This window comes from Musa acuminata, chromosome BXJ2-11 (assembly GCF_036884655.1).
Source record: "Musa acuminata AAA Group cultivar baxijiao chromosome BXJ2-11, Cavendish_Baxijiao_AAA, whole genome shotgun sequence".
Lineage (NCBI taxonomy): Eukaryota > Viridiplantae > Streptophyta > Magnoliopsida > Zingiberales > Musaceae > Musa > Musa acuminata.
The window spans coordinates 7687615-7812500 of NC_088348.1; the positions used below are offsets into that span (position 1 = coordinate 7687615).

General features: G+C 40.5%; 15 protein-coding genes, 1 long non-coding RNA gene and 1 pseudogene across 21 annotated transcripts in view; 5 read left to right on the forward strand and 12 right to left on the reverse strand.

The window, feature by feature from the left end:
- Positions 1–7865: 7865 nt before the first annotated feature.
- On the forward strand, positions 7866–9237 carry LOC135627939 (mitogen-activated protein kinase kinase 9-like). The gene has a single exon (XM_065134405.1). The coding sequence runs from the start codon at positions 7938–7940 to the stop codon at positions 9012–9014; it is 1077 nt and encodes a 358-aa protein (XP_064990477.1). The 5' UTR covers positions 7866–7937; the 3' UTR covers positions 9015–9237.
- A 1969-nt stretch (positions 9238–11206) lies between these two features.
- On the reverse strand, positions 11207–16799 carry LOC135627938 (microtubule-associated protein 70-1-like). Its single transcript, XM_065134404.1, has 11 exons — positions 16297–16799; positions 16099–16184; positions 15365–15430; positions 15094–15264; positions 14282–14452; positions 14016–14171; positions 13749–13895; positions 13506–13577; positions 12868–13389; positions 12595–12782; positions 11207–11659 (listed from the first exon to the last, which is right to left on the reverse strand). Exons 1-11 carry the CDS (start codon positions 16532–16534, stop codon positions 11623–11625), a joined length of 1854 nt encoding a protein of 617 aa, XP_064990476.1. The 5' UTR covers positions 16535–16799; the 3' UTR covers positions 11207–11622.
- Positions 16800–18391: 1592 nt separating this feature from the next.
- LOC135627242 (glucan endo-1,3-beta-glucosidase 3-like) lies at positions 18392–22952 on the reverse strand. 2 transcript variants are annotated; one of them, XM_065133257.1, is made up of 4 exons: positions 22492–22951; positions 20308–21564; positions 19554–19581; positions 18392–18817 (listed from the first exon to the last, which is right to left on the reverse strand). In XM_065133257.1, exons 1-4 carry the CDS (start codon positions 22793–22795, stop codon positions 18664–18666), a joined length of 1743 nt encoding a protein of 580 aa, XP_064989329.1. In that variant the 5' UTR covers positions 22796–22951; the 3' UTR covers positions 18392–18663. The 2 variants fall into 2 exon arrangements, with proteins under 2 accessions (XP_064989329.1, XP_064989330.1); XM_065133258.1 differs by lacking the exon at positions 19554–19581 and having other exon boundaries at positions 22492–22952.
- Positions 22953–33284: 10332 nt separating this feature from the next.
- LOC135627283 (uncharacterized) lies at positions 33285–36952 on the reverse strand. 3 transcript variants are annotated; one of them, XR_010492577.1, is made up of 8 exons: positions 36444–36952; positions 35881–36105; positions 35056–35113; positions 34844–34915; positions 34671–34766; positions 34505–34594; positions 33669–33841; positions 33285–33515 (listed from the first exon to the last, which is right to left on the reverse strand). XR_010492577.1 is itself a non-coding variant. In XM_065133321.1 (7 exons), the coding sequence occupies exons 1-7, from the start codon at positions 36563–36565 to the stop codon at positions 33785–33787; spliced, it is 720 nt and encodes a 239-aa protein (XP_064989393.1). In that variant the 5' UTR covers positions 36566–36951; the 3' UTR covers positions 33452–33784. The 3 variants fall into 3 exon arrangements, 2 of the variants coding, with proteins under 2 accessions (XP_064989393.1, XP_064989394.1); XM_065133321.1 differs by having other exon boundaries at positions 33452–33841; positions 36444–36951; XM_065133322.1 differs by lacking the exon at positions 36444–36952 and adding an exon at positions 36214–36385 and having other exon boundaries at positions 33452–33841.
- A 326-nt stretch (positions 36953–37278) lies between these two features.
- LOC135626387 (probable receptor-like protein kinase At5g61350) lies at positions 37279–40030 on the forward strand. Its single transcript, XM_065131629.1, has one exon. The coding sequence runs from the start codon at positions 37412–37414 to the stop codon at positions 40028–40030; it is 2619 nt and encodes an 872-aa protein (XP_064987701.1). The 5' UTR covers positions 37279–37411.
- A 684-nt stretch (positions 40031–40714) lies between these two features.
- LOC135627941 (eukaryotic translation initiation factor 5A-5-like) lies at positions 40715–45613 on the reverse strand. 2 transcript variants are annotated; one of them, XM_065134408.1, is made up of 7 exons: positions 45421–45613; positions 45187–45314; positions 44183–44305; positions 44044–44100; positions 43890–43964; positions 41291–41421; positions 40715–40996 (listed from the first exon to the last, which is right to left on the reverse strand). In XM_065134408.1, the coding sequence occupies exons 1-6, from the start codon at positions 45596–45598 to the stop codon at positions 41320–41322; spliced, it is 663 nt and encodes a 220-aa protein (XP_064990480.1). In that variant the 5' UTR covers positions 45599–45613; the 3' UTR covers positions 40715–40996; positions 41291–41319. The 2 variants fall into 2 exon arrangements, with proteins under 2 accessions (XP_064990480.1, XP_064990479.1); XM_065134407.1 differs by lacking the exon at positions 40715–40996 and having other exon boundaries at positions 41082–41421.
- Positions 45614–45894: 281 nt separating this feature from the next.
- LOC135627940 (eukaryotic translation initiation factor 6-2-like) lies at positions 45895–49456 on the reverse strand. The gene is made up of 8 exons (XM_065134406.1): positions 49300–49456; positions 48891–48929; positions 48365–48461; positions 48185–48270; positions 48062–48106; positions 46728–46858; positions 46389–46499; positions 45895–46308 (listed from the first exon to the last, which is right to left on the reverse strand). The coding sequence occupies exons 2-8, from the start codon at positions 48898–48900 to the stop codon at positions 46051–46053; spliced, it is 738 nt and encodes a 245-aa protein (XP_064990478.1). The 5' UTR covers positions 48901–48929; positions 49300–49456; the 3' UTR covers positions 45895–46050.
- A 983-nt stretch (positions 49457–50439) lies between these two features.
- On the forward strand, positions 50440–52288 carry LOC135626388 (sugar transport protein MST4-like). The gene is made up of 4 exons (XM_065131630.1): positions 50440–50563; positions 50730–51049; positions 51145–51771; positions 51848–52288. The coding sequence occupies exons 1-4, from the start codon at positions 50440–50442 to the stop codon at positions 52286–52288; spliced, it is 1512 nt and encodes a 503-aa protein (XP_064987702.1).
- A 5607-nt stretch (positions 52289–57895) lies between these two features.
- LOC135627631 (UDP-glucose 6-dehydrogenase 5-like) lies at positions 57896–60556 on the reverse strand. Of its 2 annotated transcripts, none has more exons than XM_065133757.1 (2): positions 60516–60556; positions 57896–59519 (listed from the first exon to the last, which is right to left on the reverse strand). In XM_065133757.1, the coding sequence occupies exon 2, from the start codon at positions 59486–59488 to the stop codon at positions 58046–58048; it is 1443 nt and encodes a 480-aa protein (XP_064989829.1). In that variant the 5' UTR covers positions 59489–59519; positions 60516–60556; the 3' UTR covers positions 57896–58045. The 2 variants fall into 2 exon arrangements, with proteins under 2 accessions (XP_064989829.1, XP_064989828.1); XM_065133756.1 differs by lacking the exon at positions 60516–60556 and adding an exon at positions 59809–59960 and having other exon boundaries at positions 57897–59519.
- Positions 60557–75424: 14868 nt separating this feature from the next.
- Positions 75425–78582, reverse strand: LOC135626179 (magnesium transporter MRS2-5-like). The gene is made up of 8 exons (XM_065131297.1): positions 78425–78582; positions 77574–78020; positions 77379–77449; positions 77044–77172; positions 76628–76957; positions 76466–76513; positions 76154–76380; positions 75425–75857 (listed from the first exon to the last, which is right to left on the reverse strand). Exons 2-8 carry the CDS (start codon positions 78007–78009, stop codon positions 75848–75850), a joined length of 1251 nt encoding a protein of 416 aa, XP_064987369.1. The 5' UTR covers positions 78010–78020; positions 78425–78582; the 3' UTR covers positions 75425–75847.
- Positions 78583–95260: 16678 nt separating this feature from the next.
- LOC135626390 (uncharacterized) lies at positions 95261–101824 on the reverse strand (annotated as a pseudogene).
- Positions 101825–104669: 2845 nt separating this feature from the next.
- On the reverse strand, positions 104670–106150 carry LOC135582619 (protein CURLY FLAG LEAF 1-like). The gene is made up of 2 exons (XM_065133494.1): positions 105909–106150; positions 104670–105273 (listed from the first exon to the last, which is right to left on the reverse strand). The coding sequence occupies exons 1-2, from the start codon at positions 106095–106097 to the stop codon at positions 104875–104877; spliced, it is 588 nt and encodes a 195-aa protein (XP_064989566.1). The 5' UTR covers positions 106098–106150; the 3' UTR covers positions 104670–104874.
- Positions 106151–107638: 1488 nt separating this feature from the next.
- LOC135627221 (histone H2A.Z-specific chaperone CHZ1-like) lies at positions 107639–111176 on the reverse strand. The gene is made up of 2 exons (XM_065133235.1): positions 110565–111176; positions 107639–107842 (listed from the first exon to the last, which is right to left on the reverse strand). Exon 1 carries the CDS (start codon positions 111135–111137, stop codon positions 110589–110591), a length of 549 nt encoding a protein of 182 aa, XP_064989307.1. The 5' UTR covers positions 111138–111176; the 3' UTR covers positions 107639–107842; positions 110565–110588.
- Positions 111177–113700: 2524 nt separating this feature from the next.
- Positions 113701–115358, reverse strand: LOC135626668 (GDSL esterase/lipase At1g28570-like). The gene is made up of 5 exons (XM_065132159.1): positions 115074–115358; positions 114785–114997; positions 114568–114716; positions 114196–114469; positions 113701–114107 (listed from the first exon to the last, which is right to left on the reverse strand). The coding sequence occupies exons 1-5, from the start codon at positions 115333–115335 to the stop codon at positions 113872–113874; spliced, it is 1134 nt and encodes a 377-aa protein (XP_064988231.1). The 5' UTR covers positions 115336–115358; the 3' UTR covers positions 113701–113871.
- Positions 115359–116516: 1158 nt separating this feature from the next.
- On the forward strand, positions 116517–119739 carry LOC135627351 (transcription factor ICE1-like). The gene is made up of 4 exons (XM_065133422.1): positions 116517–118165; positions 118741–118971; positions 119236–119406; positions 119522–119739. The coding sequence occupies exons 1-4, from the start codon at positions 116957–116959 to the stop codon at positions 119600–119602; spliced, it is 1692 nt and encodes a 563-aa protein (XP_064989494.1). The 5' UTR covers positions 116517–116956; the 3' UTR covers positions 119603–119739.
- A 1015-nt stretch (positions 119740–120754) lies between these two features.
- On the reverse strand, positions 120755–121968 carry LOC135627352 (uncharacterized). The gene is made up of 4 exons (XR_010492592.1): positions 121802–121968; positions 121538–121633; positions 121321–121453; positions 120755–121230 (listed from the first exon to the last, which is right to left on the reverse strand). It is a non-coding gene; the product is annotated as an uncharacterized LOC135627352 (long non-coding RNA).
- A 2016-nt stretch (positions 121969–123984) lies between these two features.
- The window catches only part of LOC135626662 (ethylene-responsive transcription factor ERF113-like), a 1286-nt gene continuing 384 nt past the window's right edge, over positions 123985–124886 (forward strand). Inside the window, exons 1-2 of the mRNA XM_065132124.1 lie at positions 123985–124357; positions 124539–124886. The exon at positions 124539–124886 is cut by the window's right edge and continues 384 nt beyond it. Of these exons, the coding sequence (XP_064988196.1) occupies positions 124108–124357; positions 124539–124886 (598 nt within the window). The 5' untranslated portion in view covers positions 123985–124107. The remainder of the gene's footprint in view (positions 124358–124538) is intronic.

The following is a 124886-nucleotide window of genomic DNA, read 5'->3' on the forward strand; positions in this document are numbered from 1 at the left end:
CGGGCTGTTTTCTACAGCCCACTGCTGCACATAAAATGTCAGCCATATCAGCACCCTGGAACCACCCGGGTGGCACAGGGCTAGATGGGGCTTCGGTATAGTGTCAGGCGTTGAATACTCTTTCACAAGTTCGCACGTTACCTTGACGGGAACTTGTTGTCACGCTTGGCACCCGGTGAGCAACTGTTTATGGACTTACAACTATTCGTTCAACCTTATAAAGTCTTTGTTTTCCCCCTCTCCCTCTTTTCTCTTCTGCATGCAAGATACTTGTTAAATCGCTTGTAAAGCTTCCCCTTTTCGCGAGACATCGGGACTTCTTCATCGCTCGTTCTTTGAACTAATCAACTTTCTCTTTTACAGGTCCTTCGGGACCTGCGAGAGGTTGCAAGTGGGCTGATCTTTGCAGACATAAATCGCAAGGGCAAAGCGCGACTTAGGCAACGTAAGCTAAGTTCACGTCTTTGCCGCAAGGATGCCTTGCGACTTAGGCAACATAAGCTAAGTTCGTATCTTTGCCACAAGGGTGCCTCACGCCTTAGGCAATTCCAGCTAAGGCCGTGACATTGTGGTATCAGAGCGGGCAAACACTTCGAGTGAGCAGCGAAGGAACTTCGCAACTTCGCTATAGCAAAGCATTGTGGCAAATCAAGCAAGATGGGGCAAGCTGGACCCTTGCCCCAAGCAGTCGTAGGTGGGCTGCAAGTGCACATTCGCTTGCATGCTATTAGAGTCACTCAGGAGGAGCACGGCAATGAACATGATGAGCAAGAAGTTGGCTACTCTCCGCGAGTGGAGGAGGCGCAATCTGGAGCGCCAATCGAGAAAAAGAGTCATAAGGAGAGACTCACAATGGCGGAACCCGCTTGGATGTTCTCAAAGCGAGATTAGAGGAACTCTACCATGGCCAACAAAGACTTGTTGGGGGTAGAGAGCTCGCAAGAAGAAGCGGAGTCCAGGATCGACAAGGTTAAGGCCCTAGTCGACCGATTGTCAGATGACACTAAAGACTCCATGCAACACCTGCAGGAAGTTGTGGCGGAACTCACTTCGAGGGTGACCATACTCACAAGGGTACTAAATGCGGGAGGAAGCAACACCCACATTACGCCACCACAAAACTTGAGGGCACCCGAGCCTCATGGTTATGGAGGGGCTAGAGATGCAAAATTGCTTGAGAATTTCCTGTTCGATATGGAACAATACTTTCGAGCTACGAGGCCTGATTCTAAAGAAACCAAAGTTTCTATAGTGACCATGTATCTGAACAGAGATGCAAAACTTTGGTAGCAAACTCATTGGGAGGAGATCCAATAAGGTCGGTGTCGAGTTAACACATGGGAGGACTTGAAGCGGGAGTTGAGAACACAGTTCTTACCAAAGAACACCAAGTTTGTCGCAAGAAGAAAATTGAGACAACTTTGCAAAAATGCTTCCATCCGAGACTACATAAAGCAATTTTCTGCGCTAATACTGGACATCCAGGACATGTCCGAGAAGGATAAGCTGTTCAGCTTCCTTAATGGTTTGAAGCCATGGGCACAATAAGAGCTACATCGAAGGAATGTCGCCGATTTGATCAGGGCAATTACTGCCACAAAAAGGCTCACCAACTCCATTTCCTTTGAAGACCTGGGAAGAAGGAAACAATCTTCAAGTAATCACCCTCCAAAATATTCTCGAGGGATGGAGCTCGGGAGCGAACAAAAGAAAAGGAGTTCCCATAAAGGGCCAAGTCCGAAAGGCAAGGCCTTGAAACCTGGTGGATCCTTCTTGTGCGGAGGGCCGCACATGGTAAGGGAGTGCCCACAAAAACAAGCACTCAATGTTTTAACAGCTTCCATCCATCCCCCCAAATCGGACAAGGGCAAGGTTGTCGCTCTTAGTTCGAGTAGTTCTGATTCCAGTAGCGACGGCGAAGAGTCGCAAGGACCCCGGATGGGAGCAATGTGTGTTGTTGAATGTCATGCGGGGTCAAGTGGGGGAGAACACGAAGACAAAGCTACAAAAAGCAGGAAGTGGTGAGCTGATGTATGTAAACGTCAAGCTAAATGGCCAAACGACCCGCGCAATGGTGGACACGGGTGCTACCCACAACTTTATTGCCGATCGAGAAGCAAAGCGACTTGGGCTAATCTTGAAGAAGAGCCCAAGTCGAATGAAGGCGGTGAACTCGGAGGTTCCTTTATTATAAAACTTATAATTTTCATGATATTTTTTAAAATAAAAAGAAGCATGATATTTTTTTATATTTTATATTTTATATTTTTTACTATCTAATTTAAAAATAACTCATGAAAAATCATTAAGTAATTTCAAAGTAAACTAAGGGGATTTTGATTACTTTGTCGTCGAAAGCCACTAAGGCATAGTCTGCCATCTCGCCTTTGTTGGTTTGCTCTTCATCTTCGGATGAACTTGATTCGTCCCAAGTCGCCTTAAATATTTTCTTCTTCTTTGACAACTTCTTTTTAAGTTAGTTTTATTTTTTGATTATTGTTTTAAGAATTTTTTAAGCTTTGTAGTCAAGAGTTCAAAGTTATCATCGCTTGAGCTTTCGCTCGAGTGGTCTTTATTTGTTCTAGGTGCCAAATCCTTCATGTACTTTGGAAGATTGTTCTTAAGCTCTTCATGAGCATTGCAAGTCATCTCATAGATCATTAATGACCTGATAAGTTCTTCAAGAGGAAAATTATTCAAATCCTTGGCCTCTTGAATGACCATTACTTTAGGGTCCCAACTCTTTGGAATGGATCTCAATATTTTATTAATAAGTTCATAATTCAAAAAACATTTGCTAAGTACTTTTAGACTATTGACGGCATCCGTAAAACGAGTGTACATATCTCCAATAGTCTCGCTTGGTTCTATTCGAAATAACTCAAAATCATATATTAAAATATTAACTTTAGAATTTCTGACCCTACTTGTACCTTCGTATGTGATTTGGAGTATGCGTCAAATGTCAAAAGTCATTTGAAACTCGATTAAATTCATTTTTGTCTAAGGCGCAAAACAAGGAATTTATAGCCTTTGCATTTAAAGATAGAATCTTCTTCACCAACTCATTCCAATCGTTCATTGGAAAAGAAGCCTTTTAAAAACCAAATTCGACTATATTCCATAAATCGAGATTCAACGAAAGCAAGAAAACTCGCATTCGAGTTTTCCAATAAGTATAGTCTGTCCCATTGAACATGGGAGAACGAACGATAGAAAAACCGTCTTAAAAGTCGAAAAGAGTCATTTCTCTTGGGTGTTAAACCAAACGAGAAATAACGTGGCTCTGATACCAACTGTTATAATCGAGTTAGCACTAAGGGGGGGGGGGGGGAGGTGAATTAGTGCAGCGGATAAAAATCATCAGTTTAAAATCCTTCATACAATAAAAACCAATCTTGGAAAGATAACTTCAAATCTCGTTCGTAAGCATATTGAAAGCAAAGTAAGGAAGACAGTTTGTAGTAAAGGTAAATTGCACAAATAGAAATGCAAACTAAGTTTTATAATGGTTCGGTCGTCATGACCTATATCCACCCCATTGATTCCTCTTTCATCAAGGCTATCGACATCCACTAACGATCTTTCTTCAATGGGGAAATCAACTACCTTTATAACTCGATTCTCCTTTTGATAGGTTCAGGAGAGAACATTTACAATCTCTCTTACTCCTCTCTCAAACAAAACTAACACTTTAAGCTTAAGAGGAGTTTTCACAAGATTACAATAGCGTTTTTCTACTTTTTTGCTCTCAATTCTTGTGTTTGTTAATCAGGGATGAGAGGGGTATTTATAGGCCTCAAGTGTATTCAAACTTGGAGCCTAAAAGAGTCTCATCCCCGATTTTCGGGGTTCTGGCGGTACCATCGCTTGGAAGATTATGTTTGGACGATACCACCGTCCAAACTAGCGGTACCACCACCTGACACTACCACTGGGCGGTACCACCGCCTGACACAGTCTCGGAGATTATGTCATGACGGTGTCACATGTTGCGTTATTGTTTAGGCCTTTCACTTAGCCCAACACAGCCAAAACTTGGCTCAATTGACCCTCAATTGAGTTAGCCTAATTCTAACTGGATTATGTAATAATTATAAATTTTAAGACATTTCATAAGCTAAATAAGTCTGTAAGTCTATGTTTCTTCCGGTGATCTTCCGGCGAACTTCGAACGATCTCTCGGCAATGTTCCATGGACTCCCGGCAAGCTCCTAGACTTCACGACGATCTTCTTGGCGAGTTCCGACGAGCTTCTTTAGCAAGCTCCTGGACTTCTCGGTCAATTCTGGTAGAATTTTTGACGAATGTTCGGATTTCCAACGAACTCTCGAACTTCTAACGAAATCTCGTTCTTGACTCCGGTACTTCATTTTGCTTTATGTCTTGCTATCATAGTTAATCATGTACACTTAAAACCTACTTCGATTTAGACAATTATTATAAAGCTTGAATCAAAGTTGTCCGACGTATCATTGGTTCATCGACGCTTCATCCGATTCTTCGGTGCATCATCCTCTCTTGCGACCTATTGCCCAATCGGTCGGTTGACTTTAGTAACTCTGATTTCCTTGGCACAATTTCTGCTCTTCTTGGCCTAATGCCTGAATCTATGGCCCGAAGACTTTTGTCGATACATCGATCGATCCTTCGGCTTGACGTCCAATCTTCTGACATGTTTTTCTCCGGCTCAACATGATTCTTCTTGCTTCACTTGTCTCTTTTTGATCGAAGTTTTCTACGTCACTCAAAATGCAGATCAAATCATAAACACTATCAATTGGTTTCATCATTAAAATCCGAGATTCAACAAATTTTTCTATAAATATCTAACGTGTCATTTTTGTGAGGGGAAAGCAAAATGTAATGAACGTTTCTGGTTTCTCTCTACGGTGTATAAAGAGGTTATTCTATAGTAGCTTTAGATAGAACATGGTAAATATATAAATTCTTTGAATTTATATATGAGGATATATAATGAGATTGTGTTTCAGTAAGGAGAACTTAAAAAGTAATATCATTTATTTACTTTATCAATATAAACAAGAGTTATCGAATCACGATAATCTTATGCTAACTTTCTTGTATATTTTTAATTATTAATATATATAAAGTTTTATGTCCCTCTCAATAATTTCGACTAATATGTTTTTTTTTCTCTAAACACAAATTATAAGAAAACTAAAAGTAAAGAGTTTGAAATTATTATAATTTCACATCTTTATAATGATAGATTTCAGATTCAAATCTAATGTTTTTAGCATCAAGACTTTATCTGTGCTTGTGTCGGAAAATAGACAAATTTGGTCAGAATTCCTATAAAAATTATATTGGAAGTATCTGCCACAAAGATCCATCTCCAACACGACGAGGGGATTTAAAAGATTTAAAATGTGCAGGTAATGATATCCAAAGACAATTCTCAAGAGATCTTTTATAATGAGTTTCGAAAACAAATAAAAAAAAATACGTGTATTTAATTCGCACCACAGTTGCACGGAATTATTTATTTATACTCAAATATGAAAAGTCAATCCAATGGTCATATGTTATAGACATGTCATATTAATTCTGTATGTTATAGTGCTGACAATGACATGACATTGGCTTACCGATTACGAATTTCTCAACACACATATCTCAGATTAGAAATTATCGATTCAGTATTCTTAGATGACATCAGAGTTCCAATGGCTATGTTGGGTCGTTGGAATTCTGATCATTTAAGATTAACCTTTGACATTAGTCATCATCTAATTAAAACTTATTATTATATTTTTTTTATACTAACATATGAGTTTAATCGAGTAGATGTCTCTTTGTTTCATCATATTTAATTTATACTTATGATTTCTCTAAAGTTGATCGGACGATGAGATATAAAAAATGACTTTGTTTAGTCTGAGTGGATAAAAATCAATTACGCTCGAGGTGTTAAATTATATTTAAAATATAAAAATAGAGTTAAATAGTAACATCGAACTATTGAAATAGAATTAAGTTGGTAAACTAAATCTCTCGATCTATTGAGCTCCCATAATATGGTAAGGCTCCTTAAGTCGTGCAGAACAAGATTGACATCGGATTTCTCTGATTCAATTCCCTAATACATAAGTAAATCAAGTTTTCATTAATTTGAATTATGATAGAGGAGATATATATATATATATATATATATATATATTTGTTGATGTGACATATTCGATGCAACAAATTTTTTCTAATTGATCACGTATTGGTTCCGTGATCCGCAATTCCCACTCGTTTCTTTGCATCATCAGAAGTATCACGTTGTACAAAGCACATGCATTTGCCCTCAAAAGATGATTGGTGGGGCGTGCTATGGATATGCTCTGGTAAGATGCATGCGCACGTTAACATTGGAGCCCCCATAACATTGGCTATCATATTTCTCATGAATTATCCGTAGTATATCGATATTTAAAGTTATTTATAAATTATTTTTAAATATTTTAATAATATTAAGAACCTTATACTTATCTAAAAAAAGGTGAAATATTTAATCTTGTTTCTTCTTAGATCATCGATTCTGATAAGAAAATATCGTAAGGTTTATTATTATTTATGTGTCGATTTTATCTTATTTCAATTTATCATTGGATAAATATGATATTTTTATATTTTATTTTTCATAAGTATAATTTTTTTAAATAAAATTCTTAAAAATATAAAAATTAAGATATAAAAATTAATTAATTATAAAAAAAATCTATAATTAGTCATCATATTTATATTATTCTGTGCCACTTTTTATACCAAATTAGTCTTAATTAAATCGATTATTTAAACATCAACTCGAACTCGACTCGAATCGAATAATTTATGATAGACAATGTAAACCTGTCCATATCATTATAAGCTCTACATCTGGCTTCCAAATTTATCCTCTGGGGGCCAGCGCGATGAGTCAGCTCGCCATACATGTCTGATCCACCCTCCTTCTCGGTAACTGCGCCGCACACCGAGTCGCATCGCATGAGCCCGATCTTTGGGGATCGGAGCACCGCAGGCATGTGGCGAACGCTTGCACGTGGAGAAGAACTGGTGGAGAGCGGGTTGGGCTTCGGTGGCGTGTCCGTGGACTCCTCTCTTTTTGCCTATGTATGTATATTCTTATTTATTCTGTATCGCAAGGATGAGGCACTTATACAAATGTTTTTATATTATATTACAGTGTTTTTATTATAATATAGTAACAAAAAATATTTTTAATAAAAATACTATTTTTTTTTTGTATTATGTTATGATGTTTTCCTAATATTATTGAAAGCAAAACAATATAACGAAAGTGTCAAATATTGTAAATTTAATATTTTTTATAAGTTTATATAAAATTACTATTATCATATTTTTTATATTCGATTATAATATTCTTTTAGTGTTACTAAAAATATTATAATCGGTTAGGTTCACTCTATGATCTGATTTTTAAATATTAGGTAAAAAAGAATATTATTTGAAGTTTTTTAAAATGAGGGAAAAAAATCGAAAGAATAAAAGATTTTTTCTGGAAATTCGTATGTAGTAATATAATATAAGATAAAATAAAGGATTCCTCAGAAATAGAAGGGTCCCGCCATCGCGTAGAAGTACCACGTGCAAGTTCTTAGGTCGATTGGTTCTGTGGGCATTACAAATACTACCAAAAGAAGAAACACATACCCTCACATTACTTGTATTATCACATCCCTCTCCACGTCTCGCTCACGGCTTCCAGCGCATCCGCTCACCGCCCACGTCACCTCAGATTCCCACGAGGAGTTAACGGGCCATTTGCTTTCGGTGATCTCAAGGTCGGTGACCACATGCGCACGCACTCATCCTCTTCGCATATCACACTCGATCCTGATAAAAGACGCCATCCCTCGAACCTTCTCCTGTCGATACCATTTCGAGCTCCGACTTCCCTCTTCTCCATGGCCATCGTCCGTGAGCGAAGGCTCCCCCACCTCAATCTCACCCTCGAGATCCCCGACCCCGCTTCCGCCTCCGGGTGCGGCCTTCGATTTCCCCTTCCGCCGCCGCCGCCGCCGCCGACGACGATGATTCCGTGCTCCACGTCTTCTTCCTCGTCCGCCCCCGCCCCCGCCCCCGCCCCCGCCCCCGCCCCGTCGGCCGAGTTCCGGATCTCGGACTTCGAGAAGCTCCGGGTCCTCGGCCACGGCAACGGGGGCACCGTCTACAAGGTGCGTCACCGCCGCACCGCCGCCGTGTACGCCCTCAAGGTGGTGCACACCGATGCCGCCCTCCGCTGCCAGGTGTACCGCGAGGTCGACATCCTCCGCCGTGTGGCTGAATCCAACCACGTCGTCCGGTTCCACGCCGTCGTCCCCACCCCCTCCGGCGACGTCGCTCTCCTCCTCGAGCACATGGACGGCGGGTCCCTCGACGCCCTGCTCCGCCGCCGGCCCTTCCCGGAGCCCGCCGTCGCCGCTATCGCTCGCCAGGCCCTCCTCGGTCTGGCCGAGCTCCACTCCCGCAACATCGTCCACCGCGATATCAAGCCCGCCAACCTCCTCATCAACGCCGCCGGCGAGGTCAAGATCGCGGACTTCGGGGTGGGCAAGGTGCTCCGGCGGTCCCTCGACCCCTGTGACTCCTACGTGGGCACGTGCGCCTATATGAGCCCGGAGCGGTTCGACCCGGAGTCGCACGGCGGCGACTACGACCCCTACGCGGCCGACGTGTGGAGCCTGGGCCTGGCGGTGCTGGAGCTGCACCGAGGCCACTTCCCGCTGCTCCCGGAAGGGGCACGCCCCGACTGGGCGACGCTGATGGTGGCGATCTGCTTCGGGGAGGCAGCGCGGGCGGTGACGGAGAGGGCGGCCTCGGGAGAGTTCCGGGGGTTCATCGAGTGCTGCCTGCAGAAGGAGAGCGGGAAGAGGTGGTCAGTGGCGGAGCTGCTGGGGCACCCCTTCGTGGCGGGGGCGGACGGGGCCGAGTCGGAGCGGGCGCTCCGGGACCTGCTGCGGGAGGACTCGGACGAGTCGTGACTCGGCCCCCCGGGGGGTTGTCGTTTCCTGTGTGCATAGTGGTGGACGGCTGCTCCTACTCCCCCAACTTCCGAGTTGCCCCACTTGTCTTTTCCTCTATTAGTTACGCGATTTAGTTATGTTTAGGTTTACTTTAATGTGCGTTCGGTGGCGGAAGTGCGTTGTTGGCTCTGCAGTGAACTACGCTGGAGGTTAGTTTTGGATTAATAATGTTTCCATGTCATGCATCGGATAACCAATTTCAGCTAACAAATCAGGACTTAGTTTATTAAGGTGATAGCATTGAGAGTGACGTTAATGGTTTATTAAGGAGGCAGCTAAGGGATATATGATGAATCATCTAACGCTGATACCTGACCTTTACAAACCAACGAAGAACGTCCCCCCCCCCCCCTATCATTTTATCGTTTGTTGGGAGCGATCGAATTTATTCTCAATTCTGACCACGTTTCAAAGTCTCATTTCATGGGGTCAATTGATCTATGGGGGTCTCAATGTTGAACGATCGATGCACATTTCAAATTGTTAGAATTTTCCCGAACTTTAACTATGAAATTGTTAAATAAGATTCAAAGTAGACCCTAATACGTCAGAAAATCTCGTGACATCAATACTCTTTTATCTGTTCATAACAAAAAATAAAAGGATTATATACAAAAAAAGAATAATCTAACGTTGCTGCGGATTCATTTGTTTCGAACGACTTATCATCACAATTAACTTTGAATGCAGATTCATTTGTTCTGCAACCAACTTAAGAAGAAGTTACTTTTACTTGGATCATAGACCCTTCTGATGAAATGTTCTTCTGCAAAGTTGAACATGTATCTCATTATTATGGTGAATGATTCTTCCTTGACGAGCTAAAGTAGTTTCATACCATACTTGTGGGCTAAGTGACTTTCCTACCTCTTATGCCCTCCACAAATATCCTTAAAAAACAAAAAGAAAAAAAATATTTCTATGATAAGCCCAAGGTAAACATCAATAATTGACAAGGTGAAAGAGATCTCCAACTTCTGTTTTAAAGGTTGAAGAGATGGAGAGATGTACTTATCTTGAAGAGATGGAGAGATGTACCTATCCATCACTGGTGGGTTCAAGACTCCAACAAAGTCGCCTCTTGGCTTTATCAATAAAAACTTTGTAGACTTTTCGACTGAAATCCAGCAGAATATGTCACCGGGTTTTAACCTCCGTGGCTTGCTTCCTCCTAGATTCCATTCCATGCAATCAATAATCATTATGGCTTTTCTGTGGTATCTGTATGTTCTAAAAAAGCTAGTCTTCAAGGTCAGTCAATAAACGGGAGGAAAATTCAATGCCAAAGGAGCATGTGTACCTGATTTGATGAAGGATGCTGCAGCTTTTACACCCTCTTCAATCGAATCTGCGTTCAATTTAGTCAAGCTAGGATTGCCACAGTTCAGTATTCTAGATCTCAGAATGGTTAATTAAGTGGAAAAGTCCGCATCTCTTATTACAGCATGACGAAAGGACTTAAACAGTCAAATCACTTGCTCGCAGACAATATTCCGCAGCGAAAGTGTCGTCTGCAAGTAGGTTGCTCTGCTTATCCTCTATCTATAAATGTTTGATATCGATATGCGTGTTGTGTTTATCCTCGTCAAAGCCACATACGAAATGCCTGCATTCAGCCATTTGGACGTTCCATGAGAATATTGCACAAGTTTTAAATATGGCAACTTTGTTAGAGAAGTGACACTAACCTCAACGTGTTATTTGCCTTGAGGAACAGAAGTCAGCTTGTAGAAGGGCCAATCTCTCCCATTTTTGTGGCCTGGAAAAGTCAGATGCTAATATGCTCTAATCTCATCTTCATCCATTATTCTTTAAAGAAGAAAAAAAAAATATAGAGTTGATGAGTCGTCATAATACACAACACCCACGTTGACTACTATTGCCCGGTAGAAATATCATGAGAAGATGCAATGTAAAATCATGCAAGACAAATTTATGGTTTGAACTCATAACACGAACTTGTGACTTCACATGTACCAGTTCAACTAAACTTGGGCATCATGCTTTTGCTGAAGTTCTGATAAGGCAAATAGTAAATCAGACAAATGCACATGCTGTCATACTGGCCAGACTAGTTGAAATCAAGACTCAGTCAATTTCTGTATAACAAATCTAAAAGACACACATAAATCTAGCACACTGCACAAATCTAAAAGGCAAAACAAGTAGATCGTATAGCACACATAAATCTATTATTACATTATATTATATTCACATCCTTGGAAAAGAAATAAGAAAAGAATAGAAAAAAAGAAACACGATATAAAGGATGCCTGCAAAATGCTGAAGAACAAGGATATACCAGGCCTCACATACATACAAAGACACTGTCCTACCAAAATGACATGTCATGCCTATAGCAAACCCAAGCATCACTTGTGGTAACCAACTACGGCCAAAGTCAACTGCAAGAGCACCCCATTTCTCCATATGAGCTCTCACTCAAGTGTTGGGGGGTCATCTGGTGCCCGTTTTGGTCTAAATATCAAGAGAAAATGAGAAGGTAAAGAGAAGAAAGAGCTAGCTTGGATTTCCTTTTCACACGTGCAAACACTGCATTTCCACGCTATAGATTGCGCGTCAACCCACTTCGAGGGGCATTCCTGAATTTGGAAGCAAAAGAACAGTAATTATATAACTGAAAAGAAATTTCACAATTTTGTAAACATGAGACCCAAAATTTGAGTTCAAACATTACATGATGTATTACTTCATCGTCATAAGTCTCTAAACTAATTTTTAAGATTTAGATGCTAATACATTTACCACAGTATAAAACAAGTGAGTTTTAGCTTGCAGCACATATTATAGCGAATTAGAGGCACACTCGTTCTCATGCTGATCACGATATTTACCAGTCAATGCTGGAATTGAGATGGAAGGACTCTGAAACAATCAAGATGACAAATTCCATTAAGGCATGCTCAAGATTAACATCTTAACTATAATCAGTAATTATTATGTAGCAAAAGATAAGGACAAACTCAGGCAGCCACAAACTATAACCAGACTGGTTGGTATAGTTGTGACAATTAATGACACTCAATTTTTCAAAAAGACAAGTTTTGAATAAATGACAGGATGTAAATCCTAAAAACTATAACTACACTGGTTGATATAGTTGTGACAATTAACATCTTAACTATAATCAGTAATTATTATGTAGCAAAAGATAAGGACAGACTCAGGCAGCCACAAACTATAACCAGACTGGTTGATATAGTTGTGACAATTAATGACAAACTCAATTTTTCAAAAAGACAAGTTTTGAATAAATGAAAGGATGTAAATCCTAAAAAAAATAAATTATCCAACAACCTGCCTGCCAATGTTTTTAATAAGATCCCTTTCATAAATGTAAACTTCCAAACCACTATCCAATGCATAGCCCAAGACAGTTAACACACAGTATTGTTATAGAAGATCCCAGAATGATACAGATCAAGACCAAAATCATCATAAGGAATTAATAAATGGCAAGAAGAACCTTAGCCAATTGATCCCAAGCACCACATATAAGAATATATATATGTAATACCTTCCTGGCAGCAATTGAGAACTATTTGTTGGACCCTTGGAACCTCCAAGTCGCTTAGACTTATTATCTTGTTCTTTCTCCACTCGCATAGCAGCCACTTCTTTCTCCATTAAAGCTACTTCTCTTCTCATCTTTTTTGCCTCCACCTCCATTGCTTTAGTCAATGTATCAACTTTCTTGGCCAGCATCTAATTTAAAAGGCTCACAGAAGAGTGAAATGAGTTTGGAAATGGGAGCAGAACTCTGTTGCAACGATATTGACAGGATGTTTACCTCAATTGCATCATCTTTGTCTTTTAAGCTTTGGTCCTTCTCATAGCATGCTTTTCTGAGTGTGATTACCTCCCTTTGCAACATGTCATACAGTAGCCCAGAGACACAATCAACTGAGTCAACATCAGGTAACTCACTGGTTCTCTTATCTGGATTTTCCTTCCAACTGTTACGTGAGACATCACTCTCAGTTGCATCAGACGATTCATTCATTGATAGACCTGCTGCATTCACAAGGACTTTGCTGCGATCTAAAGACCTAGTGCCACCATCAAATGACTTTGATGCCCCTTTGGCATGTTTCAACACTGTGCTACCAGAAATAGAATACCTCATCTGAAAAGATGGTCTCTTTGATAGGAAGCCATCAACACTCTTTGTCACATTATCAGCTCCACAAAGGGATTGACGACCTGAAGGACTATTGTTTGTACTCTTTCCATCTACACTAGTTCGATTAGTACCACTTGCTGAAATTCTCAATCCCTCTTCTAAAACCTTGAGCCGTAACTGAAACTTCTCCTGAAAGTTCAAAATAGCAACCTCATTTGATCTGTTGACTTGTAAATAAGTATCTTGCTTTACAAGGCAGCATATTGAAAATAAAAATGTTAGTGTTTCAAAGTATAGCATTTTACTTTCAACTGAGCTTCGGATCTTGCAGTACGTTCAGCTATAGCAAGCTTATCTCGAAGTTGCTGCATTTCACCCTGCAAATAAATGTATTTGATGATAAAATTTACCATAACAAAAAAAAAAAGTGGGAACTGAGTATATCAGATGCAATGTTTCGAATAAAGAAGTGGCATAATTTTGAAATCAAGAAATATTCCTAAATGTAGCATCCACATCTTAAAGTACATCAAACAATTAACACTAACCTGCATGAACCTTCGCTCTTCAAGCCACTGTTTAACAGGCATTACTTTGTCATTGGCATCTTTCCATTCATTTGCCACCACCACTGCAACCCTATTAGCTGTGACCTTGGCTCGAGCAAGTTCACGGTCAAGAATTTTCATCTCTTCCTGAACAAATAAACAATAAAATAACGATAACACTCTACACTGTCCTCTAGTAACATAAAAGTAGCTTTATGAAGAAAAATCTCCAGCTACAAAAGATCTTAATAAAGCACAACATATTACACTCATCTCCTGAACTTTTCGCCGGTAATCTCTAACAGCATTTGCAGCTGCGCCCCCTGCAAGAACAGCCTCTTCTAGTTCTCGCACAGTCTGGCTAAGCTTTTCAACCTCAGCAACCTTTTGTCGGTGCATTTTATCCAAGATCTTGTTCTCTTCCTAAAGAAAGCAAACAGTGGACAGAATGAGATTGTTTGTTAGCATCATAACCTGCAGACTCTGATGCTAATCCACGTCTGGAAAATAATTAAGCATCTTCTTCAGGGCACCTGACAGATCTCAATTTGTTTCATTAAATCCTGGTTCTTATTTTGTAGATCATCCACTAAAGAAGCCTTTGCTAAAGCAATCTGTACAGTCCGTTCTGCTTCCAATAGTGCCACTTCCTTTGATTTGGTAAGACGATCTAATGCTCTGTTGTCATCCTGTAGCTTCACATTCTGCAGATGGGAAGTAGCATTGATCAGTATCAATGGCTTAGGGGAGACATCTTCAAAGTTTCTAGGCTTTCTAGCTCCAATTTTTCTGCCATATGGAGAATTCTAAGGTGTTAAGCCCGAGGAATCTAGAGCTGTCTAATATATAACGAACAGAAAAATTAGCAATTAGTCTCTTAAAAGAACATTACAAGTAACATAAAAATATGGTGACAACTTTGGTTAAGTAATGTCCATAAAATATTAGATCAAAGCTCAGAGTAACAAAAGTTCAGCCAGTAGAAGGTAGTACTTTGGTTGGTAAATTGGAATCGAGTAATGAAAAATAAATAGTAGAAGCAACAACAGAAGATGTTAAAAAAACTAGCAATACCCCTTCCTTTTTCTTTTTCTAATAATCAGCAGTGCTATTTTTTTAGTAAAAACAGAAATACTAAAGACATAAGAATTCACATAAACAGATAAACATAACTTGCTTAAAGGAAGGGACAAGGCTACAACAAAAATGAAAACACTTGAATAGATTTCGCATGACAAATTATGCTGTTTATGAACTCAAGATACAAGGGGGGTGGTTGCTAGTCACAGGTATCATTTTTTAGCAAAGTGATAAGGTTTTGCAGGAGCAAATTTCTAAATGATACCTCGTGCCGTGTAAGCTTCAACTCTGCCTCAAGAGGTGCGAGAATGGCTTCAATTGGGGGCATATCATCATCTTTTTGAGCTGAATGAACTCTTCTAAGTGTTGCCTCTGCTGCAAACTGGGCAGCCAAGGCTTCCCTTTTCTCGTCATTTATTTTCTTAATTTCAAGATTCTGCTCAGACACTTTCTCATCAATCACAGCCTTGTGACAGAATAATACAAAAAAAAAAAAAAAACAGTTCAGAAGAAATTTAACAAATTATATGCAATACCCTGTTTTCAAGGAGTGATTCAGCGAGCTTGAGCTTCTCATCCATCTTAGTCAATTCTTCTGTCAGCTGACATAGGTAAGAGAAAAATCAGACTGCAGCCCAATAGTTTCCTGGCTTGGCTCAGACTATTCTATACATAGATTGGAGTTTAAAAAATTATAGAAACACATGGTTAAGAAATTGCAACAACAATTAGAAACAGCAAGTACTCTGATATGCTCAGCAGCTCAGGCATTCCAATGAAATGCAAAACCAACAGACCACTGTAAAAGAAATTAACACGTCTCCCTGGAGATAGCATTCCCTGAATGCGCTATTGAACGCTATGATCCGATTTCATTTCACTAAAACCAACAAAAGCATGTACTAGATTTAATGAAATGACAGAGCAGCTTCGTGCACATGCAAAAAAATAATTTGCCTGAAGCCCCAGAAGATTCAATCTTCAGCACAATTTTATCCTGGAAAGTATAGCAACAAATATGAACAGCGAGATGCATAAAGTGTAGATCCATAAAATGGAAATAAGCTGAAAATTGACATTTTGACTTTGACAACGAAGATTATAAGTCCAATTAGATGACATGTAAGGAAATGAGCAGAAATTCTGTACTCGACACATGCAGTAGCATGAAATAAAGCATTCTCATCGAAAGATCAGCCAACAGACATGAAGAGATATAAGGGAAAATAAGCAGAAATTAACAAGGAAACATGATGCAAAATCTACTCGCCTCTTCGACTGCCTTCTCTCTCGCACGCTCAGACAACCGCAGAGCCTTGATCTCCGACTGTGCCTCTGACAATTCACGATCTTTGTCTGCACACACACAAGAAATGTAAACCAACTTCGGTGCGCAACGCTAACTAATCCAAACTTAGAGCTAAAGAAAACAAATAAGAAGATAACACCTAACAAAGCTTAGTCGCACCTCTAACTTCATTCTCGAGCCTATTGAGCTCGACCCTCACCGGATCCGATCCATGGAGCAAATTGATGAACTCCTCCACCTCCACGTTCGGCTTCATGGAAGCCCTTCGCCTCAGTGCCGGCGCCGCCTTCCCCTCGCCCTTGAACGAAGCAGACGCCATCACGACCGCCGGCGTCGCGTTCCCCCAGGTGGCCTCGCAAGCGAACCCCTCCCCGCCGTCGTCGAACAGATCTGACATCCTGGATCCGACGCAATCTCTCACATCGAAACAAAACAAAGAAAGGAAAAATCCGAAATGCGATCTGAGCTCCCACTCCAAGAACTAGGACTCCTTCCTCCTCGATCGCGATTGAGATCTTCTTCCATGGGTTTCGATCGAGCCGATCACTTTCGGAAGGAACCCACCCTAACTGTGTCCCCCTCCTCCTCCAGTCGCCCTCGTCGCAAATAATTTGAGGTAGGGGAGCCGGAGGTAAACTCCACTACAGCAGAAGTGAGTGGGCGCTCGTTTTTACCGTACGCGTCGTCCTATATTATCCGCGCCTCACGCAATACCGAAAACACATAATAACGGATCTAAAAGCCGATCCAACGGCCTAAGATTACCGAACTAGGGGAGAAGGAGACTGGCGTAATGGAAGAGTCGCTCGAGTTAAATGACGACCCGAACTGAACCGGAAACCCAATCCGGTCCGAGCGAACGAGAGCCACGACCGACAGTGAACCGCATCCGGTGTGCACCGTCAATGTCCACTGTTGGTGCAGTTGGTGGTGGAAAGCAATGCACTAACCGACTAAGTTATGGTCTTCTAATTCAGGCGATGCTTCGTGAGTTCAACACTCCCCCTTATTACTGCAGGTTGATTGCGGTCTTCACTGTCCATCCAAAGAGAGTAGAGAGTTGGTTGTCTAAACCTTCAATTGAAAGAGCTACATGTTCCAAGTTATTTTTGAAAATATATTTATTTTTAATATGTAATTTTAAAAATATTTGAATGAATTATAATTATGAAATATTTGAAGTATCTAATAAATAATAAATAAAAATTATATTATATATATATATATATATATATATTGATGTAAGTGATATTTCATAAAATTATATTTCATGAGTTCATTAAAACATTTTATAAAAAATTTACCCTTCTAATATTTTCAATATTTCTTAATACATTTTTATTTAAAATAATAAATAAATTAATAAAAATGAATGAATATAATCTTATAATAAATTTCATTCGACCCAAATATATAATAAATAAAACATATAATCATATAAATAAATACATATAAATTTTTTTTTATAAAATAAAATAAAATAAAATTTCATCTTATAAAAAATATAAATCATATTAATTTCTCACTAAATTATTTTAATAATATTATAATTTTAAATAAAGTCAAAAGGCACTTTTGAGATTTAAAAAATTACATTAACATCTAGTTCAAATGTAATTTTTTAAAAAATTATTAAGCATCAATTCACATTTAAAATACATATTGAATCCTTAATTTAAATTTCAAATATGTTCCTATAGGCACTCCCTCATCCGATCTATATTTCCTTATTAGACATCAATTTCTTGGGAATTCGCAGGACAAACAGCATTTGAAAAGCTAGTCCACATGGCATTCAAACACATTTCCTTCTTCATGGAACATCGGTGACTATGAGGGGTATTAGCACAGAGCATTAGTATCAATATGGCATTCAATACATTTCTAACAAAAGATCAGGCTTACCTCGGTTTTATCCTGGCTTTGTGCTACTTGAGATTCCATGATATCAGCATCCATAGCATTTTGCCGGCTGGTTGCACAAGCTTTAAACATTTAATACATTACAAGTTCCAATCATTATAACATCAGCAGTTTAAGTCCACAATCCACTGGAACAGAACAAGGCAGTAGCAAATTACCAGCATGTAGAAGAAGTCTTCCAATGACAAACAAGAATGGGTGGGTTGGTGCTGCCATCAGATAGTTAGATCCAAGATAAATCTGAGATCGAGTCAAAGCATTACTTCAGGTCCCAAGCTCGATTTGGTCAGAACGAGCAGCCAACAACTCTTTAAATGGACTCAATAAAGGATAAATGATAAAACCTCGGATAATAAACAATCAAACAGGAGTACCAACTAGGCTTTTTACAAATATTGGCATGCAGAAAAATAAATGACAGAGAAATTTAATCCTCTTTCAATGATGAACCTCAACTCCTGAGCACAAGATGAAATTGGATGTGACACACAACAAATTCTACATGGATTACCCACAGCCCATCCATCACTTTGTCATCCAGGTTTGATCAAAATTCTGTGAGTTCCAGTCTTCTGATCACTCAACAAATGAAGAGATCACAACCTACAAAAACACCAGTCCCGATAGTAGAGCTTCAACGATTTGGAGAACTACTTTGGATTGGTAGAAACTGTGAGCATCACTAGACGTGGATGAAGTTGAGTTAGGGGAAGTAGCCAATGAGGTGCCATTCAGAACCGTGCCATTTCTCCCACCACTGCCGAAAAGAAGAAAATAGTTCAGTAAAGGTTGAATTTAAGCCCTGTCTAGAGCAAGCTAATCATTATCTAGCAAATGCAGAAAGTAATAACATCAAGCTAGCCGTTATCTAGTCAAATATACTGTTCACAGGTTGTGAAGCCCTTTCTATTTGGAGAAACAATAAGATGAATCCATTTCATCAAAAGATTCACCAAGCTTATATTGTATCCCTATCAAACTTTTTTATAACCAAAATTGTCTGTTTCAAATTTCCTTCAAAGCAGTTCTTGGAATAAAACATTTGCAGGCATGTTGACCAAACAAATTTAATATGAAGGTAGTTCTCAATTTTAAGTTTCATATGTTTTACCATGAATATATGTGCACATGCCCATACCAACCAAAATGTGTCAGAATTGCATACAGAGATCCTTGTTAAATTAATTTCCAATTTGACGTAACAACCTACTACCACATTTGATGTTGACTATCATATGCAATATTCATGTAATCTTCCCACCTAAGTGTATATAATCAAATTAAATACAACTATTTTGCTAACCCATCCAAGAACCTCAACTCTCCGCAGATGTGATAATTAACTCAAGTATGAGATGGTCAAATCTCATATGGACACAAACTGATTTATCAAATGATTTGATCCACTTATGTTATTCAAGAAGGTACTGAAATTGATAATAAACAAAAAAATTCTGACTAAAAATTGCAATCTCAATATGACGATCACATACCTTCCAGAAAACAAACAAGAGTCATGACCTGCATGAAAGAAAACACCCGGATATTACCAAGTGTAACCAGAACCAAGAGAAAACACAACCACTCTACACAAGCATGCTAGATTTAATTACTCTATTATACAGCCAGTGGCTCATATCTCATACTATGTTAAGAGCAGTATTTTAATGCATCGTTAATCTGTTGACATCAAGCAATAATTTGAGTGATGCAACCTACACGTCTGCTGACAGACAGCAGTATCTGGGCCATTTGTGTATCATAGGTAGGTGCATATACAATTAAACCAGGTTGCAAAACATAGAACTTAAGTGTTCAATCTACGATGTCCTGATTTTAATTGACTTTAAGATTTCTATAATTAAGAAACTTTAACTTCTCTATGATTACCAGATAAGAAGATAAGGGTGTCATAGTTTTTCAGGGATTACAGAATTAAATCCTAAAAGGAAAAGACAGGTTCAAAGAGCCAGAGAGGAAGTTGGATGTTGTGTTGCTTACTCATAGGTAGGTGCATAAACAATTAAACCAGGTTCCAAAACATAGAACTGAAGTGCTCAATCTACTATGTCCTGATTTTAATGCACTTTAAGATTTTCTATAATTAAGAAACTTTGACTTCTCAATGATTACTAGATAAGAAGATAAGGGTGTCATAGTTTTTGAGGAATTACAGAATTAAATCCTAAAAAGGAAAAGACAGGTTCAAAGAGCAAGAAAAAGGAAGTTGGATGTTGTGTTGCTTACTTGGATCTGTTGTGGTGATAGCAGCAACCCCGCTGAAGTGGCATGTCCCGACTGCCATCCCCATCCCATGGTAATACTCGTTAAACGCATATGAAGCGTGCGCCTCCACTGTGTCAGGGTCATAGCAGGGCTTCCCCTGCGTCAGGAGAGAACAATCCACCTTCCCTGGCCCGCACGCCCAGTCGATCCCCGCTTGCAGCAACTTCTCGTCTGCTCCCTCCTTGGCGACACAAAACGTCTGGCTCGAGGTGTCATTCGCCAGCAGCATCCCCGACCCCGTCAGGTGCAGCGTGTACGCCGGCACGCCATTCGCATCGAACAACCCCCAGAACTTCTCCGACGTCACCCCTGGGCGGAGATCCTCGTCGTAGAGCTCGTAAATGTAGGTGGGCACCGAGACCCCTGGGTGCTTGGGCGTGCCGGTACTGTTGATCACATGGCGGATGAGGTTGCTGTTGTAGGTGTTCGCATTGTCGGTGGTGGCGTCAGGCTCCGTCGTCGGGTCACCCTTGTGCGGCCACCCTGACTCCATGACGACGACCGGCAAATTGGTGACGTTGAGGTAGGCCATGGCGAAGTAGGCGGCGTCGACGACTGCATCGAAGACATTGGTGTAGTGGAGAAGGGTGTTGGCATCGACCGCCTCCTTGTTCGGTGGAAGCGGGCGGAAAAGAGCGTAATCCAATGGGATGATGCCGTTTGATTGCAGGTAGTCGTAGTAGGGGTAGACGTTGAGCATGAGATAGGAACCGGTGGACTGGAGAAACTTGAGCATGGGCACGAAGACCGGCTCGAGGGTGCGGTTGAAGAAGGCCTGCGACGGCGGGAAGGAGTCGAGGATCAAGGAGGAGGAGTGCGGCGTGGAGACCTTGATGACGCCGTCGAGGTTGGCGGCCACGAGCGCGGAGTGGATGTAGCGTAGCGCGGGCACGAGCAAGGGGGCGGCGTTGGGGAGAGCGGTCAAGACCTCGGAGCCGACGGCGATGGCGGTGATGTTGACGGCGGGGACGTGGGCGACGACGTTGCGGGCGACCCAGTTGGCGGCGGTGGCGTTGGACTGGCCGACGGCGAGGAGCTGCTCGTTTGGGACGGAGACGGTGACGCGGATGCCGGTGTTGGTAAGGGCGGCCAACATGGCCGGGTCGGCGTCGTAAAGCCGTACGTTGCGGATCTGCTGCGACTTCAACAGCGCCGCCACCATCGTCGGCGACGGCATGTTCGACAGCGCCGTGCCGACGTTGACGCCGATGTACGCCCCTGCCGTGGCCCACCACCGCAACCACCGAAATTTGGCGCAGGTTAGTGAATATTACGAGAGAGTGATAAAAGTACGCAAAGTACAGACAAATATCAATATGATTATAAGATATAATTGGTGTCAGATTAACGTGGTCCGGCGGCACAATAAGCAAAGACAGCTAGCTGTAAAGCAACAAGAACAAGGGCGCGAAACAACGGAGTGTGGGACCAAAGCACGAATCAAAAGGTGATGCAGGACAGTAGATCTCAACCGTCCACTAGTAAAGGTTTGTGACTCGTATTGGACGGTCGATACAGATTCGCACAAGTGTTTTCGCCACATTCTCCGACAGAGACAAGAAAAACGAAGCATGAACAGAAAATATAAATATAATGTGTTCAAGCAGAAAGCAGTGGATCACCGACCGTTGCTTTGGTATCTCGTGGTGGGGACAGGGGAACTATGATAGCATTCGGCCATTGCTTACCCTTTTTTATCCATGTAGACTAAAAACAACAAAAAGAAGCCCACCGCAGAATCGAACGAGCGCGAAACACCACGCGATGAACCTTAATGATGCTCTTGCGGGCCCCACCAACCTGCGTGCCTCGTTCTCCGCCTATATCTAAAGAGCTAAGCGTACGCTCGAAGAAAAGAAGCCCTTCCAACGTAATAATAATAATCCAAAAAATATATGCAAGAAATGAAATATATAAATAGTCGTCTTAATTAACAGCTCAGGAAAACTCGGCGTCACTCAAAAACATTAGTTGCTGCGTCTTTGAACATGAAAGCATACAAGCAAGCGTGTACATCGAGAACGAATCGCATCGATCAAACGAAGAGCTGAGAAGGTTTCGTGAAGAAAGAGAAAGGGCGAAACGATCCCTCAACCAAGAAGCCCGAAAAGATGCTTGGGGTATGGAGGATCGAATGGACCTCACCTTCGTCGGCGTAGATCGCAGAGAGAGATAAAAAGAGGAACAGGAGACGAAGCGCCATCGATTTCACCCTCTTTCTCCGGAACGCATGCGGCGGTGGAGCGACGGCAGCCCAGAAACTCCACATCTTTGTTCTCGATCCCGACCTAGACAAGGATTTCAAAAGGAGGGGGAGAGAGAGAGAGTGGGGCGGGGGGAGGAGGGGCGACGGGTGACGAGGGCTGGAGGTAGGGGAGCACATCAAAATGGGCAGGCATCTTATACAAGCAGACGACTGGGGTTGGGGTACGTTGTCCTCTCCCATCATATGGCCCCCTCATCACCGATCCAACGGCCAGAAATCCTTAGATCGAGGGCTTTAGAAATCGTTGGGACTCGAGAGCGAGCGAGGGAGGGAGAGAGAAACCAACTCAACGGTCATATTTGGAGCAGTGGCGGGCGCAGCTTTTGGTGACATTTCCTGCTTTGTTGTCTAGCAGGGCGGTCTCATTCTTGGGGTTCGCGTTCTTACGAGACACAGGGAAGCATATTAAATGAAGTGGGAAAACGGTCCGCTCGTGGGGATACGGGGACTCGTTGGGCCTTGAAGCCCATGAATAATTGTTTTCTTTATTTCCAATTGCACGCCGTCTGTAGCCCAATATGATTCGCAAAAGGCATCGGGTAATTTTTTGTTTTTTTTAATCAATCCTATACTTTCTTTGACCACGTCGTCACAATGTCGAGTTAAGTCTTAAAAGAAGTATATTCAAAGAACAACTTATTATTCATTTAAAAGATTAAATAACTTAAATGATGATCGAATTAATTCGATTTGATTTGAATTCATGTGTGTGGAAAGTCTAATAATATGTTTAGAAGTAGATTGGATACTTGCTCGATGGACGGACGAGAGGAACTCGGAGGCTTGCTTGATGGCTAATTTATATGAAGACCGAGACCGAGTAGCCATAATATGGTCTCTCTAATGCTCTAGTCCATTATAAGATGAAAGGTGAGAATTTTAAGTAAAATAATAACTTACCTCAATTATCGGGGTGGGTTTTTTATAGTAAGTTTAATTGAAGGAAATATTCTATGATATGAGACAAATATTAAATGAGATATGTTTTCGTTTACTAAATGTGTTGTCACATGTTAAGTCATGATTAGAAGATTCAAAATGCATCCAAGTAATGGCTCAACACTTTGGCAACTAACGCATTGAGTAAGCACTAGCTCAGCTTGAGGAACGGGTGCATTAAGTGTGTGCATCAAGTGTCTTTCTAGCCCAAGGAGGCCGTAATTACATGCATCGTGATGCTTAGTCCAAAAAATTTACATCGAAGGTTCTTTGATGCTTGAAGGGCACATAAGACATTCCATTATGCTTATCGCAAAAAAGGATGTATTCAGTGCATTTTGATGCTCAACCTGAGAAGAGCATATTAAGGGTATTTGTACAAGAAGGATGCATCAGGTGTACTTTGGTATCGGCGTATCAAGTGCACTTTGATCTTTAGCCCAAGGACACATGATGCTTGACTTAAGAAAGATGTATTAGACACTCTTTGATACTTATCCCAAAAAGGATATAATGAATATATTTTGATACTTAAGAATGATGCATCAGGTACTCTTTGATGCTTAGCTTGAGAAAGACACATTAGACATTTTTAATGCATAGCCCGAGAATGACACATCAAGCGTATTTTGATGCTTAGACCAAGAAGGGCATATTTTGATACTTAACTCAAGAAGGATGCATCATATGATGTTTGATGCTTAGCTCAAGAAGAGCACATCGAGCACATTTTAATACTTAATATGAGAAAGACGCATTTTGATGCTCAGCCCGAGAAATTGGACGGTCTTTGATATTTAACTCGAGAAGGCGTATCATATGCTCTTTGATGCTTAGCTTGAAAAGAGCGCATCAAGCACCCTTTGATGCTTAGCCCGAGAATGACACATTAGACACATTTTGATATTGAGCTTAAGAAGAATGTATCAGATAAGCTTTAGTTTGGCCACAATTGATTGTCAACACTTGCTTCAATCAACACCTTAATGAGTAAAAAATCTTGAGTCAACTAAGTGAGGAAGTTAAGCAAGAGGCAGCTCACATGAAATTTGCGTAGAAAATCATTGATGGGACTTTTAGAATTGAGGTAATGGTCTAGGCCTGTAAGGTCCATCTTTGCGATGGTAGGGGCCTTGAGCCCCATTGAGTTTTTTTTGTGGTCTATCCTTACCTTTTGGCCTGGCCTCTTCGACGTTCGAAAAACGTTCCTTTCATCTCAAACCTTAGGTTGAGAAGATATCCTCCTTTCTCTTTTTTGATTTTCGATCCATTAGTTAACTGGTGGATGAAGGAGTTGAAGTTATCTCCTTAGGTAGCTCAAGGTCAGTAGGGGTCTCGACTACCTCCTCTTCTAGGGGCAAGCAATAGTTGATATATGGATCTTGAGAGAACTTTAGACCATAAATGGTTTATATAATCAGGATTTTGTCTTGACCCTAGAGCATCTGGACTGCTTGCACGTCTAATATTCTATTCCAACCGAGTATGATATTTAAGTGCCTCAGTCCGAACAACATCCCTTTGTTGTCTATACATCGATGCATCAGAGTTTGGGCTCAATTTCCCCCTCCATTCACTTATTATGGCGTGCCTTGAGTGGTGGATGATTTTGCATTCTCAAATGATACCTAACTCATGATGCTATTTTATCGCCTCCATTAGGCAATATTGCCATGCCAATATTACCCCGACTTGTGACTTGTTTCACGTATGCTTTCAAGTGTGCAAGAAGGCCAATAACTACTAACTTACAACTAGGGAGGGGTTTCAAATGAAGGTAGCTCTGACTTCCAAGAAGAGTTCGAAGGTATGGTTCTTTTTTTATCGAGATTGATCAGGATTGAGTCTCAATCTCGATTGGTCAACATACATAATCAACAACTCTCTCCTTCCCTGTCCTTGAAGGAGAAGAACCAAGTGCTTAAGGGTGAAAGTACTATCATCTTCCCTAGACATCAAAAAGATAGACAAGGACTAGTTGATCGATGATGGCTTAATGTCAGCTCCTCGAGATATAATTCAAACTCCTATATCTTCCTCATACTTTGTTTTCTCAATCCATAAATTATAATTTCTTGTCTCGTTTTTGCAAGGATGAGTCTCTGCATAATGAAGAATGGGGGTACGACCTCCTCCATGTCAATCGTTGGTGCCCCCACTCCCCCTGCTTCCTTGTCTATGCTTGTTGTCACTTCGATAATTCTCAAGCAACCTACTTTTGTAGCATTGTGCCTGCCTCCAAGGATCATCATCGACAAAGGCCTCACTAAAGGGCATCCAAAGTGGTGAAAGGTCATACTGAAGAAGTTAATGTCCATAAGGGACTTAGGGAGTGAGGATCCCAAGGTGGGGTCATCCAAGATAAGTCGAGGTGCTAGTAAGTCTATGATCTTTGCAAAGGAAGGGCAACACCTTTCACCACATTGAAGATGTCCAACAAGTAGGAGAATGAATCTCTCCAATTTGAAGGTGGCCTAAACAATTTGGGATGATAGGAACCCATCAACTCAATTCTGTCGTGGGTCCAAAAACTTTGAGAGTATAGGGATCCATCGGCTCGATACTATCGTGGGTCATTGGTTCTTCCTCTAGTGAAAAAGTCTATGATAACCCTTGGAGGTCATGATAGACATGTCTATAAAGAATAAGGTGATGATAAGTATTATTCTCTTTTTCACATGTTGTAATTTGAGATCTCCTTTAGGCTAACCTTTAGGTCCTTTTTTTGCTTGAGGCATCACCAGTATATCATGGGGCTAATTGACCTAGTGCACAAATAAAAAAGTTTCATTAGCCACATGATGATCGAACTTGACCACCTCCATAATGAGGTGATAGAACTGACGAAGGAATGGGTCGACCTGTAAGTGGTGGCAGGGTTTGAGGCTTGAGTGGCCTAATGGGAGGGTCAATTAGTCAATGCTTAACAATGCAATGTCGATCTAGTTGAGCACCTAAAATATGGTTTGAGTGTCGAAATATTTATAATTTTATTCAGGTAAGTATGCATCATGTTATATAATCATATTTCAAAATCATCGGCATAAGACAATTAACAGTAAATATCTCATCCTATGATTTATTTAGCAAGCATAATCCTACAACATAGCATATACAAAATAAAGAGATACAATTTTACCTCAAAATAATTCAAAATACTTATATGCACATATAGAAAACATAGCAAATTCATGGACTTCTATACTCCATATCATAACATATATGTGCACTCCCACATTGCAAGTCATCGTAATATATACATGCACTCTTACATTGCACGTCATAATCTATACATGTACTCCCACACCACACGTCATAGCATATATATGCATCGTACGTCGTAATATATTCGTTCACTCTCACATCGTACGTCATCATATATGTATGTATATAATATGTTTGATCGTAATTCATATATTTTTATACTTACAAAATATATACATTCACATTTAGTTTATGTGTCTTTCATGATAATCATATCATTCGAAATATATTTTTTAAAATTTATTATGAATACGATAATTTATACAATTATTATTTTATAGTAAATTAAACTTATACTTATTTTATTAAACTTAAAAATAAAGATGTCAATGAAAGACCATATTATTTGATGATGGAGTGTCAGAGTGATACACCTATCAAATTAAGAGCATAGAGTTACAAGATATCTTAATTAAGAACTCTACCTTTTGAATTATTGATTTATAATAATTTATTAAAATAATTCATAAAAAATTTCATAAAATCCTTTATAAAATAAACTATACTTAATCTAAAAATTTATCTATATTCCACCAATTTTTCAATAATTTATTTTAAAATCAAATGAATTAATTAGTATCAATCAAGCTATTGCATCATTCTATGAAACTTCACTATTCTAGTTGACTAAACGATCTTAAAATTATCATGAAATTTTGTAAAAAAACTAGAAGACATATAAAACTAAATATACATCAAATTTTACCTTAAAATAAAATTATTTGGAGGCTAAACTATCCTTCTAATGCAATACCTATTCTGTTATACTAAAACTGGGTTGGGACTATCTGAACTTATAAATAGAATTAATATATGTTATATTTTGCCAAAATTAGGTTGGGACGGTCTAAACTCATAAATCTTATCTCTTAGTACACAAAAGTAGTATTCACTTAATTCTAAATCTCACATAACCCCAAGGAAACCTTTTAAAACATACGAAAAGGATAAAACCTAATTATATCCCTAATGGATTAATTTAGTTTTAATATAATCTATAATCAGAAAATAAGATTTTGAGTACTTCAAATTAGCAAAATAATAATTTTATGCACTAATCTCATATGAAAGTCATACTAGATGCCTTAGAATCAATCATAAGAGATTCATACAAGACATCCAAAAAGCAAAGATAAATTTAAAGTATAGGTTATTCAAAAATAACTGAAAAGATCGACTTAGAAATTGTAAAACTGAAACCCTAGGCATAACAAGAGAAGAATTAAGTTTTTCTTACCTCGATATTCTTTAAAGTCGAGGTTTCCTGGCTTCTATGAGAAAAGCTAAGAGAACGACTAAGGAGAAAAAGGGTTGTGGGTTATCAAGTTAGTAAAGATGATGATGTACAGAGGTGCTTTAGAGATTATCTTAAGATCTAGGGTTCAATCCCATTATGTTTCATTTCAAGTTTTTCTTTACTTTTCTTCTTTTACTAATATAATTCTAATGTTGCAGCAACCTCGATTGAGTTTAACATAGTTTGATAAAGATGACATTTTTTTTGTCTAAATTCATCTTTCAATCTTACTTATGTACCTCATCATTTAGTATAAACTCCTCTTTGATTTGTATTTTTATTTAATTTTTTATTACTCCATCCATGCCTAAGTAGTTTATGATCCTCTACATACATATGGTTTAACTATTAAACTTCCTTATGTTAATCATGGTCAAACTCATTCAAACCTTGAGATTCACTTAAGATCGATTAAAATTCAATCGTAATTTCTAGTCATAATATGCATATTTATTACCAGTGCTTAATCTCATATTCAAATCCACTAGCACACTTTGACTTATTGCACTATGCTTAAAGTAAACATTAATACTTATGCATGCTCAACTAATATTTTGAAAAGTATGTACTTCAACCATAAAAGCCGAAAACATAAGCATATTATTTATCATATTTATGAACAATAAGCATCACAATTTATATCACTAAGTAAGGACAATATATACATATTATTTGTGCTTCTTTCAACATGATACTTGTAGTTCAAGGTGTGTGAAACTCGGACACTATAGACGGCACAATTGATAGTTGGAGTATAAGCTCCTCAAGATGAACTATAAGGCCAAAAACCTAAACCATTAGATCATCAACCTGAAGAAGCATCATGATCTTGAGGCAACCTTGGCCTCGAAACATGTAGCAATAGCGGTGCATAAGGAGTCTCTGTTGTTGGTTATTTTGGCCCTCAGGATTCCGTAGTAGGCAACATAACAACAAACACTCGATAAAGTTAACGCCAAGGGGTTTTCATAACTCTATGGGGAAGGGGATCATGGAAACACTAAATCAGAGAAGCATAAACAAAAAAATAGTTGCTACCACATCACTTGAATATACTTGAATGTGAGATATCATTCGATATCTTAAGATCGAGACTCTCCTATTTGATTTGATTGATGCCAAGAAAATTAGAAGAAGAACACATGGTTTTGCATGATAAATGGAGCTCTTTACAAACGTTCACTAAGTAATTATTGTGTTGTCTCTGTATTCCAAAGAAGCTACCCGAGTGCTTTTCAAAGCCTATATAAGAGAACTTGCAAAGAGCACATTGGAACATGGTGACTAGCATTCAAAATCTTCTGATAGGGGTACTATTGGCTGACCCCAAGACAAGATGCAATTGAATATGTGAACCATTGCGATCGATGGCACAAGGAGCTCGATCCTTGGTGGGGGGTGATTCCTTGTTGGCTTGGGGAGATGGCAACGACAAAGGGCTTGATCGGTGTTTGCTCACTAGGGCTTTCCTCTCTTCCTTGAGCATATCAGGGTGCTCGATTTAAGGGTTGGAGGAGGCTACAATCTCAGTGATTAGGCGACTTTGTTCCTACCTGATCTTCTTTTGATGTGCTATCGTCGAGGGGTGAGACAAGACTTGCTGCATCTTCATTCTATGCCTCGGATTATCCTCGATGATGTTTCCATGAAGGTCCATATCTCCAAACAAGCAAAAGAGTTGATATTTAGTCCCTAGACCGACAAATCTCAACGGAAAGACTAAGGATACCAACTCCTTATCCTGAAGTGCAGAAGGCAAGGTTGAAGCCTACCTCAACAAGCCATTGCTTGCTCATATGAAGAATAGTGACAGACTTAGATAAGGGAGAGCAATTTGGTAGAACTACTCATTCTTTGACTCATGTAACCTCTAGGAGTTATTGAAAGATTTTTCGACTAATTCAAGTTGATTGGTCACCCATTAGAATCTTCCTTTCCGAACCTTTGTTAGAGGTTGAAACCCTCTTGACTTTGCAACCAAAGTGGACGAAGAGAAAGTATGCTGAACTTATGAAGCACATGTTATAGCACATGAGCAACAAGGTCAGTATCGGAGTAATGCAAATCCTTTGGCATACTCCGACAAATGCTACAAGATAGCGCAAAAACTTCTAATATTGGAAAGCTTCGACAAAAAAGGAGTGGATGAGAAAATGAACTCCCACCTCTAGTGCATATATGCATGTGTAAAAGTAGTGACACGACTTGTAGGGTCGATCACAAGGCCGAGTAACAATTAACTCAAACTTAGATTGAAATATGATAGGCCTCATTGATATAATCTAGGTCGGAGACCAACACAACAGAGTCAAAGTCGAACAAGTCCGTTGAGGGGGGCAAGACTCTACCGCTTGAGGGATTAGCCCCCGAGGGGCAACATGCCTAGTTACGATCACTTTGACCCCTTTCGAGAACCTTTATCGACACCTAGGGTGGTGACGGAATCGATGACCCATTCGAATCCCATATGTTAGAAAAGGAGGAAATAGAAGAAATTATGACCCTTATTAAAGAATGAAGAAAAGTCTGGTCAAGGTCCCAATGCTCCAAATCGTTAGAAGGCATGAGATAACAAATGAGCATGACCCACTATTTATAGGGGCCAACATAATTTTAGTTTCCCCAAGCAGTCATTCAGCTCCCAAACAGTTCGAGAAGTGGGCTACATGACAACACGAGAGTGATTAAGAGTTATATGTATCATCATTATGATCTTTTAGAATCCTCAACAATGTGGACAATCAGCACACCGAGGCTCTTGATGGCCCTACATTAGCTAGACGTTAGGCCATTATTATGAAATACAAGGAACTAAATCTCGACGAATCTCTTACAACAATTGAGATTGTATGCTTGTAGGCAGAGATGGTGGCGATAACGCTTTGCACATGTCAATTGGAATCATCCCATGACAAGGGCAGAAGAATGACTCCAATCGACTTTGAATTAATTAGTGTTCGATAGACACGTGCCGACATATCAATATCACGTGTTTGACACTTTATAGACACGTGATTGACACCTTAGCATCACATATTCAACACCTCAATATTACATGGCCAATGCCTTAGAATGAGGCACAACATGACCATAGTTAGGTCCGGAAGAGATGCACTAACCGGCACTTATTATGAAAGTAACAATGTTTATAGTTAACTATAAAAAGAGGTTCCCCAAGTACATGTCGAGAGATTCTCTCTCTTAATTATGAGTTGAGTACTCCGAATCCTAAAAAACTTAGGCATCAGATGAGCTTTGTCGAGAGCGCTCCCAACATAATTTTATAGACTATGATATAGTTGGAGGAGACGATTAGATGAAGATTGATGGTGTCGACCGGAATCACCTCATGGCAACTCTGAATTAGTATCCAAATTACACAATCAAAACCTAACTTAATAGGTGGTGCATGCTCAAGTGATATTAGGTAGACATGTGGTCGACATGTTATGTGTTCGACACTTCATAGACACATGGTTGATACCTTAGAGGCATGCGGCTAACACCTTAGCATCACATGTCCAATATCTCATCGACATGTGTCTGACACCTCAACATCATATGTCCAATACCTTAATGTCACATGACCAATACCTCAACATGAGGCACAACAGGACCATAGTTAAGTCTGAAAGAGAAGCACCACTTTCTCCATAATCAACTCCTATTGTAGAAGTAATGATATTTAGAGCTTACTATAAAAAGGGGCTCGCTATGCACGTCTCAAAAGATAGACTCTCTCTCTCTCTCTCTCAAATCACTGAATCTTCAAAAACTTTGGCATCAAATGAGCCATGTCAAGAGCACCCCCGATGTAGTTTTATAAATTTTGACACATTTGGAGATGATGGAATCAACTAGAATCACCTCATGACAAGAGCAGAAGAATGATCCCAAGCGGCTCCGAATACATGTGGCCGATACCTTAACGTCATGTGTTTGACACTTCATAAACATGTGATTGACACCTTAGAGCCACACGGCTAACACCTTAGCATCATGTGTCTAACATCTCATAGACACATGACCAACACATAAACATCATATGTCTAACACCTCAGTGTTACATGACCAATACCTTAGCATGAGGCACAACATGACCATAATTAAGTTAGGAAGAGACGCACCACCTTACCCATAATCAACACTTATTGTGGGTTTCCCCAATTACGTCTCCAGAGATACACACACACTCTCTCAAATACAAGTCGAGTCCTCCAAATCCTCAAAATCTTAGGCCATAATATAAGCCTTCACAAGAGCACCCTCTCTAAAATCTTAGGTATCATATAAGCCTTCTCAAGAGCACCCATGTTATAGTTTTGTAGATTTCAACACAGTTGAAAACAATTATACGAGCGTTGATGATGTCGATTAGAATCACCTTGTGACAAGAAGAACGACCCTTAGACAATAAAAAAATGACTTAACAAGTGATGCATCCCCAAGTAATATTGGACAGACATGATCGACACATCAGCATCATGTGTTACACGTGGTCGACACCTTAGAGCCAAGCGACTAACACTTTAGCATCACGTGTCCAATAGCTCATAGACACATGACCAATACCTCAACATGAGGCACAACATGACCATAGTTAAGTTTAAAAAAGACACACCACCTTCTCCATAATCGACACCAATTATAGAAGTAATGATATTTGGAGCTTAATATAAAAAAGAACTCTCTAAGTACATCTCGAGAGATACTCTCTCTCTCTCTCTCTCTCAAATACAAGCTAAGTCCTCTGAATCCTCAAAATTTAGGAAATAGGCATTAGATAAACTCTATCAGAAGTATCCTTGGGGTAATTTTATAAATTTCAACACAATTAGAGATGTTTAAACGAACATTGATAATGTCGACTGAAATCACCTCATGACAAAAGTAGAAGAATGACGCTAATCGATTTCAAATTAGTATTCGAACTAGATAATAAAAAACTGACTCAACACCTCCCTTTGACCGCTAAAAGTGATGGTGATGAAGAGAGGTGTGACGAACGTGGAGAATGAAGGCATAAGAGACTTCACATGGGTAAAAAATTTATAGATAATCAGTTTGCTATAACATAATAATGACTGATGTTGAATGCTTATTTAAATAATTAATTTACCTCTCCTAACTTTCACAAAAAAACAATTGGATCACTATTTGAAAATCTCAACGTTCGTTTAAGACCTGTTATATTTCAAAATTATAAGTGTAATAGAAACCAACAAAAATAAGTCGTATAGGGTTTCGATGGATTTTTTGTAGTGGAAGGAGTGTACGAGGAGAATTTTTTTGTTGGTGGTTATAGCGACCAACATTCAAAAATGTAGTGGAAATCGGAGTGAAACATTCCTACCAATCGTGACCAATTCACAACGCTCCAATAGTTTTCCGAGTCTTGCATCTCTGCATACAAAAATACACTATCAGTTGAGTACGAAAGTGTAGAAGAAATGATATTTTAGTGTACATCGTTAGACTCCCTCATCCAACCAGTCGAAGAGACAAACAAGCAATACGCTACGGCACTTTCTTCGTCATTGATACCGTGGGACATACCATCTGTTTGTGGCTTTCTTCTAAGAAGCTGCTAATGGCTTTTACTGAGATGCTTTCAGAACCAGTAGTAGAACTTGCATGCTTTTGTTTCATTTCATGTCCCTCCTGGTGTTGCATCACTCTCTAGCCAAGTTTCCTGATTTCAATTTCCTGTTCATGTTGTCCAGATATCCCTGTCAATTCAGTAACAATCAAAGCCTGGTTAACATCATACTTTCACCTACATGGTTATTTATGCTTCATCACAACATTGCTATTTTGACAAATTCCTTTTATCTATCTCAGCATAGTAATCTAAGATTGGTGACCTTCGCTCAACTATTGTTTTTCAAAAAATAAAAAAAAAGAGTAAAAACCAATAAGATGTTTCTCGATGTTCCTTCACACAAAGAGAATCAATAATACTATTCTGTACACTATGGTGTTTTATTAGTAAGACGGCAGAGAAATAAACATGTCAGCAAATGTATTGTTCTGTGGCCCAAATACAAGATTAAGAGGAAGATGGAAATCCTGCTCAGAAAGATCCACCTCAACATTTTTTAAGACCTTATGACCAAAAAAGAATTCTGGATATAAAAAAGTGAGAAACAAAGTTGGAGCTAGTAAAAACGGAAGACGCAGATCCCACACACATTTTAGTCCCCCAAAATATTAAATCCAGAAAACAATTTACCTGGGCAGCAGTTAACTAAACAATGAGAGTTTTTGAGTATATGCTCAACAAATTAGATTGATCAATATGCATGCAATGATGCTATGGGTATTCATGGTTCCTTTCAAGTGATGCAGGGGGCAGAACAAATAGAAGTATATAGCACTTGGTACCGGTTTACCTGGAGTATTCCAACAGCAGCAAATTTGTCCTTGATTGTTTTTGATTTCACTGGATTTAGATCCAGTGGCTCTAACAGGGCTTCCACACACTGAAAGCAACCAATCATTAGCATAAAAGATTTTCCCTGCAACATCACTACTGGCAGATGGCATTTCTGTGCCCACCTTTGAGGTATAATTTTCATCCCAATATGTGTAGGTTAGGCCATTAAGTCTCCCTGTGTTGCGTAGATCCTCCATGAACAGCCTAACTTGCACAGCCTTCTCCAAAGCACAATCAGAAAATCAGGGATTAGAAGGTTCAAACATCGAAACATAAGATTTCATGAACAGTGTACCTCTACACTTGATTGACCCCACAAGCAGAATGGATAACCAACAACGAATCCCACGAGAGAATGCTGAGAAACCTGTGAAAGAGAATTGAATGTGAGGCAAATGCTTGCTTTAATGCTTTAAATGTTCATCAAACTGCTTACTTCAACCTGAACCTATTAATCAGACTGTTTACTGCAACTTAGGAACCAAGGAAAGGTATCGATCCACATACCAACTTCTGGAAAACTTTAGCCATGATATCAATGTTTGTCTTCTTCCTGACTAAGACACTGCATCAGAAATCTAAAGTTATTTATTGTATATAAATCACAAAACTGCATAACATCAGTGAAAAAATAATTGCAAAACAAACAGAACCAAAGATATGTTGGTATACTCTATCAGCAAAAGTATGGATGCCAATTCTAAAATATAAACTATTTGACATAAGTTTTAATCCAAGACACCAATGCAAATGCATAGGCACTCAGATATGCAGTTAAGTTGCTAAGCAGATAAAATAAAATATGATAGGCTCCTAGACTTGAAACATTACATTTTTCAGTCAATTAACTGCAATGATCAAGGACCACATCAAAGAAAATCAAGTCTGTACTCCAAGAGAAGAAAACTTAAGATCCTAAGCATTATGACATGTGACTCTAAATATTGCACGAAAGGTGATATAGAATTACTTAATAAAAAGTCCACATGAACAAATGAATCTCTGTGAATATGGGCTGCAATATATGGTACGAGAACATAAATCATACAACATCTTCAGTGGAATAAGCCTATTACACTTATGTCAATGCAGGAGGTAGCAAAATAGATTCCATGAAAATAACGTCTCTTGATCAACCTATGCTCCCGATATTTGTTTATAGACTACAAGTTCAGCTCTCAATCACACAACTTTTGCACCATCATCTTTGCTTTTCCAGTTTCCTAAAATGAGTAACGATCTATTTAATTTCGGAGTATATGTTATACCAATACCCTACAGAAGTCACTATACCAATGAGTGAATCATTCATGGAAATACAAAAGACACTACCTTCCAGGTGATGCTATTCGATTAGCAACATCTGAAACAGCCAACCCAACATATCTCTGCCCAACATCTAATCCCAGTAATCGTCCTTTTTGCACGGCACCCGAACTGCACAGCTTCTGGAACAACTCCACAGGCTCAATTACCTTCATCTGTTCCTTCTTGAAGCAATGCAACCGATGTAACCGGATACTCAAGAAGGCTGGCACCACGCACCAACCTAGTGATCTAAAATGGACAATAAGCTTACTTTAGCTCCAGAATTGAAGTTGTTCGCAATATGAAGCAAAAAGATATGGAGAAACTAAGCAGATTAAAGAACATTTAACGAGAAACCTTGCGAAACTCGAGTACTGTCTGTAACATGAAGCAAAGGATAAGGTGCAGTAAGGAAGAAGGACCACTAATACACATAATGACTCATCGTGACACCATATCTCATATCAACGACAACGTAATCGAGAAGATAGCGGACCAAGAAAAAGCGATCTCTACGATCATCATCCTTTCGGCCATTCGCCATCCTCTTTAGGATGGGTGAAGACGTTTCGCAAGTAGAAGAGTACCTGAAGAACAGCCGTCGCCGCCGTCGAAGAGGGAAAGAGGCCACGGGGTAGGCGTTGAGGCCAGCGGTTAGGGTTTCGGAGAGTGGAAGGGTTGCCGACGCGGGTCGGGTTATGGCCCTCATCCGGATTCAATTTGGGTCGGGTTGCGCGACCCGTGATGGCAATACCGCCGCCCAAGCCCGTTTAAATCAGATATGAGTTGGATTAGGTTCGACACAAACTGCACCACCCTGAGAGACTGGTTGCCGACAAGAGGGAAAGAGGGAAAGAGTACCTGAAGAACAGCCGTCACCGCCGTCGAAGAGGGAAAGAGGCCACGGGGTAGGCGTTGAGGCCAGTGGCTAGGGTTTCGGACAGTGGAAGGGTTGCCGACGCGGGTCGGGTTATGGCCCTCATCCGGATTCAATTTGGGTCGGGTTGCGCGACCCGTGATGGCAATACCGCCGCCCAAGCCCGTTTAAATCAGATATGAGTTGGATTGGGTTCGACCCAAACTGCACCACCCTGAGAGACTGGTTGCCGACAAGAAATCTCTCGATCTCCTATCTCTCGCCGGCAGCACCCACGCTGGTAAGCCAATGGCACCGCGACGCGATTACGTGTCGACAGCTCTTGTCCCGTTAAAAGAGCTGAGCCGGTCGCGTAACGCTTTGACGGAGTCCGAACTAAATAAACCGTAGCAGTAACGTGAAGGCAAATAGAAGCCGCTCCTCGTGGGTGACTTGTTTCTGTTTCGGATAACAGATATGGTGGTGTTGCCAAAACCGCTCTTCCTCGTCCCTCACCCTCTAACGACGTACGTGCGTGCTTCCAACCACCCTTTCCTCTGCCTCCATTTCATCTCCTCCTCCCCTTCCCGGGTCATCGTGCACCTGACTCCCTCCCATTGCCGCCTGTACTGACGCAGGAGCTCGCCGGCCCTCCCCATGCACGCCGGTTGATTTCCTGTGTCGCAGCTAGCTGATGAAATGACCGGACCTGAGAGGTATGGGGCGTCGACGGCGACAATTGCGGGAACACCATTCTTCTCCCTCTTCTTCTTGCTCTCCCTTTTCTCCTCTGCCTGCGCCCGATCCGGCGGAGGATCCGCCTCGGCGCCCGTCAGGTTTTCTCCCTCCGACAGCTACCTCCTCAACTGCGGCGCGCCGAAGAGCACCCAGCTCGACGACGGCCGCGTCTTCCGCTCTGACCCCCAGTCCTCCTCCTTCCTCTCGACCGATGAAGACGTGAAGGTCGCCGCTGACAACTCGACGGCGAACACTTCGGTGTCCCCGCTGTACCTCACCGCGAGGGTCTTCCCGGCGGAGTCCACCTTCAGCTTCTTCATCTCCAAGCCCGGCCGCCACTGGGTCCGATTTCACTTCTACCCGTTCCCCGCTGCGGACTACAACCTCATGTCGGCGGCCTTCACTGTCAGCACCGAGGATATCGTCCTCCTCCACGAATTCAGCCCGCCAGCCCCGCCTTCCCCGTTCCTCAAGGAGTACCTCATTCCCATCGACCGCGACAGGGTGTCGCTCGTCTTCTCCCCCAGGAAGGGCCGTATCGCGTTCATCAACGCCATTGAGGTCGTGTCTGCGCCCGATAACCTCATCGTCGACGCGGCCACAGGCATCTCTCCCCAGGGTCAATTCACCGGCGTCTCCAAGTATTCTCTTGAGGTCATGCACCGGGTGAACGTTGGGGGCCCGGTGATCGGATCATCGAACGATACGCTGTCGCGGACGTGGCAAACCGATGCCGAGTTCTTGAAGGTGGCGGCGGCGGCCCAGAACGTCTCTGTGCCGACCCGCACCGTCAAGTACCCCGACGACGGATCGGTCACGCCGCTGATCGCACCCAGCGCGGTCTACACGAGCGCCAGAGAGATGGCCGATTCGAACACCGTCGATCAAAACTTCAACTTAACGTGGCAGTTCGGCGCCGACTCGGCCTTCTCGTACCTCATCCGCATGCACTTCTGCGACATAGTCAGCAAGAGCCTCAATGAGCTCTACTTCAACGTCTTCTTAAATGGTCTGACGGGGGTCTCCAGCCTCGACCTCTCGACGGCGACCGCAGCCCTCGCGGTGGCCTACTACAAGGATTTCGTGATCAACGGCACCACCATCATCAACGAGACCATCACGGTGCAGGTCGGCCCGACGGCTGATTCAGGAACCGGGTCTTCCAACGCCATCCTCAACGGCATTGAGGTCATGAAGATGAGCAACTCGGCGGGCAGCCTCGACGGGCAGTTCGCCGTCGATGGATCGTACCATGGCGGCTCAGCCTCGGGGAGCCTCGCGAGGAGGATTGTCTCGGGCGTGGGGCTCGCACTGGGAGCGATGGCGATGGCCCTGGTGGCAGTGATGTTCTTCCGGTGGAGGCGGCGGCCGGCGGACTGGGAGAAGACCAACAGCTTCTCGTCGTGGCTCCTCCCCCTCCACATGAGCCACTCGACCTTCATGAGTAGCAACAGCAGCTGCAGAGGCAGCTCCCGAAACCGCTATGGATCCCACAAGAGCAAGAGCGGCTACTCGAGCTTCTTCGCGTCCGGCGCCATCGGCCTGGGCAAGATCTATTCCCTGGCCGAGATGCAAGAGGCGACCAACAACTTCGACGAGAAGGAGGTGATCGGCGTCGGGGGGTTCGGGAAGGTCTACATCGGCGCGCTGGAGGGCGGAACTAAACTGGCCATCAAGCGAGGGAACCCGTCGTCGGAGCAGGGGATCAACGAGTTCCAGACGGAGATCCAGATGCTGTCGAAACTCCGCCATCGCCACCTCGTCTCCCTCATCGGCTGCTGCGATGAGAACAACGAGATGATCCTGGTGTACGAGTACATGGCCAAGGGACCCTTGAGGGACCACCTCTACGGCGGCACATGCCACACCCCGCTCTCGTGGAAGCAGCGGCTCGAGGTGTGCATCGGCGCCGCTCGAGGCCTGCACTACCTCCACACTGGCGCGTCGGAGGGCATCATCCACAGGGACGTCAAGACCACCAACATCCTGCTCGACGACAACCTCGTCGCCAAGGTCGCCGACTTCGGCCTCTCCAAGGCGGCCCCCTCCCTGGAGCAAACGCACGTGAGCACCGCGGTGAAGGGCAGCTTCGGGTACCTCGACCCGGAGTACTTCCGGCGGCAGCAGCTGACGGAGAAGTCGGACGTGTACTCCTTCGGGGTGGTGCTGTTCGAGGTGCTCTGCGCGAGGCCCGCTCTCAACCCGGCCCTGCCGAGGGAGCAAGTGAACCTAGCGGAGTGGGCGATGCAGTGGCACCGCAAGGGCCAGCTGGAGAAGATCATCGACCCTCACCTGGTGGGAACCATCAGTTCCGCCTCGCTGAAGAAGTACGTGGAGGCGGCGGAGAAGTGCTTGGCGGAGCACGGAGTGGACCGGCCGTCCATGGGAGACGTCCTGTGGAACCTGGAGTATGCCCTGCAGCTCCAGGAGGCTTCCATGGGGCAGCCCAGCGACGACCCCGCCGAAAAGAGCGCCGCGAACATTCCCCTGGAAAGCCCGGCCCGCAACGGCGACGACGTATACGCCTTGACCGATGACGACTCCACGCTGATGGCAAATCCACTGTGCCAAGGGAGGTGAAAGGCTGAATGACCTCGTGGTACTACTTTCCAAGCACGTCAAACAATTCAAGTCATTAGAAGTCCCGACTTCATTTGAAGTCATTGTTTCCTATGTATCTTATCCGATGCCTGCGTTCATTTTAGGCAGTTCTCCGGTGCCTTGTATCTATTTAGATATGGTTCAGGTGTTCTTTCTTTTGTAATGACAACTTGAACATTCAATATTTTTTTCTTCTGGCTTGACGTGCGTCGCCGTCTATTACCACATGTGATATCGTAGATTTCTGTGATAACTGTGTCATTGCGTGAAGTAAATCGGCTGCTACATCGTATACATTATCAACTTGTGACGAATGCCACGAAAGTTGCATCAAATTTTGGCAGGTAATTTTTATCTTGCGGTTCAAAATGTTAAAAAGTCCTAAACCAAGAAACACTACCACCACACATCAGAGATGACACAAAAAAAGGCTAGCAACAAAACTGATTAACAAAAAACACCTGATGTTTAAATGTTTGACTTTATCAAATATCAAAATAAACCTGATTAAAATTTGTAAAATGGTTCCTCCGAAAGTTCTAGATGCACACATTTTTAAGTGAACTTTCTTGTTGATGACTAAGATTCAAGCACAACCGAACTGCTGATTCACCCACCGAGGTGCTATACATTAATAACTGCGACCATCAATGCACGACTACCTTGAGGATCACGTGCACACAGTTCACTATATATAATCTTAAGACATCAACAAGAAGCACAGAGTACAAAGATAGCTTCTAGCATACCAAGATGAGCATTATATTCAGCATTCACATATATTGAGCCTACCTAAGATATTGATCTTAATTACTAGAGAAACAACTTTGATAACAGTGCTCACCTTACATGGTTCAAGGGGAGCTAGTTCATCCAAACTACCGCCGAAGCCTAACAGATAACAGGTCACTTTCTGACCACCTGCCACAGTGATGACAGCCAAACCTGAAAAATTATTTTATTTACTACAAGCCACTTGTGATAATATATCATGACAAATAATGGCAACATAAATGAGATACTAAATACATTGATAAAGATATTCTTTTATAAATAAGATAAAACACATTGTTTATACAAGAACTTGCCTCAGATAACTTTGCCAAAAGAAGACAACTAAAACAATATAGAAGTACCAGTAGAAACACCACAACAGGAGTTTTAATATAATGCATTCCACCACCATCTCTTAGAATAAAGATCCAATATTCCTTCAAATCTCATAAATTTTCAATATACCTCTTAAATTGGATCCCAACAGACAATAACTACTTGGGGCCAATATCCTTCAGAGCACAAATCTGTTCCTCACCCATCGCAGACATCACAGTAACAACCAGATCTTTTCCCTCTGCAAACCCATCTTTGATCTGGCAAAAATTAAACATAATTTCAGGCAAAAAATATTAGATTCCCAAAAAAACCTTTTTAATCAAAGACAAACAGAATCATTGTAAAAATTTTAACAGGATCATAAAGCCAACATAACACAGGCATTTAGGTATACAAGTATATCTCAGTGCAAGTGAGCAGCTTGGTGTTCAGCTCAAATCTCAGCTTGTTCATTAGCAACCTAAGCCAATCCAAATAGAACTTTCATCTCTCAGATGATCCGAACAGAGAAAAAGAAACATGTTCATCATCTTCAGTCCATCAAGAGTTTAACAGAAAATATTTTGTGTACCCTTTAAACCTATGGTCAAATAAACTGTTAGGAAAGATTAAGATGACACGGTGGGATTTATAAATGTGTTTGCAGCAAGGATTGAAATATCGTATCGTAACGGAGTTTCGACGTTCACTCGTTTCGGTACGATACTGTATACCGAGCGGTATACCACTCGGTATATATATATATATATATAATTCAATGACATCGTTTCTCTCTTCTCGCAAGCGGGGCGACGCCACCTCGTGTGTGTGTGTGTGTATATATATATATATACATATATATACATATATATATATACATATATATACATATATATATATACATACATATACATATATATATATCATTCCATCCGGTAACGGACGGTCCATGTACCGATCAGTTGATGGACCGGTATCGCCCGTACCAGATGGTATTATTCGAAATTGCATACCTTGACTTTGTAGTTATAGGGTTTATAAAACCTAATCATTTATACTTTTTTTTTCCAATGCCACTACTTTCCTCCATGCAATACTCCTTCCCCACTCCATCGGCCAATGCCTTGCCTCCTCCATTCCTATTCCTCTCCTCCAAGCTTCTAATTCCCACACATCTGCCTTCTTCCCCAATCCTGGTAGCACCTCATTTTACCTTCCATGAGAATTTAGAAGACTGATAGAGGTAAAATTGTGCATCCCACACTAACTTGACATTTGGACATTGAATGTCAAAAATTAATTGGCATATTGAACTCACCACATCAGCATCAACCACAACGGAAAGTATTCTCCGAATCAAGAATGGTCAATGGAATACTTCCCTACATGTAGGCAGTTAAGTACCCCTGACTACAAATAGATGGCCCTTTGACAATAGCCCAAGTTCTTCTCTCTCGTCATTCTCCCTACCCTCTATCCAAACAAACCCACTGATTTAGGCATTGGAGGGACCGACCCATGGGTACACCCGACACTGTTCTTTTGTTGCAAGAACAAAGGCTCATGGAGACTTGGTTTGACTTCACGGATCCTCATCCTCCATCCACCATCATTCCTCCAGACACACAAAGGGCAATCCTAGTTCCAGCATCAATCTCCGGCTTGGAACCTCTCTGGTTCCAGGTCGTCGACTGACCATAAGACTAACAATGACTTGAAAAACTGTTGTGAAAGTAATGAAGAATCCAGTCTAACATTCATTGCAAACTAATGCATCCTTAAAGCAAGTGCGTTCACACCAATAACAAACATACACAGATTGAACTCCAGACCAAGTTGATCACAAATTCCTGTGCAATAACAGAATAATAAGCTAGCAATTTTTTTTAACATACATTCTCAAACTCAAATAGTCAGCAGAAATATAATAAGGGATCCTTGCTGCAATGCAAAGCCCATGAAGGGAGCAAATATAGATGATGTGTTAACACATAAGCTTCACCAATTCAGATAACATAAAGAACTTCCAGCTATTCTGAGCCAAGAGCAAATTTTGTAACTACCAACATAAAGGTGTTGATACTACAGATAGGGCAAGCAATGCAAGCATCCAGAATAGTGCAAAATGTCTGGATTCTAACTAAATGTCACAAAAAATTTATATGATATTTTGAGATAATTTAAATCAGATTACCATGATGGACCAGCAACCAATGACTTTGATTTTGTACATAAAGCATGAAAGATCATCACACTATGGACAAAAAAGCATTCTTTTATAAATTTAGTTTATAATTATAGTGATCATTGATTGTCTATTTAACAACAGAAGCCTTCATGGAAAAAGAATCCCTTTCTTTTCCCCTGTTGATACCACTGAAAGGAAATTAATAATGATGAGGACTTATACATGTCAAAAAGTTACTCATGATATTCATCATGTCATTAATCATGGATGTCGTCATGTCAAACTGTATACATAATTAACATAATCAAGAATATCTAACTAACTATATTTCCACCATCATGTAATTGCTTGTAGAATGCAAGTTGTTTGTTTTCTGTTTAAAACATTTACTGTGTGCTTCTTAGTCAAGACTACTGTCCTTTAAAACATAAATGACATTCAAAAAGGTCATTACTTACTAAAAACTCTGGATACTATAAGTTAAATTTCTTTATCCCAACTTAGATCAGATTTTTAAAAAATTAAAAATGGCAAAGAAAATAAATCTTCATCACCAACCTGAGCTAACAAAGTTTCATCAGTCGGGAGTCTCAAATCATCTTTGGTGTTACCATTTTCAGTCAGAAGGCTCACCTAACATACACAACCAAATAGTTATGAGAAAACCACCAATTAAGAAAGAAACATTATATGAAAACATATAACAACATACAAATCCATCTTCAGAAATGTCAATCAGTTGATAATCAGTTCGAGTGACATGTGGAACCTGCAGATAAACCAAACAAATTCAAATACATACATACAAATGCAAATTAACACATATAAATATAATATATCAAGAAACATACATCACAGTTGTGAGAAGATGGCACAATATCCTCAAGCTTTTTTGCATTGAAGATATCTATGGCAACAAAGTGACATTTTGCATGACCATGCTTCCCAGTCTTGGAGGTTGACACTTCAACAACCTATAAAACAATGAGAGAATGAAGCAGTTTATAATCACAATAACAAGTAAAGGGAACTACTATAAAGCCATAAATAGCATGTATGATTGAACAACAAATATGGTGCATTATTCCAGAGACACAAATCATGTAGATGATCCAGGTGTCCATCATATATCACGACATGGATGACCTTTAGAGCAAAAAATCCAAAAAATTCTGCAGGCCTCAGAATACCTAAAAAAAAGAAACACATTTATACCTAAGAAAAGAAGTACAACCGTGGAACAAAAAGAATTCCACAAGGTAAGGAGACGATAAGGTTGCATACTTCACCAAAAAACTCAGGAAAGATAAATCCTGTGAGTTAGCACCACTAGTTTTCCTCGACTGTTAGTCCATGCCGGATGAGGAGGATTGCACGAGTTTTTGTTCTTCCAATATGTACAAGAATTAGGATTTTCTTCACTTCGTGGAAGTGCAATGTGTGTAACTGCGCTCAGATTGGATTAAAAGTGTTCATAAAGAAACTGTGAACAGGAATTTCTCCAGATCCTGTCATCCATCAATTCTTCGTTGACATACATTCCACTACCTTCAATCGATAGCCACTACATGCCCAGAAGATATGAACCAAGACCGTGCAAATTCCACCTTGAACCATCACAACAACATCTCAATTGATGTTCCATAGTTGCATATTGCAGAAAAAAAATTGGAAACTCAGCAGAAACATTGGATAAAAGAAGATTAAAGCCCAAGACATCCCGATCAAAACCGAAATAGCCCAGAAAAGAGACGATCATGAGATGGATTCCAAGGTATATACGACAGATCACCAAAACCATATATCCAGAAATGCATCAAAGGAGAGCAGAGGTTGTGAGGAGTGGATCAGGAACCTTGCAGGGCCTGTTCTTGATGACGATGTACCCATTCTTGCGGATCGTTCCAGCCTGCTGCGGGTAGGTCTTGGACGCTCCGGCATCGGCCTTCGACTCGAAATGATGCTCTTCGTCCGACATGATCGCTGCCGCAACAACAGAAAACGAAGAAATCACGATCGGAGAACACGACGCGGGCACATCGAGATGGAAAGACGCAAGAATCGGGAAATGGAACCCAGGGTTCCGTACCTGATCGTGGAGGCAGAGGAGCAGAAGCGAGAAATGAAGCAGGCACTCGAAACAAAAGCCGAGGGGCAGATCGGGGTAGGGGGTTTTGTACCCATAAATATCTCGAGTGCCGTGGCGTCGGATTCTCGATGGGACTAAACACGTGGACGGTCCATTTTTGGTAGACGATGACTGTCATCACGACTTGCGCGATGGAAGGGTATCCCGGCAATAGGATATCTTCATTTGGCTTACGGAATGACGAATTGCATTGAATAGAATTGAGCTTGCAATCCAACGAGCGTTGTAGAATGTCGATGAATTGTATTTAATCGAATTGAACTATCAAGTTACAGAAACCTTAGCGTGAAGCTCTACACATCTTTTCCCTTATCATATACTTCAAGTACATGATTTATTCTCCATTTACAATATACCGTCAACATAAATCACTGACTTATTAAATCAAACAAGCCTAAGAATTAGATACCATCAGAGATAAATAGTTGACATTTCCTTAACATCTCCACTAGGTTACAAAGAAAACCAAGCACTCGCATATAAATAGTTTTGAGGATATTGACGAAAATGAAGATACATCTTCAACAACTAGGGTGACAAAAGAGTTGCACGTCCCAAAAACTAAAGATCTTATACGTAACTGTCGATGAGAGACTTCCTCATCTCATCCACAATAGAGCTTGGCTGGGCTTCCCTGAGTTTGAAGACGCTTTCAATGACAGAGAGCTCTGTTGCTGTGGTGTCGGATCCACAGAAAGCTGTCCAGTCATTCACTGTCATACCTGCAGCAATGACCTCACTGCCTCGATTCACTGTTCCGGCGACCAGGGGTACTTGGAGAAGAGTTGAGAGCTCATCAAGGTCTTCCATGGATGTATGCGGATGAACCTGTTTTAACAGGCCCGCATAAGAAGATGATGCAGTCATGACAACAACAATTCATTTCAGCAGAAGATACACCAACTTACCAGGCCCCCTCTGTTTGAAAATGCACAGTAACTTCCAACCAGTATGTTGCCAGCAACAGTCTGCCGGAATACTTCTACACCAAGTACATCAGCAATGAGCTCTTCGGTATCCTAAAATAAAAGAACAAAAAACCAATGCAAGGGTAAGAGAGGCAACTAGAGATTAGAAAAGCAACAAGCCATCAACTAAACCACATAGGTGAGCATGGACAGTACGAGACCAGAGCTGAATACTAAGGATTCAAAGCCACATTTCAAGGCCAAATAGTTTCTTACAAGTGATGCTTCGTATCTCTTGACAACATCACCCTGATAATTAAAAGTAAGAAAATTACTTGCCTTGTCCAGATCAGGGTGTGTAAGAGCAACATGGTCGTTGCAGGATATGCAATTGCCTAAAGCAGACAATCTTTCATCTATTCGCTGAACCACCACCTGATCAGGTAGACTATTCCTCAGATGTTGGAGCTCTGGAAACACAATAAAGCAAGCATAACATAAAGCAGTCATTTTGTTTACACGAGAGAATGGAAATCCTTAATTTGCTAGTAATTGAATGCCAAAGATCACATTTCTCATTCCTTTTTTATCATATTAACTTGGAGTTTCCTTCTGAAGTAAGGAGATATGTTAGACATTTTACAAACACACATACATAGATAGATAGATTCAAATAACTTGTGAGTTTCAGAAACAAAATACCGTGACAACCTCAACTGCAATTTCAATCATAATGATTACAAACAAATAAACCTTAGAAAAACCTAATACACAGTTCCAAAAATTTGGATTCCTACTTTTAATTGTTTTTAATCACTCCTCTTATTTTTCTCTTTTGTCTTTTCCTCTTTGGTCGCAAGATGGTATCGGTAACAACTAGGCGTGCGATAAAGCACTTATGATGTAGAGTTTATGAGGAAACCATTTCCCAGATGAAAACAAAAGGCTCATGAGATACCCCAATCAGCAGTGGCACTAAAGCAATGTCGAATACTACAGTGACTAGGAGAGAAGTATGATATCATCAGTGTAAGGGTCAGAGAATACCTAAACACATGTAATGAGAAAAAAAAAGGTAAAATTCAGAAAACTGCTAAAAAGCCTAAGATACCTTCGACTTAACAACCACAAATACTGAAGTGAAAGATAAATGTTTATGTAAAAGGAAATCAAAAGAATTGGTGGAAAATAAACAAGAGCTATGCTGTAAAGTCTCAGGCCATGACAGATAAAAACAGACAAAGCAAAAGAAAATTTCCAAAACTACCAACTGTGAACACCACTACATATCCACTCCATAGGCAAGTAAACAACCTTACATAAACACCTGTTGCCATCAAACTTTGATTGGCATATTAAATTAAAATGGACAGTATTGATCTAGCAGCTATCCACCTCAAGCAGCTGAACTGCACACTCCCATGGATATAAATCACCTCCAAAATAAAACCAAAGCCAGATCTATGACATTGTTAAAATCAAAGGCCTAATTTATTTATTTATATTTATAGCTTACAAATCTTTGTTATGCCTTTGAACACAATAGTAATAATGTCTTTGTCCGACACATTGAAAGGAGCTACCTAGCAAAATTATCAGCTTTCAACTAAAAGTTAATTACACTATAAAAAAAATTGATTCAGAAACTAAATGTCTCAACAATGAAAATTTACCTTGGTCGGTGGTGGTGTGCGGCAAAAGAAGTCCTTTCTTATTGCCTACATTGAAGTGGGAAGATGTGTGATTAGAAGTAAAATTACAACATAAAGTTGGATAACTCGCTTTTCAGCACTCACCAGCACAAAGTCGCCCGATTATTCTAGTGCCTCCAATAGATGTCTTGACAACAGGGATAACATCAGCCAACTCAGCTTCAAAAATGCTGCAAATCATCCAATGTAAGATCATCAGCAACACATAAAAATGCTACAGAATAATAAAAACATTGTTTTTTTATTTCTTTCAAACATACTAACCTGTAGAAGTTCTCTGATCCTCCAATTGCAACCAAACAGTAGGCATTTGTCAGCTTTGAGAACACTCCAACTTCGCAAGAGTTCTCAAACTGAATCCCTGCAAAAAGTTAACTGATGACTTCTTGAGGTCCCTTTTAAAGTTGTAAAGCATTTAACAACATGAGAAAGTGAGCACTTTAAGAGCTAAAACTACCCAGTTCAGCATTCAAGGACCATTCAAGGATAGAAGAAAATGGAATTATAGGACTGAAATAAAATTTAATGATATTCAAAAGCAATCAACCCTATGAAGCATGTATTATCTGCATGGGACACTCTGGTTTTACACATCAGTAATTGCTCATATATTTCTAGAAAGAGGCATTGAACAAAAATATCCCGAGAATTTAGAGAGACCACAACATAGCAATCCAGATTTGCCAACTTCTATGAAATGCCAAACAATTTACACTTCTTCATGACAAAAAAATTCAACAATTTCCTTATTTTCATCAACTAGACATAAAATATAGCTATTGGTACTTACGAGTAGCCATGACGGCCGGCTGCAAACACCTTTAAAGACCTGTGATCACCACGAATAATAAAAAAGTCAAAACTTTGCAAAGCTAAAGAAGCTGAACATATTTCATCGAATCATGCAAGAAGACACCCAAACAAAGGGATCTTTTCCACCCCAAAATCAACGGATTCACTTCTTCTATGCACTCCGAATGAAACTAGACAATCAAGATATCAAAGCAAAAACACCACACAAAAAAGCAATCAAGAAATACGCTCAGAAACATTTCCTCATGAAATCGAAAGGTTAGAGGGACCTAATCATCTACGAAACCCAAAGTCTCATCTTCTAGAATAGACTCCAATTATTCGAATTATCACCGCGTAGGCCACATCGGATGGGAAAGCAAGACACCCAGAGAGAGATACTGGACCTTAATCCGGGATCGGGAACGCGAGGTTGGGAAGGAACGAGGAGGCTAGGAAGCCCCAAGAGATCGCCGGTGGGCACAAAAGAATGCGCGCGGAGGCGTCGCCCCAAGACTAGGATTTGGATCGGATAGGCTCGGCTTTAGGGTTTTCTGTTCGTGGTCGTGCGGCCGCAACGTGTTATATAGATTCTCTCGATGCGTGATGCGCAAGAAAGAAAATCTAGTGGTTATAATTAACTACTGAATGATCTTCCTTGAACCCGTATGTCTACTGGACAGACAGACGGGCTCCACATAAAAAGTGGGAACCACCGAGATGAACAAGCGAGTACTTGTGGATATCGGCACAGGGGAGCGCATGGTTGTGCCTGGATCCCGGGCACTGAGGTATCAGTCGGATCCGATCCGTTAATTCGATTGACGAACAATAACCCAGAAACTGGTCTGTGTCCGACCCGATTAAGAGCCGGGTTTCGGAGGTGATTAGGTCTTAGCATTAGATACTCGAACCAATACAATGATGCATGTACTGTTAAAGAACAAAATGCGTATGCATATTCTTCTACAAGTTAAATAGGTATGATTACTTCTACAAGTTAAATAGGTATCAGGCCATTAACACTCCATTATGGTTACTAATTCTTTATCCATATCCTTCCTAAATAATAAAATTAGTATCTTAAATGGCTACCCAAAAATAAGACCTACTTTCTATCTTAGGAATAACAATGCAACCAATATCCAAATGAATTTAACCTTAAATACAAATATGGCTAACCATTGAAGTAGTCAAACCTATCCCGAACACAACTCATGTACTTAGTTTTCGATCTGTAATGGTAGGAAATCCTATTAACGATATCTTTAACTTAGTTTACATGGTTAGGATAGACAAGGACAACCAAAAAAAGCCAAACAATTCCAATCCTATGTGAGAGCATGAACACCATTATTGGTCACTCGTCGTTAGATTCCAGTCAGCCATCGCAATCCAACATTCTTCTGCGTCGTCTTCCCTTGAAGACTTCTCTCCATATATACACACACACCCCCATCATCTGCTTCATGTTCAAGTGTCATCTTCTCCTCTTTCTTGACCTATCTTGCAGCTGAGGGACGAAGAACAAGATGCCGGCTATTGTGATGTCGAATGCAGGGTCTAATGGTGCGAAGGAATTCGAGGGCAAGATCACAATTTATGTTGTGATCTGCGGAGTAATTGCAGCTACTGGAGGCCTCATGTTTGGCTATGACATTGGAATATCAGGTTCATGACTTCCATTTCTCATTTGATTGTCTAGTGTTAATCCGCAAGCCTAATGGACAGTGGTTGGAGGAGAGAGACGAAGAGAAAGAGATGGTTGCATGCATGCAGACATTGTTAGGGTTTTCATGGATTTGAAAATTGGTTTTTGGATTTGTATGATCTGCAGGGGGAGTGACATCTATGGATGACTTCTTGGAGGAGTTCTTCCCTGTGGTCTATGAGAGGAAGCACAAAGCCAAGGAAGACAACTACTGCAAGTATGACAACCAAGGCCTTCAGCTGTTCACTTCGTCCCTGTACCTTGCCGCCTTGGTGTCCAGCTTTGTAGCTTCCAAGCTGTGCACCAAACATGGCCGGCGGCTGACGATGCAGGCGGCGTCAGTGTTTTTCTTGGTCGGTGTCGTCCTCAATGCAGCTGCTCGGAACATTGCCATGCTGATCATAGGAAGAATTCTCCTCGGAGTTGGTGTTGGATTCGCTAATCAGGTTCATAAATATCGGTCTAGACTCTCTCTCTCTCTCTCTCTCTCTCTACATCTTTCCTCAAACTCCATTCTTACTATGCATTCTTCTTCCTATAGGCTGTTCCTCTATTCTTGTCGGAGATCGCACCAGTCCACATCAGAGGAGCCCTAAACATCCTCTTCCAGCTCGACGTGACGATCGGGATCTTCGTGGCGAACATCGTGAACTACTTCGTCTCCAATATCCATCCATGGGGGTGGAGACTCGCTCTTGGCTTGGCCGGCGTGCCGGCGACCATGCTTTGCTTGGGCTCCATGGTGATCGCGGAGACACCGACGAGCCTCATCGAGCGCGAGCAGCTGATGGAAGGTCTGGCCATGCTGAAGAAGATTCGGGGTACCGATAACGTTAACGCGGAGTACGAAGAGATCCTGCACGCGTGCGAGATGGCACGACAGGTGAAGCAACCATTCAGGAACCTCATGAAGCGATCCAGCCGGCCGCAGCTGGTGATCGCCATCGCAATGCAGGTCTTCCAGCAGTTCACTGGGATCAACGCCATCATGTTCTATGCGCCGGTCCTCTTCCAGACCATCGGATTCAAGAACGACGCGTCGCTGCTCTCCGCTGTCATCACCGGCATCGTTAATGTTCTATCCACCGTCGTGTCGGTGGTGTTGGTGGACAAGCTCGGCAGGAGATTCCTGCTACTCGAAGCCTGTGGGCAGATGCTGATCACACAGGTCGAAACGACGATCGAGTCACGTACGCATCAGAGCATGCAACCGCGCATTAATTCTCGGAATGATCTGTGTGCAGGTGGCGATTGGAGGTGTTCTGCTTGTGAACTTGAAGTCGACGAACGAGCTCGAACACGGGGTGGCGGTCTGGGTGGTGGTGCTCGTGTGCCTGTACGTGTCGAGCTTTGCCTGGTCTTGGGGTCCGCTTGGTTGGTTGATTCCCAGCGAAACCTTCCCCCTGGCGACGAGAACCGCGGGCTACGCCTTCGCCGTCAGCTCCAACATGCTCTTCACCTTCGTCATCGCCCAGGCTTTCCTGTCCATGATGTGCCATCTACGCGCCGGGATCTTCTTCTTCTTCGCTGCATGGATTGTGGTGATGGGGTTGTTCGTCATATTCCTGTTGCCCGAGACGAAGAATGTGCCGATCGATGAGATGAGCGAGAGAGTCTGGAAGCGACACTGGTACTGGAAGAGATTCATGGACGAGGAAGAACAACATAAAAAGGATTCCGTCTAACTCTTCCACCATTCTTCCTCATGCCGGAAGATCTTATTGTAAAGCATATGATCTGATGCGACAAACATCTCGTAACCGTTATTATTAAATATTTAATATAACTGTTCTCATTATGATTTATAATTCATTATCATGAATTTCTTCATTTATTATGATTTAAATGATTTTAGTTTTTTATTCTTTATGCATGAAATCGTTATTATTAAATTAAATATTTAATATCATTAAAGTTCTTAATTATGGTTCAAACGTTATAAATTTGAATTAATTCTTGAACGTTATGATTTGTGATAATAAATGTTCTTGATGGGAGAACATATATATATATATATATATATATATATATATATATATATATATATAAAGAATTTTGGTCCCTAGGCTCAATCATCTCTTTGAAGCGAAAGACTTTCCTACACCATCTAAAGCGAGAGTTCTGAGCCGAGAAGTACCAAAGTTCAAGAAGAAACCTCTGTAGAAATTCTTGACGACAATGGCTTGAGGTACGTTATTTTGTTTCCGCATCAGTTTTTATTGTGTTTCTATTATGATGATTTAGAAACACAAGTTGGTTTCAGTGATTTCTTACATTTGGTATCAGAGCCTTTTGACCTCTACCTTGATACGAAAGAGTTTTCATTTTTTATGCCATGAAAATGATTTGATTTTGGTTTCTTCTTGGAAACTTCTTGATATATTTTATTGAAAATCATGAGGAAATATCATTTTCAACATTTTATTTGGTAAAATGCTCATATTATGTATGCATATTTAGTTATATTAAATTATGCTTATGAGCAAATTTTTTATGCTTAAAATGTCTAGTGATCCATATAATCTTAATTAATTAAGAATTAGCCACAGTATCCTTAATTAATTAAAATTATATATAAAGTTAAAATAAGGATCATATAGTAATTAGACATCAGGAAAGACGAACTACCTATAATCACTAATACTAGCACTCCAACTGAGATCACGTTATATGAGCGATGGGAGCGATCCAATCGGCTCAGCGTGATGTTTATCAAAACTAAGATGACTGCTGGCATACATGGTTCTGTTGACCAGCATGAAAAAGTCCGAGACTTGCTAAAAGTTATTGATGAACAATTCATCACTTCGGATAAGGCACTAGCAAGTACTCTTATTATGAAATTTTTATCCCTTAGACTTACCAATATAAAGGGTATGCGTGAGCACATAATGCAAATGCGAGATATTGCGGCTCAACTTAAGAAACTTGAGGTTAATATGTCAGAATCTTTCCTAGTGCACTATATTCTGAACACCCTTCCACCTCAATATAGTCCTTTTAAAATTTCATACAATACATATAAGGACAAATGGTCAATCAATGAATTAATGACCATGTGTGTTCAAGAAGAAGAGAAGCTAGTGATGGAATTGGGTGAGAATGCATTAGTAGTAACCACTCGAGGGAAAAACAAAACTGACAAACATCAAGCCAATCAGAAAGCTCATCAGTAGGGAAAAGATAAAATACTACCCCAAGCTGATATCAAGAAAGAAGTAAGGTATTTCTTTTATAAAAGAAAGGGACACGTGAAGAAGGAATGCACGAAATTCCAACAATGGCTTGAAAAGAAAGGTAAACCAACCTCATATGTATGTTATGAATCTAATATGGTCAATGTTAATATTAACACCTGGTGGATTGACTCTAGATCGAAATAAGATGAGCTCACATGTGGAAGCAATTGGAACATGCATTCTAACTTTAAGTAGTGGTTTTGTTTTAAAATTGGAAAGAACATTTTATGTACCAAGTTTCTCACGAAACTTAATTTCTGTTTCCAGACTCGTACCATTTGGGTATTCCTTTAATTTTAAAGACACATCATTTTGTTTATTACAAAAATTTGATTGTGTTGGGAATGGTATTTTGTCTGATGGTCTTTACCGTATTTTATTACAAATGATAATACTCAAAGTTCAATACATGTTCACGCTGGCATTAAGAGGTGTAATATTAATGAGGACTCCTCTATATTATGGCATCGGAGATTAGGACATATCTCCATAGAGAGAATTAAGAGATTAGTTAAAGATGGGGTACTTAGTACTCTTGATTTTACTAATTTTAAGACTTGTGTGGACTGTATTAAGGGAAAGCAGACCAATAAGTCCAAAAAGTGTGCTAATAGGAGTTCAGACTTATTAGAGATAATTCATATTAATATATGTTGTCCAGACATGGACATACATGGTTAGAAATACTTCATCTCTTTTATAGATGATTACTCACGATATATGTATATATATTTACTTCATAACAAAAATGAAGCATTGGATGCCTTCAAAGTCTTTAAGGCTGAAGTTGAGAACCAATGTGGTAAGCAAATTAAAATTGTGAGATCAGATAGGGGTGGAGAATATTATGGTAGATATACTGAAAATGGACAAGCACCTGACCATTTTGCTAAGTTATTTCAAGAACATGGGATTATTGCCCAATACACTATGCCTGGTTCTCCAGACCAGAATGGTGTTGCAGAAAGAAGAAACCAAACCTTATTAGATATGGTGTGGAGTCTGCTTAGCAACTCCAGTCTTCCTAAGTTCTTGTGGACTGAAGCACTAAAGACGGTTGTGTATATATTAAACCGAGTTCCAACCAAGGCTGTCCAAAAGACACCATTTGAACTATGGAAATGTTGGAAACCGAGTTTGCGACATATGCGAATTTGGGGATGTCCGTCTGAAGTCAGGATATATAATCCACACGAGAAGAAACTGGACCCGAGGACTGTTAGTGGGTATTTCATTGGATATGCCGAAAAGTCCAAAGGTTACATATTATATTGTCCATCTCACACAACTAGGATTGTGGAATCAAGAAATGCTAAATTTATTGAGGATGATGTGAGTAGTGGGAGTGATCATTTCAAGAACATAGTTTCCGCACATGATCATATAGAATCTCAACCTTCCACATCAAATGATAGATTGATTATAGTTCATAGCACTCCTCAAGTACAAACTAGTGCTGAACAACTAATCATTGAAATTCCACAAGTTGTTGATAGTATTCTAATAGATCAAGCAGTTCAGGAATTACAACAAGCTCCTGAACAACTATTGAACCACAAGTTCCTCAAGGAACTATTGGTACAACATTAAGAAGATCTACTAGAAATAAAAAATCAGCAATTCTTAGTGAATATGTTGTATATCTACAAGAATCTGATTATAATATTAGAGCCAAAAATGATCCTGAAACATTTTCACAAGCCATGAGTTGTAAAGAGTCAAATTTGTGGCATGATGCCATGAAAGAAGAGATGAATTCTATGATGAGCAATGGGGTTTGGGATCTTGTAGAGTTGCCTAATGAAGCAAAGGCTATTGGTTGCAAATGAGTCTTTAAAACTAAGAAAGATTCGTTAGGTAACATTGAGAGATACAAGGCAAGACTTGTTGCAAAGGGATTTACTCAAAAAGAGGGAATCGATTATACGGAGACGTTTTCTCTTGTATCTAAGAAAGATTCTCTACGTATAATTTTGGCATTAGTTGCTCATTTTGACCTTGAATTGCAACAAATAGATGTGAAAACGGTATTTCTAAATGGAGATCTAGAGGAAGAGGTTTATATGAAACAACTTGAAGGTTTCTCCTCTAGTGTTGGTAAACACTTGGTTTGCAAACTTAGGAAGTCTATATACGACTTAAAACAAGCCTCCCGCTAATGGTATTTTAAATTTCATAAAGTGATTTCTTCATTCGGATTTGTTGAAAATCCCATGAATCAATGCATATAGCAGAAGGTTAGTGGGAGTAAAATATGTTTCCTTGTTTTATACGTAGATGATATTTTGCTTGTAACCAACGATAAGGGTTTGCTGCATAAGGTGAAACAATTCCTTTCTAAAAATTTTGACATGAAGGATATGAGTGAAGCATCTTATGTCATTGGCATTAAGATTCATAGAGATAAACCTCGAAGCATTTTAGGTCTATCACAAGAAACCTATATTGATAAATTTTTAGAAAGATTTCGGATGAAGGATTTTTCACTAAGTGTTGCTCTCATTGTGAAAGGTGATAGGTTCAATTTGAACCAATGCCCAAAGAACAACTTTGAAAGGGAATCAATGAAAAACATCCCATATGCTTCTGTCGTAGGAAGCCTTATGTATGCTCAAGTCTGTACAAGACCTGATATTGCATTTATTGTGGGGATGCTAGGTCGATATCAGAGTAATCCAGATTCAGACTTCGTCGGTTGTGTTGATTCTCGTAAATCAACATCAGGATATATTTTTATGATGGCCGGTGGAGCTATTTCTTGGAGAAGCGCTAAGCAGACCTTGACTGCTACTTCTACCATGGAAGCTGAGTTTGTCTCCTGTTTTAAGGCTACTTCACATGGTGTATGGATTAAGAGTTTCATTTCTGGGCTTAGAATTATGGATTCTATTTCTAAGCCATTAAAAATTTTCTGTGACAATTCAGCTACTGTCTTTATGGCTAAAAACAATAAAAGTGGAAGTCGAAGTAAACATATCGACATTAAGTATCTAGCCATAAGAGAACGTGTAAAGGAAAAGAAAGTGGTCATTGAGCATATTAGCACTGAATTGATGATTGCTGATCCTTTGACTAAAGGCATGCCACCTCTGAAATTCAAGGATCATGTAGAGAAAATGAGACTTGGTTCCACTTTGTAATGATATTGAAACTCGTATATATTATACAATTTTCTCATTCATGTGCACATTATTTTGAGAAAATATATTGTTACTGGACCAAGAATAAATATAAGGTTTATTCATTAAGTAATATTATCATATTAAGATTAAGAAACTAAATACATCGTGATACATGGGTGATAATACTCGCTCTTAGAGGACTTATCGCTATAATTCGTATATTTATTTCTTAAGAAAGTTGTTCAACAAAAATTAATTCAAATTATTAAGATAAACGTATGGACCAAGTGGGAGAATGTAATCGTTATTATTAAATATTCAATATAACTGTTCTTATTATGATTCATACTTCATTATCATGAATTTCTTCATTTATTATGATTTAAATGATTTTAGTTTTTTATTCTTTATGTATGAAACCATTATTATTAAATTGAATATTTAATATCATTAAAGTTCTTAATTATGGTCCAAACGTTATAAATTTGAATTAATTCTTGAACGTTATGATTTGGTGATAATAAATGTTCTTGATGGGAGAACATATATATATATATATATATATATATATATATATATATATATATATATATATATATAAGAATTTTGGTCCTTGGGCTCAATCATCTCTTTGAAGCGAAAGGTTTTCCTACACCATCTAAAGCGAGAGTTCTGAGCCGAGAAGTACCAAAGTTAAAGAAGAAACCTCTGTAGAAATTCTTGACGATAATGGTTGGAGGTACGTTATTTTATTTTCGCATTAGTTTTTATTGTGTTTCTATTATAATGATTTATAAACACAAGTTGGTTTCAGTAATTTCTTACACAGTTCCCAACTTTCTTAATTAGTCTTAAGAGTTCTGCTTCTGTTTATAACGATCGCAGTTCTGCCAATGGATCATAAAAGCAGTTTAGGAGAACGATCACCTCCAAATTCTATTCCGATAAAAGACATAACTACATTGTATCTTCACTCGAAGAGGTGAAAGAAACATAACACTAATTCCGGAGAAAATAAAACAGTAATCATAACAAAAATGCATCATCATTGCTACGTTCCCTTCTGAGCTGAGGGCTTCTATCATGCAACGGCAGGCAAGTCTTTGAGCCACGAGTCCAGTGGCTTCCCAATGGCGTAAACGATGAAGCCGATCGCCCTCAGCTTCTCCGGGTCGACCACGTTGCGCCCGTCGAACACGAACGCTGGCTTCTGCATGTCGTCGTAGATCCTCCGGTAGTCCAGCTCCTTGAACTCGTCCCACTCCGTCAAGATGCACACCCCGTGCGCCCCCTTGGCGGCCTCGTACGCGTCCCACGCGATGCTCACCTGCTTCACGGCCGTGGGGCTCATGGGCTGCAGGTGCACCGGGTGATCCCAGTCGAACTTGTTCGTCGCGAGGTCACGTTGGATCTGGTCATCGGTCACCTGGGGGTCGTAGATGCTGATCGTGGCCTTGTCCCGCAGGAGGCCCTTGCAGACGTCGATGGCGGGGGCCTCCCTCGTGTCCCCGGTGTCCTTCTTGAAAGCAAACCCGAGCACGGCAATCTTCTTGCCCGACACCGTGTTGAACATGGAGGACACCACCCGGTTCACGAAGCGGTTCTTCTGGTAGTCGTTGATCTGGATGACCTGCTTCCAGTAGTTGGCCACCACTGACAGACCATTGCATTCAGAGATGTAGACCAGATTGAGGATGTCCTTTTGGAAGCAGGACCCTCCGAATCCAACGCTAGCATTCAAGAACTTGGGGCCGATTCTGGAATCCTTCCCCACGGCGTAGGCCACCTCAGACACATTAGCTCCGGTGGCTTCACAGAGTGCGGAAATGGCGTTGATCGAGGAGATCCTCTGTGCCAGGAAAGCATTGGCTGCAAGTTTCGATAGTTCCGCAGACCACAGATTAGTGGTCAGAATCCGGTCTTCGGGTACCCAATGGGCATACACATCTTTCAGTGCTTGGACGGCCTTGCGGCCCTCTGGAGTCTCCCGGCCACCAACGAGAACACGGTCGGGCTTGAACAGATCCTGCATGGCGGTTCCCTCCGCAAGGAACTCCGGGTTGGAGAGGATCTGGTAGTTGATTCCCTTGCTGTTGTGAGTCAAGATCTTCTCGATGGCCGCTGCAGTCTTGACGGGGACTGTGGATTTCTCGACGACGATCTTGTCGGATTTGGAGACGTCGGCGATCACGCGAGCAGCGCTCTCCCAGTAGGTCAAGTCAGCAGCCTTGCCTGCTCCAAGGCCGCGGGTTTTGGTGGGGGTGTTCACGGAGACGAAGATGATGTCGGCCTCCGAGACATGCTTTTCGATGTCAGTGCTGAAGAAGAGGTTCTTTCCGCGGCATTGCTTCACTGCGTCATCGAGGCCGGGCTCGTAGATTGGAAGTTGATCGCCGTTCCATGCTGCAATCCGGTGGACGGAGATATCAACGACGACCACCTCGATGGAGGGGCACTTGAGGGCAATCACCGCCATGGTCGGGCCACCAACGTAGCCAGCTCCAATGCAGCAGATCTTCACCATCTTGCTGGCTTACCGAATGATCTTCGAGCGCCTGACATGAATCAGTTTAGAAAATTGCAAGGGACGAATCTATGCAAGATGTCAGATTGAAAACTTATGATGATGAAAAATAACAGTTTCAAGAACAGATTCAGAAAACCATAGAAGTCAGATTGCAAAGGAAGCCAAAAGCACGAAAGGAGAGATCTGTATAACAGAAGGTTAACAAAGAGAATAAGAAGGGGAATGCCTTGAAGTTGTTTTACAAGCACAATTGAGACAGAGCATATGACAAACAGAGAAAACAAATGCCAAACATTAGAGATCACATAAGAGATTACCTTTCAAGGTGCTCCAGTCTAGATCATAAGAGAAGGAAAGGAGAAATTGAGAGAGGTTCTAAGGGAATGGAGAAGAAAAAGAAAGGATTTCTGGTGCTCAAACACGAGGAGACTCCCCTGCTTAAATACCCAAACTCAACTGCGGTCTACACCTCCCCTTTCAGAAAAGTAATAAAAGAGAAGACTAGATTTACTAGCTTAGTCGGGCAGTTCCACACGCTGTCCACCATTTCCAACTCTACCAAACATTAACAATGAGGTGGGCCATGCAATTTAGCTCAGATTCCAGCAATTACTACCTTTCAGAAACAAGGATTCTGCTTCATATTCCGAAAGATCCAATGTCCTGCCTCTGTAGGCAGGAAGAACAGCTGTACAATCACTAGGAATAATAGAGTTCACAGTGTGCTGAGCTACAGTCAAACAGTGCATCTAATCACAGGATGGTGGTATATACCGAGTACACAAAAACGACAAGACACTGCAAGCTGAAATAGATTACAACATCAAACAACGAATTCAAGACCTTCATAAGCAAACATGTCAGTCTAATACAGACCAAACATGGAAATTCTATACTACTAGACATACAAACAGAGCACAGAAGATTCCAACATGTAAAAGAATGTAATCATAAAAATTGCAACTTTGAAATCAATTTTTAACCGAGACAAAAGAGGGGAGAAAAGAAACCCTAGCAGAAGTACCAGTGAGCACAGAAATCCTTCTCTTGCATGTGAGTTAGGATTCCATTTCCAAGCGAAGAAGAATCTTTTAGCATTGACATTAAGTGTAAAACGAGAGGAAGCTTCAAATTCAAGCAAAGACAGCGACCCGAAACCTAACGTTAGTGACGACTTCGAGTGAGATGCAAGCGATCGAGTATCCATCACCTGTCGACAAAACACCAGAAGAATTGAGGGAGGATCGATGAGGGGCGGAGGGGTGGATATGTGTCACCAAATCTGGCCCCAACGAGATGGGAGCAATCGTAAAGAGATCCGCCAGAGATACACCAGAAAAAGCGAGTCAGATGGGTCAAGAACACAGAGACCCAAAAGTCGCACCTTTTTCTTCGGGGACAACAAGAAAAGAACGATCTTTGGCGAGATTAGGGTTTCTAGTCTCCGACGAGCAGTCCATCAATTTCACCAATTAAATGTGTTCTTTGAATCAAATTTCAAGCTTCAATAAAGGGAATGCAATCATAGATTTCTCTCCTATTGCTGAAGAAGATTTAGAAGATGTGTACGTGACAAAACTTCACGTATATTTTCTCTTTTGACTACAATGAGATGATATTTTTGTAACAGTTATTATTAAATATCTTATTTAATAATAACGTAACCGTTCTTATTAAGATTCATAATTTATTATCATGAATTTCTTCATTTATTATGATTTAAATAATTTCAGTTTCTTATTCTTTATGCATGAAACCGTTATTATTAAATTAAATATTTAATATCATTAAGTTCTTCATTATGGTCTAAACGTTACAAATTTGAATTAATTCTTGAACGTTATGAGTTGGTGATGATAAATGTTCTTGATGGGAGAACATCTATATATACATGAGGATTTTGGTCCCTTGGCTCAATCATCTCTTTGAGGCGAAAGGCTTTCCTACACCATCTAAAGCGAGAGTTCTGAGCCGAGAAGAACCAAAGTTCAAGAAGAAACCTCTGCAGAAATTCTTGGCGATAATGGCCGGAGGTACGCTATTTCGTTTCCGCATTAGTTTATTGTGTTTCTATTACAATGATTTAGAAACACAAGTTGGCTTCATTAAAATTTCTTACATTTGGTATCAGAGCCGAATGACCTCTGCCTTGATATGAAAAAGTTTTCATTTTTATGCCATGAAAATGAATTGATTTTGGTTTCTTCTTGGAAACTTGTTGATATATTTTGTTGAAAATCATGAGGAAATATCATTTTCAACATTTTTAGTCGGTAAAATGCTCATATTATGTATGCATATTTAGTTATATTAAATTATGTTTATGAGCAAATTTTTTATGTTTAAAATGTCTAGTGATTCATATAATCTTAATTAATTAAGAATTAGCCACAGCATCCTTAATTAATTAAAATTATATATAAAGTTAAAATAAGGATCACATAAGTAATTAGACATCATATTGTGATTGATTATATTTCGTATAATAATTGTTATCCCACAGGATTTTTTATTATATTTAATATAATTAATCAGGATAAAATATCAGATTATTTTCATAATTTACCCACAGGGATTATGAATTGGAATATAATTTGATAGTTTTATCATAAAGACCATATGAATCTATTTGAATTAAGAATTTAGCCCACAGGCAATTTTTATGTCATGAGATTCATATTTTTGGCATGTTTCACATTGGTAAAACATGTAATTTAGTCTATTAAGCTTCAAATTTTGACATAAGCATGTTTGATTTTATGCAGTTTCTCAAACTGTTAATTTCTCTGATATTCGATGTGATATTCCTGAACTTAGTGGTGATAACTATAAGATATGGAAGGAGAGGGTTCTCCTCCATTTAGGGTGGATGGATATTGATTATGCTATTAGAAAAGGCGAACCACCTATAATCACTGATACCAGCACTCTAACTGAGATCGCGTTATATAAGCGATGGGAGCGATCCAATCGGCTCAGCGTGATGTTTATCAAAACTAAGATAACTACTGGCATACGTGGTTCTGTTGATCAGCATGAAAATGTCTGAGACTTGCTAAAGGCTATCGATGAACAATTCATCACTTCGGATAAGGCACTAGCAAGCACCCTTATAATGAAATTTTCATCCCTTAGACTCACCAACATAAAGGGTGTTCGTGAGCACATAATGCAAATGCGAGATATTACGGCTCAACTTAAGAAACTTGAGGGTGTTCGTGAGCACATATGTCAGAATCCTTCTTGGTGCACTATATTCTGAACACCCTTCCACCTCAATATAGCCCTTTTAAAATTTCTTACAATACACATAAGGACAAATGGTCAATTAATGAATTAATGACCATGTGTGTTCAAGAAGAAGAGAGGCTAGTAATGGAATTGGGTGAGAGTGCATTGATGGTAACCACTCGCGGGAAGAACAAAACTGACAAACATCAAGCCAATCAAAAAGCTTATCAGCAGGGAAAAGGTAAAATACCACCCCAAGCTGATATCAAGAAAGAAGCAAGGTGTTTCTTTTGTAAAAGAAAGGGACACATGAAGAAGGAATGTACGAAATTCCAACAATGGCTTGAAAAGAAAGGTAAACCAACCTCATATGTATGTTATGAATCTAATATGGTCAATGTTAATATTAACACATGGTGGATTGACTCTGGATCAACAATCCATATTGCAAACTCTTTGCAGGGTATGCAAAACCTAAGGAAGCCAGTGGGAAGTGAGCAAAGCATCTTATCAGGAAATAAGATGGGCTCACATGTGGAAGCAATTGGAACATGCATTTTAACTTTAAGTAGTGGTTTTGTTTTAAAGTTGGAAAGAACATTTTATGTACCAAGTTTCTCACGAAACTTAATTTCTGTTTCCAGACTCATACCATTTGGATATTCCTTTAATTTTAAAGACACATCATTTCGTTTATTATATAAATCTGATTGTGTTGGGAATGGTATTTTGTCTGACGGTCTTTATCGTATTTTATAACAAAATGATAATACTCAAGGTTCAATGCATGTTCACGTTGGCATTAAGAGGTGTAATATTAATGAGGACTCCTCTATATTATGGCATCGGAGATTAGGACATATCTCCATAGAGAGAATTAAAAGATTAGTTAAAGATGGGATACTTAGTACTCTTGATTTTACTAATTTTAAGACTTGTGTGGACTGTATTAAAGGAAAACAGACCAATAAGTCTAAAAGGGGTGCTAATAGGAGTTCAGACTCATTAGAAATAATTCATACTGATATATGTTGTCCAGACATGGACATACATGGTCAGAAATACTTCATCTCCTTTATAGATGATTACTCACGATATATGTATATATATTTGCTTCATAATAAAAATGAAGCATTGGATGCCTTCAAAGTCTTTAAGGCTGAAGTTGAGAACCAATGTGGTAAGCAAATTAAAATTGTGAGATCAGATAGGGGTGGAGAATATTATGGTAGATATACTGAAAATGGACAAGCACCTGGTCCTTTTGCTAAGTTTCTTCAAGAACATGGGATAGTTGCCCAATACACTATGCCTGGTTCTCCAGACCAGAATGGTGTTGCAGAAAGAAGAAACCGAACATTATTAGACATGGTGCGCAGTATGCTTAGCAACTCCAATCTTCCTAAATTCTTGTGGACTGAAGCATTAAAAACGGCTGTGTATATATTAAACCGAGTTCCAACCAAGGCTGTCCAAAAGACACCATTTGAACTATGGAAAGGTTGGAAACCGAGTTTGCGACATATGCGCGTTTGGGGATGTCCGTCTGAAGTCAGGATATATAATCCACAAGAGAAGAAACTGGACCCGAGGACTGTTAGTGGGTATTTCATTGGATATGCCGAAAAGTCCAAAGGTTACAGGTTCTATTATCCACCTCACACAACTAGGATTGTGGAATCAAGAAACGCTAAATTTCTTGAGGATGATGTGATTAGTGGGAGCGATCATTTCAGGAACATAGTTTCCGCACATGATCATATAGAATCTCAGCCTTCCACATCAAATGATAGATTGGTTATAGTTCATAGCACTCCTCAAGTACAAACTAGTGCTGAACAACCAATCATTGAAATTCCACAAGTTGTTGATAGTATTCTAATAGATCAAGCAGTTCAGGAATTACAACAAGCTCCTGAACAACTAGTTGAACCACAAGTTCCTCAAGGAACCATTGGTACAACATTAAGAAGATCTACTAGAAATAAAAGATCAGCAATTCCTAGTGATTTTGTTGTATATCTACAAGAATCTGACTACAATATTGGAGCCAAAAATGATCCTGAAACATTTTCACAAGCCATGAGTTACAAAAAGTCAAATTTATGGCATGATGCTATGAAAGAAGAGATGAATTCCATGATGAGCAATGGAGTTTGGGATCTTGTAGAGTTGCCTAATGAAGCAAAGGCCATTGGTTGCAAATGGGTCTTTAAAACTAAGAAAGATTCGTTAGGCAACATTGAGAGATACAAGGCAAGACTTGTTGCAAAGGGATTTACTCAAAAAGAGGGAATCGATTATACGGAGACATTTTCTCCTGTATCTAAGAAAGATTCTCTGCGTATTATTTTAGCATTAGTTGCTCATTTTGACCTTGAGTTGCAACAAATGGATGTGAAAACAGCATTTCTTAATGGAGATCTAGAGGAAGAGGTTTATATGAAACAACCTGAAGGTTTCTCCTCTAGTGTTGGTGAGCACTTGGTTTGCAAGCTTAGGAAGTCTATATACGGCTTAAAACAAGCCTCCCGCCAATGGTATTTTAAATTTCATGAAGTGATTTCTTCATTCGGATTTGTTGAAAATCCCATGGATCAATGCATATACCAGAAGGTTAGTGGGAGTAAAATATGTTTCCTTGTTTTATACGTAGATGATATTTTGCTTGCAACCAATGATAAGGATTTGCCGCATGAGGTGAAACAATTTCTTTCTAAAAATTTCGACATGAAGGATATGGGTGAAGCATCTTATGTCATTGGCATTAAGATCTATAGAGATAGACCTCGAGGCATTTTAGGTCTATCACAAGAAACCTATATTGACAAACTTTTAGAAAGATTTCGGATGAAGGATTGTTCACCAAGTGTTGCTCCCATTGTGAAAGGTGATAGGTTCAATTTGAACCAATGCCCAAAGAACAATTTTGAAAGGGAATCAATGAAAAACATCCCATATGCTTCTGTCGTAGGAAGCCTTATGTATGCTCAGGTCTGTACTAGACCTGATATTGCATTTATTGTGGGGATGCTAGGTCGATATCAGAGTAATCCAGGTATGGACCACTGGAGAGCTGCAAAGAAAGTGATGAGGTATCTACAAGAAACCAAAGATTACATGCTTATGTATAGACATACAGACAATTTGGATGTGATTGGTTACTCAGATTCAGACTTCGCCGGTTGTGTTGATTCTCGTAAATCAACATCAGGATATATTTTTATGATGGCCGGTGGAGCTATTTCTTAGAGAAGCGCTAAGCAGACCTTGACTGCTACTTCTACCATGGAAGCTGAGTTTGTCTCCTGCTTTGAGGCTACTTCACATGGTGTATGGCTTAAGAGTTTCATTTCTGGGCTTAGAATCATGGATTCTATTTCTAGGCCATTAAGAATTTTCTGTGACAATTCAGCTGCTGTCTTTATGGCTAAAAACAATAAAAGTGGAAGTCGAAGTAAACACATCGACATTAAGTATTTAGCCATAAGAGAACATGTAAAAGAAAAGAAAGTGGTCATTGAGCACATTAGCACTGAATTGATGATTGCTGATCCTTTGACTAAAGGCATGCCACCTCTAAAATTTAAGGATCATGTAAAGAAAATGGGACTTAGTTCCACTTTGTAATGATATTAAAACTCTTATATATTGTGGAATTTTCTCATTTATGTGCACATTATTTTGAGAAAATATATTGTTGTTGGACCAAGAATAAACATAAGGTTTATTCATAAAGTAATATTACCATATTAAGATTAAGAAAATAAATACATCGTTATACATGGATGATAATACTCGCTCTTAGATGACTTATCGCTATGATTCATGTATTTATTTCTTAAGAAAGTTGTTCGAGAAATATTAATTCAAATTATTAAGATAAACGTATGGACCAAGTGGGAGAATGTAACAGTTATTATTAAATATCTTATTTAATAATAACGTAACCGTTCTTATTAAGATTCATAATTCATTATCATGAATTTCTTCATTTATTATGATTTAAATAATTTCAGTTTCTTATTCTTTATGCATGAAACCGTTGTTATTAAATTAAATATTTAATATCATTAAGTTCTTCATTATGGTCCAAACGTTACAAATTTGAATTAATTCTTGAACGTTATGAGTTGGTGATGATAAATGTTCTTGATGGGAGAACGTCTATATATACATGAGGATTTTGGTCCCTTGGCTCAATCATCTCTTTGAGGCGAAAGGCTTTCCTACACCATCTAAAGCGAGAGTTCTGAGTCGAGAAGAACCAAAGTTCAAGAAGAAACCTCTACAGAAATTCTTGGCGACAATGGCCGGAGGTACGCTATTTCGTTTCCGCATTAGTTTATTGTGTTTCTATTACAATGATTTAGAAACACAAGTTGGCTTCATTAAAATTTCTTACAATTTTACCTAATCATCAGTTAATTCCTTCTCTAAATTTATACTAATTTGCGACAGAAATAATTCTTATAAATTGTTTTCGTTACTTTCTACCGCTGGTGGAATCACACCCAATACTTTTACTTTCTTAATCCAACGCGTCCTGAATTGGAAGTTGACCTATTCCACAAGTCAACGCACTTCAACCCACGTTCGGGCCAAGTCAAAAAAGAGGAACAAAATGGGTTTATCCAATAGTGATTACTATAAGTTCGAAAAATTCAAGGATACTTATTATAATACGGTGGGGTCAAAAAGCGGCATTATATTTAGGTGGATTTAGTCAACGAGAAAAAGTCAACTTATACATTAATTCCCGAGATATAAATTGTATTGTAGCCATTCACGCGTGATATGTTGATGTGTCCCTTTTATAGTATAGTATTATAATAATAATGACCGAGCCATTATGGCAGATATACCGCAGAAAATATTTTCATATTGTTTGATAATTACATGATATTTTATTTTTTTACTTATTATCAAATTTAAAATCAGAATCGAGATTCAAATTTCAAAGTATAAGAATCGAAATAGACCCCCTATGCCTATCCGGCTAATTCCACACCCATGTGGAATCACACTATGCAACTTGCAGCTGCTGTAGTGGGATCCACGATCAAAGGCAAGGCTGAGGCACTGCAGCGGGCGAAGCCCGAGGGGACGATCCACCCTGTTCGCAGTGGCTTTTACCTGACACACTCGACCCCAGCAGCTGACTTCCAACACATCCGGCTCCCTTCCCATTGACGGAGTCCTCCGCCGACCACAATTTCATGTGGGCCTCCACCACCCATTCTCAGGTGTTGCAATCTGCCAAACTTGGGACTGCAACTTGGACCCAGTGTAGTAGTCATCTACTGCTGCCAATCTAGTCTGTCTTCATCTTGTTCTGCTGCTGCCGCATGCTCCGAAAGATGCAGATAAAAAGTTAGGAAAGTTTTCTTCATGAGTTGGGTTGGGCGTTCCGGAGCCGTTTGTAGCAAGTCTACCGCGTGAGGAACTTGAGGAAACACAAGAGCAGCCATTGGCGATCTCTAAATTCCTTGGGTGGTAATCATGCATGGTCTGCAGAATTAGTTCATCTTGGAGAAAAGGAATCATCAATGCACGTACGATGGTGGTTGCATGTAACTGTCGCAGAGATCAGAGAAAGACGATGATTGCCATGGTTGACTTCCTTGCTCTGTTTTGCTGATGCTCACATTCAGCATCTCTCTGCTGACAAAGTCTACTGCTGCCAGCAGAAGCGACCACAAATTGTGGCAGGCATTTCCAAGAGCATTTTGAGTGTGTTGAACAATAACATGTATCATAGGAGAACCTTGATGATGAGATAATGATCAAGAGCATGGTATCAACAACAACATGTTGTCTCGATGAATCTTCTCCAATTTCTTGTTGGATCTATCAGCACGCATGCTTTCTTGTCACAAGGATTAGAATTTTAGTTGTCTAAAAAGATGTGGATGAACATTGGAGTAATAGGAAATATTATAACATTAGGGTATCAATTTCTTATATTTACCTGTAATAAATCTGATATGAGAGAATAGTTTATACTAGTCTTCTGATATATGATGATACGCATTCCTATAGAGAAATTCAATAATAAGACTTCGACATAGATGGATATACCTGCTTTAATTCAGATTGTACCTAAGTCAAGAAGTACTATGGTATCTCGGTAAAGCCAAGCTCGTATCTATCTCGCTTTTTTATGATATTGTTGATGAACTTACACACTATGGTCGGGAAGTCAATATGACTTGGTCCACAAGTCGATGTCTGGGGTTCTCGACCTTCGGAAGCGAGTCTCTCGGTTTACTAGGGGAGACGCCGAGGTCGAGCTAGATCATGGGTTGGGGCGGCCGTGCATCTGGGTTCCTGCACACAGGCCCTGGTCGGGAGATTCCCGACTTGGGCCCCTCGGAGATTGAATCAATGGACTATTTTCCTCCTCCATTTTTCCTCAACTGGCCAAGTATCGGCCAAGGGCTTTTATACTGCTGCCCGAGGATCGGGCGTACGCAGATTTTGCTTGACGACCAATCCCCCGAGTGAAGAGATGATACCTTTGTGTAGTCGTCGCCTAGTATGCATGGAACGATGCCATACGACTCCATCCCGAGCTTTCCGGGACGGGACTTGCCGAGGGGGCGCCTCCCTGTACGAGCTTCAGTTCGACGCGAGAAGTTAGCCTTCGTGCTGACTTGGCAGGGGCGTGACTTAGCATGGGTCGTGATGTGGTCGGTTGCTGAATATAAGAAGTCTCCCAGGTTCGAACTCAGTCTGCAAAGGCCGGGGTAAGTGACGTACGAATTCAAACCCAGGAGACTTCTTATATTTAGCAACCGCCTCCTTGATCTTCTCGGGCACACCCAGACGCTCCTCCTTCAAAGCCTCTTCGACGATAGGTAACGTAAGAGTTCAGGTATCGGGTTGCCTTTGCCCGTTTTTGCGCGAGGTACTCAGACCTGGAGCTGGAGTTGAACCCCTTTACCGATCTACCGGATGGGGTCGACATGCCGATCGAGGTCCCCTTTGACAACAGCCCGGAGGCTCCCCCGAACTAGGTGGTGTAATTTTTCTTTTGTTTTGGTCGGGCCAAGTTTTGGACTGTAATGCCCCGACCGCAATGTGTGCACCCTTTTGATCAATGAAAGTTGTCTTTTCCAAATCTTGACTTGACGTCTTACTTCTATAGGTAAAACTTTTTCAAATTTCATGCATTCTAAGTCCTCGGGAGGGGGCTCCCTCCCATGGTCTTGAGATGGTAAGTTCGTTTTCAGACCACGTCGTTGATTCGGTAGAGACATTCCCAATTTGGGGCAAGCTTTTCTCTTGCCTGGGTGGGGTTGCTTACTTCAGTCTTTTGAAGGACGAGGTCTCTGGCCTTGATCGGTCGCGGGCGGACTCTTTGGTTGTAGAGTCGGGCAATGACCTTTTTATACACCAGGGTGCGTAGGTGCGCCTCGACCCTTCTTTCTTCGAGCAGGTCAAGGTTAGCCCTGAGGACTTCCTCGGAGTTGTTCTCTCCGAAGGTGTTAGTGCGCAAGGTTGGGAATACCATCTTGGGCAGGAGGATTGCCTCGATTCCGAACGGCAAGCTAAATGGGGATTCTCCCGATGTGGCCTTAGGGGTCATTCACAGTGCCCATAGGACGCTAGGGAATTCGTCCACCCAGGCTCCGTGCGCCCCAGTCACCCTCCTTTTGAGGCCTTCTAGAATTGCCTGGTTCATAACTTTAGCCTGTTCGTTGGTCTGAGGGTGTGCGACCGAGCTAAACTTTAATTGTATCCCGTACGACTGATAGTAGGCCTTAAACTTAGTGCTGTTAAAATGGGCTCCGTTGTTGGTAATGATGGCCTTTGGGATCCCGAACCAGGTGATGTTCCTCCAAGTGAAGCCTTGGACTTGTCTTTCCATGATGGATGCCAGGGGTTCAGCCCATAGTCGCCATTGACTATGAGGAAGCGTCGTTGCCCTGAAGCTGGGGGGAAAGGCCTAAGGAGGTTGCGGCCCCATTGGGCGAAGGGCCAAGCCGCATCCATCAGAGCGAGGGGGACCGCGGGCTGGTGCTGTAACCAGGCGTGCCTTTGGCATTGTTAGCACCGCTGCACGTATGATAGGGCATCTTGGCACATGGTGGGTCAATAGTAGCCCTGTCTGAGAATCTTGAAGGTTAGAGTTCAGTCGTCGATGTGCTCCCCATAGAAGACCTCGTGGAGCTCAGTGAGGACCGTCTCAGCCTCAGGTGGTGCGAGGCAATGTAGGAGGGGTTGAGAGAAAGCTCTTCGGTACAACTTCTCGCCAATCTCACAGTACCAGGCTTGGGCTTATCTTAGTCATCGCGTGACCGTCGGATCGTCGGGCTGTGTCCCATCCCTTTTGAAGTGGAGGATTTCCTCCATCCAATTCGGTGAGACCTTGGTCCCGATGACATCCCGGGTTGGAACTATCGGGGCCATGAGGGATTCAGTTGTTGGGGCCCCTCCCAGGTTACGAGTGGAGGCCAACCTGGCTAAGGCATCGGCTTGTGCGTTCTACATGCAAGGTATCCTTGTAACCAAGAGGTGGTCGAAGCGGCGGGTGAGCTGTCTTACTTCCGCTAGGTATAGCACCATGGTTGGGTCTCGGGCTTCGTAGCTCCCGTCGATATGTCCCGCCACCAGCTGAGAGTCGTTGAAGGCTTTGAGGTCACGCACATGCATTTTCAGGGCGAGGTGCAGCCCGTGGAGTAACGCCTTGTATTCAGCATCGTTGTTAGTGGCCCTGAATCATAGCTGAAGTGCCAGTTCATAGGTTTCTCTGGTTGGGCTCCTGAGGATGAATCTGGCCCTTGCTCCCTCGGCGGTTGTCGATCCGTCCACATATAGGGTCCTTGTGCACTCGTTATGTCCTTGTTCAATAGCATGGTCCTTGGGGCTTAGTTCGGAGATGAAGTCGGCTAGTACCTGGGCTTTTATGACTGTCCTAGGGGTGTATTGGATGTCAAACTTGCTGAGCTCGATCGACCACCGTAGCATCTGACCTGATGCATCGAACTTTGAGAGGATTTACCGCAGGAGTTGGTCGGTTATCACCTTGATTGTATGGGCTTGGAAGTATGGTCATAGTTTTTGGGTTGTCTTTATCAGCGCGAGGATCAACTTCTCGATCGGGAGGTACCGTACCTCGGGTCCGGTGAGAACATAACTAACATAATAGATAGGTTGTTGTGCTGATGGCGCCTCTCAGGTTAACACCGAGTTGACCACTTGTGCCGAGGCTACCAGGTAATGGTCGAGACCTCACCCGGCTCGGGTGATGTGAGTCAGGGCAATCGAGTGAGGTACACCTTTAGCTTTTCGAAGGCTTCCTCGCATTCCGAGGTCCATGCGATGCTGTCGGCTTGCCAGAGAGCTCGGAAGAAGGGGAGGCACTTGTCTCCTGAACCCGACACAAACCTGCTGAGCACTGCCAGTTTTCCAGTGAGGCACTGCACTTCCTTGATCGAGCGCGGAGGCTGCATCTCTGCTATGGCTCGAACCTTTTTCGGGTTAGCGTCTATTCCTCTCCGGTGGATGACGAACCCGAGGAATTTCCCTGAATGGACCCTGAAGATGCACTTCGAAGGATTTGAGGGTCCGGAAGGTCTCTGCTAGATCAGCCAGATGTGTGCTTGCCGACTTGCTCTTCACGATCATTTCATCGACATATACCTCTATGTTCCTTCCGAGTTGTTGCTTGAATAGCTCATTGACCATTCTTTGGTACATCGCCCCGACATTTTTTAGGCCAAAAGGTATTACTTTGTAACAATATACTCCCCTGTCGGTAATGAAAGCGGTGTGCTCTTGGTCTTGCGGTGCCCTCTGGATCTGGTTATAGCCTAAAAATGCATCCATGAATGTGAGAAGTTCGTAACCTACTGTGGCATCCACCAGCTGATCTATTCTCGGTAGTGGATAGCAATCTTTGGGGCATACTCGGTTAAGATCGGTATAGTCGACACACATCCTCCAGCTCCCATTGTGTTTCTTAACAAGGACTACATTTGACCACCACTGGGGGTATTTCACCTCGGTTATGAACCTAGCCTCACTAAGGCGGTCTATTTCATTATTGATCGCCTTTTGTCGCTCGAGTGCGAACTTCCTCGGCCTTTGTTTCACAGGTCATGCTTCGGGGTGGATGTTGAGGTGATGTTGGTCTACTTTCGAATTGATTCCGGGCATGTCTTTTAGGGACCACGCAAACATATCAGCATTTTTTTTCAGAAAGTCGATGAGCTGGAGTTGGTTTACCTCAGGGAGCGTCGTTCTGACTTTTACGATTATGTCGGGTCGGTCCCTTTTAAGAAAGTCGATGAGCTGATCGGGTGGTTCCCAGTGTGCCGATGAACCCTGATTCGCGTAACCTCGACCCATGATCCAGCTCGACCTCGGCTTCACCTCTAGTCGATCGAGAGACTCGCTTCCGAACGTCGAGAACCTCGGACATTGACTCGTGGACCAAGTCATGCTGACTCCCCAATCACGACTCGTAAGTTCATCAACATTTTGGCGCTAGAAGGAGGGCTGATGTCATAGGAGCACCTCGCAGGAACTCACCCCGAGGGAGAACCACCAATTGCTCACCTCCCTTTCAGATTTGGAGAACAACCCCCAACCCCCCCGTCCTCAAGGATGGGGGCATCCCGATGTTGACGTCGGATCGCTATTGGCGCTTGTTCAATAATCCAGGACTCTCTCCCCCTAGAAATACTGCAGGAACCTCGGTCATTTCACCCGAGGCGTTCCTCAGCTTAGCCAAGCAAGTACAAACCTTGACGGGGATGATACAAACGATCATCCCACTCATCCTGCAGATCGTGCAGTTAGCGGCTCCCTCGACCGACCCAACACCGCAGAAGACAAATCGGGAATAGGTCGGGATAAGGGAGGCCCAAGAGCAGACCGCAACACCCAGAAACCTTCCCGAGCAGAGCGCACCTACACCTTGCCGAGCTACGCCATCATTCCTCGAGTTCGACAACTTGTCGTCAAACTCGGCAGATGACTCATTCAAGGTCCAACTATCTGTGGTCAATCGTCACCTAGACGAGTTCCTGCGCGAATTCCTGAAGTCGTGCAGCGAGGTCGGGGAAAGCAGTTCGGGTGGATCCCCTTTTGCTCAGGAAATCCAGGGCAAGCTCGTGCTGCTCAACTTCAGACTCCCGGCACTGAAGATGTACGATGATGGCTCCGACCCTAAGGAGCACGTTGTCGAGTTTCAGGCTCAAATGGCCCTTTACGGCACCTCCGACGCCCTTATGTGTCAGGCGTTCTCGACTACCTTCAAAGGGTCGACTGTTTTCCTCCTCCCTTTTTCCTCCCTTGGCTAGTTGCCGGCCAAAGGCTTTTATATTGTTGCTTGAGGATTGGTCGTACGTGGATTTGGCATGATAACCGATCCCTTGAGTGACAAGATGGTACCTTCATACAACCGCTGCCCGATATGCGTGGAACGACGCCATATGATGCCGTCCCGAGCTTTCCGGGACAGGACTTGCCGAGGGGGCGCCTCCCTGTACGGGCTTCGATTCGACGCAAGAAGTCAACCTTCATGCTGACTCGACGGGGGTGTGCTGTGGCGTGTGTCGTGACGTGGCCGGGATCCAGAATATACCATATCAGATCTGACTTCTAATATACAAATAAAATAAGTTAATCTTGTAAATGATACCAAAAGAAGTTAATTATTTTCCTTCGAAGAGTTGCAGATGCATCACAATCACAACCGTACCAAATAAGTTATAGTGAATATCCTTATCATCATATAATATACAAAAGATCTTCAATCCTAAGTTATTAAACTCATTTTTATATTATAAGAAAAGAGAGGAGTCACAAAAGTCTCTTTCCGTCCCTATCTTTCTTTTTTTGTTTTTATATCTCGACTTGAGTGATTGGAGGAGGGTCATAAAAAATTCTTAATCCCTCTTTGAATCGAACCAATGAATCTCGAAAACCTTGACCTTAGACTCAATTGATGATGCTTTATAAACCTATAACATCAATAATGCAAGTGAAAAGACCAAGTCAACTCCATACTCTTCTAAACATAAATTCAAACTATTCATCTATATAATATATATAATCTAAAATTACCTAGTCTAAATCATTAGTAGATCATATACATAAATCCATCCCCCAAAAATGATAACAAAAAAGAGTATATACTCTATTGAAAATGAGATAGAAAAAAGAAAACAAAGCTCAAACCATTCTTTAGGAAAATCGATGGAGAAACGTTTTATAAACAACATACACACAAGAAGATGATCCTAACTGTTGATCTCATAAATCTCAATCGAACAACACCATTGAATTGACATGACTAGGATGTCTTGTTTTCACACATTAATATTTACTTTCTTAGACAAACGAATGCTAGAAAATATGAGGAATAAGAGAAGGAAAGAAGAAACAAAAAAATAAAAGGTGAAAAGAGGAGAAGGAGAAAAAGAAAGAAAATAACAAATTAAAGGGAATGATATAAAAATTAAAAAAAATATGGTTGATAATTATGATTACAAAGATAACTATGACCGATTAGAATTTTGATAACTATGATTACAAAGACATCCTTGATGCTTCAACATTTGATCTTACTATCTAACCTTGTACTCAACATTCACAATAGCAATGAGTTAAAAGAGTCTGGTGGTGCAATTTGGAAGAATTGAAATCTCCCTGCAGATTTTGAAGGAGATCCCCTAATTCCCCATACTCTTTTCAATTGGTTGACATGCATTTTTAATGGCATATGATTCCCTCTCAATTCTAACCCATTAACCAATACTCTTTTCTTTCATACAAGGATACATTTTCATTAGCATTTGATTCTTTCTCAAAATTCAATGGAGAGAATTGGCTTCTTAATTTGATAAATCTGAAACCAGTTGATCCAAAATGTTTACCTGAATCTTCTCATCTTCACAAGGCCATCAAATTTAGATATCAGGAAGTAAATTGTGACAGCAAGGTTTTCCTGTCAAACCAGTTTGAAGATGACAACACTTCGAAGGAAGCATACAATCCTGGATACTCATTATATCTGTAAGGGGGTTAAAGATCAGCCTCTGCCCCAAAATAAAAGGTCATGAGAGATGCAGTAGAAACCCCAGATCTTGACATTAGCATACAACCTTCAACTTAGTGATAGCTGGATCCACAAGCAAAAGTAGAGTACAAAAAATGAGTCACCATCATTAAGGTGCATACTGGTTTATTAATCTTAAATCATATCTAGAAATAAGACATAACAAGATAGCCAACAGTGAAAAGAGGAGCAGAAACGGGGGCTCATGTAAAATTCAAAGAATTTTATGCAAGTTACCTGATGCAATAATCTTAACATACAAAATATGTCTAAGCTGTAGAAGAATGAGATATTAAATTTGCATGAAAGGAAAAAAAACAAGACAAGGATTGAACTTGGGATGACAAAAAACATCTCACGTTGGAAGTAGTTTTTTGTGCTTGAAATATAGCAAGAAACAAGAATAGATTACTGCACAGGATATGCTCGATATGATCAGCACCCAGTTGAAATTGGAAGCAGTATCAAACACAGAATCCTCAAAGTTCATGCCAAAGACTCCTGTAACGACTGCAAATAGTGTCACCACGAAAGTAGCAGCTGCAAGCAGCAACTCAAACTGGATGAGCTGGTTCCGAACGTTGTCCTGTTGGGATTACAAATTTACTTAATAAAGTACTCGGTAACATGGAGTTGTTAATACAGGACACAATTCACAAGGTATTTCTCACCAGCTTAATGTTTATAAAGTCTTCTGTGTCGTCGATGTACTCTTTAAGCTGTGACATTGCAAAGTAGCAAGATATTAGGAAGTCAGATGGACATAACAATTCAAGTCTTCGAACAGAATTTTGCTCAAAAGAAAGAAAAAATCAATGTGCTTCAGCTCTTACAGATAACAATTTGCTTAAAGTGTTGTCGATGCCAACGAAATATGCTTCGAGTAACATCTCTAGTTCTTCAACATGTCTTCCCCTAGTAGATGATCCTCTTGAGCTCTCATGCTTGCTGAAGCTCATATTGCTCGAGCCTTTCTCTGGTTGACCAGTACTAGAACATGTGGGCGAGACAGGTGCAGACTGTGATACCCAGTTGCCAGATTGAATGCTATTCAAATATCCATCGGTGGATAAATATGCCTCCATCCTCTCCTTCTTCTCGGTTAAGTACATCTCGGCCATGTCCCCATCATCATCCATGAGCTGTTCTATTTCGTCGTGCACCTGAAAAATGGATGCAATTGTGTAAATTCAAGATGAAATCAGCAATGAACGAAATGAGGAGTATCACCTTAGAGTTCTCCATATACCTTCTGAACCCTATGAGTCAAGGCAAGAAGATGGCTTTTCAGTCTCCGAACATGCTCAAGGTTGGTGGTGCTAATGGATGAAGCTAGTTCCTCTAGCACAGGATAAATCTCAACTTCCAACTCGGTTACCTGTTAAATTGACAAGCATGATGAAAGTCATGTGTGAATTGCCCTTGTTTATGCATCTTTGGGATTCCGACAATGCATAGTTAAAAGTAATAATGCATACTATTACAAGTACTGAAATCAAGAACCACAAATAAATTCCTAAGAATCGAAATTTCGAGTCCATATGAACATCATCTTTGTTTCATAAGGAGGTAAAACAGGGGTACCTGGGAATCAAGTGATGCAGACACCAGTTCAAGGGCGAGCTCCAGAGCCTTGAACTCAAATGGCAGGTCATCTTCCATCAGCAAGTATGGCAGGTGAGTTCGTCGCAGAGCGCAATACCAAGAAAGGAACACACGATAGTTAGCTTCCATAAGGTAGCCGTAATCGAGAGCTCGAGATAAATGGCAGCAAAATACCATTTTGATCCTTCATCCTTCGAAGCCGCTGGCACAGCTCAGATTCGTAGTGCGTCGAGGAACCGTCGGAGGATCTCATGAGCAGAACCTCATCCGCCATTATGATGCACCGGACCTGCTCGAGGCTGACGACGATGGCGTTCTCTCGACCGAGAATGGTGGAAGGGTAGACGAAGACGGGATCCAGAAGCCGGAAGTCTCTGGACGGCAACCCGCATCGCCGCAGCAAAGCGATCTTATCCAGCGTAATCACCTGCGAGTTCCCGCTACTATCTATCTGTATCCACGACCGGCCACTCTGCCCCCTCTTTTTGAGTCCCGACGCCCCAAATCCATGAAAGCTAGGGTTTACAGCGCCATCAAATCTGACACCTTCAGGAGAAGAAGCAGGCTTCGGGATCGAAGCTAGGAAGGGAGGCGTGCGACGATCCTCCATTAGAAGCAAACCTACATGTTCGGAACAAGCAAACCAATGGTCGAAACTAATCAAGAACTTAGAACAGACCTCTCTGGATCCGAACACCAATACCTCAACCAACCTACCAATCCAAAACCTCACGAAATCAATAAAAATGGAATATTTACACCAAAACCATACGGTGATTGGATCTCAGAGCATGAATCGTCATTATTGATTCACATTCAGAGCATGAATCTTCATAATCGACAACTTAGAACAGACCTCTCTGGATCCGAAACACCAATACCTCAACCGACCTACCAATCCAAAACCTCACGAAATCAATCAAAATGGAATCTTTACACCAAAACCATACGGTGATTGGACCTCAGAGCACGAATCTTCATTATTGATTCACATTAAGATTCAAAACCAGGAAGCAGGAACTGACCTTAACATTACACATCCAAGAAGAGTAGACTGCTGGAATGATTGGGGGGGTGCGCGGAGAAGGCTTCAAGATTTGGAAGGCTGAGGAGCCCAGCGGGGGCGGGGTCTCATCGGCTCTTCTACGTTCCGTAATGAACTTCTCGTCGGTGGATTATGATTAGCTGTACAGAAGATTTATTTCTGCGAAAAAGACGTCTTTTTTATGTGAATTAGTGGATAAACCCCCCACAAATTCTTGGACGAGAAAAAAGAGAGGCTTTTTCTATATAATTGTTCTACGTGAAGTTGTTTTAGCGGATAAATTAGACACGATTACAACATCATGCCGTGGAAAAGCTGATGATAAATCTACTTGATAGAAAAATGCGTCACACGTGCCGTGTGGGTCTCTGAGTCCACGGTGGAGAAGAAAAAGTCTTTACCAATAGTTGCACGCCAGCTCGTTGAAACAGCATCGCCAATTATTGGAGCGATGTTGGATATATATATATATATATATATATATATATATATATATATATATATATATAATTTCAATTTGTTCCAATATATTTGAAAAGATCCCTTGGAAGAATGGTATTTGTTTGTTGTTGACCGAAAAACGAAAGGAGTTTGTTCAACATATTCGAACTAATTGACCTTCCCATATTAGTATTAGAGTTTGAGTGGATTCGGATGGAAATATAGAGAGTTTATCAAATCATCATTTTTTTAATAAACATTAAATATAATATATGTGTTCAATTATTATGAATAAAATGTAGTCAAAAGATAAATCATTATCTAGTTATAATATTCTGATTACTATGTAAAGAAACACTATAATATGATGGACTAAAATCGATTTAGGTTTGGGTTGATATCGGAGCCAATTGAAATAGTATATTTTAATCTTTTTAGTAGTAAGAGGCACTTTACCTATTCTGAAAATCTGAGGGCTCCAACCAAAAATAAATTAAAAAAAAATTATTTCAAAAGATCATTCTATATTTTAAATATATTTATAATATATTAATAAAATTATTTACACAAACCAAAGATGATGATATAGATCAATCTAATTCTAACACAACTAAATTTACTAGAAATCAAGTTTCTTAGTAAAAACCGATCAAACCAACCCAGTACATAGACGATGTTAGCTATTAAAGATTTTGATAATTTATCACAAGATCCTAAAAATCTCATTTTTATCATTTACCCTAAAAAATAAATAAATAAATAAAAATAAAAATTTTAAAGCTATTCCTCATGAAATTCATAATAAAATTCTATGTAGAAATCAAAAGAACTATCATATATATTTTTTGTTATCGACGGATGTCATTGACGTCCTAATTAACCTAACATAATCTAGACACATGTATGTAAGGTTGTCCGTTGAAAACTTTAAACTCCTAAGGTGTCATTTGCATGAAAATCAAGATCGAGAGAGGTTTCCTAACTTAGTCCTAAGACGCTCAGGTTAATAACCTGAGGTAGATGAATGTATTTTCTAGTAGTGAAAAAAGAATCCCGCCCCACTATGTTGAAAGCTCTTCGAGGAACATAATATTTCATAAAATATTCTTTGAGGGAGCATCATTTAACTATCTCTAACAATCTCAATTTTGTCCATATAAACTGCTAATCATAGGTGCCTTATAAGTCAATCACATTAGTGATGACACATGTGACTTGACACGTAGTCTTTTTGCTTATTATATTTTGGTATTTATCACTTTATATTGCTTGTTGCATATATGTGTATATATATTATGATATCCTTGGATCTCTGCAATGGGAATCGGATCATGATGAGATCATGATAATGAGACCGATTCATCTTTAAACACAGATCCTAAATAATCCCGGTTATAGGTTACTCGAGAGGGACATCGAGATAATTGGACAGACTGGTGTGTTGTATACCCGTCCATATGATAGATACAGCTGGTCTCATAGCTGCTCGTGTGGGGACACTAGAGATACAATACATGTGCTCATTGGAGAATGAGTTCACTGATTGATCTGCTTATGGAATATTGAATAATTGATGATGCATTATTATTATACAGCGATTACATAGTCCCAGTGGTGTATCCAGTCCTTAGACTTGAGACACTAATGATGTCCTGTATGAGTGCTCCACTCTTTGATACCGGACTTATAGGTTTGGATGTCTCAGATCTAGTACAGCCGACCATCGGGAGTGGTAGTCAACCTTACGAGGGCTATTGAGTGTCGATAGAGGATTATCCACTCTCGGTATCATGAGAGGAATGTCCCAAGTGTTCTTGCTCAAACAAATCTCTAGCCAGGGTCATTTGGATTGAGAGAGAAAGAGTTCTCCAGGAGAATCCGATTAGAGTGAGACTCGAGTAGAAACCGTATGGGTCTGACAGCACCTTGCCCGGTATACAGTCTCTGGGATATTATATGGATGAGGGACTATAGGTACACAGTAACTAAGGATAAACATGTCCAATCGATTGGATACCCCTGTATCGTTTGGGGACTACGACGTAGTGGCCTAGTACGTCTGTAGTTGATGAGTCGAGTGAATTATTATTGAGACAATAATTCACTAAGCCATAAGGAGTTCTGACAGGTATGACTCACGGCCAGCTCAATATTGAGCATAGAGGATCACACACATATGATAGGCATTGCAATAAGTAGAGGTTCGAATATGAGATATTTGCTGAAGCCTTTATCTTATTGGATATCCAATAAGCTCCTGAATTATTGGATCCTATGAATGAGATCCAATAAGAGCCCATGAGAGAATATTGGATAGAGATCCACTAAACTAAGAAACTTATATAGTTGGATTGAGATCCAATACCAAATAAGGAAGGATCCATTAAGGTTAAGTTGATAGGGGATGTCTATAAATAGGAGGGATTCAATAGTTTATAGGCTAGAGCTTTTTGCTTCTTCTCCTATTCTCCTCTCCCTCTTCACCTCAAAGCAGGCCTAGAATTTTGAGGAGCGTCATCACAGCCCTGTTGTGTAGATCACCGTTAGAGAGGAGGGCGCTTAACCTCCTTCACTATCTCCTACAGATCTATAGGGATTCAGGGATATACGATCTCCCTAGGTAACACAATCTATCTCACACGTGGTTTTCTATTTTACGGATTTTTACACACCAATCTTTGCACGACGACAAACATATCTTTAGGAATTGAGGATTTAATTTTCTATTCTTCCATTGCGCATGTGATGTCACCCCCCAAGATTTTCTAATAGTGGTATCAGAGCAAGGTTATTCATGCGAAAATTGGTTTTGAACTATATGTGTTGTGTTTTGGAGAAACTTTTGACGTCAAAATCATTGACGCAAAAGCGAGAAAGGGCACTGTTGCTGCCCTTGCTGCCCTCGCTGCCATATGCGTGCAGTAGGCTTGTTGTTGGTGGCCGATAACCTATGGGGGCCAACTACCGGTTGGCGCAGCCTGCAATCGCTCGGGCTACCACTAGCAGCCAGCGTGCAAATGTGCCGCGGGGCAGCAACGCTTGTGGCTACTACGTCCGCGTGCAGCGGCGCCATGGGGCAACGGCGCCTACGGTTGTTGCACCCACAGGGTGAGGCGCCGCAAGGCAACATCGCCTGCGGGCGCTACGCTCGTGGGCAAAATCGCCTAGTGGGGCAACACTACTTGTGGGCAAAGAGGGAGAAAGGGGCTTAGGGTTTTCTGGGCAAAAGATAGTTTTGCTCCTCGAAATTTTAAAAGTTTCAGATTTTGTCCTTTATCCAAATTATGAAAATACCCCTAGAATTCAAAAAATTCTTTACATGTCCCTAATTTCAGAAAATATTAATTAATTAAAAAGTTTAATTGATTATTATTATTTATTATTATCTAGTAGTCCCATATTATAATGATTTATACATGTGATGTATGATATGTGGACGGATGATCATAAACCGTGTGATGTGTGTACTTGTGATTATTATTGGGGCATATAAGTCTTCAGTTTAATTCTCGTTTATTGTAGGCCTGTATGCTTATGATTAAGTTGTAATCACACAAGGAAGCGTAACGGGAGCGTGGAAGCGATAGCGGGACCTATGAGACGGACGTTCGTGATGCATGGAGATACGTCAAGATACCGACGGAACTAACGAGGACGAGATGGACGATCATAGGGCATGGAGATACACTACTACATACATAGATCTTGATGTGAGTGATTAGACCTATTGGCTCAGGCCTGATTATATTATACCGTGGTCCATGATCATCTAGTGTAATTGTTCATGTGATGTATGATTGTTTATACACATACTAGATATGTATATATATATTTGCATGCTATGTAGATATATATTAAATATGTATGTGTGTGACATGTCATATTAGGAGACTAAATCAAAGAAATCCTTCTTTTGATAATATTAAGTCAGTAAACGTGAGGCAATTAGATTGACCCACATGGCCTTCCATCGTTATAGGAAGGGATCGATTCTTGGTGTAGGTTGAGTTAGTCAAGTCCCTCGAGGCTCACCTATATCATGATTCGCTATCTTACCTACGATATATAGATATCATTGGTTACCTAAGGATATGGTATGCTTGGTCGAGTCCCTCGAGGGTATATCATCGAATCAGACTCATCTTGTAACAATGGTGTTAACTTAACTGAACATCATGGTTTGTCGAGTCCCTCGAGACCATAATGATTCGAAGACCGAACAGGACAAAAATCACAAGAAGTTGTGATCGGCAAGAGTTGCCTCCCTTTCGGGCTTAGTGTGATTGGTCGAGTCTCTCAAGGTTACATTAAGACGCTGATTGGATCCTAATCCCCGTTAGAAGTCTACCGGAGACTTTCGTTTCACATGCTGAGGGTGTCGTGTGACTTGCTAGTAAAATAGTGGGAATATATTAAGATAGAAGTTTATATCTTGATTGTTTATTTTTGTAAAATCTGCATGTTATTTATTTCTGCTGTATCTTTATTTTCAGAAAATATCGCTTTCAAATCCCTTACGTGACACACTTGATATCAACTGCTTCACTAGTCTAAATTATATAGATTGGCTCTGCAACTTGAGAATCGTTTGTTAGGATCGGAGCAGCACTAAGAGGGGGGGTGAATTAGTGCAGCGGATTAAAACTTGTAAGTTTAAAAATGAATTCGTAAATACGAGGAGATTTTGTTTCGATAGTAACTTGAGTAGATGAAAACCGAAAGCTTGCAGTAGTGTAAAGAACAATTTCAGGAAAGTAAGAACTCACACATTCAAGGAACATGCCAATTTAAAGTGGTTTGGTCAAAATGACCTACATCCACTTGCGAAGCCTTCTTCGAATAGGCTCCCAACTTCCACTAGCAAATCACTTTGAAGGAGAAGGACAAATACCCCTCTTACAACCTTTTACAAGTGGTTCACACTCTTACAAGTTTTCAATGAGAAAAAAGGAGGTGAACACTCAAGCAATGGAAAAACAAGACTTGCTAAAGACTTTACTAAGGCTTTATCTCAATTTCTTACTCCTTAAAGGTTGTATTCTCTGCTGAGAATTGAGGGGTATTTATAGGCCCCAAGAGGATTCAAATTTGGGCTCTAAATTTTGAATTCTCTTGGGTTTCCGAGGCTGGCGGTGCCACCGCCTATCAATTTTAACATTGACAGAGTTCTAGCAGTGCCACCGCCCAATCCGATGATACCATCGCTTGATACTTCAGGCTCTGGGCAGTGCCACCGCCTACACTATTTCAGCTCATTGGTTGGGCTCCAAACTTGGCCCAAACCAGTCCGAACTCGGGCCCAATTGGCCCCTAACCGAGTTACAAGATTAACCCTTAATCCTAACCATAATTATATGCAAACTATGAGCTTAAGAGATAGTCCTAAGTAAGTTTTTAACCGGCAATGTCGAGTTTCCTTCCGGCGAGCTTTTCGGCGAACTTCCGACGGACTTCCGATACACCCTCGGATTTCTTTCGGCGGACTCCCAATAGGCTCCCGGTCTCGTGACGAGTTCAGCGAGTAGCCAAGCCTTCTCGGTGATCTCCACGAACCTATGATGATCTCTTCGGCGGACTTTCGAAAACTCCGACAAGTCCCCGATTTCTTCTTGGTTGGTTCCGGCAACATCTCCGACGAATCTTCGGACTCTTGAACACCCATTGAACTTGACTCCGGTAGACTTGCTTTATGTCTTCAAGCTTTCGTAGTTAATCCTGCATACTTAAAATAAAACTTTGATCGAGACAATTAATACAAAGCAATAATTAAGTTGTCCGGCATGTCATTGGTCCTACGACGCTTCGTCCGATTTTTCGGCGCATCGTCCTCTCTTGCGGCATATTGCCCAATCGGCCAGTTAACTCTGCAACTCCGATATCCTTGGCGTAATACCCGCTCTTCTTGGCCCGATGCCCGAATCCATGGCCCGAAATCTTCTATCGATACGTCGATCGATCCGTCGGCCCGATGTCCAATCTTCTGACATGTTCTTCCAGCACAACATGATTTTCCTGCTTTAATTGTCTCATCCTGATCAAAGCATCCTACGTTACTCAAAACACAGATTAAATCATAAACACATATCAAGTGGTTTCTTCATCAAAATACGAGATTCAACAATCTCCTCATTTTTTATGATGACAACCACTTGATGACGGAGTTAACCTTAACTCTGGGAGTTTAAATAAACTCCCCTTATCAATATGTCGTATTGATAGAAACTCTTGGATTCAAAAATTCAAGCAACATGTCATGATCAAATCATAACATGACCTCAACATACTTCTCCCCCTTTGTCATCAACAAAAAGGAGAAGTGTCACTTTCTATGTGTTTGAGAGATGAATTCAACTTATTGCATGAAAAACATAATATCAAGTTTTATCATCATGCAATTTGTAAGCTTGAAAATTTAGCAAATGCTACATCATACAGGCTAGCAAAAATTTAGCAAGTGCTATATCACATTAGAATATATAAGCTATCAAGTTTTAGATATATAAGATAGTAAAAGAGCATGTCCTACTTTACAACATTTTAGAACATGCAAGCTTGCAGTTTTAAGATGTTCAAAAAGCAACTCTTGCTTCTTGAAATATGCAAGTTGCAAGCTATCAAATTTTGCTTCCTTTGCAATGTTTGAGCTTGCAATTTTGCTTCCGCAAAGTGCAAGTTTAGCAGGTTTAGCATCTTGAGATAGCAACTGTTTGCTTCTCTTTAGACTACAAGCTAGCAATTTTTACGATATACAAGTTTTACTACATACAAGTTAGCAAAAATTTCGAAAGCAAATGCAAGATAGCTTTCTTATGTAAGCTCATGATTCTTGCTTCCTATTGCAATGTGCAAGTTGTAAGTTTTGCTTCTTAAGATAGGCAAGATAACACATTTGCTTGAGATTGCAAGATAGCATTTCTTGCTTTTGAGATGAGCAAGCTAATAAGTTTTGCCCCTTTTTACGATGTGTACGTTTGCAATTTTTGCTTCTCTTGTCTTGTGCAAGCTAGCTATCTCTCCCTTTGTCATTGTCAAAAAGAAGGAAAGACCCTTTACATCAATTATGACAAAGGTATGTATCAATCTTATTCGTGCATCATTATATTTTTAAATTAAAACATGCATCATTTCAAAAACCTTATATTTCATTCATGCACGATGAGTAAATCAATCAACATTATGAGCATATCATACATGATACTAAAATTTTTAACTATTTATCAACATTTTGATCATGATACCAAACATTCATCATTTAGAGCATTCATGATACAAAACATTAAATCAACATTTATGATACATCATTTTAGCAACAATTCATAGCATTTTAAATCATGATTCATCATATGTAATACATCACATCATAATTAAAAATCACAAGTATTGCATGTATTATTGCAAATCATAAATATTTCATATCATGATGGTATCAATTTTGTTAAATTATATCCTACCATGCATATTCATAACTTTTCATTTGTATGCATCAAAATAATATCAAGAGTATTTTATGCATAATACCAAATCATCATTTATAATTACATCAATATTCTAATCATTATTTCAATCTACACATCATGATAACAATAAATTTGCACTATAGACAATCTTATATTTTATCATTCAAGCTAGCGTATATTTTTGCAATTAGCAAGCTAACAATTTCCTTTTTTCTTTTATAACAGTGATTCAATCATATCAAGGCATTTGTATCATAGATACAAAAAAATCATATCATCAAAGATAAGACCATTTGAATACCAAAAGACATTGATTTATTTCAACAGATCTCCTTTATTTTTATAAATATCAAAAAAGAAATATAGGAGATCAAATATTATAGTACCTTGATTCTTGCAAGAGAAGTCATAAGTTATAAATTTCAAAAAATCAAGCTAAGTCTTATTAAAATTTAAATCGTCAAATCAAAATCATTTTCAAGAGACTCATAAAAAGAAAAACATAGATAGATTTTTTAATCTCTCAATTTTTTATGAATCATAAAAAGAAATTTTCTTCTTTAGTAAACAATAAGAAGAAACATGGGAGTTCAAAGAACAAGATCTTGATTCACAATAAAATTCCATATATCAAATATCGAGAAATCAAGATGATGATTCATAAAGAATATCACAAGTTACATTCAAGAGAAAAATCATCATTCATTTTCAAATCATTTAATTTGTCAAATCAACATTTCTTGGGTATGCATGATATCAAAACATGGTTTCAAATCTTCGACATATAACATGCATGAATTCAAAATTCGAAAGGAGAAGGGAAGAATTCAAGGGTACAAAGATTTCAACCATCTCATAAACAAATAAAGGATCAAGTCATGAATCCAAAATTCCATGAATCATTTCGACAAATCTCCTTTTAAATAATAAAAAAGATCATAAAAGGAAATCTCATATTATTCCAAAAAATCAAGATCATGATTTTGATAAAACTCATTTCAAATTCAAATTATCAAAATCATTTTTATGGTTCAAAAAATTCATAACATCAGTAGATTCATGATTTCATTGATAATAGATTTCCCCCCCCCCCCGTTTAGGATCAAAAAATGAATTTCATCATAAAACCATTAAGACCAATAAATTACAAAAATCATTATATATTACTTTAAAATCTCATACATAAAATCATCAAATCATGGTATCAAAATTTTAATATTTTCATTACAACTTTATTGCATTGGTTTCATTAAACATAATTTTGAATGATTCTTATAGATAACTAAAACTTCTTTAATTTTAATTTATATGATTGACTTTATATTAGCATGCTAAAATTTTGTTCTTATGTCAAAACCATACATCATGTTTGAAAACCAAAGATAAGGTTCATAAAAAATCATCAAGCCTTCCATTCAAAAGCTATGCATCGTCATTAAAAATTAATATGGAAATCATCAAAATACACATTCTTGCTTCTCAAGCACGTACATAAGATTAATCTTACTAGGTGTATAAGCATTAGATTTATATCTAACATTTTATTATATTAACATAACACATGTAATTTTTAAGAAAATTAATCCTAAACTAAATTAAAAATAACTCGTGAAAGTATTATGTAATTTCGAAATAAATTAGGGGGATTTCGATTACCTCATTGTTGAAAGTGGTTGAGGCATAATTTGCCATCTCGCCTTTCTTGATTTTCTCCTTGTCTTTGGAAGAACTCAATTCATCCCAATTTTTGTTCTTCTTGTGTTCAAAGCAAGTAGTTCCATTCTTTTTGCTTTTTAATTTTTGTTTCATTTGTAGTTTAAGTTCACCATCACTTGAGCTTATGCTCGAGTGGTCTTCATGTGTTCTATGTCCCAAATCCTTCCTGTCCTTTGGAAGGTTGTTCTCGAGTTTTCTTTTTGTCACATTGTTCATTTCGTAGGTCATTAGAGACCCAATAAGTTCTTCAAGAGGGAATGTTTTAAGGTCCTTGGCCTCTTGAATAGCCGTAACTTTTGGATCCCAACTTTTTGGAAGGGATCTTAAGATTTTAGTGGCTAGTTCAAAGTTAGAAAAACTTTTACTAAGAGCTTTGAGTCTATTGATGACATCCGTGAAACGGGTGTACATGTCTCCGATGGACTCACTTGGTTTCATCCGAAAAAGTTTGTAAGAGTGCACAAGAATGTTGATTTTGGACTCTTTCACTCAGCTAGTGCCTTCATGAGTGACCTCAAGTGTTCTCCAAATATCAAAAGCCGAATCACAAATCGAAACACGATTAAATTCATTTTTGTCAAGTGCACAATATAAGACATTCATAGCCTTTGCATTTAAAGTAAAAACTTTCTTCTCCGATTCATCCCATTCGCTAATCAGAAGAGAAGATTTTTGAAATCCATTTTTGATAATATTCCAAAGCTCGAGATTCAACAAAAGTAAGAAAACTCTCATTCGAGTTTTCCAATAAGTGTAGTCCGTCCCATTGAAAAAGGGAGGACGAATGAGAGAGTAACCCTCTTGAAAGCTATAAAGAGCCATTTCTATTTGGGTGTTAAACCAAAGTAGAAAACCATGGCTCTAATACCGATTGTTAGGATCAGAGCAACACTAAGAGGGGGGGGGTGAATTAGTGCAGCGGATTAAAACTTGTAAGTTTAAAAATAAATTCGTAAATACGAGGAGATTTTGTTTCGATAGTAACTTGAGTAGATGAAAACCGAAAGCTTGTAGTAGTGTAAAGAACAATTTCAGGAAAGTAAGAACAAGTGGTTCGGTCAAAACAACCTACATCCACTTGTGAATCCTTCTTCGAAGAGGCTCCCAACTTCCACTAGCAAATCACTTTAAAGGAGAAGGACAAATACCCCTCTTACAACCTTTTACAAGTGGTTCACACTCTTACAAGTTTTCAACGAGAAAGAAGGAGATGAACACTCAAGCAATTGAAAAACAAGACTTGCTAAAGACTTTGCTAAGGCTTTATCTCAATTTCTTACTCCTCAAAGGTTATATTCTCTGCTGAGAATTGAGGGGTATTTATAGGCCCCAAGAGGATTCAAATTTGGGCTCCAAATTTTGAATTCTCTTAGGTTTTTGAGGCTGGCGGTGCCACCGCCTGTTGGTGGTGGTGCCACCGCCGAAACTCTCGGGTGCTGGGCGGTGCCATCACCTGATACTTAGGCTCTAGGCGGTGCCACTGCCTAGTCTGGCGGTGCCACTGCCTACACTATTTCAGCTCACTGGTTGAGCTCCAAACTTGGACCAAACTAGTCCGAACTCGGGCCCAATTGGCCCCTAACCGAGTAATAGGATTAACCCTTACTCCTAACCCTAATTACATGTAAACTACGAGCTTAAGAGATAGTCCTAAGCAATTTTTTAACCGGAAACATCGAGTTTCCTTCCGGCGAGCTTTTCGGCGGACTTCCGATACACCCTCGGATTTCTTCCGGTGGACTCCCAACAGGCTCCCGGTCTTGTGGCGAGTTCAGCGAGTAGCCGAGCCTTCTCAGTGATCTCCGCGAGCCTCCGACGATCTCTTCGATGGACTTCTGAAAACACCGAGAAGTCCCCGATTTCTTCTTGGTTGGTTCCGGCAGCATCTCCGACGAATCTTCGGACTCTTGAACACCCATCGAACTTGACTCCAGTAGACTTGCTTTATGTATTCAAGCTTTCGTAGTTAATCCTACATACTTAAAATAAAACTTTGATTGAGACAATTAATACAAAGCAATAATTAAGTTGTTCGGCATGTCATTGGTCCTACGACGCTTCGTCCGATTCTTCGGCACATCGTCCTCTCTTACGGCATATTGCCCAATCGGCCAGTTAACTCCGTAACTCCGATATCCTTGGCGTAATACCTGCTCTTCTTAGCCCGATGCCCAAATCCACGGCCCGAAGTCTTATGTCGATGCGTCGACCGATCTACCGGCCCGATGTCCAATCTTTTGACATGTTCCTCCGGCACAATATGATTTTCCTGCTTTAATTGTCTCATCCTAATCGAAGCATCCTGCGTCACTTAAAGCGCAGATGAAATCATAAACACATATCAAGTGGTTTCATCATCAAAATACGAGATTCAACATCGTTCTCACGATGGAGAAAATTATATATGTCCTTGATACAATGATGCCTACACCCGAGGAAGGGGCAAGTGAGGATGAGATCACTCACTACGTAAAGTACATTAATGACTCCACTCTTGCTCAGTGTTACATGTTGGGCTCTATGACTCCTAAATTACAGAGACAGCATGAAAAGATGGATGTCATATCCATTCTCCTACATGTCCGTAAACTATTTGAGGAATAGGAAAAGACTCAGCAATATGAGATATCCAAGAGCCTCTTCCGCACTAGGATGACTGAGGTGACATCGGTTCAGAACCATATCCTAAAGATGATTGAGTGGATAGAGACACTCATAGGTCTAGGAATGGTCTTAGAGGATAACCTATGTGTAGATCTTGTGCTTCGGTTCCCACCAGATTCCTTTTCACAGTTTATAAAGAATTTTAATATGAACAAGCTTGAGGTGACTCTCTTGGAGCTCCTCAATATGTCGAGGGAGGCAGAGAGCACTATTAAGAAAGAGAAGCCAGTTCTCTACACTAGTGCATCTCTATGCCCTGTGATCGTTTATCTCGTCCTTATCGGTTCTGTCAATATCTCGATGCATCTCTATGCATCGCGATCGTCCGTCTCCGCCTTATGGGTCTCGCTATCACTTCCACGCTCCCGCTGTGTCTCCTCATGTGATTACAACTTAATCATAAATACGCAAGCCCGACAATAAATGAGAAATAAAATTGAGGCTCGTAGACCCCAATAATAATAATAATCATATCACATGTACATACATCACACGGTCCATGATCATCCGTCCACATCATACATCACATGTACACATCATCATTATGTAGGACTACTAGATAATAAAAATAGTTAATTAAACTATTTAATTAATATTTTTTTTCTGAAATTAGGGATATATAGGGAATTTTTTGAATTATGAGGGGTATTTTGATAATTCGGACAGAAAGGAAAGTTTCAAAATTTCTAAAATTCTAAGGGGTAAATCTGTTACTTTTTCAAAAACCCTAATTCCCTTTTCTCCTTCTCCCCTATTGCCTTGCAATGTGCCGGGGGGAAGGGCGCCACCCTTGCCCGCGGGCGACGTCGCCCCTACAAGTGGGCGCCCCTACGGGCTCCTTCACCCCACGGATGGCTCTGCTCGTGGGCATAGTGCCCGCAAGCGTAGCTGCCCCCGCGGTTGCTTGCCTATGGCTCGCATGCTATTGGCTGCAGGTGGCCAAGCCTCGGCCAAGGATGCAAGCAGCCATTGGCCAACCTACGAGGTTTCTTCCCTCTCTCACCTTTTGTGTTAACGATTTTGATGATAAAAATCTTCCTAAAACATAACATACGTAGTTCAAAACTAATTTTTCACACGAATAACCTGGCTCTGATACTACTGTAGGAAAATCTAGGGGCGACATCACATGCACAACGAAAAAACAGAAAACAAAAATCCCTAAATTTCCCAAAGATGTGTTCATCGTCGTACGAAGATTGGTACACAAAATTTGTAAAGTTAAAAACTACGTATATAAAAGATTATGTTTTACCTAGGGAGATCGTATATCCCTGAATCCCTATAGATCTATCAGAGAGGATGAAGGAGGTTAAGCATCATCCTCTCTAATGATGATCCACACAGTAGGGATGCGATGACGCTTCTCAAATATCTAGGTATGCTATCTAAGGAGGAGAAGGGGAAAAAGGATAATAGGAGGTGGCAACCAAGAAAACCTCTAGCCTATGAGCCTTTAGTTCCCTCCTATTTATAGAGGTCCCTTGTCAACTTAACCATAATGGATCCTACCATATTGGGCGATAAATCTTCATCCAACTACCCAGTCTCTTAGATTAGTGGGTTTCTACCTAATAATCTCTTATTAGCTCTTATTGGATCTTATTTATAGGATCTAATAATTTAAGGGTTTATTGGAAATCTAATAAGATAGAGACTCCAGTGGATATTTCATATCCGAACCTCTACTCGTCGCAACGCCTACCATATGTGTGTGACCTATAGGCCCAATATCTAGCTGACCGTGAGTCATACATGTCAGAACTCTTTCTGGCTTAATGAATTATTATCTTCATAATAATTTACTCGACTCATCGACTGCGGACGTACTAGGCCACTACGCCGCAGTCCTCAGACAATACAGGAGAATTCAATCATTTGGACCTATCTATTCTTAGTTATCATATACCTATAGTCCCCCATCCATTTAATATCTCAGAGACCGTATACCGGGCATGGTGCTATCAAGAACATATAGTTTCTACACGAGTCACACTCTAATCGGATTCTCCCGAAGAACTCTTTCTCTCTTAATCTGAATGACCTTAGCTAAGGATTTGTCTAAGTAAGAATACATGGGATATTCCTCTCATGACACAAAGAACGGATGATCTTCTATTGACACTCAATAGCTCTTGTAAGGTTGATTACCACTCTCGATGACCGACTATGTTAGATCTGAAACTTCTAGGCCTATAAGTCTGGTATCAAAGAGTGGAATACTCATATAGGACATCCTTAGTGTCTCAAGTCTAAAGAACAAGTACATCACTGAGACAACGAAATTGTTGTTTGACAATGAAATATCATTAACTATCCAGCATTCAATAAGCGGATTAATCAGTAAACTCATTCTCTAATAAGTACATGTACAGTATCCCTAGTGTCCTCACACGAGTAGCTATGAGACCAGCTGCCTCTATCATATGTACGGGTATACAGTACACTAGTCTGTTCAGTTATCTTGATATCCCTCTCAAATAACCTATGACCGAAATTATTTAGGATTTGTGTTTAAAGATGAATTGATCTTATTATCATGATCTCATCACAATCCGATTCCCATTGCACAAATCCATAGACATTATAATATATTCATGCGTATATGTAATAAGTAATATAAAGTGATAAAATCTCAAATAATATAATAAGCAAAAAGAATGTGTATCATGTCACTCGTATCATCACTCACGTGATTGGTTTGCAGGGCACCTATGACTAGTAAGGGATGCTCGACCTCTACATGTTGGGTGAATCAATGATGGGGGTTGAGGACACCCTACCTCTACGTTTCGGCCAAGCATCGATAGGATCAGGGATGCTCGACTTCCATGCATTAAGCAAACACCAATGACGGTCGAGAATGCTTGACCTACACTTAACCTATGCCTTGAATCATCAACCGTCACATGTCGGGTGAATGTTGATGTGACCTTGGTGCGTTTGATGAACTTTGATAGGATGCTACACATGTTGGGTGAATCACCGAGGGTCAGGGATACTTGACCTACACCTAACTTATGCCTTGAATCGATGACCCTCGAGCATCATGCGAATACTTCATCTTGTGTCTCTCATCATAGCAGGTTTCTTCTTATGCAAATTGGGTATTATGGATGCTCTCGTTGTGGTCTTTTCTTACGCAGATTAGGTTTTCTTAACTCACATGTCTCGGGCGCACATTTAGTATTGTGCCTCCTACCGTAACAAGTTTTTCTCATGTGAGTTATGCATCAAACACATTTTTTCTTGTGCCTTTTCTCGTGGTAAATTTTTTTCACATGAGTTGAGTTTTCTCGATTCATGTCTTAGTACATTTTATCTTATACTTCCCAAGTTTCTATCATATGGGCCAAAATATTTTTAATTTTCATATACAAATTGAATCCTTTTTAATAGAATGAGAATCACAATGTGATGCCCTTTGGCATGGTGCCCAACTGCAACTATGATATCAGTCAAAGGTTGCCCGGTCTTCTATTCACAAAGCTTCAAGGGTTAGTGCAGCTTCAATAGCGTGTTCACAAGTAGAGACAGACTCGTACGAGGCCTTTGGATAAGTAGCATCCTTAAATATTCATATAGATGGTTTGCAAGGTCAATAAATATTCCTGGATTTGGAAGGACCTTAGAGCATGGATTCTTATGGTTGTTTTCTTACATTTAATAGGCATGTTGAACTAGAAGACTGCTTTATGCCAGTCTACATTAGCTCTTGTTCTCTTGACTGTAATTAGTCATCTGTTTAGCATGGATGTTGGGTTTTTGAGAGTTCAGATTCTTATGGTAGTAAATATATTTATTTTCAAGTTCATGTTTTGTGGTTGGATGATTTATGAAGAATAGTGTCTTTAATTTTTGTGTGCATAAACCAAGCAAGAGTGTTGTGTAAAAGCCTCATCAAGATCTACTCATATGAAAGTGTGATTCCATGGATGACATGGAGCACAGGTTTCCTTTTCCTTCATGGATTTACTCTCAGAAGCTTTGTTTCATATAGAGCAGGATCACAAAATTGAGAGAACTATCATCTAATACTGAATCATAAAGCCCAATCTTTCATCGGCTTCTCATGAAGAAGACCAAGAGAATCTTGATCAATTTGGATGAAGAGGGATGAAAAAAGACTAGCTAAAAAGCACATACAAGGATCAAGGATATCAAGCAAACATATGGTCCTACTTATATGCTATTAAACAAAAATGAGGGCTACATTGCATAATCTCAGGACCAACAAAACCAAATACATCACATAAAAAAGGATGACAGAGGCTCCCATCAATATGGGTTTGGAAAAAGTCAATTTATGCAAACTTATCATTATAAATAGAGAAGTAATTTCTATGGCTTCATCCCTGATCATTCAAAGAAGTACATACCAAGTCTCACCTCAGGACAGGGACATTACATGGAGTTTGAGAACACTTTTAAATACAAGCTCAGAGGAAATCTGCCAACAGCATAGGAGCTATCAACTTCAATGAAGATTCTTGTATTGTGGTTTTCAAACGGGATGCTTGTTCTCATCTGAATTCTCTGCTAATAAGCCTCTGCCAATGTTCTGAACTCTTGGACAACATTCCACCATGAGAACTGCAAACGTATTTGGGCTCCACTGTGCATTCTGTTGAAATGATCTGTCATCTTTGGGGAGTCATAAACCAACTCATTGTTTTCCTAGCAATTATGAAATCAGAAATCAGAAGCCAGCATAGAGAAATCTTGAATTTTGTTTAAAATTATGGTGAGACCCACATTATCTTTTCTGTTTCTTATGAGGCAACTTCAAGATTCAAGGGACAGTTGTTCCCTGGGGCTTCAATTTTGAAAAGCATGGAGTCAAACAAGGATTTAAATCCTTGAGGAACATTTCATCTGGACTACCATAGTCAGAAGCCATACAATCTGGGGACCTATATTCCTGGAGAATTTTGGAGGGAAACATATAAATGCAGACATAAATTGTAAGAAACAATGCAAGGCATGCTTATTCAAGTTTTGGGTAGATCTACTATCTATGAGATTTAACAAACCAATGTAATCACTGTTGCACAATGGTATTGTGAGATGGTTGTAGCAATGAGAGCGAGAGCATTCTCTCCCAAAAATTAAACCCAAAGTGATCATTGTTTCTTTTTTTTTGTTGGTAACATCTACATGTTTACAGTTTTGAAGACTTATTAATGTCCATGTATGAAATTGAAGCATACCAAAGGATTAGCAGCCTGCTGATCAGATATTGGAGTCCTTGGAGAGCTCAGATGTTCATCAAAGCAAGTTCTAGAAGTGTATTTATCTGCCTTTACCTGTTACAACGGAACGTACGAAAAAAGAAAATTTTATATGGGAATCTCACACAAAAAGGAAAATGTGTTTAGATGATTGTCCTGCATTAGAATGAATTATCAGCTTATCAGTGCTAGTGAACTGTATAATAGGCCATCACCTGGTTGATAATATGGAACTTGGATTACAGTTCATCTATGATTCAGAAAATGATAGAAACCCTTGTTTATTCTTCCTGTCATTCTGTTAAATAGTGCTATAGTAAGAAAACGATGAGAGTAGAGCTAAATATTCACAATAAAGATTGAAATCAATTCAAAATCTGTTGTAGGTTTTAGGATCTAGATTGCCAATTCAAATTAGGGGATTGTCCTGAACAATGGTAAACAACATCAGAATATGTAAGAAATCCATCAAGATCAACCGAACTACTCACATATATGCCACTAACATCCTAATAGGCAGAAAATCAATTGGATCAGGTCATGATCGACCAAAACCACACAAAAAATGACAAGAAACAATGACAGTCAATCTGAATCAGTTGGAACCAATTAACTAGATACAGAGCACTAGAGCCACAGCTACCTGAATAATTGGTAACTATCAAAACAAGCCACAAATCATAGGAACATGGTGGGAATTGTATAGATTTTGCCAGAATCAACTGAAAATTAATATACAAAGATTAACTGATTACAATTTATTTAAAGCAATTTTTTGTGAAATCCAAAATATCCCAATAATTCAATGGTTATAGAATGAGAATCAGTTGATCCAAACCACAACAGGGAGGATGCTAAGGCAACCATAATATAATCATTCTCGATTCCAATTTCACAATGAAAGGAAATGGAGTTAGCAATTCCATTAAAGGACCGAGAAATCAATAGCATATAGATGATGCCAGAGTATTTGAGTTAACAAAGATCGATATAGTAATAATTGGAGTCTGAAAGGAGAGGAGATTGAAAGTGCTTGTATCCTTTGTACCACTGCCTGCACTCGGTGCAATTCATGCAATCTCCTAATAGAGAGTACGGATGATTGATGCCTGCACTGATAAAGGTAGTATTAAGTGGACCCAAGTCTCTTGAAAACATAGTTGCAAGAACAATCAGTGAGTGTGCAGCCAAGAAATGAATTAGGTATTTTTTGAACATGAGATTAAATAAAGTTCAAATTCAGAATAGGTTCAAATTGAATATCCACATTCCGGATAACACAGCAAAGAAATCATACACATTGAAGTATAACAAGTACCTTTAATTTACCTCTCTTTTCATTATTCATCACTTCATTTAAAGTTTTAGCTCTCTATGGCATGGTATAAGAGATGAAAATCCTGCTGTTCATAGGGATCATGCTCAGATCTTATACAGAAGAGGATCCGAGTTATTATTTCTAAGCTTTTCTTGTGATATAAACTTATCGGCTATCTAAGAATATAAGTACCTCAGCAAGATCCTCCGCAAGGCACTGGAGCTGCCCAGTGAGAGAAGTGACCTGCTTCTTGAGGCATGGGATGACTTGCTTTGCCTGTTTCAGCTCAAAGCCTTGCTTCTCCAGAAGCACCTGCAGCTGTGAATTCATGACATCCGGAAAGAGTATAGCATCCTTCAGCGCCTTTAGCTCCTCTCTTTGCTTCACACACAGGTCTTTCAATTTCTCAACCTGTTCAAAGAAAGATCAGGAGAATTGGTCCAACAAAACAACAAAAAACTTATACTTCTGGTAACTTCTACCGTATAAATAAAATCAAAACATCTACATTCTTCAAATCAAGACTTTTTAAGATATTTTATATGATCAGTTAAATCTCTTCTCTTTTTATATCCAAATCAAATTATAACAAAGAAAATGGCAGCACAAATGTAATTGAATTAAGTAGATTCTACATTCAAATAGTCTATTTGACGAAGATTATCTCGCAAGTAATAAAGATTAAACCTTGAAACATGAATATTGTTTTCATGTCAATATAATTACTTCTTCGTTCTTCTCGTCGATCAGCAACCGCAGCTCCGAAATCTTTGCCTCGTACTCCTTGTTTTGGGCGAGAAGCTCCCTTTCGCTGCGAAGCGCCATGGCGATCGTCCGAGTGTTCGTGTTGACCTCCGTCAGCGCTTTCTCCGCCTTTCGCTCCGCCGTTCCACCCTTCTGGTACAGTTTCCGCGAAAGGCCCAGAAATGCGACCCTTTAGCTCCCGTTTTAAGATCCTCCGCCATCAGATCAGGAGGGACCGCCAGAGTTCCGCCGATCCCGGATTCCGACTAGGCCGCTTCTCCATGAGCTTCTTTACCATTCTCCCATAGGTATGCCCGGTTTTCGCATCCCGCGACTTGACGAGGGCTCGGGAGGAGTTCTCCGGGGTTGTTAGAGCTAGCCGGAAAGAATAAAAGCGACAAGAATACCATATTTCCTAGGCCCAAACTATTTAACTGAGTGTGGACTTAAATTCAAAATAAACATTTTGATTTTTTTTATGGTGCCACTTGTGGTACATCTAACTTTAAAAGCCCATATCCTTATTTATAGTTCCAATAGGAGAAAATCTGATTTTCCCAATGTGGAACTATAGGACTTGTCAAACTAACAATTCTCTATAAAAAGCCCCAATGAGCAATCATCAATAATGAACACCAACCAAGTCCAAGCACTGCTTGAACTTGTAAATCGGAAGAGGCTTCGTAAGCATATCAGTTGGATTGTCCTTCGTATGAATTTTCTGAACAAGGACCTTTCCCTCAACAATGATATCCCATTTGCATCCAATAATTTTCTTATCCGAAGGCGGCTTCACAAGATCCCAAGTTCTATTCTGAAGGAGAGATTCTATTTCTTCATTCATCACAATCAACTATTTAGTGGAATTATCATAAGAAACTGCATCTGAGTAGGTAGTAGGCTCACCAACTTCACTTGTTTCTTCTACAACAGACAAAGCATATGCAACCAAATTTGCATATCTTTGTGGTGGTCGAATATTTCTCCGTGGTCTATCCTTGGCTATGAAATATCGCTCTTCCTCTAGATCATCTTCGTTAGTACACTCGGGACCATCTACTGGTATTCTTTGAGTAGAAGAGTTAGACTGAAAAGAATTAGAACTACCAATCTCAAGCTCCACCTGCTTCTGCATACTATCATTTGTACAACTAGTAGATTCCTCTTTAGAAGATAACATACATAATTCATCAAAAGTAACATATCTACTGATTACAAATTTTGGGGATTTGGGATCAGAACACCATAATCTGTATCCTTTCACCCCAGAAGCATATCCAAGGAAAATGTACTTTTTAGCTCGAGACTCTAATTTTCCTTCATTTACATGCATGTATGCTAGACACCCAAAAAATTTTAAATCAAAATAATCAACAGGAGTACCTGACCAAACTTCCTCCGGAGTTTTAAAGTTAGGTGTTGTAGAAGGAGCGCGGTTGACAACGTAACAGGCCATATTAATCGCCTCTGCCCAAAAGTCTTTTGTCAACCCTGCATTTGAGATCATACACCTTGCTCTCTCCAAGAGTATTCTGTTCATATGTTCGGCCACACCATTTTATTGAGGCGTCATCTTAATAGTGCGATGCCGAACGATTCCTTCATTTTTGCAAAATTCATTAAAGTCACCTTCACAAAATTCCATGTCATTATCTGTACGAAGCCGCTTAATCTGTTTACTTGTTTGCTTCTCAATCAAAACCTTCCATTGTTTAAAGGTTAGAAAAATATTATTTTTATGTTTCAGAAAATAAACCCAAACTTTTCTGGAATAATCATCAATGAAAGTTAACATATACCTAGCACCACCCTTAGACTGAACATGAGCTGGACCCCAAAGGTCTGAATGAATATAGTCAAGAGTACCTTTTGTTTTGTGAACTACCGGAGAATTGAAGCTGACTCTTTTCTACTTTCCAAAAATATAGTGTTCACAAAAATCCAATGGCCTAGTACTCTGTCCGCAAAGTAGACCCCTTTTGCTCAATATGCTCAAACATTTTTCACTCATATGACCCAAAGGCATATGTCATAATTTGATGATGTTAGAATCAGACAATGATGATGACGAGACTACAACCGAGCCTGTGACAGTAGTTCCCTGTAAAATATATAAGCTACCAGACCTACAAGCTTTCATAACAACAAGAGCACTTCTAGAAACTTTCATAACTCTACCTTCAACTGTGTATTTATACCCAAGGGCCTCTAGGGTGCCTAAAAAGATGAGATTCTTTTTTAAATCAGGAATATGTCTAACATTAGTGAGCGTCCTTACAATACCATCATGCATTTTAATTCGGATTGTTCCTCTACCAACAACATCACATGCTGCATTATTGCCCATCAAAACAATTCCACTATTACAAGATTCATATCTAGAAAACAAATCTCTATTAGGACACATGTGATAAGAATAACCAGAATCTAAAATCCATTCATTTTTAGACCTCGTCCTATCATCAATAGCAGAGAAAATATTTCCAATATTCTCATCAGTTACCACACTAGCTTCAACAGATTCAGTAGTTTTCTCAACAAATTTTTCCTTTTGCTTTAATTTATTTTTCAATTTAAAGCAATCAAATTTAATGTGCCCTATTTTATGACAATATCTGTATTTCAAATTTCTATGTCTGGATTTAGATCTAAATTTAGATCTACTACTATCAAATTCTCTTTTATCCATTCTCCCCCCAACAACCAGACCTTCAGCCTGATTCTCTCTACTTTCCTCTATCTATCTGCTCCTTAGATTTTAGTGCAGATTTAATTTCTTGATATGAAATTATTTCTTTTCCATAAATCATAGTATCACGGAAATGCTTAAAAGATTGGGGAAGAGAACACAAAAGTAATAGGGTCTTATCCTCATCATCAATTTTTGCATCTATATTCTCCAAATCTATAACCAAAGAATCAAACTTATTAAGATGTGAGAGTATAGATGTACTTTCAGTCATCCGAAGTATATACAAACTCTGCTTTAAGTAGAGACGATTCTCTACTGTCCTCTTCATATACAAGGCTTTAAGCTTGTCCCACATGTTCTTAGTCGTAGTCTCCGTAGCTACCTCCCGTAAAACCTCATCAGAGAGATTTAGAATAATGCTAGATCGGATCTTCTTATCCATACCCGTAAAATCTTCCTTTGACGTACCATCTGGAATGTTCTCAGCCCCCTGTAGTGCCAAATCAACTCCGTCTTAAACTAGAATGGCCTCCATCTTGAGTTGCCATATGCCAAAGTTGACATTTCTGTCGAATTTCTCGACAACAATCTTTGTTATTGTCATCGTTGCCAAAAGATCCCGAAACCAGGCTCTAATACCAGTTTGTTAGAGCTAGCCCTAGGAAATTTACCAAAGGATAATTTTGGCAACCCAACAAAGACAATAAAGCGGAAAGAATAAAAGCGACAAGAACACCAGATTTACGTGGTTCGGTCAATTAGTCTTAACCTACATCCATGGACGAAAATTATTACAAATACCTTAGGAAGATGTTTCTATGCCATAAAACACCCGAAAATACTAAACAAAAAAAACCTCAACTATAAGCCCAAACTATTTAACTGAGTGTGGACTTAAACTCAAAACAAACACTTTGGTTTTTCTTGTGGTGCCACTTGTAGTGCATCTGACTTCAAAACCCAGATCCTTATTTATAATTCCAATAGGAGATAACAAGTCTGATTTTCCCGATGTGGGACTATGGGACTTGCCGCCATTCCTGTGGTCGGAGAGGTTGGAGGAGGAGCGGGAATCCACCGAGGCGAAGAGGTGGTAGGAAGGCCTAATCGAGGCCATCCCGTAGAAGAATCGAAGAGAGGGGAATGAGGGTTTACCGAGACTTTGTAGGGTTTCGAGCGATCCATCAGGGAGGAGATATAATGGAATGAAAGAAACAGAGTAGACGAAGGCGATGGACTTCCGAGAGTGAACGAGTTTTTATTTTAATAAATACATTTCATACCCTATCATTTTATCCATCGGTGGCATGTGACATATCTTGGTGGGCCCACTTATACTCGTCCAATGGACGCGTAGGTAGTTCAAACGGTAGGGGGTGATAATTATGTCTTGTAATTTATTTTTGGAGCGGCAAACCCAATTCGAAATCTTAAACGGGCCGGGTTGATGCCATATTATGGGCATGAGGCAAACAATATTCAAATTTTTATTTTTTTAGCATTTTTTTATTAATTTTACTATTATTTATTTATTTATTTTTATATTAACTATATTTTTATTGATTTGGTTAGATTCGATTCATCAGATAGGATCAAAGAAAAACCGGTTGTAAAGGAAGGTAACCAACGTTAGGATTATAAAATGTAATAGCATGGAAAATAAAAATAAAAAGAATCAAAATCAATAATTTTTTTTCAGTTTTTCGCCCTAAAAATAATTAATAATCTTTCTTCTTTTACGATATGTTCTTTAATTACTATGTATTTATGCACATAATCTTACTACATTTGATACATTAACATCCGCTCCGTTGCAGTGTCCAAATCCTGCGAAGCGAGTTCGAATGGACTTAGTTAGCAGTCCAGTCTGCCGTCTCTCATCTTCGCCGTCCATTCCCCAAGAAAATGTCATCGCTGCCTCTCCTTGGACGGTTGGGATACGAGGACTGAAGCGATGGAGGGCTGAGATTGTTTTCGAGAGCTTCGTGGTGCTACATGTGCGAATACTTCCGTAAGGTTTTGGCTATCCCATCGACGAACAAGCCAAGTGCTGATCTCCTCGGTTCTTGTGTTCATGGTCTAAAAGGAGGAGCACAAGAAGCATTTCTGAGTCATTTCTTTCAGCAGTTCTTGTGGGAATCTGATTCTGGCTAGCTGTAGCGAACAGTGTCGAGTGGGACTTGGCACTGGTAGCTTCCGCAGCAACAGTCGGATGGGGGTGGTCCTGTTGCCATCTCCATTGTTTCCTTCCCGAGACAGTGCTCGAGTCACGGCAGGCCCTCGACACTGTCCGAGCTTTATCCCATGCTGAACATTAAGGTTCGTTCCTTTTTGCTGCACCAATCTCGCCATTCGCCATTGTATCATCGCAATGGGTAGCAACGTCCGTCTTCCATCTACAAGTGTTCGTCAATGATCAGAACGAACTGTTACATTGCTGGGAGGCAGATTTCGGAATGCTACTTGCTTCCCACCTGAAGCTTCCCACCGAATCCTTTGCTCATTCATTAATCTGGGAGAAGTCTGCATTGCTTCCCGCTTGGGATAATTGGTGTCAGTGGCAGGCACAGAGTGGGTCACAAGCTTCTGCATGCAATGCCGTGCATGACATAGCGTTGTCCCACTGTCTTTACCAGATTCTTTCTCATGCGCAGGAAAAGCCACGCTTCCAAATAATATGTAGGGTTCACGATATATAGATCATTTATGAAGGCTTCTCGACTGAGTTGTGTGCTGTACCTGGCTATATATGGAAGAGAAGATGATATGGTCATGATAGCTGGAAGACCTAAGAACAACGAAGTTAAAGGTAGCCAGGAGCATGGGAAGTCCTTCTAACATGAAGTACTTGATGAAGCTGTGGTAGGACCTGTGCCTCAGAAGAGGAAAGAGCCAAGGGAGGCTTAGGGTTGCATCATGTTGTCATGATTCCACAACAGCAACCACAAGTCATTTCACCGAACTGATGAACAGTGGCAAGAACCACCACCATGCATGGCTAGCAAGGATAGAAAGTGCCACCCCAAGTCACAACAAACCATGGGCTGGCGGAAGGAAGAATGTAGGACATGTAGGTGGGATTATGGGGGTATCAGCAATGAGGTAAGTTGTTGCAGTAGCTGCTGCCATCTTGCTCTCCTATCAAAAGCTAAGTTCCGGCCTCAGATATAAGATCTGGTTTAGGGTTTATGGTCTCTCTCTCTCTCTCTCTCAGACACACATACACACACAAACACATGACTGTAATGTGGACTGTCTTCTGTTGTATCTGTTTCTGCACTTGATGCTTTTCCCCTCTGAGGAGATTCCTTTCTGCCAAACCGAGGAAAGGCCCCTTTGTCTGATGCACTTGACTCTCTAGCCGTCCACTTTATTCCCATTTCTCTATCTACCAGCAAAAAAAAGATATTACATGAGTTTCTTACATGTAAGAAGAAGACCTTGATGTGTTCACCTCTTGTTGCCAGCCCAAGGCTTCAAGGTCTGACCAATTCCTTTTAGGAGCACTTCTTCCTGAAGCCTCAAGCTTATTTAAGTGTTCAGGAAAGCAGGTATAAGCTCAAGCTCCAATACCTGTTGTTTCAACTCTTCAAGCAACTTGTTGTTAGGCCACAAAGATAAAGGGTAGAATTATCAGGTGATAAGCTTGCTACATTTGAAAGTAAGGGAATATTTTGGTACTTTGGTGGGTCCAATATGCAATCTGGACCTGCCATTGTGCCCACCAGTGTCAAAACCATGTCATGCCTTGTCTGCAAATCTCAAGCAAACTCTAAACCGTGGCGTAAGATGAACTGAGCCAGCCAAGGATACAACATATCACTAACAGCAAAGTATCACACAACTCAACTTCGTCTTGAGAAAGGTTTTGAGTAGAAGAACACAGGTGATAGACCGAGATTTGATTAGAAATCATGCTACCACATCACCACGTCGAGATCGCAAAGAAAACAGTTCAAGTGTATGATGAACATCCAAAGATGCAAAGCATTAGCTAGAGAGGAGTGTCGACAATTTCAAGATCTTTTGGAGAGATGTCACTGTGATTCACATCTAACTATTGGCTTGGAAGACAAGAAGAGAAGGGGCAAGGAATCGGAGTAGGTGATAAAACTTCGGTCTTCTTCTCACTGGATTGCTCCAACATCCAAGAACAAGGTCGAAGTTTCAGACGCAGCCGTTGCGGCCGAGGTGGAGGAGGCCACCGCCGCACTTGGGGCAGGCGTCGGTCCGCTTGGGGACCATGAAATACATGAAGCAGCACTTGCAACCAGCGGCGACGAGGATATGGCCGCCGCCGCGGCTGGATTCCTCAACGGGTAAGGAGGAGGCCTGGGGTGGGGATGCGGAGGACAGGGTGGAGGAGTCGGCGGTGTCGATCTCGTCCTCATCCTCGTCCTCGACCTCGTAGTCGTCTCCGCTGCCGACGTTGGAGCAGCTGTACTCATCGGAGGTTCCATCTTCGTCGGAGTAGTAGTAGCCGGAGGAGTAAGATGAGGCGGTGGCGCGAGGGTCCTCGGTGGTCCGGACGCCCGTCTCCCAGTTGATGTAGTAGATTTCTCCCGTCTGTATGTGAAAGATTGGATTTTTATGAGAAAGAAAGATGAAAAGGTTCATCATGTCGATGTAAAAATCGAATCTTTGGCAGTGCTTTGCAAAGAAGTATAAAACAAAACTGAAATGAGATAAAGAAAACGGAGATCAAGGATTCTTTTTTGCTCTTCCTTTCAAAATAATGATATAGCCAAGGAACTGAATGAGAAAATAAGCTCGAAAGGACAGAAATTCCACCATCACCAAGAGGAAATAAAGCTCAAGTAGAGAATACAAACGACAGATGAAGAGGACTCTACAAAGAAGTAAAATAAGAGATATGAGAAACAGACAGGTTTCTCCTTCCATTATATTTTCGATCACAAAAAAGATAGCAAATGAAGGAGAAGAAAACATTCCTTGTATACTAGCTCGAAATCTAAAAGCCGGCACTTTGAGAAAGGGTGCTGTGAAATTTACGATCATGATGTTCTATTCAATGAGAAGGGAAGATAAACCAGGAAAAGGAAGGATTTTGACGCCGGGATGGGTTCCAAACAGCATTTTGAGGGCAGGGTTGGAGTATTTATGATCAATGATTGGCGACAGGGAGAGAAGCATTTAAGGAGGGGGGCGGAGGTGGAGGAGGAGGAGGAGGGAGATCGCACCCGCATGTCGAGGCACTGCTCCCACTGGTACGGGAGGACGGGCTCGGAGTTGAGGTCCACCGTGATCCCTCCGGTGCTCTCGTCGCTCGCCTCGGAGAGGTGCGGCGGCGACTGGGCCCCTCCTCCGCTTCCTCCCAGCGAGCAGCTCCTCAGCGACGCGGCGATCGTCTCGATGTTGGGAGCCGTCATCGGCGGAGGCAGATGCCACAACCAATACAAAGGAAGAGAGAGAGAGAGAGGGGGGGGGGGGGGGGGGGGGGGGGGGGGGGGGGCAGTTAACAGAAGGAATAGGCTTCGGTGGGATGGAGAAGAGAATGAAATGGAAGCGGAGTTGGGGATGCCGGTTTTAACGCGGTCTTCCCCGGAGAAAATTCCCTAATTTTCTCGTAGCAGAAGAGAACAGAGGGATTTGTCATCTTCTGATTGGGCGAGCTGGCATCGCAGGAAGAACGCCCCCATCGCCCGACTCGACCTACGATTTAGATCACGACTGTCCCCATGGAAGACCCGACGAGAAGTGCTGCTTCCACCGGACCACCTCTCTCTCTCTAACATGGACAGGAGAAAAAAAAAGATTCCCTTTCTTTTTCGTCAAAATGCCATCCGTAAAGCTTGTCAACTCATTCTAGCAAACATGGTTGACTCCGGTTAATTATTCGATTTCCCGACGTAACCAGTAAAATATGGCACCATCAGCCATGCTAAGCAACACTGGTTGGACATCCAAAAGGCTTCTGGAGAAGAAAAATATACATCAATATTGCGCCTCACATTTTGACCATGGCGGTTGGGGGCTAAACCTTTTGACTTTCTTCTCTCTATCAAATTAAGAGTCGCAATCATGTAATATATATTAGGATGATGTGAATTAGGTCCTATAGATTACGTAGGTCTGGAATTGGAATGGTATATAACATTATCATGTGCGATACGTTTGTCATAAATGTCACGCGGTTGCGTGAGTCATTCATTTCGTCATACAGCATGAGTGGATATATATATATATATATATATATATATATATTGCCGGCAATTTAGCAGGTCAATAGGCCACATCCATTTTGTACTAAGGTCACACCCTTTTGAGATTTATGAGAAGCACAGGATGTATCTTATTAGGTGTAATAATGATGTCACCGGATTCCTATTGTCAATGATGTGATGTTTGGTGATCTATAACTTGTAGCCAGTGTCATTTCCAGGTTCTCCAACCAATACCAATAGATGTCAAATCAAATCAGCACCAAATGGTGCATCCTTGCTTCAAGCAAGCCAAGAATGGACCATGGTGACTGTAGTCTGGTATGATTCAACATAGAACAAAGCAATTTCCATTGCCAAACACACCCAACCATCCACCAACAAGAAAGGGGCACAAAAAGACTTCTCACCATCACAGATTGTAAAGAAAAATCTTTCTAACTGTAACACCCAACAAAACAAGATGAATAGTTAGTTTTACATTGCAACTTGATGTAACATTATACCAGCAGTAACCAGTTCAAAAATAGAAACTGATCCCATCAGTAAATTACATCAAACAAACACCTATGCTGATCATTATGCCATCCTAAACACTTAGCCCAGTAGTATACAAAATGTTCTTTCTATGCTTTTACTCATCCAAGTTACTGGAGAAAAAAAAAATGAAGTAATTGTGTCTAACAACTTTACTGCAAAGATATAAAAAAAATGATTACTCAGAAAGCAACAAATTAGCTCTGCAACTCTGGCGCCTTAATCTGGAATAAATTAATCCATAGGAATAAGTGACAAGGATACAAGTCATCTGATGTTCCTTTAAGGAGCACTGGGAAGACTAAATGTGGCACGGAAAATAACAGAGGAAAAAAAGCCCGCTGACAAAAATGGAGTCACAGACATTAAGGGATTTAGCTACTATCAAGTGAGGTCATCTGCCAACTTGTATTTTCCTGCAGAGAAAAAAACAAAAAGTAACAGCAAAGTTTGTCATATGTTTGATAAAAAAATCGTTGCATGAAATTGGAAGCAGTAATTTGATTAACAAATTGATTTAGATTTATAACAATATATCAATCAACCCCATAATGTGCTACCAGATCACAAGGCTGATAGAAGCATAATCCTAGGGCAGCCATGCATAAAACTTGACAACCTTAACAGCCATCACCGCATCTGGCCCTACCTCATCTAGAAGACAACATGTTCTGTAGGTACAGGAAAGATTAAAACCTCCCTAGAAATATAGTGAGCCTCTTCATTCGATGTATGAATTGTATGTACAGCTTCTGGAACAATTGAATTTAACATAAGAAGTCCATTCTTTAACGAAGTAAATCTCTGGATCCAATATCAACAATTGAAGAGATGGAGATTGTACAAATGTTTAATCAATAGGTAATTATGATATGTACATACCATCAACAAGGAAAAGATAGGAATAATCATCTATTGCTTACAAATAACTACTATATCACCTACAATAATTACTACACATAGAGCATGTAAATACATTAGATAGCCCTCTACTTAATGCCAATGATAGTCCAATAAAGGTTTGTCTAAAAGCCATTGCAACTACTTAAGATAATTACAAGTCCATAGAGAAACTATGCAGACAAAGTTCCTGCAGATGATATCTGTTAAAAATCAAAACCTCCAACGAAACCCCCCACCCCAAAATACAAAAGAGCAGTCTCTTCTCTCTGATGCATCCTCACCATTAAAGAAAATGCATCTGCATGCTCATCTGGTTTAGGCTGCCCCCATTTTGTTCAGCCTCAATGCTTGATGCCAAAACCTGCTCCAATTTACATTGGAATATTCTGCAGCTTCACTTTGCTGATAAGCTTGAATCTCTTTATCTTCAGAATCATGGGATTCAAGTTTGTTAAGCATTGCCTAGTCTTAAGTTCAAGGATATTATATCATTATATACAGGAGGGATATGTGAAAATAATCCTAAAGTACTGTAAATTTTGAAAGAAAAAAGAAATCCAGAAGGTTTTGCCTGTTGATGCCCCTACTATGTTCCAGGTTGTAACATATATCATGGAAAGCAGATTTATTGCTATAGTTGTAAATGAATGCCACGCAGACTCAAGCAGTTGTCAGGTAAATGAACATCAGAATCTGAATTGGCTCATTTCTGAAACCATAGACAGTTCTTTTTTCTTGAATGTATATTTTCTTGAGGTCTAAGGTAAGCAATGATTTTGAACCACTTCCATTAAGACCTAGAGAAGAGATATAGCTAATTAATATCAAATTATAGCACAATTTTCATTTACCTTGCACCTACAACTAATAACAAATTATAACACATTTTTCATTTACCTTGCACCTACAACTACCAAATTCACAGTAGTCAAGCCTTTTTAATTTATCATAAACACATTCTGTTAATATTTTTTTTAGAAATATTGCAATAATCTGGTATTATGTAGTGTTCACATATAGATGTCAGTGACTCACTGATAGCTTCTGATACTTACAGGCATTAGTTGTCGTTGTAATCCTGCCAATAATAAACCACATTGTCTTCAGATCTACATTATATGTCTAGATGTAGGTCATTAAGTCAATGGCAGAGGTGGGCATATCTAGCTTAAGCAAGCAGAAACTACTCGACTCACATACACAAAAACACTCATGTATGCTTAATCTTGAGCTCTATATAATATGGAGGTATAAGGAAGGGTGTACATAATAAGAAATGAGAATAATTATGGCCTACATAATATTAGAAGGAAAGGCAGAAAAGAGAATTGAGGCGAGTAAAGATAAAACCTTTTTGGTAAATCAAATTGAAATACTATAGAAATAAGATCAAATTGTAATTCTATACAAACTAAAAAAGAATTCAAATTTCAACATTGGATCCTGCTTCATCCTTTGCGTCTTTTATCTTTATGTACTTAGTCATATCTTTCAATTAGGATCTAGCAACATAAGCTAGGCATGTGGATGTACAAATGTCTGCCACTAAATTAACAGACGTATATCCAGCGTCATGCATGAAGCCTATATAGTCCTTCAATGGTAACTTCCCCTCCAGAATTTAACACGTACTACGACACAAATATAGAACAACACCCTTCTAAAGCATGCATAAGCTCTTGTTCATGCATAGGCTAACTATTTTTCACATGAAAGACCTTTATCAGCATGTTTGCTTACAATCAACTATATGAGGGCAAGTCTTGGGACAACAATAAGGTTGAACTTTTTAGACCAAGGTTCGAGTCACAAAGATAACTTCTCTGCTTGTAAGGGTATGGTTACACACATTGACACGCAGGCCTTTTAATCAAGTCAAACATATCAAAAGAAAAAGCTAGAATGATTATTTGATTATAAAGATCATACTTCTCTAACAAACTATGGTCTCTAGCACCTTGTTTAGCTATACCTTATTTTTGCTTGCATAATAAATTGTAATAGATAACTTTCTGTACAAGCCTACTGTAAGGAACTAATAATAACAACAATGCGAGGAAACTAATAATAACAACAAATTGATCCTAGAGAGGTCGAGCTCAAGCTTCCAGCACAGCAAGTAATTGCTTTCACATACAGATTATCGTATCTATTCATGTAAGACAAATTTCAGTTCCTCATAATAGAACTAAGATCGCACCAAAGGTAAGCACAGAAGTTCCGAAGCAAATTTACCTCTTCTAACAGCAGCATCTTGTCTTACTCGCTCTCGTCACTGTCATCTTCATCCTGAACGGGGTCGAAATAAGCCCCGGGTGGCGGTGGCTCCCGTCGCCGGGTCCTCGAAGGAAGGATATTCTCCAGATCCACCTCCGCCAGTGGATCATCGACGAAATCGCTGTCATCATCCCCCTCCTCACCAATCTCGTCGCCACTGTCCACATCGCTACTGTCATTGCTGTCCTCATCATCGTCCTCCCCTTCCTCCTCTTCTTCCTCCTCCACCATTATCCCTTTGCCCTTGTCCACCGCGGTCAGCTCTCCCTTCCCCTTAACGACAGTGACTGTCCGATCCTCGTCAGCGTCGGCGGCTTCCTTCTCGGCCTCTTGACGGCCGTCATCTTCGTTGGCTCCGTCTAGGGTTTGAGTTGCGGGATCAGAGGCTAACTCAGGCATCTGATGCTTCTTCGCTCGCTCGCCTTCCCCTTCCTCGAGGGAAGTGGGATCGGCCTTGCGCTTCGAGGGAGGTAAGGGATTGGATTCGGGATCTGGGGTTTCGGAATGGGGCTCTCCATTGGTCTCGGCCATGGAGATTAGGGTTTAGATGAGAAAGGGCTTTAGAAAGAGGATAATATGAGACCCCCCGTCGGAAGGGCCGGTGGAGGCACTTTTGTAGATAAGCCCTCGTAGTTTAAAATATTATATCTTGAATAAATGTTTACGAGATATTATGACATATTAATTTGGGTCTTCTTCGTTAGAATAATAATTCACAAAAAAAACTTTTAGTTAATATGTAAAAACTTTTACATATAACCCCCTCTATGATTAGAAATATCATAAAGATTCCATCTAAAGAACTAAAATTATATATATATATATATATATATATATATATATATATATATATATATATATATATATATATATATATATATATTATATATATATATATATAAGGGAAATGCATTGATTTCTCACTGGAGTTAATTAATTGTAAGTGTGGGGGAAGGGTGAGTTGGAAATACTAAATATATTTATATATCCTGATCCATGGAAAAATGAATACAAATTTGAACTCCCTTTGTTTTTCAAATAAAAAAACTTCATTTATGATCTTGACCAATTCGATGAAACAATGACTGGTACAGTATCAAAGCGATCATAAACTTGATCAAATCATTCAATGTTCATGTTCTCTTTCCTATTTACCTATTACTATATCTCCACCCTCAATAACCTCATGTATTACGGTTATGATTTTCCTATCTATCAATAACCTCATGTATTACTCTATTCCAATCAGATTATTCTATTCCACAGAAAAGAACTTAAAAATACTTTTCATCTTCAAAGAATTCTCGACATGAAAATATAGAAAAAAAGAATGAATCTGCGTGATCCCAAATGAATTGACTTACTCGAAAATAAGGTATTTCTTTGTAAAATTATATTCAATTTTATATGTGACAATTTACCTAAGATCTCTTCATTAGTTGTATGTAAAAAAATCAAGATGTTGGAGAGATAAATATCAATCAAAAGACATTTAGAAGTTATGGAAAAGATTGAAGATATCTGAGAGTATTTTAAACATTCAATCAAGATAGATGGTTGCCCTGGTTTATCAATATTTTCGGAAATGATAGAACACAAAATATCTTTAGAAAGTGAAATATTTCGAAAGAATTAATTGATCCAAGGAGAGTTTTTCATCTCAAAACTCGAGGAAGTGTTGTTTACATAATCTTCTTCTATTTGAATAAATGTTTCATCAAAATAATTATATTTATATGATTCTTTAATAGATGTATATTATTCAATTTTGGTAATATTAGGAACATATCCATCCTGGATATAGTTAGGATGAAGTGATAAGATGTTTTTAGTTACTTTGGATCGATCATCCTAACGGATATGAGATTGATTTTTTTTTGTGTAAGTATATGAGATTGATATGGATACTACTGGATTAAAAAAATTAAAAATTTAAAGTGAAGAGAGATATTAAGAGTTTTTATATGATCCATGAAAACCTTTTTAGTTTAAAAAATATATATATATATAATAATTGTTAAATCAATTATATATATATATATATATTTTATCATTAAAATGAGAATATTGAGAAAGATATATTCGGGAGATAATATGACTGAACAATTATGTATAATTTTAATAGAGAATAAAAGAAAAAAAAAATTATATAAATATGCGCTAAGGATACATATAGATGTCATTGCACTATAAATACGATAACGATATATGTAGTCATCCAACCATTATTGATATAGATAAACAAGAATCAAATACAAGTGAAGAGATAATCCACTTAGATGTGTTTCCTTGTTGCTCCGCCAATAACATCAAAGGATTGGGCCTCCATCATCAACGGGCTCAAACTGAGCGCACACATGACATGAAGGGGCCAAGATTGGACCGGCCCACTTTAATAAAGCGCTGCGGTCGGACAACAGTGACGGATTCAGATGCTATTGGATCACACTCCGAATCCGATAAACTTGAATCTCCCAAGGCCAGGGTGATGTTCCTGCCCAAACCCGACAGCCTCTGTCGGATTCCAATCCGGTACTACGTAGAGTTATTTACGTGAATATTATACCCAAAACTGTAACTATACGGCAGACCATACATATCATGTTCATATTCAAATGTCGCCCAATTATAAACCCTGGAAAGAAGAGGATGAATGGTTGCTATGCCAAAACTAGTTGCAAAGAATCAATCAGATTTTTAGAGCCAATATTTGAGTAGGACTTATAAAAATCTCTATGAAAGAGAAAACATTTGAAATTAAGGTCTGATTTTTCTATAGATATTTCATGTATATATCTCTAGATAGGAGAGAAAGTAAGATGTGAAAAATAATTTGGTTACTCTTTGGGTTATCCTTTAGGGAATTTAGAAAGGGTTATCATTTAGGGTTACCAAAGAGGACAAGAGAAAAAGAAGTATATATTATTTAGGGTTGGGTTAGTGAGAGAATATACCAAAGGGGATTTATGCTTATTAGGAATAATTTAATAATTTAATAATTAATCTCATGTTTTTTTAATGAAAAATTTAATTTAAATTTTTTTTATTTTATATATAGATGTAGAAAGAGAGTTCATATGTTTTTGATTGTTGGTGTATGAATTGTGAAAGTCTTATTCCCCTTCCCAACACATATTGTATACATTACAGAGCTTACATTATATTTATATGGCTGAGACTGAATTGGCTGGGAATTCTTGCGAAGGGAAGATTGCCTGGTGAACCACCCTCAACAACTTGACTGTGTTGCAGGATTGTGCTGCCACTAGCACTTCCATTGCTCCTGGAAATGGTTGTTGGGGTAGGCAAACCCCTGCATGATCAGTGACTGTGCCATGACCCTGTAAGCCTCCTGCGTTAGGTGAATGCCATCCCAGCTAACGTACTTGCTTGGCTCATTGCACGTCTCGGTTCCGGGCAACCCACACATGAGATTGATGTCGAAGTTGTATGGCCCCCCAGCTCCGCAGCATGCCTTGTGCAAGGAACCCTCGTCAAACCCTAGCCAAAGAGACCAACTCCATGATTAAGATGCGGCAGTACGTACTCCGTGAAATCCATCGATGATCCATGGCGGGCGGCCACTCACCTAGGTCTGCGGCGTGGTTGAGGAGATACATGAAGGCCTCGTAGTAGTCGGCGTACATGATGGTCACCCGGGGGTGTGCTCGTCTCAGCCCCTCGAGTGCAGCTTGAAGGTGATCGTTGTGGTAGACCGCGAACGAGTTGAAGTTCTTGAGGCAGTTGTCGGCGTCGTAAGCGGCGGCGTTCGCGGTGGTGAACATGGTGAGGTAGCTCGGCGCGCATCCGATGGGGAAGTTCCCGGGAACAACCAGTTGAGCTGCACCGAGGTCGATCACCTCCTGGCCATGAATCAACCCCACACGAGCACCATAGCAGTGTTACAGTAGACATGGAACTTTGAGGAGTGTTCCGGAGAGCAATCGAGATCTTATCTTACTTCAGCAGCGCTTATGATCCTTTGCACGACTAGGGGAACAAAGCTCTTCACGTCGGCGATAGTTCTTCCTTGGAAGAAGGCGTTGTTGTAGTCGTTGCCTCCGATCTCCCCCATCAGGATCAGTGCGCGCTCAAGTTTCCTCGCACACTCTGCAGCGCAGTTCTGATCCGATCACAGAACTATCCCTGCCAAAGAATCTATGCATGCAATACTTGACCTGTTGGCGAGGAGCATGTGGAGTTGAGATGGGTCTTGAACCATTCGAGTTGAACACCGAGAGGGCTGTTAGTGACTGGAGTGTAAATGCTCCTTTGCACGAAGAATGAGCTGTCCAGTGCTGTCGATCCGGCCACCGCGAAGTTGACTCCACTCTCAAAGTTGGAGCTCTCGTCCAGGTAAGGATTAATGAGTGGAAGATTAAGATTAAGAGCTGAGATCACAAGAGAAGACATGGTTATTAAGTAGCTAAGCAGAAGTCTAGACGTTAGCAACGGGCAAGAACAGACCAAAGTAGTCGATCATGAGAAGACCGTCGGAGCAGCGGCCGGTCGCCTTCTTCAGCGTCTCTCCGTAGGGGAGGCTGCCGATGGGAGCGAATAACCCGGCGGCGCCTTCGTGAAGAAGGTTGCCGGTGTCTGCTATGGAGTCACCGAAGCTGTATATGGCCTCGATGAAACAGTGCTTTGCTTGAGCATGGTTTAGGGTTGCATGGACTGCTAATGATATGGGGAGGAGCAGGAAGAAGCTATGAGATGCCATCTCGTTCATTGCTAGTTGTCAGAAGTGTGACGGAAGTCTTATATGTGTGGAATGTAGTTGATGACATGCCTGCAGAGACCGTGTTGTTCTGTCATATTGCTGGTGTTTTCCTGTGAGTTCACCTACAAATCCAACCCCTCAACTGCATGAGAAATCTGCTGGCTTTCCTCTTGACTTCAATCAGCTCAACCGAAGTTTGGCACAGCTGTCTTAGACTTCACAGATTGCCCTACACATGGCAGCTCAGTACAAGGCTTCGTTGGTGGTTTCTCATCATCATTAATTTCAACAAACCCACATATATCATTAGTTCTTTCTTCTTCCATTCATAGTCTGCATATTAAGCAGATGCTTACAGCAGTGACATAGTCATTGAAGAAGAAGAAGAGCCCTTGAGGGCTTTTCTTTTGGTTTCACTGGTACACATCCTTATCCATATCTCGAGGAATGGTGCATCAAGGGATGACTGGTCCAGGCTCCTGGCCAAATAGAGGGGATGGCCCCATGTCCTGTGTTCCTTTCTCCTCCCATAAATAAATAAAGAACAAAATAATTTGAAGCTCCTCACATGAGTATGACAGGCCTGTGTGATGATTACCATAGCAGATGGACCACTATAAAGCAATAATACCTTCCAAGTCACTATCCCATATGTCTATAGAACTGTTGGTAAGTGTTTTAGTGGTCAACGTCAAGTTACTGTTGCATCTATTTAAGTTCTCATCATGGATTTTTCCCAGTGAAGACATTCCTTGTACACCATTTAAAACAAGACAGATGCTGGTTTAAGTGCAGTCTTTGGGCTTAATTACCAAGTAATTAATTGTTTTCTTCTTTATAAGTTTGAGTTAATAGTTGTCTCCTCCATGCTAGAAGAACCTGAGATCTTCATGGAACCGATTTCTTATTGAGCTAACTGGAGAGAAGCTTCAATGGAGTGAGCATTATGATCTTTACTGGCTCTCCTAAGTAACACTGTATCCAATATGATGATAGGATCAGATGGGTGATGATCCTGCAGAGACCCAGAAGAGACACCTTAGCCAGCACAAGCTGTGGCAACAATCAAGGACCTGCTGCTACCCCAAAAAGCCTCTGTTCTTCGTGTCTGAGTGGTGCCAAAATAGCTTCAACTGCTCTGGACGAAAAGGTAGATGAAAACAAAGCCCTGCTGTGCCTTTTCCCTGCTCCTTTTTCGCCAGCTTTAGGCTCTGGCAGCCACAGCTGCAGTTCTTAAACCGGACTCCCTCAAACAAAGGCAAAAGATGGCCAGGCAAAAGCCGCCTCAATAGCAAGAAAGAAGCAAGTTTGTCTTGAAACTTGCGCAATTCTGTGGTCAGTGAAGGCAGAGAGGTTACACATTGAAACATCCCCTCTTTGACCGAATGCGAAGCTGTAAACAGCAACACATCAGCATTTTGTGCTTCAGAAAGAGAGAGAAATCTTCGGATACAGTGGAAAATATTGCAGGGTAATAGTTCTTATTTGCTTCATAGCTGGCGATGGATACAGAGGAGAACCGAGGGAGTACATTGCCACACGTCCCCTTAGAACAAAGTCCAAGGAAGGGAAGAAGACTTGAGACTCCACCACTGCAACAGACGCTTTGCGTTGATCTCTTCCGTTGTGCATGCGAAGCGGAGAGTGCAGAGCAGCAATGATGTCGAGGATTAATAGCGCGCTTTGGACGGAAGACGGTGGAGACGAAGGCGACGCGGCCTTGTGGTCGCGAGCAAACGCCTCGAGTTCCAAGGGAGGAGGAATGGGAGCGAGCAAGGAGGACGAGCTCGGCCTCACCAGCTTCAAGTCCCTGCTCGAGGACGACTGGTACGCGGCCCTTGCCGCCTCCTGCCCCGGGCAGTGCGCCGCCGCCACCCACCCCTTCGAGGCTTTCCTGGCCCAGCAGGACCTCAAAGACGTCGCCTTTCTCTCCAATCCCTCGCCTCACGAGGCCTTGCTGCCGCCGTCCGTCGAGAACCTCGACCAAAGCCAGCCCTTTTTCCCGTCGAAAGCTGCCCTTTCATCTCTCCTCAACGCTGCGAACCCTCTCGACGCTGGGCATGGTCTTGGGAGCGATATCCCGGGGTTCCTTCCGGCAGCCCACGCTTCAAATTTCCCCGTCGTGATGAACAGAAAAGGTGACGGCCCTGCAGCTGCCATGCTTGGCGTCGTTGGAATCGGGACTTATGGGCAACTTGGTCGTCCCGAGCTCCACTCCGGAAGCCAATTATTCGGCAGCCGTCTGCCGCCTCCGGCCGAGAACTGCGCCAGTTCAAGCTCAGACGCCGCCATGTTCCCTCTTAGCTTCGACAACTTTGAGAATTCTCCGTTCCTCAACCGGGCCAAGGAGTTGAGGCCCTTGGAGATGTTTCCTACGGTCGGTGCGCCGCCCACTCTGTTCCAGAAGCGAGCGGCGGCCGCTTTGCAGCAAAACTCAGCGGTGGCTGCAGAAAAAGGCGGCATTTTGGGTCCGTGGGCCTTGAAAGACAGCTTCCAGGGGAGCAGTAGTACGGCTGTATTGGAGGGGGAAAACGAGAGAAAGAGAAAAGGGAACGAGGAGGATGATGTAGATGACGATGGCATTTATGGCTCCGGCTTAAACTATGATTCCGGCGACGCTTCGGGAGAGAATGCCAAAGGCGAGGAGAACGCCAAGACCGAAGCCGACGGTGGCGGAGGAAACAACTCGAATGCTGATCTCATGGTGACAGGAGGAGGAATCGACAAGGGAAAGAAGAAGTGTTTCCCGGCAAAGAATCTGATGGCGGAGAGGAGGAGGAGGAAGAAGCTCAACGACAGGCTTTACATGCTTAGATCCGTCGTCCCAAAGATCAGCAAGGTGAGAAATATATGCTTCCAGTTCTTCCAAATCTCTACCTTTCAGGTACTTTTGCTTTGTGTGCCATTACTGGATGTTTAATGGGTGAACATTTAGAGACAAACAAGCTTACATGAATGCTTCACTCTTTACAATAGTTTAGCCATAATAAATTGATTTGTAGAGCCGATGGTTATGATCTGAAGTTGTTCGAGTCACACGATAAATGCTTATTTTCTTGTGAACAAGTAGGAATTAGTATAATTTGCAGTTACTGTGAAGTTTTCGTAGTTTTAGATTCATCGAGGTGCGAGTAGGTCAACATTTAGAGACAAAAAATATATACATGAATGCATCTATTTTTATGATGGTTTAGCCATATCAAATTGATTCATACTTCATAGAGATGATGGTTACGATCTGAAGTTATACTTGTGCTAGTTGCTCGTTTTTACTGCTAGCAGTGGCACTTATAACAGGTTCTTCGGCAGCTATTCACCGCCAAGCTTCATACCGAGGAAACTGATAACTGGTTCTTTGTAATTTTACCATTTCTCTAAAGATGTGCAATAATTATATCCTTGTTGTTCTTACAGATGGATAGAGCTTCCATTCTCGGCGATGCGGTTGAGTACCTGAAGGAACTTCTCCAAAGGATCAATGACCTTCAAAATGAACTCGAATCAACCCCTTCCAGCTCTTCGCTGCCTACTACGACCACGACAAGCTTGCACACCACGATTCCCACATTCTCCACTCTACCATGCCATATGAAGGATGAACTCTGCCCGAGTTCATTACAGAGTCCAAATAGTCAGTCAGCGAGAGTTAGTACCAACAGATTATTTCTTAATTCTTTTATATATGAACTAAATAGAATACATATGACTTTTCCTATTTCTTGGGATTCAGTAGATGCTTCAATTTATATTCTTCAGCATGGTTTAGCGAAATCTAATGCAATTTGGTTTGGTTGAACATGGAACACATAATTGCATCTTTTGATGGACTGCAGTTGAGTCTGCTAAAAAAAAAAGAAATTACATGTTGAGTTTGCTTGGCCGACTGATGTCATTGTGGCTTTTTTGTAGGTTGAAGTTAGGGCAAGGGAAGGTCGAGCAGTTAACATTCATATGTTTTGTGCCCGTCGACCTGGTCTACTGCTCTCCGCTATGAGAGCACTCGACGACCTCGGGCTTGACATTCAGCAAGCTGTCATCAGCTGCTTCAATGGATTTGCACTGGATATTTTCCAGGCTGAGGTAAGTGTTGATTCAAAGACACCACCACACTAGAAAAAATGCATTATGCATATAGCTGAAATATCTCTCATTTTGTCGGATAAAGCCTCATTTGAATGCCCTTCCTCCTTTTCAGCAATGCAAAGAGCCGGGTGTTCTACCAGAAGATATCAAAACTGTGCTTTTGCACTCACTAGGTTTTCAAAGTACAATGTAGTGAACGATTCAGGTGCGATCAGCAACTGCTTGAACTCCTTTGCTGCTAGGCTGAGGATCTAGTAGTCCCTTTTCTATATCCAGTATCAGGAATCTATATCAGCAGTTTTCGTAATCTAAGGATGGAATCTTCCGGTCCTTAATTGCATAGCTTAGTACCTACTACAGAGTCACTCTTTTTAATTCAGGAGATCTTATCAGTTGCAAGGTGGAGCTTCTGGTCCTTTGGCATCTAGATTACACATATATCGCCCTTTTTATTTCATATCATTAACCCTTTTTCTTTTGACTAACAATCTCATGCACCTATTTCCTCTCTTTGGAGCACACAATCATGTATCTAGTTGCATCAACAACTTCACATTTATATTGTGTGGTTCTTGGTTATCTGTTCCCTGTCTGTCAACCGGCAAGAATCTTTCAGTCATAGGATAATTTCCAGTTCCGTTCGATATAAACATGCCGACGGATACATATTCTGATCTACATAACTTGATGACTTACCGGTGGTCATCAGTTGCATGGTTTATATTCTTATCTGCTTAGTCTTGGGTAGTTCTTCCCTTAATAACTAGTTCAAAAGCACTACTACAGGGTGAATATTGTTATATTTTCATTTGCTGCAACTCATGGTTTCTAAAACTGGATGATCTTTTCCAAGGAGAAGAGGTATTGTTCCATTGCATAATTTTGGCTTGGAAGTTCTGGGCCTCTTCTTCTCCATCTTTGCTTCAATGATCATGCACCTCATTGAATTCATCTGATGTTCATCTCCAGCTCACTTGCCCCTGTCACTGGACTCCCCTGCTTCTGTCATCCATTATGTATATGTTTCTATTCTTCTTGAACTCCTATTTGGACAGGTTATATCCAATGGTATTCCTTTCTACTGCAGAGGAATCTCAAGAGAAACAATAGTTGTCTCCCACATCAGACAACAATTGGGTTACTTGGCTCTTCTTAATCTCACTGTTCAAAATAATGAAGTGATGTTTAGCACAATATACCTTAATATGTTGTTGAAGTTGTCATGCTACAAGACAATGAGATAGTAGTAGTAAGGTAGTGAATTCAAATGGGCAATCATACTACAGTTATCTGTGTAGATTAGATAACATATATTCAATTACATTCTTAATAATGAAAACAAAAATAACAGGAAATACTCACTACCATTGAGAAGCTTAACAAATGCCACAAAGAATTTAGTCTACAGACTCAAATTGGGGCAAATTCCACATCAAGTAGGGTTCCATGTGTCACAAGCAAGAAGAAGATATATTCTTTTTCATGGTCTCTTTGGAAGTGAAAGATGGGTAAACCACCTGTTCCATCATCGAAAGTGGGGAACTGGAACCAAATTGCTACCAAGAACCCTAGATGCCAAGTGTCTGCAGATCTCATAGCTTCCGGAATTATGATTTCTTGCACCCCATACATTCAAAAGAGAAAGATCCAAGCTTTAGCGGATCTCTGGACATCATCTTCCAAGCCCCACAATAGATCCAAAGAAGCAAACTTTGCAGAGGAGTCTCAACGAGAACATGAGAGAATTTGGAGGAATCGCGCCGTGAAACACACAAGGAACGGTTCAAGAACTCAGAAGGAGACCAAACCTTCGTACCTTCTCTGCAAATTGCAATTGGGACTTGAAGGAATCACGTTGTAGAATACAAGAAATACCTTTCAATAAATCAAGAGGAGACCAAACCCTCGTACCTTATCAGCGGATTGCAGGGCGGGACTCGACGGGATCACGCAGTCAGCACAAGAAACGCGACCACGCCCTCGTACCTTTTCCGAGGAATCCGGGTGAGACATGAAGAGATCATCACAATAGAACGTGGGAGATCTTAAAGAACTCAAGGAGATCAAATCAGGAATCCATTCCCGGTGCGACTTGTAGGAATTACTCAGTAAACACAAGAAATCGTACCTGCTCTGCGAAGTCCGGATGCAACTTGAAGGAATTACGCAGTGTAACACGAAATTCTCTAAAGAACTCAGAGGAGACAAAACCCCCCAATTTTCGCTGCAAATCCAGGGAGGGAATTGAAGGAATCACGCATTAGAACACAAGAAACGCTCTCAAAAAACCCTCGTCCCGACTCCGCGAATTCCGGGTGGGACTTAAAAGGGATCAACCCGTAGAGCACAAGAAACGCTTTTATGTACTCAAGAGGAGATCAAAAGCTCGTACCTTCTGTTAGAATTCAGACCCTTCTCGTGATCCGCCACCTCCGAGCGACAGCAGAAGCGGTCGCTTCCCAGAGTTGGGAGGGAAAGGCAACCGTAGCTCCAGCATGTATGTGTCCCGAGAGAGCGAGAGAGCGAGAGAGAGAGAGAGGGGAGCCGAACCCAACTCGATGAAATTGTGTAGTTCGCGTCGGTCGAACAAAGCTCGACCCAACCAATTAAGCAATTACGAACTTAAATCATATTCGAGGAATTATCACGCGTCATGCGCACGGCAAAGCACCAAAAAAGATTTTATATATATATATATATATATATATATATATATATATATATATATATATATATATATATATAAAATACTGTCGGATAGGGATGAGCTAATGATTAATCCTTCATTACTATCATTAAATAATAAGACTAATTTAAGTTTTGTTTTGTGGTAATGACCAAATAAGATGTATAATGTCTTAAGTAAGATTATCTAACAGGATATAACAACAACAATCAGCCATATTGTCTGAATTATTTAGTTATAAGAATCTATAATACATAATATTTTTGGTTAAATTAAAAATATTTAAAATCTAGCAAAATTTTATTAGCTCTTCATTTACATCTCTTCATATTACTAATATTACTAGTCTTGAAAATTTTAATTATATTGCTTTGGATCATTTAGCATATATCTATAATGTCTTAGATAATTCTGGCTTATTTTTTTTCTTTGTCAAATCTAAATCTAATTATTCATGAAAAAACTATTATTTTTTATTATAACTCTATAAATCTATCTTAACATTTTTATCTTAATGATATAAATACTATATATATATATGAATTCTTAATGATCCCATGTCATATCTATAACTTAGATATCATAAGAATATTACAGGGAATGCTATTGATACAATTTTAATATGATGACGATTAAAATCGACGTAAATTTAATATGAAAGAAGAACCTTGATTATAATTAAGAAAACAATTGTAAACTTGTGGATTAGAGTATCGCTCCATTGTTGTGTTGATTTCATGATTCAATGTATTCTCCATTTTATACACGATAATCTCAAATAAGATAATTATTTTTTTTTGTGTAAGTCATAGGATTGTCAGGATAGAATCGAAGGATGACTTTGTTGATTCTTAAGATTCATTAAAGTCTTCGCTCTCATTGGGACTCATTAGACGCAAACATCCACTTATTTGACTATAAACATCCCCAATAATCTCACATGGAACGTTGTTTTCATGCTTGGAATAAGAACAGGATTTGAACCAGAAGTCAGCGGGGTAGACTTCATCGGCTGGCTGACTCACTCACATACCAACAATGTCGAACTCGAAACCTTTCTGAAACTCGTGACCCACACAACATGTAGGTGGCGAAAGGGTTTCAACCTTCTACATATCATTGATCTAAACCTCACACGTTCGAGGCAGTATTGTTGGAATCTCATTCAACATCTTCTTTTGATGATTCAAATGCAATTTTGACAATCTCGTATAAAATATTATACAAAATCGCACTAGTTTGGTCCAATAATATGGATTTCTAATTCACTATATTATTTAGAATCAATTATGTATAATTACTATGCTTTTTTTATATTATGACATATTATTTTATGCACTTGTATGTCTCCCAATGTGATATTCTAAACCAGATGTTCACATGATCTGTTCATCTCCATCTTCGTTGCTAAGCCATGAGGCCACAATGCCAATTCACAACGTCATCGTACATGAAAACGCTCGATGATCCCAACCATATCGAATTAGTTCTCGAATAAGAAGTCAAGCCACCCAAAGTAAATCATGATGACGAGTCATGTGAGTTTGACTTTCGGCTAAAGGGACAAACCATCATGTCAAACCATTAGAGCTTAGTTCATATATAATACCTTGGTAAGCAGAGAGAAAGATACCAAGCTTGGCTTATAATACTGATCATGATTGTCTTTCGGCAAAATGTATAATTTCTAGCTTAATTATCTTTGCACATTGGTTGATAATAGCGTATTTTTCGATCGAATTATCGATCAGCTTAGTCGGTAAATACTTTGATTGATTGATTAATGGATAATATTAGAATGTAGTGTAACAAAGAAGTCAAAGTAAACCGAAGGCTTCTGTGGCCAATAAGAGCAACACCAACATTGGCTGTTCTTGTCTTCTCCTTCACTTAAACACTCTTTCTATATCTTCGCCTGCACTTCTACTTTTTCCTTTCCCTTCCCTTCTTTCTATCACCAGCTGCCAAGAACAGCATCATCTGATACGGATGGGAAGCTGAGTTAGAGAGAGATGGATCGAAGACATGGAAAGAGGCCTCTTCCTCCTGACGAGGCGGCACCGGAGGAGAAAGCGGGAGAGCTCTCGTGCTCGCCACTGGCCCGGGCCGATCAGGATGCGTCGGCCATCGTGTCGGCCCTCGCCCACGTGATCGGCTCTTGCTCGCCGGTGGCCGGCGTCGGAGGGGGTGAGATGCGACAAGATGTTAGTGGATCAGGAACAGGCTCGGTGGAGAACAGGACTCAGCCCTCCGAAGAGCAAGGTATGTCGCTCATGTCTCTTGCACTGCTGGCCCACATATGATCTTGGTGGTGGTGGGAGTCAATAGGTTATGAACATAGAAGAACGCGATTGCTTGGATGCGATCATGAAAGTACCGATCGAAAGCCAAGTATTTGATGCACTTTATGCATTGATTTGTGTGTATGTAAATGACAACTTAGGAAATGCGGGACGAAGGCATTATAGGGGAGTGAGGCAAAGGCCATGGGGGAAATGGGCAGCGGAGATAAGGGATCCCCAGAAGGCTGCTCGTGTATGGCTTGGGACCTTCGACACGGCGGTGGATGCGGCCATCGCCTACGACGAGGCCGCCCTCAGGTTCAAAGGCTGCAAAGCCAAGCTCAACTTCCCCGAGAGAGTCCAAGGCCGTTCTGACCTCGGCTTCTTGACACATCGATGGCAAGCTCAGCCGCCGGTGCAACTCCCGGCGACTTCGTACCCGGACTTGCTTCGGTACGCTCGACTCCTCCAGAGTAGGGACGACGACCTGCACAACCGGGCTGTCGGGC

Excerpts from the sequence above, each read along its gene's own strand:
- LOC135627939 (XM_065134405.1), top strand. The coding sequence starts at position 7,938 with ATGGCCATCGTCCGTGAGCGAAGGCTCCCCCACCTCAATCTCACCCTC.
- LOC135627938 (XM_065134404.1), bottom strand. The coding sequence starts at position 16,534 with ATGTCAGATCTGTTCGACGACGGCGGGGAGGGGTTCGCTTGCGAGGCC. Across the intron at positions 14,453-15,093 it reads TGAAGCTTACACGGCACGAG|AATGTGAAGCTACAGGATGA; the intron begins GTATCATTTAGA and ends TCCCATCTGCAG. Across the intron at positions 11,660-12,594 it reads TCTCAATTGCTGCCAGGAAG|GAATGCCCCTCGAAGTGGGT; the intron begins GTATTACATATA and ends TTCCAAATTCAG.
- LOC135627242 (XM_065133257.1), bottom strand. The coding sequence starts at position 22,795 with ATGATGGGAGAGGACAACGTACCCCAACCCCAGTCGTCTGCTTGTATA. Across the intron at positions 19,582-20,307 it reads TATCACCACAACAGATCCAA|GTCATGACTCTTGTTTGTTT; the intron begins GTAAGCAACACA and ends TCTTTCATGCAG. Across the intron at positions 18,818-19,553 it reads TCTTGTTTGTTTTCTGGAAG|TGGTGGGAGAAATGGCACGG; the intron begins GTATGTGATCGT and ends TCTTTTCGGCAG.
- LOC135627283 (XM_065133321.1), bottom strand. The coding sequence starts at position 36,565 with ATGAGGGCCATAACCCGACCCGCGTCGGCAACCCTTCCACTCTCCGAA. Across the intron at positions 36,106-36,443 it reads CGGCGACGGCTGTTCTTCAG|ATCACTAGGTTGGTGCGTGG; the intron begins GTACTCTTCTAC and ends TGTCCATTTTAG. Across the intron at positions 35,114-35,880 it reads CGAATAGCATCACCTGGAAG|TGTCTTAGTCAGGAAGAAGA; the intron begins GTAGTGTCTTTT and ends TTTCTGATGCAG.
- LOC135626387 (XM_065131629.1), top strand. The coding sequence starts at position 37,412 with ATGACCGGACCTGAGAGGTATGGGGCGTCGACGGCGACAATTGCGGGA.
- LOC135627941 (XM_065134408.1), bottom strand. The coding sequence starts at position 45,598 with ATGACAGTCATCGTCTACCAAAAATGGACCGTCCACGTGTTTAGTCCC. Across the intron at positions 44,306-45,186 it reads TCAAGAACAGGCCCTGCAAG|GTTGTTGAAGTGTCAACCTC; the intron begins GTTCCTGATCCA and ends ATTGTTTTATAG. Across the intron at positions 43,965-44,043 it reads ACATTTCTGAAGATGGATTT|GTGAGCCTTCTGACTGAAAA; the intron begins GTATGTTGTTAT and ends TGTGTATGTTAG.
- LOC135627940 (XM_065134406.1), bottom strand. Across the intron at positions 46,500-46,727 it reads CACACCCTGATCTGGACAAG|GATACCGAAGAGCTCATTGC; the intron begins GCAAGTAATTTT and ends CTTTTATTTTAG. Across the intron at positions 46,309-46,388 it reads TTTCAAACAGAGGGGGCCTG|GTTCATCCGCATACATCCAT; the intron begins GTAAGTTGGTGT and ends CTGTTAAAACAG.
- LOC135626388 (XM_065131630.1), top strand. The coding sequence starts at position 50,440 with ATGTCGAATGCAGGGTCTAATGGTGCGAAGGAATTCGAGGGCAAGATC. Across the intron at positions 50,564-50,729 it reads CTATGACATTGGAATATCAG|GGGGAGTGACATCTATGGAT; the intron begins GTTCATGACTTC and ends TATGATCTGCAG. Across the intron at positions 51,772-51,847 it reads GGCAGATGCTGATCACACAG|GTGGCGATTGGAGGTGTTCT; the intron begins GTCGAAACGACG and ends ATCTGTGTGCAG.
- LOC135627631 (XM_065133757.1), bottom strand. The coding sequence starts at position 59,488 with ATGGTGAAGATCTGCTGCATTGGAGCTGGCTACGTTGGTGGCCCGACC.
- LOC135626179 (XM_065131297.1), bottom strand. The coding sequence starts at position 78,009 with ATGGAGGATCGTCGCACGCCTCCCTTCCTAGCTTCGATCCCGAAGCCT. Across the intron at positions 77,173-77,378 it reads CTGCATCACTTGATTCCCAG|GTAACCGAGTTGGAAGTTGA; the intron begins GTACCCCTGTTT and ends TCAATTTAACAG. Across the intron at positions 76,514-76,627 it reads CTTTAAGCAAATTGTTATCT|CTTAAAGAGTACATCGACGA; the intron begins GTAAGAGCTGAA and ends GCAATGTCACAG.
- LOC135582619 (XM_065133494.1), bottom strand. The coding sequence starts at position 106,097 with ATGACGGCTCCCAACATCGAGACGATCGCCGCGTCGCTGAGGAGCTGC. Across the intron at positions 105,274-105,908 it reads AGCAGTGCCTCGACATGCGG|ACGGGAGAAATCTACTACAT; the intron begins GTGCGATCTCCC and ends TTTCACATACAG.
- LOC135627221 (XM_065133235.1), bottom strand. The coding sequence starts at position 111,137 with ATGGCCGAGACCAATGGAGAGCCCCATTCCGAAACCCCAGATCCCGAA.
- LOC135626668 (XM_065132159.1), bottom strand. The coding sequence starts at position 115,335 with ATGAACGAGATGGCATCTCATAGCTTCTTCCTGCTCCTCCCCATATCA. Across the intron at positions 114,717-114,784 it reads CACATGCTCCTCGCCAACAG|AGTGTGCGAGGAAACTTGAG; the intron begins GTCAAGTATTGC and ends ACTGCGCTGCAG. Across the intron at positions 114,108-114,195 it reads CAACCACGCCGCAGACCTAG|GGTTTGACGAGGGTTCCTTG; the intron begins GTGAGTGGCCGC and ends CTCTTTGGCTAG.
- LOC135627351 (XM_065133422.1), top strand. The coding sequence starts at position 116,957 with ATGCGAAGCGGAGAGTGCAGAGCAGCAATGATGTCGAGGATTAATAGC. Across the intron at positions 118,166-118,740 it reads TCGTCCCAAAGATCAGCAAG|ATGGATAGAGCTTCCATTCT; the intron begins GTGAGAAATATA and ends TTGTTCTTACAG. Across the intron at positions 118,972-119,235 it reads CAAATAGTCAGTCAGCGAGA|GTTGAAGTTAGGGCAAGGGA; the intron begins GTTAGTACCAAC and ends GCTTTTTTGTAG.